The 144,179-nt window shown below is 44.5% G+C and overlaps 1 protein-coding gene across 1 annotated transcript; it reads left to right on the top strand.

Annotated features, from left to right (window-relative positions):
• Positions 1-34,292: 34,292 nt before the first annotated feature.
• Positions 34,293-140,405, top strand: TULP1 (TUB like protein 1). The gene is made up of 13 exons (XM_063444402.1): positions 34,293-34,356; positions 38,373-38,478; positions 39,843-40,010; positions 50,191-50,289; positions 64,949-65,059; positions 79,432-79,536; positions 83,332-83,420; positions 86,912-87,082; positions 87,192-87,304; positions 93,745-93,853; positions 94,953-95,051; positions 95,786-95,957; positions 140,244-140,405. The coding sequence occupies exons 1-13, from the start codon at positions 34,342-34,344 to the stop codon at positions 140,375-140,377; spliced, it is 1,491 nt and encodes a 496-aa protein (XP_063300472.1). The 5' UTR covers positions 34,293-34,341; the 3' UTR covers positions 140,378-140,405.
• Positions 140,406-144,179: the final 3,774 nt, after the last annotated feature.

Below are 144,179 nucleotides of genomic sequence, written 5' to 3'. Positions count from 1 at the left end.
CCACGCTACAGGAGTCCAAATACTGTGTCTTATTTTCACTAAATTCACTATAATTGTATTGTATTATCATATGACACGTTATGACTGCCTGCGACTGCTATTGTGGCTGATATAGCCGTTTGTTTTACAGTGCACAACAAAAATAAAGAATTCAAAAAAAAAAAAAAAAGAAAGAAACAGCCAATAGTGTTCACTGTGTAAAAACTATTAAATAAAATAATAAAATAGAATGGGTACTCACAAGATAGGAGCAGAACAACTGCTCCTTGTTGATAGCGCTGGTGGTATAATCCCCACCTAGGATTACTTGGAGTCCGATGTAATAAAACAATGCCAGGTAAAAAGTAGGTAAATGTGTATTAAAAGATAAATAGTACAATTAAAAGTGACCAAATATACTTTAATATTAAAAATACACAATTATAAAACCATAAACGCGTTTCGCCACAAGGCGTTATCAATATGGGGAAAGAACCTGATACCTGGCAAGAAAATGAATAAATAGCAAACCCAATTTTTTGAAATTGGCGCCAAAAATTAAGTAACCAATCACAAGACGGGTTGGTATTAATATAATAAAAACTGTAGAGAAACAGAGAAAGTACTGTGTAATAAAGTAGAGGTGCTAAATAACAATTAGAATTTATAAATATACATCTAAAACGAGCAGAATATACCCGTATATACTCGAGTATAAGCCGACCCGAATATAAGCCGAGGCCCCTAATTTTACCCCAAAAAACTGGGAAAACTTATTGACTCGAGTATAAGACTAGGGTGGAAAATGCAGCAGCTACTGGTAAATTTCTAAATAAAATTAGATCGTAAAAAAGTTATATTAACTGAATATTTATTTACAGTGTGTGTATATAATGAATGCAGTGTGTGTGTGTGTGTATGAATGCAGTGTGTATATGAATGCTGTGTGTGTGTATGCAGTGTGTGTATGAATGCAGTGTGTATATAATGAATGGAGTGCAGTGTGTGTATATGAGTGCAGTGTGTGTATGAGTGCAGTGTGTATATGAGTGCAGTGTGTGAGTGCAGTGTGTATATAATGAATGCAGTGCAGTGTGTGTATGAGTGCAGTGTGAATGCAGTGTGTGTATGAGTGCAGTGTGTATGCAGTGTGTGTATATAATGAATGCAGTGCAGTGTGTGTATGAGTGTGTGTGTGAGTGCAGTGTGTGTGTGTGTGTGTGTGTTAGTGCAGAGCATTGGTGGGGGTGGGCATTTTATTAATTATTATTATTTACCGGTAATTATTATTGTAATATATATTTTTTTTTAATATAATTTTTTTTATTATGATTATTTTTTTATTTTATAATTTTTTTTTTCGTCCCCCCTCCCGGCTTGTTAGCTGGCCAGGGAGGGGGGCTCTCACTCCCTGGTGGTCCAGTGGATGGGCTGTAGGAGGGGGGCTGTCAGGAAGCTGTAACTTACCTTCACCGCAGCTCCTGTCAGCTCCCTTCTCTCTCCTCTGTCCGTGCAGCTCCCAGGTCAGCTTCCTCTGCAACTCTCGCGGCCGCGCGGAGCGTTGCCACGGTAAGCCGTGGCAATGCTCTGACCCCGCGGCTCTCGCGAGAGTTGCAGAGGAAGCTGACCTGGGAGCTGCACGGACAGAGGAGAGAGAAGGGAGCTGACAGGAGCTGCGGTGAAGGTAAGTTACAGCTTCCTGACAGCCCCCGGTCCTTGTCTGTATTATGGCAATGAAAATTGCCATAATACAGACAACTGACTCGAGTATAAGACGAGTGAGTGTTTTTCAGCACAAAAAATGTGCTGAAAAACTCGTCTTATACTCGAGTATATACGGTAAGTATAATTTGTTAAAATATAGCACGGTCATGTGACCGGCATAAACACAACGGGGGTTGATGAGAAGTGTAGTTAGACGCTGGCGAGCACTGCGCAGCTGCCGGCGTCTATGTGATGGCTTAGAAGGGCGTCAGCACGCACAGGAGGTGCGGCTAACGCCTGAAGGAGGGGCGTGCACACAAGGAGAGACGACGGCTCGCACTGGGCTGCGGCCGTCGTCAGACTAGGGGCGTGGGGAGTATGACGTGGCGGCTCGCACAAGGCTGCAGCCGTCGTCATGGGGATCCCACAACAAAGAAAGTCGGCTTGCACAGAGCTGCAGCCGACTAAAGGAATAAAAATAGACATCATGTCTGATGCACTGAATCAGTGTAATCAGGCATGATGGCTAAAAAATAAACAGCAACATATATAAATATGGTGAATGCAAACAACTTATATAAGACATAAATACATGTATATGCAAACAACTATATAAGACATAAATACATGTATATACAGCATATAAAAACAACAATGGGAATGTAAAATACAAAGAAAAAGAAGAAAATAATCTAATAACAATGAAATTAGAATTCAAAGACAAAAGAAGATAAAAGACATGACCAAAAGAATAATAGCAGAGCTTATAAAAAATTAAACAAATCAAAATCTACATTGAGACAATGTGGAGCAAGGGTTTGAAGTTTGTAAACCCACTCCATTTTTTTTTTGCCTAAAATGTTAATATTTCCACCCCTCCATGGAACCACACATTTTTTTATTCCAATGCATTTTAGCATTTTTGGATCTTTGTTGTTACATAGTTACATAGTTACATAGCTGAAAAGAGACTTGCGTCCATCAAGTTCAGCCTTCCTCACATATGCTTTTGCTGTTGATCCAAAAGAAGGCAAAAAACCCAGTCTGAAGCGCTTCCAATTTTGCAACAAACTAGGAAAAAAAATCCTTCTTGACCCCAAAATAGCAGTCAGATGTCTCCTTGGATCAAGCAGCTATTAGCCCACTAATTAGAAATTGTATCCCTGTATGTTATGTTTTTGCAAGTATTTATCCAATTGCAATTTAAACATCTGTATAGACTCTGACAAAACCACCTCTTCCGGCAATGAATTCCATATCCTTATTGCTCTTACTGTAAAAAAAAACTTTTCTTTGCCTTAGATGAAATCTCCTTTCTTCAAGCCTAAATGTGTGACCTCGTGTCCTATGTATAGCCCTGTTTATGAATAGATTTCCAGATAATGGTTTGTACTGGCCCCTAATATATTTGTATAATGTTATCATATCCCCTCTAAGGCGCCGTTTTTCCAAACTGAACAGATTTAAATTTTTTAACCTTTCTTCATAACTAAAATGCTCCATTCCTTTTATCAATTTTGTAGCTCGTCTCTGCACTTTTTCTAGTGCCATGATATCCTTCTTTAGAACAGGTGCCCAAAATTGCACAGCATATTCAAGGTGTGGTCTTACCAGAGATTTATAAAGAGGCAAAATTATATTTTCATCTCGAGAATTTATGCCCCTATTTATACATGACAAAACCTTACTGGCCTTAGCAACGGCAGATTGACATTGCATATTGCTACCTAATTTGTTGTCTATAACAATTCCCAAATCCTTCTCGTGTGTGGTTATCCCTAGTTCACTACCATTTAGGGTGTAAATTGCTTGTGCATTCTTAACCCCAAAGTGCATAACTTTGCATTTTTCTACGTTAAATTTCATCTGCCATTTTAGTGCCCAGTCCCCCAATCTATCCAAATCCCTCTGCAGCAAGGCAATATCCTGCTCACATTTTATTACTTTAAAAAGTTTTGTGTCATCTGCAAACACTGATACATGGCTTTCAATGCCCGTTTCAAGATCATTTATAAATATGTTAAATAGAAGCGGTCCCAAAACAGAACCCTGAGGGACACCACTTACCACTTTTGTCCAGCTTGAAAATTTACCATTTATGACAACTCGCTGTACTCTATCCTTAAGCCAATGTTCTACCCAAGAACAAGAATATTCCTCTATACCAATTTCTTTTAGTTTGAAGACTAACCTATTGTGAGGAACCGTATCAAATGCCTTGGCAAAATCCAAGTAGATCACATCCACTGCAACACCTTGATCTATATTTCTACTTACTTCTTCGTAGAATGCAATTAGGTTAGTTTGACATGACCTATGTTTCATAAAACCATGTTGATTATTGCTAATAACACAGTTCTTCCCAATGAATTCCTGAATATTATCCCTTAATAGCCGTTCAAATAATTTCCCAGTCACAGAAGTTAAGCTCACAGGTCTATAATTTCCAGGCAAGGATTTTGAACCCTTTTTAACTATAGGAACAACATCTGCCTTCCTCCAATCCTCCGGTACAATACCTGAAACAAAAGAATCTTGAAAAATTAAATACAGAGGTTCACTTATTTCCCCACTTAGCTCCTTAAGTACTCGTGGGTGGATACCGTCAGGCCCCGGAGCTTTATTTACATTAATTTTCTTTAATTGCTGTAGCACCTTGTCTCGAGTTATCCAATCACAAGTTATCTGCAAGTTTGTTGCAGCAATCATATGCATATCTCTTGCCATAGGATCCTCATTAATATATACCGAAGAAAAATAGTTATTTAAAATTTCTGCCTTTTCCCATCTCTGTTTTCAGTGTACCTACACTTTCATTTTTTGTTTTTTTTACAATTAATGTACTTGAAAAAATGTTTGGGGTTGGTGTTGCATTCTTTGGCTATCAATTTCTCATTTTCTAGTTTAGCCACTTTAATTGCCTTTTTGCAGGTATTATTGGCTTCCTTATATCTTATATAGGATGCATCTGGTTGGTAAGATTTAAATGCTTTAAAAGCCCTTTTCTTATTTTTAATCTCTTGTTTTACTTCTCTACTAAGCCACATTGGTTTTAATTTGTTTCTTTTATATTTATTACCCAATGGTACATACTGTGAAATGTACCTTTCTAATATTTGTTTGAATAGTTTCCATTTTTCCTCAGTGTTTTTATCACTAAGGCGTTTATGCCAGTCGATATGTTGTAGAGCTGCCCTAATCTTATTAAAATTGGCTTTTTTTAAATTATACGTTTTAATATACCCCACATGCTTTTGCTTTTTTGAGTTTATTTCAAAAGTTACCATATTGTGATCACTATTTCCCAAATGCTCCCCTACTTGAATGTTGGTTAAAAGATTAACATTGTTTGTTATAACGAGATTCAGACAAGCATCCTTTCTAGTTGGTCCTTGTACCAGTTGTGACATAAAGGTGTCATTTAACACATTCAAAAAACGGATTCCCCTAGCTCAGTGATGGCGAACCTATGGCACGCGTGCCACAGGTGGCACGCAGGGCCCTCTCTGTGGGCATGCGGCCATAGCTTTGCCATCACTGCAGAGTAGGCGCCTGCCTGCCCAAAACGGCAGGCGCCTACTCTGCTTCCGTGTCGGCAGGACCGGAAGCAGGGGGGAGGGATCGAGGAAGCAGCTCTCCAGTCCTCCCGCGAGCTGTGTGGAGCGTTGCCGCGCGTTACCATGGCAACGCTCCACACAGCATCGCGTGGGAGGACAGGAGAGCTGCAGGACCAGTCCTCCTGTCCTGCATACCACCACCGGACCACCAGGGATGGCTGTGTTCCCCCCCTACCCTTCACCAAAGGTAACAAGAAGGGAAGGGAAGGGAAGGGAAGGGGGGGATACTGATTTAATAACCTACCCCCAGCACCCCTACTCCCACTACCCCCAGCACCCCTACTCCTTCTACTCCCACTACCCCCACTACCCCCCAGCACCCCTACTCCCCCTACCCCCAGCACCCCATCTCCCACTACCCCCAGCACCCCTACTCCCCCTACTCCCACTACCCACAGCACCCCTACTCCCAGCACCCCTACTCCCACTACCCCCAGCACCCCTACTCCCACTACCCCCAGCACCCCTACTCCCACTACCCCCAGCACCCCTACTCCTTCTACTCCCCCTACTCCCACTACCCACAGCACCCCTACTCCCAGCACCCCTACTCCCACCACCCCTACTCCCACCACCCCCAGCACCCCTACTCCCCCTACTCCCAGCACCCCTACCCACAGCACCCCTACCCCCAGCACCCCTACCCCCCTTACCCACAGCACCCCTACCCCCCTTACCCACAGCACCCCTACCCCCAGCACCCCTACTCCCACTACCCCCAGCACCCCTACTCCCACTACTCCCAGCACCCCTACTCCCACTACCCACAGCACCCCTACTCCCACTACTCCCAGCACCCCTACTCCCAGCACCCCTACTCCTAGCACCCCTACTCCCACTACCCACAGCACCCCTACCCCCTTACCCCCAGCACCCCTACCCCCTTACCCACAGCACCCCTACCCCCCTTACCCACAGCACCCCTACCCCCAGCACCCCTACTCCCACTACTCTTACTACCCACAGCACCCCTACCCACAGCACCCCTACTCCCCTTACCCACAGCACCCCTACCAACAGCACCCCTACCCCCCTTACCCCCAGCACCCCTACCCCCCTTACCCACAGCACCCCTACCCCCCTTACCCACAGCACCCCTACCCCCAGCACCCCTACTCCCACTACCCCCAGCACCCCTACTCCCACTACTCCCAGCACCCCTACTCCCACTACCCACAGCACCCCTACTCCCACTACTACCAGCACCCCTACTACCAGCACCCCTACTCCCACTACCCACAGCACCCCTACCCCCTTACCCCCAGCACCCCTACCCCCTTACCCCCAGCACCCCTACCCCCTTACCCCCAGCACCCCTACTCCCACTACCCCCAGCACCCCTACTCCCACTACTCCCAGCACCCCTACCCCCAGCACCCCTACTCCCACTACCCACAGCACCCCTACCCACAGCACCCCTACTCCCCTTACCCACATTACCCCTACTCCCCTACCCCCCCTTACCCCCAGCACCCCTACTCCCACTACCCACACCCCCTTACCCACAGCACTCCTACCCCCGCACCCACAGCACCCCTATCCCCCTACACACAGCACCCCTACCCCCCTACACACAGGACCCCTACCCACAGCAGCCCTACACACAGCACCCCTACCCCCCCACACACAGCACCCTATCCCCCCACACACAGCACCCTACCCCCCCACACACAGCACCCTACCCCCCCACACAAAGCACCCCACACACTGCACCCCAACCCCCCACACACAGCACCCCCCCCCACAACATTACACACAGACACATACACTGCACCCCTCAATGCAGTATATGTGTGTGTGTTCAGCAGTGTGCGTGTGTGTGTGTGTATTCAGCAGACTGCGTGCGTGTATTCAGCAGACTGCGTACTCAGCAGACTGTGTGTGTATTTAGCAGTCTGTCTGTGTCTCGGTGTGTGTATGTATTAAGCAGTTGGTGTGTGAATGTGTTCAGCAGTCTGTGTGTATGTATTGCATTTTTGCATTTGTTGGAGATACTAATATAAGCTTAATTTATATCATTATTTAAATTTTTTATAATTTAACGCTCTGTTGTGTTCTTCTTTTAAAACAAAAGTTGTTAACTGTACGAGTAGTTTTTTTCTAAACGTAAACCTCAGTATTCAGGTTTAATTGCCATGTTGGCACTTTGAGGGAAAAAAAGTTGGCATGTATTGCGGTTTGGGCACTCGGGCTCAAAAAGGTTCGCCATCACTGCCCTAGCTGAAGTACTATTATATATATATAATATATACTGTGTATAATAAAATGTTTGGATACTGAGTGATTCTGGTATCCATTTTTTATGTTTCTGCAATGTTAGCTTAAACGCGTTTTCAAACACCGTGTGGTCATTCCAACATATTGGAGGCCACAGGGGCATTCAAGCAGATATATGACATTTTTCATAGAACAATTGATAAAATCATTTATTTTGTAGATCTTATTAGTCCTTTTTGATACAAATTCAGTGATTTTGTGAGGGACACATGGGTCAGTGGTTCTGCAAGGGACCAAATAAGATAACAAGAACCCAGAACCAGAGCAGAACAGAAAGCAGAACCCAGAACATATACACAAGACATGAGGGGAACAGGACAGGACTGTACATGAACTGGAAATACAAGACAAAATAAAATGAGACAAGAGATACAAGGCAAAAAAAGAGGAGAAATGATTAAGTACTATATATGTAATAAACATTGGAGACTTGGCCATACATAAAGTACTCCAATTACAGTGGGTCCTAACTGCTTAGATATGCATGACTATAAGTACAACAATAAAACACACACAGTACTTACCTGCAAGGAAAGGACAGAGGAATGAGTCCACTGCTAGCAGGAACTCAATGAAACAAAAAGGATAAATGGCAAAGGAACGGGTGTGGCAACAAAAAACAAACATATGAAGGAATCTAGGAGACTGGGAATTCCAGGAACGGAATAAAGCAATGACCCCAGAAAACACAGCATAAAGAAAACCAGACATAGAATAGATAACCAGAAAAACTGAACACGTATTGGATATCAGAAGCCATGACCAGAAATATCCGCAGAATGAAACAGGAGGTTACATCAACGTGGTGCGCTTGTCTATCGGCGGCTCACATTTCCCTTAAAGGCACCCTAGTGGGTCAGGACCCTCTGGTTTGTTGTCTTTTGAGAGGTATTAAGTTGTCCAGACACCCTGTACCTAAATATCCCCACCTCTGGAAGATGGATTTGGTGCTGCGTTTTTTTTGTTTTTTTTTAGGATTTTCCAGAAAGTGTGGGGTTGCTTTCAGCTTCGCTTACCCTATTATGTCTCTCTGACGAAGTGCCCTTCGCCACTTGTGCCTCTTGCCGTATGACTATGGACCTGGGAGATTTTGCCAGTTAGAAACACCATTTGGACTTATTGGTGTTTTAAAAGACTGTTGTGGCCCTTTAAATGGTACTGGCACAGTTCTGCAACTTCCAATAACTGTTATATATTCAAACACTGACTGAACTTAACTGTCATTTTGTTTTCCTCTGAGGAGGAGTTGTTTTGCTGCATGAGTGCTGTTGCTTTTGTGTGCTCATTAAACAGACCTGCTTGACCCTTTCTTGAAGCCTTGGCTCATGCTTGGGGGATGGGATAAGTCTGCAGTGCTGATGGTGTCGGTTGGAGTGCTTGGAGTCCTCAGCAAGCACTAGGAGCATCGATTTGCAGAGGTACTCGGTTGGAGTGCCAGCGGGTCCGTCACATTTGGTGGCAAGCAGTGGGATGGCGTCATAGTGCGAGGAGAAGCAGCTCAGAGACACCGTTAGCGTTATGGAGCTATAATTGAGGGCAACGCTAGTACTCATGCAGCACCACTGTCTACAGCGGAATCCAAGGCGCGAATGGGAGCGCTAGTGACCCAGAGTGGGGCCAAGCAAACATGACCTATTGCTATGAGGGCGACGCTTACATCAAAGAGGTAAAGAGGTGGCTAGTCAAGTATGGAAGAGGTGATCGTCCGTATCATGCAAGAGTTGGATGAAGAGAACCAAGCAGCACGGGAATGTGAGTTTAGATTGTGGAGACTGGGGCTGGGAACAACCGGTCTCCCTCCCCAGTGGCAGTGCACTGTACCGAGGGAAGAAACAACCAGTCTCCTTCCCCAGCAGCCACCAGAGGTACCCAACAGGCAGGTGGAGATGGGACCGAGGTCTCTCTACCGGCCTTACAAGGATGCTGGGCAGCCGGCCCAGATCCCCATTTGCAGCCAGAGCTACAGAGTGAGGAGGCAGGTGGTCCTTATTCCCAAATCTGACTGGTCCTGGGAGGAACCCCAACTGGCAGGTGGAGATGGGACCGAGGTCTCTCCACCGACCCTTCAGGGATGCTGGGCAGTCGGCCCAGATCCCCAGCTGCAGCTGGAAGTACCGGGACTAAGGACAGGCGGTCCTACTCCCCAGCGGCAGTACATTCTACAGGGAGTGGAGACAATCAGTCTCCCTCTCCAGCAGCAGTGTGCCTCCCAGGGAGCAGAAGGTGTCGTCCTTCCTCCCCAGCGGCAGTATGTCTTATCGGGAGAGGAGACAGTCGGCCTCCCTCCCCAGCGGCTGAATGTGTAAGTGGGAATAGAGACAACCGGTCTCCCTCCCCAACAGCAACCTGAGGATCACAGACGGATCACTTTCCATTCCTGCCTCGCCTCCTTATTATTATTACATAGTTACATAGCTGAAAAGAGACTCGCGGCCATCAAGTTCAGCCTTCCTCACATTTGTTTTTTGCTGTTGATCCAAAAGAAGGCAAAAAAACCATCCAGTTTGAAGAACTTCCAATTTTGCAACAAGCTTAGAAATAAAATTCCTTCTTGACCCCACAATGGCAGTCAGATTTATCCTTGGATCAAGCAGTTATTACCCTACATTGAAATATTATATCCTTGAATATTCTGTTTTTGCAAGAATGCATCTAGTAGCTGTTTGAACATCTATATGGACTCTGATAAAACCACTTCTTCAGGCAGATAATTCCACATCCTTATTGTTCTTACAGTAAAACAACCTTTCCTTTGCCTTAGACAAAATCTTCTTTCTTCCAGTCTAAACGCATGACCTCGTGTCCTATGTAAAGTCCGGTTTGTGAGTAGATTTCCACACAATGGTTTGTATTGGCCCAGAATATATTTGTATAATGTTATCATATCCCCTCTCAGGCGATGTTTTTCTAAACTAAATAGGTTTAAATTTGTTAACCGTTCTTCATAGCTGATATGTTCCATTCCTTTTATTAATTCTGTAGCCTGCCTCTGCACTTTTTCTAGTGCCATAATATCCTTCTTTAGAACAGGTGCCCAAAATTGCACAGCATATTCAATATGTGGTCTTACCAGTAATTTATAAAGAGGCACAAATATATTCTCGTCTCGAGAATGAATGCCCTTTTTCATGCATGACAATACCTTACTGGCCTTGGCCACTGCTGATTGACATTGCACATTGTTGCATAGTTTGTTGTCTATAACAATTCCCAAGTCCTTTTCGTGTGATGTTTTCCCTAATTCTCTTCCATTAAGGGTATACGTTGCTTGTGTATTCTTTACGCCGAAGTGCATAACTTTGCATTTTTCAACATTAAATTTCATCTGCCATTTGAGTGCCCAGTCCTCCAGTCTATCTAAATCCTTCTGCAGCAAAGTAATATCTTGCTCACATTGTATTATTTTACAAAGTTTTGTGTCATCTGCAAACACTGAAACATGACTTTCAATGCTGTCTTCAAGATCATTTATAAAAATGTTAAATAGAAGGGGTCCCAGAACAGACCCCTGAGGGACACCACTTGCCACCTCTGTCCAGCTTGAAAATTTACCATTAACGACAACTCTTTGTATTCTGTTTTTAAGCCAATGTTCTACCCAAGAACAAGCATTTTCATCGAGACCGATTTCCTTGAGTTTGAACACTAATCTTTTGTGTGGAACTGTATCAAATGCCTTGGCAAAATCCAAATAGATCACATCCACTGCAACACCCTGATCTATACTTCTACTTACTTCTTCGTAGAACACAATCAAGTTAGTTTGACACGACCTGTGCTTCATAAAACCATGCTAAATTTTGCTGATAACCATGTTCTTCTCAAGGAATTTTTGAATATTATCCCTTAATAACCTTCCAAATATTTTCCCAGCCACAGACGTTAAGCTCACAGGTCTATGATTTTATAACAAGACACGGAGGCTCATATTGCATATCCCTTTCTTTACTGTCCACCAATAGCAGCAAAGAATACAAACAGAATGAAAAAATAATGAACATACATTAACATAGGCCCCTCCCCGCTCAGGTCCCAGTATAATAGGCAGCACTTCCCTTCCATTTCCCTCTCTCTTTGCTGCTCCGACACAAAGATAAGTACATGTCACTTTTGTCATATTATTTCCTATTGACATTTGTTTAATACTATCATTCCTTATAGATTTTATTATTATTAATAATTATTATTCTAGTTGCTATTGTACTATATAGCTTCTTTTTCTTTAATTTATTTTATTCTTATTACTTTCTGGTATATATATTTATATCTCATTATCTCTTAGCTTATTCTATCTTAATTAGTATCCTTTATTGCATACTTTTTATTGCTTATTGTGTCCAGGGTCCAGACCTCCCCTGTCATGTTTAGTGGCTTTTTGCCTCCGTTTACCTCTTGTTTCTACTGTTTCTACTTTCCTTGAATTACCTCAGCGCCATTTTGCGCACTTTTTTTCCCGGTTATCGGCTGTGTACGCATACGAATTAAGCACCTTCGGCTAATTCGTAGCGCACACATACAGCTCATCATTCGGCAGATAGGGCTATTCGGCTGTTTGCCGCGTTTGCTTAATTTTCAGTTTTTTCCTATACTTACCTATTATATCCACAAATTCGTATCTTTTACCTGCCGAACGTTCGGTTTCTTCTATCACTTTACATTTTTTGCCGTGAATCTTGCGAGATTACTGGCGGCCATTTTCTGACTTCCTGTCTTCTTCCCACTCCTCTGTCAGTGTGCCACTGGTCTGGGCCCTGGTGAGATCGTTTTTTTCTTATTGCTATCTGTTTGGGTGACTAACCCATACTATTCCTTGACAGCTTACTGGGATTAACTTACTGTTATCCCTATTTTATTATATCATGCCTAAACCCAGACTATCTCCTGGTTCCCCTCCCTCTGGGGAGTCTGATACCCCACTTTGTAGGGGTGAAGCCCCTGTCACCTCGGGTAATTCACCTGCTCACTCAGATAGAACTACCCACTCTGATGGGGCACAGTTCTTAGCGCTATAGCGCTCGGTGACAGACGCCATTATGGCAGCCATGGGGTCCATGTCATCTACCCTCTCCCACACAATTTCTCAGGCCCTCCTGCCACGTCCTTTGGACAAGCACTACTCAGGCTCCACGGTGCCTCCGTCGCGTCATCCTGTGGACCCACAGGGAGAAATACCCAAGAAGGCTACCCATAAAGTTAAACATCCCTCTGCCTCCAGAAACACCATGACTGGCGTACCTTCGGTCGCCCCAGAAAGCGTGTCACACCCACGCAAAAGAGCCTTTCCGCGCCAGGCAGAACGGGCGCGGCTATGGAAATGTGCCAGAGCACAGGTAGAGAGCGACTCGGTTCAAGTGAGGAGGCTAAGATTGAGTCGGACAGCGACTCTGAGGTGGATGCCGCTAATACAGGCTTTGACCTCCTTTCCTATGGTCAGGCAGAGAAGTCCGGAGGCGAACCAGGGATTGGATACTCCGCAACTGCGGGATCCACCCTCGTGGATCCGTCAGGCGTTCCATTCTTCGACCCGGATGTCTTACACCATCCGAGATCGGTAGAGTGGCTCCCGGTCGACCACGTTGCCACGTATCTTGAGAATTGGGTGCCATGCCCACTTAGCAAAGCGGCCCGCAATAAATTGAGGGCTGAGTGTCCAAGGCCTGTGGTGCCTAATAAAGTTTGCGACACTCCCGAGGTAGACCCCAAGATGACTCAGTTTCTTACGAAACTAGGCTGGAACCCCCGTAAAGGGCTTGATTCGGCCTTAAAATCATGCCAGGATAAACACCTGGATATATTCGTCCCATTGGCAAAATTATTTGATTTGGCTGAAGACGCCAAAGTGGAGAACCGCATGGTTGACCCTGAAGACCTGCGTGGTTGGGTCCAGAGAGCAATCTGTATTGCTGGGAGTGTTAACACCTCCCTCTCGATTGAACGGCGTAATGCCATCTCTTTTAAGATAGAACCAAAACTGGCCAATCTCGCCCTCACAGAAGCCGGTAAGGACAGGTCTCCTCTTTGGCGACTCCTTTATTAAAGATTTGGGGCATTTTGTTGGGGCATTTACTGCCCTGGATAAGGCACAAGCCTCCATGAGGCGAGTTTTCCAGGGACGGGTCTCCACCAGGGCCGGCAGATCCAGGATACGTCTGTCCGTCCGTAATTATTTCCAATCCCGTGGCACGGGACGAGGCTCTTTTCAACAGGAACACAGTACCAGGAGGCTAACACCCGTCCTTCCTTCTTCCCATTTCGCGGATGCCCCTGGCGATCCAGAGGCTTCCAAGGCCACCCCAGTTCCAGACGACCCTACGGTGAGTTACCTCATATCACATGTTTCTTCTCCTGTTTGTGTAGGGGGCAGACTCCGAAATTTTTTCCCAGCCTGGTCACAAATCACATCAGACCCATGGGTGCTGGCCAAGTTGGTCTGCCTGCTCTGCCTTGTTTCATGCAAGAGAATTTCAGATGTCAGAGCTCTGGACTTTGACGCCAGGTCATACACCCCGGACGGGGTAACGTTCGACATCAGTCGACGGACGAAGACCTCTATCAAATCGGTGGCCTATCCGAGTTTCCCTACCTCTCCAACATTGTGCCCAGTGGCTTGCCTATGCGAATACGAAAATCGCATTAAACTTCTCCGCTGAGCTGTATCCCAACAGCTATTCTTATCCTTTCGTCCTCCTTTCCGCCCGGTCTCTAGCACTACACTATCGTGCTGGGTGAAATGGCCAAGCGGGCATTGATACCGCGGTCTTTGGAGCCCATTCGGTCCGGGGGGCCTTGGCTTCCTCGATGATGACTGCAGGTGCACGTCTGGAGGACCTTATGAAAACAGACGATTGGTCTAGGGAATCTACTTTCAGGGAGTTTTACTTTCGCCCGGCCCCACATACATTCGCTGCAGTAGTTGAACAGCTTTAAACTTGCAATATGACCCTCTGTGTCTTGTTATAAAATTGCATGATTTTGCTATTACATGACGAAAAGTCATGATTTTATTAAAGACACAGAGGCGAGTATTGTCCCACCCATGTTCTATTACTAAGGTGATGTGTTTCCCACTCGGTTGTCGAATGTTACCACGAATTCACATTGAATATTTTGGTACGGTAAGTGGGGCCATGTCGTACTGGTAAGTTCATGTTGGTTTTTCCTAATCACCCTGTAGTGTGGAACTGTATATATGTGGGATTTTTTCTCAGTTTGAAACTTGACACTAGTTTCAATTATCGATTTTAACCTGTCGGCCCCTGTTCCTTTATGTTTTCACAGCCTGATCTGATAAGATGGCATGCCGTCATCCAGCTTGAGAGGACTCCCCCCGCTGATACTCTCTGGTCCTATGGTTCATCTGGTCGTGCTTCCCTGCTGTTGTTGGATTATCCTATTCAGTTATAGCTGTCTACTTTTGGACTTATTACTATTCTTGGTTGGGCATTGTTACTACGGTCGCATCTTCAGAAAGAGGGAAATGGAAGGGAAGTGCTGCCTATTATACTGGGACCTGAGCGGGGAGGGGCCTATGTTAATGTATGTTCATTATTTTTTCATTCTGTTTGTATTCTTTGCTGCTATTGGTGGACAGTAAAGAAAGGGATATGCAATACTCGCCTCCGTGTCTTTAATAAAATCATGACTTTTCGGCATGTAATAGCAAAATCATGCAATTTCCAGGCAAGGATTTTGAACCCTTTTTGAATATAGGAACCTCATCTGCATTTTTAGTGTACCTACACTTTCATTTTTTATTTTTTTTTAGAATGTATGTACTTAGAAAATGCTTTGGGGTTGGTTTAGCTATCATTTTTTCATTTTGAAGTTTAGCAAATCTAATCGCCTTTTTGCACGCATTATTGGCTTCCTTATATCTTTTATAAGATGCATCTGATTTGTCCGATTTTAATGCCCTTTTCTTATTTTTAATCTCTTATTTTACTTCTCTACTAAACCACATTGGTTTTAATTTGTTTCTTTTATATTTATTACCCAATGGTACATACTGAGAAATGTACCTTTCTAATATTTGTTGTAAGATGTTCCATTTATCCTCCGTGTTCTTTTCACTAGTTTATGCCAGTCAATATATTGTAAAGCTGCCTTTAACTTATAGAAATTGGCCTTTTTAAAATTATATGTTTTAGAATACCCAATGTGCTTTTGTTTTTTTGAGTTTATTTCAAAGGACAATATATTGTGATCACTATTACTATTATTATTTTATTATTTATACACATTCCATAGTGCTGTACAATGGGACCTTTACAATATTCTCCCTATTCAGCAGTACCCCCTCCCAAAAGATCCTCTCTCCCTGTGGTCCTACCTCTCCTGTCTCTGCCCTGTCCCTCATCCCAGCTAAACTAGGGTCTACTAGGATCTCCTGTCTCAGGACAGCTGGGTCAGTCCAGGCAGTCTTAGTCAGATCAGGGGGGTTCGGTCTTACCAGATCCTTTGCCAGAGTGGGAGTGCCACCTTCGTGTATGGTGGGTTGAGTGGAATGGTTCACTACCAGTGAATCACTGTCTCAGATGGCGGCTGCAGGCACTTTTGGTACATCCTCAGAGTGGGTGCCAGTGCCGCCCTGTGGTAGCAATGCTTACACAACTGGGGTGGGGAGCTTTCTGTGTCTCTTTGGTCGCTGGTAAAGAGGCTGCGTAGTAGCTGTGGCTGAAGGGGGTACGCGGTCCGGGAGCAAGTTCTTTGCTTTAGCCCCTTGAGCCCGGGTTATGACCTGGACGAAGTAGCTCTCCATGGGCCCCAGGTCGTTCCCCAATAACACATCCACAGGAAGGCCTGGCAACACTCCCCCGCCCCTTATCCACAGCCCGCACCCCAGTCCACACACGGCCATAGAAATAGCAAGTCACCCTCCGCTAGCAACGGCAATCACTTGGGGTTGGGGCAATTGCAGGACACTTTGCAACAAATGAGGCTTAACAATAGTCAAGAATGCCCCAGTGTTCTGCAGTCCTTCTGCAGGGAGGCCATTTTCCAGAACTCGCTGGCGGTGGCGGCGGCTTAGGTAATCTCTGGGCCACTGCGCAGTCAGTAACGGCATCACTCCCAGGGACCAGGTGGGCCACTCCGAAGCAGTCCTGGTACTGGTCCACCTCCGCTTCCTCTGCTTTCCCAACATCAGGTCCCCACTTTCCCACCATTTGGACCGGTGGAGTCGGGTGATTAGGACCACGGGCCCAGGAGGGACAGTCTCTCACAAAATGTCCCTGGTGCTGGCACCCAAGACATACAGGCTGGTGCTTTGCACTGTGACTGTTTGTGGGACCAGTGGCCCCGTTGCTCCCATTCTGGGACGTTGACCCTGGCATTGGACACCGACCGGGAACACCACTGGGCAACATAGCCGGTCTGGCTGTGGGACAGTTTTGGATCCCACAGTTTGAGCATGGACTGCTACCACTGTCTTCGGCATCGGCCCAAACACAGGTGCTGTAGAATTCTGTCCCAGAAGAGCAATGCTGGGAACTCCTCCACGAGTCTCACAGAAGTGCTGGGCTTACTTCGCGGCTGCAGCGGCTATAGTGGGCTTCTGTTCCTGGGTCCACTGTCGCACCTCCACCGGCAAGAGGTGGTAAAATTGCTCCAACAGCACAATCTGCTAACAGCCCTCCTGGGAGTGCACCTCACTCCCAGTCCACCATCCCTCAAGGGCATGTGCCAACATCCAGACACACTCTGGGTAGGTGCCTTGTGGAGTCGGCTGAATCTCCCGAAACCTTACCCTGTAGGACTCTGGTGTGACAGTACCTGTCCAGCACAGCTCGCTTCACAACCTGGTAGTCCTCCCATTTCTCTGTTGGAATCACTCTGCAGGCCTCCAGGGCTCGTCCCGTCAGTCTCCAATCCAGTACCCGCACCCAGTCATCTGGTGGCAAGCGATTGGGCTCACATTGCCACTCAAAGTCTGTCAGGAACCCATCTACATCATCCTTCGTATCATCAAACATAGAAAAGCTGTGCACTGTTACTTTGAGACAGGGAACCCTCTATCTGGCTAGATGGGGAGACCATGGCTGCGGTCACATTCACCTTGTGATCCCAATCCTCGCGTCCGTGGGTACTTCCATTAACTTGCACAGCTGATAACTATACTAAGTGCTATGACCTGGGCTTGGAGTCTCTTTATCCACCAGCATTCACATTAAAGCAGATCTTGGATAGTTGCAGCAAAGAAAGACAACCAGCTTATTTCTAGGTACAAACAGCAACTGCCTTGATTTTCACTTCACATCAGAATATACAAACTACATTTCCCTTCCCCCATCTGCAAGTCCACCTCGACAACAAAAGCATACCTAGACTGGCCAGGCAGATATCTCAGCATGGGGGGAGGCTCTGCATCTTGTGACATGTGACACATTAAAGTCTCTTTTTGTCACAACTTGCTTTTCCCAAGAAAAATGAAAAATCATGCACTCAACCAACCTATTGCATGCCCTTATTGTGTGCTTGCCTGCAGAAATACAGTAACTAATATGCAGTTAGCACTTTCAGGACTTCTTTGAATTTTCTTTAAAATATTACTTTTATTAGCTCAAAAATGAAAACAATTCTACGTTTCCTTTTGCCACTCAAACTTTCATCACAACAGATCTTGTGAAATAACATACAAACAATTTGTACCTTAAAGGAGCACTATAGGGTCAGGAACACAAACATGTATTCCTGAGAAAAGAAAATTTTACTTGCGCTTTCTCCTTAATCCCTATGTATATTTAGACAAATGGAGGTCATTTAGTTGCTCCAATGGCCATTGGAGGGAATGCCCGCCTGCCAACGTCAAGGCAGACCCCCCTAAGCGGGTCCTAACACTGACCCTTCAGCCTGCTTCCTTGAGCTTCTGGCAAAGATATCTCTAATGAGACAGAAAGGGGTATTTTTTATATACACCCCTATACTTATTAACCCTTAATAGGGAACACATGGGATGGGTAGCAGCATTGTAACCAGGCTGTGTGATGCAAAGTAAATACAAATACAAAAAGAGAAGTCCTGCGCTTAAGCAGCAAGGACTACAACACACATCAGCCCCAATATATAGTAAAAACCAAAGAAAAGAAAATGTTACTTGCGCTTTCTCCTTAATCCCTATGTATATTTAGACAAATGGAGGTCATTTAGTTGCTCCAATGGCCATTGGAGGGAATGCCCGCCTGCCAACGTCAAGGCAGACCCCCCTAAGCGGGTCCTAACACTGACCCTTCAGCCTGCTTCCTTGAGCTTCTGGCAAAGATATCTCTAATGAGACAGAAAGGGGTATTTTTTATATACACCCCTATACTTATTAACCCTTAATAGGGAACACATGGGATGGGTAGCAGCATTGTAACCAGGCTGTGTGATGCAAACTAAATACAAATACAAAAAGAGAAGTCCTGCGCTTAAGCAGCAAGGACTACAACACACATCAGCCCCAATATATAGTAAAAACCAAAGAAAAGAAAATGTTACTTGCGCTTTCTCCTTAATCCCTATGTATATTTAGACAAATGGAGGTCATTTAGTTGCTCCAATGGCCATTGGAGGGAATGCCCGCCTGCCAACATCAAGGCAGACCCCCCTAAGCGGGTCCTAACACTGACCCTTCAGCCTGCTTCCTTGAGCTTCTGGCAAAGATATCTCTAATGAGACAGAAAGGGGTATTTTTTATATACACCCCTATACTTATTAACCCTTAATAGGGAACACATGTGATGGGTAGCAGTATTGTAACCAGGCTGTGTGATGCAAAGTAAATACAAATACAAAAAGAGAAGTCCTGCGCTTAAGCAGCAAGGACTACAACCCTGATCCTATAGGGTTAAAACCACCATCTAGCCCCCCTGGTCCAATCATGCCTCCCTAAAATATAGTAAAATCTTACTTGTATTCGAGTCTGGAGCTGCTTGCTTTGTCCCTGTTTCCTTTTGACCTGCCCACTGCCTACTGACATCATCAGAAGTGGTAGCCTGATCCAATCACAATGCTTTCCCATTGGCTGAGACTGACAAAGAGGCAGATCGGGGCAGAGCCAACACAATTCAAACACAGCCCTGGCCAATCAGCATCTCTTCATAGAGATTAATTGAATCAATGAATCTCTATGAGGAAAGTGTCTGCATGCAGAGGGCGGAGGCACTGAATGTTTTGATGCATTTTAGGAAGCAATGACTCTTTGGTAGGATCTCTAACAGACATCTTAGGAGTGGCCAGTGAATTTATCACTAAACTGTAATGTAAACGCAGCATTTTCTCTGAAAAGACAGTGCTTACAGCAAAAAGCCTGAAGGTAATGATTCTACTCACCACAACAAGTTCAATGAGCTGTAGTTGTTCTGGTGACTATAGTGTCCCTTTAATAAAAACATTCAAGTTCTTACACCCCCTTCTTACCATGAGTTGCCCAGAGAATGCCCAGACCAGCATGCGTTCAAAATGAAGCCCTGTGACATGCCATGTAAAAAATTGTGGTAAGAGCACACTCAATAGATATGTTTAAAACACATGCATTATTTTACCATAGGCTTGATATGACATACAAAAGAGTAGCAAACATTAGTGAAATCTTTATACAATGAATAAACATAAAATGTTCCCACATGTTGCTAAGCTACTTAATAATAGACTCAGACTTTCAGCGTCTTTTAGTATAGATGTTGCTGACATCAGGCAGGTGAGTTTTTCCACTGGATACTGGTCCTCTCACGCTTTATTTGTCATAAAAACAAAGGAGAAGTAAGAGTAATAGAAAGTAACCAAAAAAAGATTTATTTGAGCAAAAAGTTAAAAGCTTTAAAAAGATGTCTAGTAGACAACAGTAAGTTGCACTGACGTGTTTCAACATATAATGTCTTTCTTAAAGTGCTTAATTAATCTACTCCAGCAATGTCCGCTTTTTAGAAAATATTTTTTTTTACAGTGCATAGTTTGACATGAAGCATGTATAAACATTTCACAGGGTAACATATGACAATACATGAATGCTGCAGCAGTGGCGGATCCAGAAGCTAATCTCGGGAGGGGCACTGGCAGATCATTTTAACAATCCAGGCACAATAACCACTACAGCTCTCTGTAGTGGTTTTGGTGCCAGGAGTTGCTGTGGCGCTCTCCCACAGTAAGTAGTCAAACCGTTTAAAAAAACTTTAATAACTTACCCGGGGTCTGCTGGGATAGGGGCTGTAGTGTGTATGTGTGTGAGGGGTGCAGTGTGTGTGAGAGTCACAGTTGGAGCATGTGGCAGATCTCCCTGCCTCTGGATTACTATTTAAACCCTATTTCGTCTGTTTGTTCGGCGTTTGACGGTTGTTGGTATGTTTCCTGCTTGCATTCATCAAAAGACTAAGAAACTACCGAATGGCAGTTTACCCAGCAGGGAAGTGTGCTGCTCATTAACCTTTCTGCCCTCATTAACATTGTGGTTAACCGCAGACACTTCTAACTCCCGAACGGTCGCCTGGGTGGTCGTCGTTCGTATGAATGAACACGTGGCAGCGGCCATCTTGGACAGTCGAACGCCCAGCGCAACACCGCCAAACTCACCTACCATCCATCGATTTGTTCCAAATTCGTACGAACGCTGTGCCGTTCGTAAACTGACAATCCACGAATGGAACTGTACCAGATAGTAGACCCATGGAGCTCATTTGTTTTGTCGTATGCAAAATGTACAAGACTTTAACTCCATGGCGTTTGAACTACATGTATGGGTTCTGAGCGCTGTTCGGTTATATTGAGCGCTCAGATCTAAGCTATCTGGGGATACTTTGAATGTAGGGGTTCCGTTCAGTATATTGGGAAATATGTATTTTAATGTGTTTTTACCATTACTCTAAAATGGGGATATTCTCTATGTCTGGAGGTAATTGAGTTACTTGAATCACTTAACCCAATTATCTCCAGGGTGGAGAGGAGGAGTTGTACTGTTTGTGTGGGAGTGTTTGCATTCTGTACTTGTACATGATTAGTGATGTCGCGAACATGAAATTTTCCGTTCGCGAATGGCGAACGCGAACTTCCGCAAATGTTCGCGAACGGGCGAACCCTGCGAACCGCCATAGACTTCAATAGGCAGGCGAATTTTAAACCCCCCAGGGACTCTTTCTGGCCACAATAGTGATGGAAAAGTTGTTTCAAGGGGATTAACACCTGGACTGTGGGGGGCGTGGCCGGACCGTGCATGGGAGCAGACGTGTAGTGCCTGTGCTCAGTGCCCTCGGTCTAATAATCAGCTACTAATTTGCGGATTCCTACCTTAGCATGGTCTGGACGAAGAAGCTCCTGCCACAGGGGACACCCTCCACCGGCTCACCTCATAAATACAGCGGCACGATGGACGATTATGTGTCCACGCCGGCGGATCTGCGGGGAGCCGGGCCTGCAGCCAAAATGGCGCCGGCCTTCCCTGGTGCTGAAAGCACGGGAATCTCGTCGGAAGATGGAGAACAGAGCGACGCGCTGACTTTGATCCGCCAAGAACTTATCCGGATTTCGGCGAGAATGCTCACGAAGGCGGACTCCAGTGGCATGGTACAAGAGTTCCGGGCGGCTGTGCGGGAGGAGATCACCGCACTGCGCACAGATCTGTCTGCTGTGGAGGGGAGAGTGGACGCCTTGGAAACAGAGGCGCAGGCGAGCCGCTCCCAGCATAGGGCCACCGAGATAGCGGCCACTAGGCAAGGGAACCTCATACTGACACTGCAGCGACAGGTGGAGGACTTGGAGAACCGCAGTCGCCACCAGAATATCCAGATACATGGTTTACCGGAGCCGGACGCATCACCGCTACAGGATACAGTCTGGGCACTTTTCAAGCATATCCTGGGGTGTAACTGCCCTGAAGAGATACAATTTGATTGGATCCACAGGGCCCTGGGTCCCCCAAGACAAGATGGGAAACCCAGGGATGTACTATGCTGCTTGCATGCATACAGCCTCAAGGAGGCACTGATGTCCGCCACCAGAGGCACGGATAAGATTACGTTCCAGGGAGCGGAGGTGGCGCTGTTCTAGGATTTCTCCAGCTTGACTCTGGATGCCCGACGGACATTGCGGCCCATTACTGCTGCCCTACGGGAGAAGAACGTGCCCTACCGCTGGGGATTCCCCTTCAGCCTGCAGATAAAGCATGGTAACACTTGGCTCCATATTCGGTGGCCGGATGACGTGGCCCCGACGCTGAGGACACTCCACATTCCCCACATACGCACCCGCAATTGGCTGATGGAGACACCGCTGGCGCCCAGCAGGAGACAGGGACCCCGGAGCCCACAGCCGGAACACCAGCAGGAGAGGGAGCCCCCCACAAGGATGATGGGCGGCCCGGCAGGCGCTGAGGAGTAACGGCTCACCAGCCGAAGCGACTGGACTCCCCTGGAGGTACTGGGGTTGGGCATCGTGGTTGGCCATAGTGGGTATAAGTGCCTAGGTTGGGTGGTGGTTGGGGACCTCCTCGGTGGGCCTTCCTCGCCTCCCTCCTCCCCCCCCTTTGCCCTCCCCTCGATGCAAGAAGGACCTGGGACACTATACTGGAGAGAGATGCGTCCCCCCCTCCCGTCCCCTCCCTGTCCCCTGCTCCCCCCTCACCCCCCCCCCCCCCGGGTCAGTATGCATAGCATAATAGGAGCTCCCTCATCGGGGTTTTGGGTGGAGGGTGGAGGGGCTCCGGGACTTGTGGACTCTGGGGAGCCCGGCGGAACTTGGTGACTCTGGTCTCTGGGAGGTGGTGGGGCAACGCTGGTACGTTAACACTTGCGGTGGGGATGGGGGCTGGTTTGCGGTGGGGGTGGGGGGCTTGGCTGGGGGTGGGGGGTAGGGGCGGTGGCCCGCTATGTGTGGAGGAAGTAGTGGCGGACACAGCAGACGCCCAGGGCGACACAGATTTGAGGCATAACCCCGGGGGCGGTCTGGCGGGATGCGGGTCTCCCTGCGCCTCATAACGCCCACTCCGAACCTCGCTTTATAATTAGCTACTGATCCATCTCATTTTAGGTAGGCGGGGGGCCGATAGGAGTTGGTCAATCCTATTCAGGTACCTCTTCACACCTAGACGGATAGACACGGGCCCCTCTGCACGGGTACCGCGCACGTCTCCGCGGACAGACTGAGGGTTACAGACGGGAGGATCGCGGGAGACTGAGTCAACTAAGGGCTTGGGGACTCAGACCTGATGAGTTCTTCCCATACAGTCACATCCTATTTACCCCTTATATGGTAGACCTATCAGGTCACAAATCCCTTCCCTGCCTGACGGACACTACCTTCCATACCTGACAGATCCCCCTAGACAGAGCCTCCCCTTCTCCCTCTCCCCTTCTTCTTTCTCCACTCCCCGCTCCCCCCCTTCCCTTCCTTGTCGACCATGGCTGGGCCACGGGGTGGGGGGTTCTGCCCTGCTCCTCTGCGCCTCTGGACCAACAACGTTAGGGGATTGAACGCCCCGGAAAGGAGGTCCCACCTGCTTCGGTCCCTGTGGGCCGCTCGAGCCTCCATAGCATTCCTCCAGGAGACCCACTTCAGAGGTGAGGCAGGACCCCTCCTTAGAGACAAGTAGTTCCCAACTGGATACTTTGCGAACCACCAGCTGGCAAAGAAGGCAGGGGTGGTGATTCTAATTGCACAGCACGTGCCGTTCAGCTATTTATTCCTTAAAGGCACGATCGCTGATAAAAAATACACACTGGCGTCCATATACGCCCTGAACACGGGCCAGCACCGCTTCCTTTCCAGGACCCTCCGGCAGCCGGACCAGTTCAGGGAGGGAGTCCTCCTTGTGGCGGGTGACATCAATGTCCCTCTAGACCCACGCATGGACACCTCAAGAGGACGCAGCTCGCACTCCGACTTATGTATTCAAATGGTGGGAAAAACGCTACGTGAAACGGGGCTGGACGATTCTTGGAGAGTTCTTCACCCGGAAGACAGGGACTTCGGGGAGATCCTCCTGCCGGAGCTGCTGGCGAGCCTCAACTCCAATTTAGAGGGAGGGAGGTTCCCGGAGGATACCCTCATGGCAACAGTAGCGATGGTGCCGAAAGACGGGAAAGATCCCACATCGTGCGCCGGCTATAGACCTATCTCCCTACTCAATGCGGACCTCAAGCTATTCACGAAGATTCTCGCCCGCCGAGTGGGGGAGGTAGCTCTGGACCTGGTACACCCAGATCAGACCGGGTTCATCCCGGGGCGAGAGGCGAAGGATAATACAATTAGGGCCCTCAACCTCATACATGCCACCAAGGAAACTGCACGCGGAGGCCTCCTACTCTCCACAGATGCCGAGAAGGCTTTTGATAGAGTGGACTGGCAGTTCATGAGGGAGACCCTACGGGTAATGGGCTTCGGCCCCAGCATCCAGACCTGGATAGCGGCCCTGTATGCGACCCAGAAGGCCCGCCTGAGGACGAACGGTGCCCTGTCCCCTGTCTTCTCGATTAGTAATGGGACACGACAGGCATGCCCCCTGTCCCCCCTCCTGTTTGCCCTCACGCTAGAACCGTTCCTGGCGGCGGTCAGACGGGATGGGGGTATCACAGGGTTCGTCGTGGGAGGTGGAGAGCATAAGGTAGCTGCATACGCAGATGACCTGCTATTTTTTATTGCAAACCCGATGGTGACACTGCCAAATCTACTTCTGGCCTTTCGCATCTATGGGGCACTCTCCAACTTAAAATTGAACACGGATAAGTCCGAGGCGATGCCGCTCTGTCTACCCCCTAGCCTGACGACCCAACTGTAACCGCTGGCGGTTCCCTTATTTACCACTATAATGTCTTAAAGCATAGAACTTAGTAGATAGTAGAACCATGCAGATATCTTAGCCATAATTTTATATAGTTAGCAAGAGATCCTCTATTTAACATATATAAATAATTGAGAATACAATATAAAATAAGGATTGTCTTGGAAGCAATAGTTTTGTCTTTTAGATATTTATTATATAAAAATATAAATATAGACATATAAAATCCATTATAGCAGAGTTTATAAGATGAAATTAAATGCTTGCAAATATCATTAATAGGTTAACATACCCTTCTGAACATGTCATTGTGTCAGCCTCTCTGTCATTTTAAGATGGAGCAACGTCTGTCTCCAAGTCTCTCCTCTGTGTCTTAACATTCAAAAAGTACACCTATTTATACCTTAGGTGTCGTCATTTTACGGTCACTGTAGTTCATATATGAAAAAGTAACTTGTCTACTTTAACCCCTTAAGGACACATGACGTGTGTGACATGTCATGATTCCCTTTTATTCCAGAAGTTTGGTCCTTAAGGGGTTAAATCAATTTAGGACCTCCCTTAATTTGGCAAAGATACAAGGCCATAACTAAAGGGTGTATACGTCATGGAAATTTTCCTGACTTAGTTCAAGATGGCATCTTAAAGTCTGAATAGCTTATCTGTTGTTTATACTAAGACGTAAGTGCACAGTCGTGGGAGATTCCCGGATTTGGGGAAGTTCCATTAACTTGGGGTTACCACAGTATATTGTGTACTGAAAGAGTCGTAGTATAGCCTTGAAGCTTGTTTATGCATTATTGTTATTGTAATTCATCTGGGACAAAACGGCGCAAACATATAATGCACTGAGGTTATTGCTTAAAGAAACATCTATGAAAAACATGTTCCATTTCTAACACCTTGTCAATTTGCAATATCTCTTAAAGACAAAGTACACAGTTTAAGAAATACAACATTTCATTCTAAAACTTGTAATATTTGAATTTGCCCATAACACAACTGAGGGTGAACTTCCCCTTCAGGTGGTGCTCACAGTGCATTAAATACCTCGGCATCTGGCTGACGACCGACTTGACCTGGCTGTTCCCCGACAACTTTCTGCCCCTATTGGCGACACTCGGGATGGACATGAAGAGATGGGGCGCGACTTATGTATCCTGGTTCGGGAGAATAAACGCGGTCAAAATGAACCTTTTGCCGCGGCTCCTGTATTTGTTCCAGACAATCCCCATCAACCTCCCCAGGACCTTCTTCGGCTCCCTGACCACGGCCATCAGACAATTTGTGTGGGCTGCGGGTGCAGCCAGACTCAGACACACCCAGTTGATTCACCCAAAATGCCATGGTGGAGTAGCTCTACCTTCGCTCCAAACTTACTATCAAGCGGCACACCTCCTCAGAGTGGTGGACTGGCACGTACCTGACACCGATAAGCAACGGGTCAATCTAGAACGCGCACAAATCAAGGAGCGAATACCTTGGGTCACGTGGCTACTGAAACCCATACAGACGAGGGACATCCGGAGGCACCCGCTCATAGGGGCAACCCTGCAAGTGTGGTCCACTATTCGCTACAAGTTGGAACTAACGACTAACCCGTCCCCGCTAGTCCCGGTGATCTACAACCCTGAGATTGCGGGAGGGCTGGCGCCGAGAGACGTTGCTGGGCTGGGTAGCCCAGACAAACCATACTTAGGAGACTGGTGCACGGGGGGTCAGCTGAAACCCCTGGAAACTTTGACCTCCCTGACACCACCAACTTGGTTGACCTGATTCAGATACCAACAAGTTCGGCATTTCTACCAATCCTTACCGGGCAAGCAGCTGGTACACAGGGCGTTGACCAGCTTCGAGGCCCTCTGCGCAGAGGGGAGGCGCATACTGAATGGAGTCTCCACGCTGTACTCCATGATACTGACTGCAACTCGGAGCCCCCCGGCGACATACCAATCTCACTGGGAACGAGCCACGGGTGCCACTCTCTCGGGCCCTGATTGGGAGAAGATACGACTAGTGCGAAATTGCAAGAGATGAATTATAGCTCATGACTTGCTGGTAAAGGACGCCCTCCCGACTCTTCCGAATGGGCCTGACACCAACGGCCAGCTGCTGGAGATGTGAGGCGGATGACGGCACAGACCTGCACATCTGGTGGTCCTGCCCTCTCATAGCACCCTTTTGGTAACAAATACACGCGAGGCTACGAGAGATACTAGACTCGGACATCCTGATGCAACCTCTACCGATGCTCCTCCACCACACTGCGATGCCCCTGGGGGTGTACAAGAGATCGCTGACGAGACACTTCTTGAACGCCGCCAAGAGCCTGATCCCGGCTCGCTGGAAGACAACTACTGTACCAACGGTGGCGAACTGGATGGAGAAGGTGGAGGAATTATACAGCATGGAGAGCCTCACGGCGGACTTGAGAGGGACGGAGGAGAAATGCACCCGCCTCTGGGCTCCCTGGATCGAGTACATGGCTTGTAGGCCTGCGGGGCAGCTGGAGCAGGGGGGCCGAATAGACGGGTGACCATGGCGCGCGCGGAGCTGGGACATGGGGTGCGGGGGTGCCGGCGGATTCCCCCCCCCTACCTCCCCCTCGCCATGGCTGACATCTCCCCTCCCTTCTTCCCTCCCCCCCCCCAGACAAGTTACCCTTACCCAACCTTCCCCCATAGGGACATATGCCAGCGAACCGTTCGGGACATCACTATACATGATTGGTTACTGTAAAAACTGTCTCAGTCTTCCACAAGGTCCCTATGGGAGTGTACCTTGCTGGAAGACCTGCATAAAAGGCTGACATGTAACCCCATTAAACAGATCCTGCTTGACCCTCAATACAGAGCCTTGTCTCGTACTTGGGGGGATAATTTGTGTGATTCCTGTTCGGGGCTTAGGAGTGTTCGGTAGCTGACTTCACATTCGGGAAAAAGAACAACTTTGGCGGCGTTAACCCCTTCACCTACTCGGGGTGCTGTTACAGAAGGGTAGTGCGTGTATGAGAGGGGTGCAGTGTATGTATGGGGTAGCAATGTGTATATTGGGAGCAGTGTGTTTGTGTGTGAGTATGTGAGTGGTGTAGTGTGTTTTTGTGTGAGGGGCGCTGTATGTGTATTGGGGGCTGTGTGTGAGGGAGGGCTGTGTGTCTAAAGGGGCAGTGTGTTTATGGGTGGCAGCGTGTGTAAGGGGGGGCAGTGTGTATAAAAGGGCAGTGTGTTTATGGGGAGCTGTGTGTGTAAGGGGGGCTGTATATTTTTGTGTGAGGGGATAGGGGGTCAGATTCAAGATAATGTTTTAAAATGATTAAATAATTACTAAATAAATATAGTTAATTTCCCACCTCCCTTCTTACCTGTGCTGAGGGCGGGGGATACATTGCTTTCTTCCCTGGTGGTTCTAGTGGTGAGAGTGAACTCTAGCCTGCAGCTCAGACTAGAGTTCACTCTTGCGAGAATAGGATAGAACAGTAGCCATATGAGACCATAGGTACAATTAAGGGAGCAATTTAGGAATCACAGATCGAGCATAAGAGGTGCCTAAAGGGAAAACAGAACAAATTTACTGTTGGCCAAGCGATTTTTGGAACTGGAACATGCCTTACCTACATTGAAACCGATGGCCATAGACCACATAGACCCTTTTAGAAGGGGTGGAGACAGGAAAAAAACTGCTGAAACGAGAGTTGTTTTTGATCAGGAAATTGGAAGCAGTACATCTGAACAAAAAATACACACTCTCAGCTTTTTTAAGAGAGTATTATTGTGGGGACAGCAAACATCAGACATAAAGGGAATGAGGATTGTTATACCCTGAACAGGGATACATTTTCAGTGATCATTTTTGTTTACATTTATTTCTATAATTTGGATTCCTTGTGCTTCAAATGATAAAAAAAGTATTACATAGTTACATAGGCTGAAAAGAGACATGTGTCCATCAAGTTCAGCCTTCCTCACATTTGTTTTTTGCTGTTGATCCAAAAGATTGGCAAAAAAAACAACCCCACTTGCAATTTTGCAACAAACTAGGAAATCAATTCCATCTTGACCCCAAAATGTCAGATTTATCCTTGGATCATTAAGCTATTACCCTACAGTTGAAAAATTATATCATTGAATATAATATAAATATATTTTTTGCAAGTATGCATCTAGTTTCTGTTTAAATATCTGCACGGCCTCTGATAAAACCACTTCTTTAGGCAGATAATTTCACATCCTTATTGTTCTTACTCCAGTGGACAATCGTCTGTAGAATTTATAATTTCTACACTAGTAGTTGGTAGAACTGAGGTATAGGTGTACCATAAAACGGTCCCATACCCACCCTTGGAGATGGGTTTTTGGACTTATCATATGGGTACAACGTGATCACAACACCTTCCATAACGGTATATCTATGCTAATATACATGTGTATAGTTTTTAATAAAGGCCTTATATGTTGTAAACCATTGCATGTTAGATGGATCCATACCCACCCTTGGGGATAGGTTTTTGGCTCATGAGCATGGTTTAATAAAAGACTAGACATGTGCAATTTGTCTTGTTCTGAATGTACATTTTTACGAATTTCATGCTATTCTGACATTCGGATGCTTACGAATGTCCTAAGTCCCTAAGCGCCGAAGTTCCGAAGCGCCAAAGTTTGGTAGTTCGGAAGTGCCGAAGCGCCAAAGTGATTCGGATTTCTGAAAAGTGGCAAAACAAGAGAGAGGGAGGGAAATTTACGTGAATAATGACAGGAATCTTGACCAATAAGCTAATTCCTTTTGTGCAATGTAATACTTGCTTGCCCAATCCGGTTTCACTATTCCCTGTTCAATGAAATGAGCAATAGACATGTACAATTCGTTTCATTCGTTTTCGTACATTTGTCCGAATTTCATGCCATTCGGATACTTACGAATATCTGAAGTGCAGAAGCACCGAAGTTCCAAAGTGATGTCGTTCGGCAGTTCCGAAGTGCTGAACCAAATGCCATTGGTCCAAATTGCCAAATTTTTTTACTTACCTGAATTTCCGAACCAAAACAAATGTTTTAGCCCATGCCCATCCCTATAAATACCTAGAACATATTTTCCTTTCCTTGATTTTTTGTCTTGGAATTTCTCATTCTTTTCTTTTTGGTTTAGATTGATTTTTTTGCTATGATGTCTGGTTTCTATGAACATGTTGATACATGGATATTTAGTGGATTAAGTGTTCTGCCTAAAAAGTGGCTACATTGTTATATACTGGCAGTGGTGTCTCTCTGATTCATTTTTTTGGGGGGGGAGATTATAAAACGTGTATGTGTGTGTATATATATATATATATATATATATATATATATATATATATATATATATAAAAAGAAAATTGCTCTTGCACTCAAGCTAAAGTCCCTTAGTAACTGGGTGCTTGCATACCATGCCTAGTAGTATCCATCCATGAAAGCAGGTATCAGCACTCTCGTGTATTTAGAAGTCCAAGATTTATTGTTATAAGGTTAAAAACGATCAACATTTCAAAGTACCTGATGAAAGTCCTCTATGCAGGACTGAAACGTTGATTGTTTTTAACCTTATAACAATAAATGTTGGACTTTTAAATACACGAGAGTGCGGATACCTGCTTTCATGGATATATATATATATACACACGCTACCTTAATCCCTCTGCAAACTGCCAGGTTAGTGAAAAGTCACACTGTCCGTTCAGCTCGCATCTACACCATGGATCGAATAATCTATGTCTTTTTTGCCAACCCCCTACCATCCATGTCTCTGTTCCCCTTCCTTTCATGTCTTTTCTGTCCCCTTCTTCCATGTCGTGGATGTCATTTGTATTGTATGCAGAGTGTATTTTATACATTGTGTGTGTGTGTGTGTGTGTGTGTGTATGTGTATAGTGGATGCAGTGTCTGTGTTTGTGTAGTGTAACTAGTGTTTGTGTGGTGGATGCAGTGTGTCTAGTGGATGCAGTGTGTCTAGTGGATGCAGTGTCTATGTGGTGTATGTGCATGTAGTAGTGTCTGTGTAGTGCATGTAGTGTTGGATATGTGCTGGGGGGTGAGTTGTTTAAATTAAATTGGGCTTAACCACCCTCCCTGCCTCTTACCTGTGGGCTGGAAGGGGAGGAACAGTGTGTAGGAAGGTGACAGTATATAGCAATGGCCTTATGTTTATTTTAATGTGTTTTTAATAAACCTGTGGACAAATATTTTCCAACGTTAATTGTAGTCTGTGCTTTAATGGGAATGGGTATTAAGGTTATGCTGGATATGCTGAAAAGGCGACTATGTGCATGTCAAGTTATTTCCACCCAGTGTGAGACATATGCAGGAGGCAGGGCCGGACTGGGAAAAAAATTAGGCTCGGGCACTTTTCAATCAGAGCGGCCCCCTAAGAATGGGGCGGGGCCATAGAGGGTGTGTTTTGTCATCACTAATGACAAGCACGCCCCCTCTCAAAGTGAGGAAGTTGGTTCAATGCGCAGAGCCCCGCTGAAGAGCTCTTGTATTAGAAAAAGGCCCTGTATTTGTTCTGTGCAGCGCAAGCAAATTTAATAACATGCTTGCGCTGTGTTTGCTTTTAAATTGTCTCTGGTGTCTCCACAAGTGGGATACCAGAGGACAAAAGGGCCAGGAAAGTGTATGGTGCATGTGTTTGGTGCCTGCTTGTGGGATTGCGTGTGTGTAGAGTGTGGTGTGGTATTGTGTAAATAGGTCAATTTCATTTGTGTTTGTGGTGTAACATGTGTGGCTAGGGGCTGTAGAGAGTGTGTGTATAGGGGGCATAGTGTTATAGGGGATGTAGCGAGTGTGTGCATACGGGTTGTAGTGTGTGTGTATAGGTGACGTAGTGTGTGTAGGGGTTGTAGAGAGGGTGTGTAGGAGATCAAGTGTGTAAAGGACCCAGAGTGTGTATAAGAGATTGTGTGTGTGTGTATGTATAGAGGATTAAGAGTGCATATAGGGTAAGGGATCTAGCGTGTATCTGGAGCGTAATGTGTGTAGTGGTTCAGTGTGAGGGGTGCTGTAGTGTGTGTGTATATATATATATATATATATATATTTATAGATACATATATATATATATATATATTTGGACGTATTGTATGTGTGAGGGGCGCAGTGTGTGTGTATGTAAGAGGGGTGCTGTGTGTGAAGGTGTTTTTATCTGCCGTCACATTCTAGGTTTCTAATTTTCTTTGTCTGTTAACTCACTGAGGGTTATTTTATATTATATATATATATATATATATATATATGTGTGTGTGTGTGTGTGTGTGAGCGAGGGTGCTGTCTGTCTGAGGGTGCTGTGTGTGAGTGAGGGTTCTGTGTGTGTCTGAAGGTGATGTGTGCTGTGTGTTTGAGGGTGCTGTGTGTGTCTGCGTGCGCTGTGTGTCTGCGTGCGCTGTGAGTGTTTGGGTGCTGTGTGTGTCTGGGGATGCTGTGTGTGTCTGGGGGTGCTGTGTGTGTCTGGGTGCTGTGTGTGTCTGGGTGCTGTGTGTCTGGGTGCTGTGTGTGTCTGGGGGTGATGTCTGTCTGGGGGTGCTGTGTGTGTCAGGGTGCTGTGTGTGTCTGGGGGTGCTGTGTGTGTCTGAGGGTGCTGTGTGTGTCTGGGGGCGCAGTGTGTGTCTGGGGGCGCAGTGTGTGTCTGGGGGCGCTGTGTGTTTGGGTGCTTTGTGTGTCTGGGTGCTGTGTGTGTCTGGGGGTGCTGTGTGTGTCTGGGTGCTGTGTGTGTCTGGGGGTGCTGTGTGTGTCTGGGGGTGCTGTGTGTGTCTGGGTGCTGTGTGTGTCTGAGGGTGCTGTGTGTGTCTGGGGGTGCTGTGTGTGTCTGGGTGCTGTGTGTGTCTGGGTGCTGTGTGTGTCTGGGGGTGATGTGTGTGTCTGGGTGCTGTGTGTGTCTGGGTTATGTGTGTGTCTGGGGGTGATGTGTGTGTGAGGGGGTGATGTGTGTGTGAGGGGGCTGTTAGTGTGATTTTTTTATTTAAATGTAAATATTTTTTTATTAATAATTTTTGTAAAAAAAGTTATATCCCCCCCTCACTTCTTACCTTTAGCCTGGGAGAGGGGGGGGGGGGGGGCGTTCTGCCTGGGAGGGGGAGCCGTTCTGCCTGGGAGGGGGACCATGCTGCCTTCCCTGGTGGTCCAGTGGTGAGAGTGAACTCTAACCTGCCGGCTAGAGTTTACTCTCGCGAGATCTGAGCGTTTCCACGGTAATCGCGGCAACGCTCAGACCTCGCGAGAGGACCCGGCGGAGCATTTGCCCGGTGTGCCCAATGGCCAGTCCGGGCCTGGCAGGTGGGAAGGAACAACCCACAGCCTCCAGCCTGCAGCATTGCCCGATTCCAAGTAGCAAAAAAACGTTTAGAAGGTTGGTTTAAATAAACTGGATTTAAATACTTCTGTGTCTGTGTGTGTGTTTGTCAGTGTGTACCTATGTGTGTCAGTGTGTGTGTTTGACAGTTTGCTTCTGTGTGGAAGTGTGAATCTGTGTTTGAGTGGGACAGTGTGTATGTGTGTAGGGCAAGTGCATATTTGTGTTATGTGACCAGGGTCCTCTTCAACCTATCGTTCCTGTAAATTTTCTTGTAATTTTCCTATTTACAGTTAAATCCCCCCTCTCATAATATAGCTGCGGAATCTGTTGGCACTATATAAACGGCAATTATAATAATGTGTATCTGGGAATGAGTGTCTAAGTATGTATCTGTGTCAAGGAGTGTTTGTGTGTTCATTCATATGTGTGTCGTGGAGACCCAATGGTTGTTCAAGGGGTCACAAAAATTCTGATGGAATTTTTGCACTCTCTATGGCCACTTTGTTTGGGATTTTTAAAGTATATTTCAATCCCTATTCTAGTGACAGATGGTGACAGGAAGATTAGTTACCAAGGATAATCTGTAATTAGCATATTTGTGCATTCACCACTAAGGAGGCAAGACTCCGTAATCTTTGTTACTGTGTAACCCTTAATGTAAGTCAGCTCTGTATTAGGTGCCAAAGGATCCACTACAAAACAATCATGGCCAGCAATAAGGTGAGAAGCTAAAGCAAGGGGCTATATTTAGTTAGATGTAAACTAAACTAAATTGTAAAATAAAATGTATGTTATGTAAGGAATGGTAAAGTATAGGTTATGAAAGGCATAAACAGGTAAAAAAAAAATATATAGATGTTGATACAAACTAGCCATACTAAATATTATAATAATTATATGACTAGTTACAATTTTTGCATTTAGCACTAGTAGTTATAATAATATGAAAATGTATTTTCAGATAATATTAAGCTATAAATGTAATAAATATCCCCGGCTGAACATATGTGAACTATATTATTCATTAATGTATAACTGTCCCCTGGAGAAAAAAATGATGAGCAATGAGGTAGAAGAGCACTTATTTATTATGATATAAAACGATTTAAAAAAACAACAATTTCAAACAGTTATTATCTTTAACTGTAGTTACATACACATTGTGCCTAATTAAATATACATATATACATACATAATTTGTTCAGTCTATTACATGTAAATTATGATCTCTGTGCCTTTTTATACACCATTTCTCAAATATTATGTATTTTCCGATATATTTTTAAGACACAATTATTTTTTTCACATGTGGTACATTTTTATGATTTTTTTCAAATTTGATGATTTTTTTTTCATACATTCTTATTACTATTTTAGGAATATTGTTTACTTCATTAAATACAATGTTTTTTTGTATGACCACAACATTAGAAAGGTAGGTAGAACAGATTAGAAAATATGCATTTTACTAATTAGTTTTTGTTTTCATCTAAGTAGTCAGAAATAAGAGGGGAAATAAGTACCGTAATCTACATTACCACAATTAAATAACGAATACTAGATTGTGTGTCAGTGTTTACTATATACCCCCATATACTCGTAAAATAAAAATTGTGGCAATCATTTTTCTTTTATCACCGTTAACTACATGTTTACTACTTGGTTAAAATTCTCTTTCTAAATTTTCTTTAATGCACATCCTTTTCTATCTTATGGGTAAGTCCAATTAATAAAATTACCCCATTTTATTCTGCCTAATTTGTCTGTATTGTTTGTAATTAGCATTAATATTCAATAAAATTTAAATTGTAGCAAATTGAAATTTGACAAAAGGAAGGCTGAAATATCTAAGCACCGACTATAGCGGACATGGAAAATTTCCCCAAAGCATCAATGTATACCTAAAATTGTCATTCAGATTTTAATTTGCTACAGATTACAGAGTTTAGTGAATAACCGTATAAGTGTATTATTTTGCATTTAGGTACCATGTACTACCATATTATTAGTAACACATCAATTGCAATTAGTGAGAAAGCTTCTCTGTAATACATAACAATGTACACTGGTGTGGTGAGGCAGATGCACATGGTCAGTGATGTGTCTGTTGTGCAAGTTTATTTGTTTATTTTCTTAATCACTGAAGTGGCTGCCTTTAACTACGGACCAGAAGGAAGTAATGCAGTGCTTTCACCCTAACTACTACTGCTACTACCTCAAAGGAACACACACACATTTACACATATATCACACATATAACTTATATTTATCCTATTTTTCGATGGATGGTTATCATAGGACATGTAGTAAAATATTGGCAGTGCCACTGTTACTCTTCATTGCAGTTTTATAAGGCTACAGAGGTTGAAACAAAACCTCAAGTCCATCAAGTTTAAACTTTCAGATGTCTGGGTTTCAGCTTTTGCGCCGAAGGTAATAAAACCCCTGATTTCTATGATTACTAAAAGTGCTGTAAAATGGAAAAACAAATATCCTACTTGATTGCAACGTGGCAACCAGACTTCTCATTTTATCATATTTATATGTAGCAACTCTTGTAACACTGACTAGCCTACTTTGCAGAAAAAAACCCCAATACCTTTTAAAGATACTCATTTAATCTGATGAAACAAACATTACAAACAAAATGTAAAGAGCTGTTTTCAACTTATATAGACCAAATCGAAGTTATTTCACGTATCAATTGATTACCTATTCTTATTTGAACAGTCATGCTAATGAACAGGTCACACCGTCATTCCCCCACGACTTAGATGGAAAAACTGTGTGACGTGTAGAGGTTTGGGCTAGCCTTCTATCCAGAGACCTTTTTGATAAGGCCTTTACTTAACCTCTGTTGCTTTTATGGCTACCCATAAGAAGAGTTTTAAAGAGGTTGGGGCATTCTGCTAGATATGAGTAGACTATAGTTATAATATATTCACTGTTCAGAGTGATCCTGCTTATAACCTACTTGCTATGAAAGTACTCCTTAGGGACAAGTCCTGCTGTGGTGGTGCTTCTTGGTGTGAAGAAGAGGCAAATAGCATAAAGGAATATAAAGCCCAAAACTAACCACCTTGCTCCCTTTACCTACTGTCCCTATAAATATTTGTATAGTTATAATATCCCCTCCTTAAAACCACAATATTCTTCTTTACCGACACATTCTAGGTGGGGTTTACCTTTGATTTATACAAAGGTAAAATATTGGTTACCCTTACACTTTGCCTACTCTGTTTTCTATAATAATAAGTCTTCATTTAAAAAATATCCCTAATTGATTAATAACACTGCCATTTTATTTCCAATGCCCATTGCAAGGTTATTAATAGATACATTAAATAGAAATCAGTACAGGTATTCCATTTATTACTTTTGCCTAATTTCGAACAAAAAAAAAATCCTGCTAACATCTGTTCTCTGCACTTTAACTCATGTCAAATGTATTTTTTTTTATATCCAAGTAGATCCAAGCTTTGTTGGAATGTTTGTATTTTACATATATAAGAACTAATCAGACTTAAGATACCTAGTTGTTTTTAAGAAGTTTGACTAAAACCAGTTCCCAACAAGTCACCCAGAGTCTGCCACTTGTTTGCCAGAATTTTTAATGTGGAAGTTTCACAGGGGGTGAAGTTGAATCTCCAATCATTAAAGGCTGTGCCATGTATGTTGCTTTGTTTGATTGTAGTAATTTATTTTCATAATTCATGTTAATGTTTCAGGGTTTATGGCATACTTCTTTTGTTAATGGATTGTCTCTGGTATTTCCCATACAGAGTTCTGCATAACCACTCATGTAATTACATACCACTTCACTTTAATTTAAGCTTTAATTTTTATTTTATATATTTTTTACAATTACCATTTTTCTGTAGCATTAGTACTATAATTAACCGTCATGTTTTACAGCCTACACACTTCAGAAATGCTAACTATATCATCCCTTTATACAAACTGTGCTAGAGAAGCAAAATAATATTCAATACATGAGGTTTAGGGACGAAAAAGGCAGGGAAATCTAATAAACAGCGCTAGGAGCCGAAAATAGATGGGCGACCTGAAAGTGTAACACAAGACAATAATGCTTAGGCTCAGAAGTGAAGCAGTATGAAAGTATTCATACAGATTTGATGATACAATGCAAATTACCTGATTTATGGAAAATATCTTGTCAATATGTTATAGTAATACATAGTAAAAAATAGGCTGACTTGGCATGTTCACTGTAAACACTGTAACATACACAGCATGTGAGTATGTAAAAAACAAAACAAAAAAACTTTCTCTTTTTGCCATAACCAATACACTGAGCTGTAATGACACATCTACCCAAAATATTGGAGGTCTAGATGGTGATCAACTTAATACATACTTTGTTTGTAGACTGACTAAGATTTGGATTGTGACATATGAATAAACAATAATAAATAATATAAGTAAAGATTTGAATTAATAATCACGCATTCTTAAGTGGTTTTGATGGTTATTAATGGTAAAAAAAATATATTCTGTATTCTAACAAAGTTATTTATTATTGTATTGTTATTTATGAAATCTAAGAAGATAACCTGATGGTATTTGTTTTTCGTATTGCTTGACTGTCTTCTAAACTGTGTAGGGATAATAGATAATGGCAGATATAGGTTTAAAAAAAATAATAGGTGATATTTAATAGTTTGTGTTCCAGAAATAAAGTATTTTATCATTCCTCAGACATGGATGGATGCTAGACATCAAAGAAGAAATTGGAACTTAAGGAATCAAAGCCTGAAATTAACACTAAAAATAAGAAATCCAAAACCAAAAAAGAAGCCCATTCAGAAGAACCACCCCAAGGTAAGAAATGAATAAAGCAACAACACAAGGTTGTACAGAGTACAAGTGGGCAGAAACATAGGTAAAGCTAAATGCTGAAGAGTCATGCAAGAATGAATGTAAACCACACAGTTGAGTTTAATATTAACTCATGCAGACTACGATCCCAACAGTTTATGTTGTAGTCTATGTCAAGCAATTATTTTGTTTATTTATCACTTCCAACCAATTGTAGATATGGGATAACCAATATGTACCTCCTGCATGTTAATAGTTGGAGAACTTCCCCAATGGCTATCTCATTGTTATTTAAATAAATCGGAGTGGATAATGGGAGAATAACTGGATGTCTCTCTGGTATTTAACACCTTAATGGATGATTGAAGTAGGAGTCTATTTATCCATGAATATTAAGGTATGGGTCATAACACAGGTCCATCTTAGTTAATTGTGGGTAGAGCTGGATTAACATAGGGACTGATAGAGCTGCAACTCCATGCCCATGCCTATTTTACTACTCTTCACATGCTCTTGCTTACATATGGAAACTTAAGAAGGATGTTGGGGCGCAAAACTAGTGTGGACTGGCTAACAATGAAATTGCGCACTAGGCAAATGCTCTTGCTGCTTCAGTCTCTCTCACACTGTGGCATGTTCCATTTCTTCTACACTCACTACATACACTTTTTCTCTGTCCCAGGCTGTATAACAGAAGCTTCTGCCTGCTAATAAGAAGGTTAGGAGAGGAGTGGACCAGCGAGTGCTAGGGGACAGTTCTTAGAAAGTGTAAATCTAGCACATCATTAGACGCATTTATGCCAAGCTCAGGGTGCTGTCTGCACAGCATGCCCTTGGTTGGTCATACTGCATGATTGGCAGGCAGCCTGAAGTGCATTCACACCAGGCTGACGATCTAATTCTTAGTGCAGACAGGCCCCCTTTTTGGGCGCGTTTGTCTCTTTGGGCAGTTCTGGTTATGTGATCACATCAGTGGCCCACCCTTTTACCCCACCCACTGAAATCCTGCTTCACCTGACACTGCTGTTAAGGGGATATGGATTTACTTGGAAGATGAAAAGTTTAGCATAGTGTATGTGTTTTCTGATAGCTGAGTGAGTTTCCCTCCAGCACCACCTCCACCAGATACATGACGCTTGGGAGGTATAATTGTTTTAGTGTTTTTGCCGATAAGATTCTGTAATTATGCCCATCATAATTGTCAGCATTAGGCCCAGTGGGTTCTTAACCCAGCCCTGATTGTGAGTTAAACACTTAAATATTAGTTTCCACATTCCCGAGGCCCTAAAATGAGAAATGGACCGTGCAATAGGGAACAGGTCTGTGTGCCTTTCTGCTCACTTTTTGAATTTCTACTAATCCTCTAGGAAATAAGGAGCTAAAAAAGAAAAAAGTGAAAACCTCACAAGAAAAAGAGAGTACAACAAAATCAAAGGAGGGCACCTCTAAAGCAAAAGCTGCACCACCCAAAACTAAAGACACCAAATCGCAGGAGAAGAAGGAAACAGGATTGTCACACTTCAGTGTAACTAAAGGTGATAAGAAAAAAACATGTACAATTTAAATCATACTGCTCAAACAGAGGTAAAATGTTTTATATCAAAACTGACATTTTTATATAATACAAAGTGATGTAATTATGATATACAGAAAGCTGCAAGGTCAGGTTTTTAATGGTGACTTAATTGTGTAAGGAATGATGCATGTTATATAATAATATGAAGAGATTCGAACAAACTGTTTGAGCTTTCTCGATTCTGCATATAGCATCTCACATGAGTCTGATGTCTGATTCTTATCTTAGAGAGATTGGGTCATCTTCCTTTTTCATTTTCCAACAAATCTTGCCTCCACTAAGTAACATTATTTCAAAAAGAACCCAATGCACTGTTGTGATGCCTTTATTAACAGTTAAAAAACACAACTAAGGGAAGTCTAAAATGCAAATCAACTATATTAGAAATGAATAAAAAAAAAAATCAAGCATGCATACAATTTTTTTCTTTTATGAAATTCATGAAATTCAATTAATGATCTAACCAAATCTGAATATAATGTGCTCTAGTCTTTTTTAGTATTCACTTTTATTAGAATGTCAGAATTTGCATAAAGCATGCACAAAGGCTCTAGCTCATCAATTATTATCATTTGATCAATGTTATAAATTTATTGTGCAGTCACACACATCCTATATAATTAGTAGAACGGCAGGGATAATCTACTTATTATGTAAGCTCCCCTGGTCTCAATGAAAAAAAAAACACTGCAGATTTGAAAGGGTGAAAGGGGAGCTTGGATGAACTAGCTGCATAGTAGAGGCATTGGGAAGCGCGTAGGGTTAAATACTGAATCTTGCAAAACTTAATTTTTTTTAAAACTTATGCAAAACAGAGGATGCAAAATACTAGTAAAACACAAGTCAAAAGCTATCAAATGCATAAAAATTATGTTGGTACCTGCAATGTCCGTTTAAAGTAACATGCTATTAAATATGCAACCAATAGGTGGTAGTATATGATAAGACCATGGTAAAATACACATTATATATGTGTTTACGTTCCATACAAAATCTGTATTTCATTATATCTATGGAGATTATCTATATGTATAAAAGATTCGCAAATAATTTTTTTTTTTAAATCACAAAATGCAGGGCACACAATAATAATCACCAACACGCAGTGAGATATATATGAGTATACACCTCTGATTAATCTGCAAAACAGAAAAGCTCATATAGCATAATACTGTTTTATCACACAGAAAAATTAAAAAGCAGAGGTAATGTGTCACTCACACTTCCTAGAGCTACATATAGCAGGCTCTGGCTTTGTTGGCTTATCAATGATAAAGCTGCTTTTGATGTAATTTTCAATCATCTAACTCATTCCACAAACTTAGTAGGGAGACTTGAAGTATATTGAATCCAATTTACTTAATTTACTGAGTTGTGTTTCAAATCTGTTGTATGCAGCAGACATATACTCCAAGGAATACATGTATAAAGTGGAATTATGAGGCAAAAATGTGGTTCTTTGTTGAGCTCATTTGCATACGCCTACCCAGAATCCCTTGCAGCAGTGAAAGCACAGTTAAAGTGAGATTTCTGTGGTAAAAGCAAGTCTTATGGCTTGCCTGGTGTGTGTATTTGTAATTGTTTAACATCGCCTTAAAGGACCACTCTAGGCACCCAGACCACTTCAGCTTAATGAAGTGGTCTGGGTGCCAGGTCCAGCTAGGGTTAACTAATTTTTTATAAACATAGCAGTTTCAGAGAAACTGCTATGTTTATCAATTAGTTAAGCCTTCCCCTATTTCCTCTAGTGGCTGTCTCACTGACAGCCGCTAGAGGCGCTTGCGTGATTCTCACTGTGAAAATCACAGTGAGAGCACGCAAGCGTCCATAGGAAAGCATTATGAATGCTTTCCTATGTGACCGGCTGAATGCGCGCGCTGCTCTTGCTGCGCGTGCGCATTCAGCCGACGGGGAGGAACGGAGGCGGAGAGCTCCCCGCCCAGCGCTGGAAAAAGGTACGTTTTAACCCTTTTCCCCTTTCCAGAGCCAGGCGGGAGGGGGTCCCTTAGGGTGGGGGCACCCTCAGGGCACTCTAGTGCCAGGAAAACGAGTATGCTTTCCTGGCACTAGAGTGGTCCTTTAACTAATCACTTATTTCAGATGGAAGGGGTTTCCATCCACACTTTTTCCCCACCACAACTTATTTGGTATATATATATTTAATGCTCTTTATTTAACATGAAAAGCCTCCTACAATGAATTTACATCTGTATTTTAACTGAAAGACCTGAAATCTACTTACTTTCTTTTAGTAATTATTTATAGATTTGCCAATCCTCTGGAACTGGTGCTCCAGTATACTATTGTCATTGTGTTATTTGATATGTGTGCAGTCCCTATATGATACTTTGGATGTTCAAATGTTACGTGTAGAAAATGGATCATGGACTCACTAAAATTAACTGTGAATTTTAAACCTAAATTATTATTTATATAAGCAGAGACTGGACCCCAAATAACAGCATTGATTAGCAACACCCAGTACTAACAAGCAACCAAGCACTGCAGAAAAGACTAAGCAGAGGTATCATCATTGCTCTCAAGTACCCTCTCACCCAAAAAATCTCAGCCTAAACCCCTTAACTCAGGAGGAACCTTAATTCTATAGACCTCTAGCAGCTGCCAGCTGATATTGATTCACAACTCTTATCCATCCCTTCCCTCACCTGACCCTCACCTCTGCCTTGAACGCTGCAGCCCCATTCCAAACATGCACCTCGAGGAGGACACCCCGCCAACCCTGGCATACAAAATCAACACGCTACCTGCAAAGATGCTCCCATCGTGCTGAACTCTCCTGGAGGAAGTCTTGCACCCAGAAAAACTTTCTCCATTATAGGTCCATATTGTGTTCAGATAGCGCAGCCTTTGCCCTCGCCAAACAGTCATACTTTTCCTCTCTCATTAGTTCATGCTCGCTCAATCCCAGGCGTCTCTTTGACACCTTTAACTCTCTTCTTCGCGCTGTTGTGGCCATCCCCCAAACTAACCTTACAGCCGATAGCTTTGCATGCTACTTTACCGACAAGATTGAACAGCTAATGATAGAATTCTCCCCACCTTACTATTCTCTTCCTCAACCACACGTAGATCATGAATTTCCTATCCTTCAGACTTTCTCCCCTGCCACTGAACAAGAGGTGGCTGCGCTTCTCTTTTCCTCTCACCCCACCACTTTCCTGCTCGATCCTGTCCCATCTCACCATATCAGATCTCTCTCCCCTTGTCTTTTGCCTTCCTTAACACACATCTTCAACTGCTCTCTCTTTCTTCTGGTGTTGTCGCTAGTGACCTTAAACATGCCATTGTAGTACCTATCCTGAAAAAACATCTCTTGACCCGTCCTCCCTCTGTAGCTATCGTCCCATATCCTTGCTCCCTTTTTCCTCAAAGCTTCTGGAAATACTTGTCTTTACCCGTGTGTCTCACTTCCTCAATTCCAACTCTCTCCTTGACCCTCTTCAATCTGGCTTCCACCCTCTCCACTCTACTGAGACTGCTCTTATCAAAATTACTAACGACCTAATCAAAGCTAAATCCAAAGGCCACTACTCCATACTAATTCTTCTTGACGTCTCTGCTGCCTTTGACATCGTTGATCATGCTCTCCTTCTACAAACTCTTCAATCACTCGGTCTCTGTGACTTTATCCTCTTGTCGTTTTCCTCTTATCTCTTCCAACGCTCATTTAGTGCCTCCTTTTCTAATGATACCTCCTCCCCTCGTCCTGTCTCGGTTGGAGTCCCCCAGGCTCTGTCCTTGGTCCCCTTCTATATTCTCATTATACTGCCTCTCTTGGCAATCTTATTACCTTATATGGCCTCCACTACCACCTGTACGCTGATGACATCCAGATATGTCTCTCCTCCTCGGATCTCTCCCCTGCCGTCCTGCAACGTGTCACTGCTTGCTTTTCTTCCATCTCTGACTGGATGTCCTCCCGTTTTCTGAAACTCAATCTCTCTAAAACTGAGCTCCTTGTCTTTCCTCCTCCCAAATACTGATCCTCCTCTTTCGCTCTCCTTTCTAGTTAGTGGTATCTACCAGGGGCGGACTGACCACTCGGGCAAATCGGTCATGGACCGAGGGCCCGAGGCAGTCAGGGGCCCGGCTGGCTGCATAAACATGCTCTGGCTGGGGAGATCAGATCACAGATCTCCCCAGCCAGAAACAAACAGAATTGCACATATTCTATGGATAGGTTGCTCCTTCAACCTATCTCTTTCTGTTTCCCCCCTCTGCCCCCCCTCCTGAGACCTGGCAGTGATCCTGCTGCTCCTGCCAGGTCTCCTCAATGTCTGCGGAGCTCCGTGTGAGTGGAAGAGGTGGGGCCAAAATAGGGGAAGTTACATCACTTCCTGTCCTGCAGAATCTGCTGAACCCAGGCAGACAGCAGGTAAGTAAATATTACTTTTTAAAGCTAATATCCCCCCCTTACCCAGCCCAGCCCCTTCACCCACCCCAGCCCCAGTGCCCCCCTTCACCCAGGCCCTGTGCCCCCTTCACACATCCTAGCCCCAGTGCCCCCCTTCACCCAGGCCCTGTGCCCCCTTCACACATCCCAGCCCTGCTCCCCCTTCACCCATCTCAGCCCCAGTGCCCCCTTTCACCTATCCCAGCCCTGTGCCCCCTTCACCCATCCCAGCACCTGTACCCCCTTAACCCACCCCAGTGCCCCCTTCACCCATCTCAGCCCCAGTGCCACCTTTCACCCAACTCAGCCCCAGTGCCCCCCTTCACCCATCCCAGCCCTGTGCCCCCTTAACCCATCCCAGCTCTGTGCCCCCTTCACCCATCCCAGCCCTGCTCCCCCTTCACCCATCTCAGCCCTAGTGCCCCCCTTCACCCATCTCAGCCCCAGTGCCCCCTTTCACCTATCCCAGCCCTGTGCCCCCTTCACCCATCCCAGCACCTGTACCCCCTTAACCCACCCCAGTGCCCCCTGCACCCATCTCAGCCCCAGTGCCACCTTTCACCCAGCCCCTGTGCCCCTTTCACCCATCCCAGCCCCAGAGCCCCTTCACCCATCTTGGCTCCAGTGCCCCCCTTCATGCATCCCAGTACCTGTGCCGCTTCACCCATCCCATTACATGTGCCTCTTCACCCAGCCCAGTACCTGTGCCCCTTCACCCAGCCCTGTGCCCCCTTCACCCATCCCAGCACCTGTACCCCCTTAACCCACCCCAGCGCCCCCTTTCACCCATCCCAGACCGTGTGCCCCCTTTCACCCATCCCAGACCGTGTGCCCCCTTTCACCCATCTCAGCTCCAGTGCCCCCTTCACCCATCCCAGCCCCTGTGCTCCTTTCACCCATCCCAGCCAAAGTGCCCCCTTTCTCCCAGCCCCTGTGCCCACTTTACCCTTCCCAGTCCATGTGCCCCTTTACCCATCCCAGCCCCAGTGCCCCCCCACCCAGCCCAGCACCTGTGCCCCCCTTCATCCATACCAGCCCTTGTGCTCCCTTTACACATCCCAGTCCCTGTGCCCCTTTCACCCAGCCCCGTGCCCCTTTCACCCAGCCCCTGTGCCCCTTTCACCCATCCCAGCCCCAGTGCCCTTTCACCCATTTCAGTGCCCCCTTCACCCATCTCAGCTCCAGTGCCCCCCTTCATGCATTCCAGTACCATTGCCGCTTCAGCCATCCCATTACATGTGCCTCTTCACCCAGCCCAGTACCTGTGCCCCTTCACCCAGCCCAGTACCTTTGCCCCTTCACCCAGCCCAGTACCTGTGCCCCTTCACCTAGTCCAGTAACTGTGCTCCCTTTACCTATCCCAGCCCCAGTACCCCTTCACCCATACCAGGCCCTGTGCCCCCCTTTTCCTATCCCAGCCCTTGTACCCCTTCACCCATCCCAGCCCCTGGGCCCCTTTACCCATCCCAGCCCCTGGGCCCCTTTACCCATCCCAGCCCCTGTGCCCCCTTCACCCATCCCAGCCCCTGTGCCCCCTTTATCCATCCCAGCCCCTGTACCCCTTTATCCATCCCAGCCCCTGTGCCCCCCTTTTCCTATCCCAGCCCCTGTGCCCCCCTTTTCCTATCCCAGCCCCTGTGCCCCCTTTACCCATCCCAGGCCCTGTGCCCCCTTTACCCATCCCAGGCCCTGTGCCCCCTTCACCCATAACACTACCTGTGCCCCCTTCACCCATCCCAGTCACTATGCCCCTTTATCCATCTAGCCCTCTTTCACAGTTCCTCTGCCCTCTTTATCCATCTGAGCCCCTATGCCCCTTCACCCACCACAGCCCCTATGCCCCTTTACCATCCCAGATCCCCCTTCACCCACTACAGCCCTATCACTCTCATCCCTATCCTTCCCTGTACCCACCACAGCCTCTGTGCCTTCTTGTACACTCCTCAGCCTCTCTCTCGCCCTGTATCCACCTCACCCCTATGCCTTCCTGCACCCACTACAGTCCTCATCACTCTCATCCCTATCCCTCCCTTCACTCACTACAGCCCCTATCCCTCACTGCTCCCACTGCAGCCGCTATCCCCCCACCGTCCGTATGCCCCCTGCACCTATTATAGCTCATATCCCCCTTCATGCACTGCAGTCACTATCCACACACATACTGCAGCCTCTGTATCTCCCCCACACAGTAGAGCCTCTAGTATCATACAAACATACACTACAGTCCCAGTATCCCCCAGCTGCCTACTATAGCCCCTATCCCCCACACACACACAACAGCCCCTATCCACACACTCTCTGCAACACAACCAGCCCTCTCCACTAACATACGACACTGTATGCACGTAAGGAACCTCACTGTATGCACGTAATCCCACAAACCGCATTCCCACAAATTTAATACAACATGCAGCCTCCCTACACAATCATCACAAGAGGCATCCTCAGCATGGCATTACTGCATACAGCCTCTTTATACACACACACACACACACACATACATCACAAGAGGCATCCCCAGCATGGCAATACTGCATACAGCCTCCTTATACATACAAACACAATTATTACAATTACTTATATAGCACCAACATATTCTGCGCAGCGCAGTACAATAGGTAAAACAAGTCAAACAATTAATTCTAATTCAACATGTTGACATACAGGAACACAAGCAGCATCCCACACATGCAACCACACAAGCAGCCTCCAAACACATGTGTTTGGAGGCTGCTTGCATGGATGATCATGTGGGAGATGCTGCTTGTGATGTCACCAACAAACACAGAGGAAGTGTTTAATTAAATTTGCTATATGTCTTTATTTTAATGGGGGGGGGGGGGCGTAAGGCAAGCTCTTAAGGGGCACTCCGCTCAAAAACAATGTTTTATTTAAACACTGTTTTTGGTTGGATTAACCCTTTAAAGTATATCTGGCCCTGTTTGGGGGACGCCATGACTCACACAGCCATGCTGGGTAGCGCGCACATATCTGTATGACAGCTGCACAAAGACCTTGCACCGGGAGGGGGGCCCTTGATCTCCTATTGACCGAGGGCCCTATAAGTTGTCAGTCCGCCCCTGGTATCTACATAAGTCCATCCTTGTAAGCGTGCTGTCTTGGCATCATACTTGATTCTGGCCTCACTTTTGAGCCTCACATCCAGTTTGTTGCCAAATCCTGTAGATTCCATCTTAAAAACATAGCCGGCATCCACCCCATTCTTACGCAAGATGCTACCAAGGAGTTTGTCCATGCTCTAGTAATTTCCTGCATGGATTATTGTAACCTTCTCCTAATTGCCTTATTACAGTCTGTAATGAATGCTGTCAGTCCTTACAGTGGCTTTCTGTATCCTATAGGAGTCAATTCAAAGTGCTAACCCATACCTAAAAAGCACTGAACAATTCTAGCCCCTCTTATATCTCTTCACTGATCCATAGGAATGCCCCTTCTCAGGCTCTCCGCTCTGCCATGACTTTCTCCTGTCCGCTGCTCGCACCCGTACGGCCAACTCACGCTTGCAGGGCTTCTCATGGGCGGCTCCCTTCCAATGGAATAGCCTATCTACCACCATCAAACTCTCGCCTAGTCTTCAATAGTTTAAAAAGTGCCTTAAAACCCATCTCTTTAGGAAAGCTTATGGCCTTTCAGACTAACCTCTACCTCACATACCTGTCTCTTGCTCTCTCCTAAAGGGCAGCACTTTACTCTCTCATCCAGCTCTTCTTCACTCCCACCTTTGTTGATTGCTATTTCTTGTCCTAATGTGTTTTATACCCCACCTCCTATAGACTGTAAGCTTGTTTGATCAGGGTCCTCTTCAACCTATCATTCCTGTAAGTTTTCTTGTAATTGTCCTATTTATAGTTAAATTAAATGCTAAATAAATGGCAATAATGATATTAATAATAATAACAATCCATAAGGAAATCCAAGTTCCTTTTTTTTTCCCATATAAGCTTTTTGGCGAAGTTGGTGTGATCTCCATAGACGTGGGATTCTTCATACCAACCCATATGCAGGTTGGTGTATGAATGGGCAAATTTTGTCCCCCTTTGAAGTCGCACACCTTAGGAGATAGTAAATCCCACTGAAGTAGAACAACTCCAATAAATATTGCAATGCTGTCAGAATGAAATCAATCAACTTTGTAGATGAACCACTATATTGAGTCAAATGATACTGTCAGGCTTGTAGCTCTATGTTATGCAGAATTGAAGAGTATAAGGACCTAATTTCCATTGTGACAAAGAAGGAGCCTTTGCCAAGTTTAAATTCTTCAAAACTACCCAACACATGTTTGATATATCCTAAATAATTAATTAAACGTATAACCAAATGTTGTAAAAAAGTCCATACGTTAAGGTAGTCTTTCATAACACTATGTTAAAGCTGCAAATAGTTATAGTGTGGGTCATGGTGGAATCTTTAACCTTCCGAATAATACTTTCACCACAGTTTTTGCAGTAACTGTTCAATGAACCATTTCCTCTGTATTTCAATACAATGTTTTTATTTGAGTGAATAATAAACCATCTTATAATCAAAATATATTGTTTTGGAACGAGTAGTGTTGTAATTTTGCTTGAGGCTGCTATATGTATATTTTTTAAATTCTTCCAGATGTTAGTATATGCAAAATATATTACTGTTACTATTTTAAAATTACAAAATGTGAGTTAGCACATATATTGGTTTTAACTGTATCCATATTGTATTGCTTGTAAAATAAACTGTAGGACAGGCATAGGCCACCTTCGGCACTCCAGATGTTTTGGACTACACCTCCCATAATGCTTTGCCAGCATTACAGGTGTAACAGCATTACGGGGGATGTAGTTCAAATTATCTGGAGTGCCGAAGGTTGTCTGTCCTTGCTGTAGGACTTCCTTGGGTGAGCTAAGAAAGAGTTAATTAGATTGCTCAGCGTTCGCAGGTTGTTCTTTGCAGATTATAATCCTTTGGCTATTGGGGTTAAAAGATGAAGTACAATAATGAGGGAAGAGTGTGTTAACCGTGGAAATAAATAAATACCTGTACTATGGAGACTTGCAATACTTCAATCCAGTCCAAAAACAACAACTTCCAATATTTATTCGTTCCTTTAAAATTCAACCAAGTTACAGGTCAGTAAAAGCAGTAAAGTCTCCACCTCACACATTTCTTGCGAGCTTCTCATACTTAAAGGAACACTCCAAGCACCAAAACCCCTGTAGAGAGCTAGAATGGTTATGATGATGGAGTGGCCTCGTGCCCTACTATTATACATAGTCAAACCATTTTAGATTGGTTTCATTTCTTACCTGGTTCACAAGGCCCCACTACCTACTTCCATTAGTGTCGACATAATGCAAGATATTCCTAAGCAGGAGCTTCCATTAACTCTCCTGACCACAGTGCAGGACTAGTTCACTGGCTGAAACTGGCAGTTGATTACCAATGAGCTAAAATTTGCACTGTGGGGATTACCTCTCTGCTTAAGCTAAACAGGTAAGTAATAGTAGTGGAGGCAAGGACCAGTGCCCAGTAAGAAATCAAGTAATTCTAAAACAGACTACTTAAAAGTGTAGGCGCCATGGCACTTCTGATGCGTGCTGTAGTGGTGTTTATATATTTTTTCCTTTTCATGTACAATATATTAGTTAAAACAGACTTAATTAACATATTCAGCATGATAAGTCATATTCATTTAAATCCTGATTTCTTGTGGCACTCTTAATAGGATCAAAAGGGGAATCCGAAGAAGAAGACATACCTAAAACATCAAAAAAGAAGGGAGGCGGTGATAATGCATCTGAAAGCAAAGAGAAAAAACAAAAAGGTAATCACATGCATAGAAATACATATAGCGCTTACTTTCCTTGCCAGAAAAAAGACCCTTAAAAATCCAATTATGACTAAGAATTCAACCAGTTATTTCATAACGTCACCAATGTGAAAAATCTGTTTAAGAACTAGTAAATTATTAGTCAATATCTCTCATAGTAAATTATATAGTTACAGACTAGTAACATTAGAGCTGAAATTGATACCTGGAAATTACATGTACTTACATGTACTTTATGTATATCCATGTTTCATGACTATATGACCAGTTTTTGATTAAACATATACTAAATGTCATGAACAGCAGCACTTGGAGGTGGACATGTGACTTGCTTCAGGGAATGAAAGGGTTGATCACTGTTTGTCTGCATTAGACCGACAATATTAGAAATCCTTCTTAAAACCACCTACACCTATTCTAGTATAAAGCTGGCACTACCAAGGCAATTTACAAACAGGACATCTTAGGTTACCTCAACCAAATGACTACACAACTGTAGCGCTACTTACCTTATCCGAGGGCCGGCCACGGTCCTCTCTTCGAGCCGCGCGCGGTCCTGCTGCTGCACGAGCCGTGCGCGGCTCATCCAACGGCTTCAGGAGGAAGGCGGGCAGTGACCGCAAGAAGCGGTCACGTGTCCCGCCTGAATCTAAGAGCGCGCCGCGAGTCTCGGGCGCGCTCTTAAAGAGACGGTGGGAGCTTAAATTGCCAAAAGGCTCCCATTGGCCCTTATCATACCACACTCCCCATACACTTACCTTTTGGGGGGTGTGGATATGACAGGAGCCAATCACATTAGTTTAGAAGATATTTAAACTTACCTTTTTCCCTTAGTTCCTTGCCCTATCGTGGTTTCTGCTACAGTTCCCTTTAGCGCTTGTGGTGTTCAGTTGTGTTCCTCCGTATTTGACCTTGGCTTTGTATTCTGACTTCGTTTTCGCTTTATCCTTATCTGTTCTGTTTGCCGGCTTGCTGTTTCCTGTGTACCAGACCCCGGCTAGTCCTAGTTTACGCTGTCTCTTTGTGCCCTTGACCTCGGATCGTTCCTGACTCTGTACTTCTCCTATATACGTCAAGTCCGGCCACTCTAAGGACCGGTAGACGTATCTTCCCTCTGTGTTGTCTTCTGTTTAGCTGGATCCTACGTGTTGGGGTATAATCTCGTTACAACAACACAATTTATCAAAAATATCTGTGAAACCACAGTACTACAATATACATTTTATGATAACGAGATTCTTATACCAGATAAAGGTAGAACATAATAGTAGAACATTTATTGTGAACAAAAATAATCACAGCACATATAAATACAATATATTTTACATACACCATTTACATTTACATACACCAACAAACATAAAAGAAAAAGGAGAAAATTAGAAAAACCTAATACTCACTATACTAATTAAATATCAGTGTTTCATATATATATATATATATATATATGTACAGGTCAAATCAACTCGGTGAATCCAGACACTTTAAATTTGATTCCAAACTTTAAGTGAATGATCTTCATTGATCTTAGAATAGTAAATGTGGTGTTACTTTTCAAGCTGTCTCTGACAATTTATCTTATAAGGCTCCAGTAGTAATAAACATCTCTGGACTTTGGAACCAGAGAAGAGTCATAAGTATTTCTAAACCATTTGTTTTACAGACAGACAAAACCTTTACTTGATTGCTGTAACATTTCAGGGTGTTTTCCCAGACATCGACGAGATTTAACCATTGCTTCCCACACAGAGATGGCCACATACATTTATCATGATACCTCTACTGGATAACCATTCCATGCATTCACTACACACATCAAAGTGATTGACAATATTTTGACAATGAAAAATGAATCATGCAAATTGGGCATCACACTACAAATTTTTCAATCACTCATAGTACATCTGTAATGATGAAGGCTAGGAGACCAATAGTTGTATGAAGTCACAGTTAATCTGACTGCTTTATTTATGCACATTTATTGCTCCTTGTAATGTTTGGGGACTTGAATAACTTTGTATCCCATCAGTCTTTTCATATTTCCGTGTCTTCTTCCATGTCTTCTTTTTCAAACCAATAAAATCATTATTAATTTTGTATGAACTAACAAATCCCTATGGATAAATATAAGTTAAGTCACTATATCGTCATTCTCCTCATATTTCTTTCTTTCTTTACACCATCACATTATGTATCTTTTGGACACATATGCATATCAAAAAATTATAACCTAGTATATGATTGCCACACATTTATTATTAGACTATTATTAGACTATAAATAAAAAGCAACCTTTGAAAATAAATTCATATCAACAATATATTACACAAAATTAGCATATTCGTCCAGACGAGTCAAGACTACATGTTGTAGTTATCATCAACATGCGCGGCTGTGACAATAGTCACCATCATTAGGAGCTTCAGACAGACTGTTTATGTAGGTCCCTGGACTATTCTTATGTTTTAGTCACCCTGTGCCCATTATAGGTGTAGGGTACCTGCAAGCAACTAGGAAGCGAACTGGGCAGAGGTACTCTGTTGTACAAGAGCTCTGTTGCAGCGGCACATTAGGGTGTGCTGTGGGTGCATACTGTGCACCCGGAAAAAATGACCACTTAAACTTTATTTAAAATATACAAATTTAACAAAAGAGGCAGAGATGTACATTTTTCTTCAGAGATAATAAAGTCCAAGGCTGCCCAACAGGTAGATCCCCAGATGTTATAGAACTACAACTCCCACGATGCTTTGCATGGCTTTAGAATGCATTTAGAATGACAAAGCATCATGTGAGTTGGAGTTCTACAACATCTGGTGATCTACCTGTTGGGCAGCCCTGGTCTATACAGAGGCTTTCTTCAAAAACATAAGACAATAGTCACCCATTGCTTATAAATGTCCAAAACTTTTCTATATCATGTCTCACATTACCTATTTTTTCCACACAATTTACACTTCCCATCAATTTACATTTCAGCAAATAGGTGTGGAATAGGTAAAAAGTTAAAGAAAAACCTGGAAAATTTTAGTAAAGGGGCATTTTTTATATTGTTAGCTAACTGCAGGTGTTGAATGTAACTGCAGTTAGAAGCCAGTTGTAACTCCTTAAATGTAAATAATATGAACAGATGGTTAGTCTTTGCTGCAGATTTTATGTAACAAACGAGAAAAAAAGAGAGGGAAATCATATTGTCATATTGTTGGATTCTAGGCAGAAGTTACCTCATTTATATTCTAGTTATGATTCTAATCTAGCATGCAGAGGAACACCTTTGCCAGTCGTTTTTAGCTACTGATATAATGCAGAGGATGTAAGTTTTCTTAGGTACAATGTTATTTTCGGTGCTTTTTCCTTAAAGTGTCAATCCTATGTAATTCTTACAAAAAATTTTTCAAAGACTCTGAAGTGAACCAGGAATATATATATTCCTGGTTCACTTCAGAGTATATATAAAAAATCCAAGTAGCGATTGTAGTCGTATTAGTCCAGTGATGTATAAAACAGATAAAATTTGTATCTTAAATTCGTACCTTTTTTATTGGCCAAACATAATTTTTGTATTTTTTTTATTTTGTATTTTTGCAGTGCATAGGAAAATCACAACAAGCTTGAGGTCCCCCAATAGGTCCCAGCAATACTCATGCATATATTCACGCTTTACATTTGGGGTAATGGAGGATATATGCACAAATTTATATTTTAAACAGGCTAATGATATGGAACATGCTAGGTACGTAGATTAATTATTCAAGCTACAGAAACACAGTACTAGTGCTGGCTGATAGAACGTTTACAGGCTAGAGTTGAGACCTAGGTACTGGTTGCATAAACAGAGTGAGAGTAGGGGCACTATGCCCATGAGTGAAAAACTGACCTGCACAGACTATGCCCAGGTGGTCCAGGCTAGTTAGACACAAGAAGGTATATGCAAAGTAAATGCTAAGTCTGTTGTGAATATTAGAAAATAAAAGCAAAAAAGAGTATAACATGCTAAGCTGACAGAGATATGGCCACTGGGATTGCTGCCATTGTGAAGTGGAGGCAACAAAAACTAGGTGAGAACAAACATAAGACAGTTGCATTTCAGGGGTTGCTAAATTGAGTTCAGGTGGTCTGACAGCTTGCTATGATGCCGAGTTTCAGCCTATTCCGGTCAGGCAGGTGGTGCCTGGATCTACCGATTGCCATAGCCAGACTGGAAGCAGGGCGGTTGGATAGTCCATGCGGGTATCCGGCAATGCTCTGTGTGGCAGGGCTCTCCTCCGGCACTGGGCCTGCTTGAGGAACTGCAGCACTAGTCCATGGGCTTGGGTGCCCACTGTGGCCAAGTCTCTTCCCCTTCCAGGGCAGACTGAGTGTCGAGGCGTTGTGCTCTGTGGGCTGCGGGCATTCTTTTTTTTATATATGCAAGGAATAATCTGGCTTCATATATCACTACTACATAAAATAGATATATAATTATTATTTTTTTTAACACATTTCAGTTTTTAGTGAGTTGAATAGTTCACATTGACTGCAAAAAAATAATTCACACACAGCAGGCTGCTCACAGCATGGGAACATCATTCCAGAAAACGTTAATAATACAAATAAAAAATCAATTTTGTATATGTATTTCATTCCACTTTAAGAAAGAACCATGGGGGTGGCTGGGGTTTCATCTGCTAAACTAATAATGCTAGTTTTTTTAACAACTGCTTTAGGCAATGGTATAGATCAATTTCTCTTAGTTTAGCCACATGCTGCAGTTGATGTCTTCAATGAGAAAGCGTTAGGCAAACGCCATTAAGAATATACAAGACACATGTCAATAAGCAGAAATGCCGTCTCCATTGTATGGAATGAGATGGAGCAGTATTGTGTAAGAGCACACATTTTAACGCATTGTGTGTCGGTGAAGTGTAGGTTAATTTCTTCCTCCTATGTGACTTTATATGGAGACATGGGCGTAGGAACCCAAAAAAATCTGGGGGGGATAGCATTTTTACTCGCCGGGTATATTCTTATTCCGTAAACTAGGAGTTGTTTATCCCATTGTACAGCGCTACGGAATTTGCAGTCGCTATATAAATGATTAAATAATAACATTAAAGGGTCACTACAGGGAAGGGGTTTTACTTACCCGGATACAGCGCCGGGATCCTCCTGATTAGAACCCCCCCTACCCTTCCCATGAATATTAGAACCACCCCTACCCCTTCCATGCACAAAAGAACCCCACCTACCCCTTCCACGCATATTAACCCCCTACCCCTTCCATGCATATTAGTACCCCCCTAACCACTTCCATGCATATTAGTACCCCCTAACCCCTTCCATGCATATTAGAACCCACCCTACCTCTTCCATTCATATTAGTACTCCCCTAACCGCTTCCAATAATTTTTCTACCTCCCCCTCCTCCCATCCATATTAGTAGCCCCCCTAAACCCTTCCAATTATTTTTCTACCTACCCCTCTCCCCCTATCCTTATTAGTAGCCCCCCTAACCCTTTCCAATTATTTTTCTGCCATGTTAACTAACGCCAGTGCTGGAGTGCCGCCGTGTTTACATTAAAAGGCCTGCAGGGACAGGCTATAGACACCAGAACCCCTACATTAAGCTGCAGTGCTTCTGGGGACTATAGTGTTTCTTTAATGTGAGGTAAATTAGAGATTAGTGCCACGAATAATATGCTAGATTGCCTACTTACAACCAGATGAGGATGATGATGGGCTCTAGCTGCAGTCTGGCTCCACTGGTCTGGTGTAGAACAGGCTCTCTGGAGGCTGTTTGTAACTAGTCCCAAAAATCAATGTTCTGTTTCGTTATCCCCCCTCCCTGTTTCTTTATCCCCCTCCCTCCCTGTTTCTTTATCCCCCCTCCCTCCCTGTTTCTTTACCCCCCTCCCTCCCTGTTTCTTTATCCCCCCTCGCCTCCCTGTTTCTTTATCCCCCCCTCCCTCCATGTTTCTTTATCCCCCCTCCCTCCCTGTTTCTTTATCCCCCCTCCCTGTTTCTTTATCCCCCCCTTCCTCCCTGTTTCTGTATCCCCCCCTCCCTCCCTGTTTCTTTCTTCCCCCTCCCCTCCCTCCCTGTTTCTTTCTTCCCCCCTCCCCTACCTGTGTTGTAGCGTGGCCGAGCTCTGTACTGTCCGCGGGTACAGGGAGCTTTTGTTTCCTGTACCCGGCGGACTAACAGGAAGTGCACACTCAGTGTTCACTTCCTTTTAGTCCGGCCGGGTACAGGAGACAGATGCTCCCTGTACCGGCGGACTATACAAGGCTCGGCCACGCTACATTGAGGGAGTGACAGGAGGGAGCGCTGAGCGCTTCCCTCCTGTCAGCCCCTCTCCTCTGGCTGCGCCCGGGCGGTGCGCCCTCATGGACGCACCAGCCCGGGCAAAGCTGCAGCCGCCTGAGGCTCTCTGCAGAGCGCTCGGGCGGCTGCAGCAAAAGGGGGGCCGGCGGAGCTGGGGGGGATTTCCCCATTACCTGTCCCCCCCGCATGATTTGCTGGGGGGGATGCGTCCCCCCCATCCCCCCCCGGTTCCTACGCCCATGTATGGAGAGGGTTAGTTACAGTTACTAAGGACAGAAGCAACAAATAGATATGCAACGTAAAAGGGTGCTGAATGTTCCAGTATTAAATGGAGTTAGTGGATGGTCAGGTTGTTCCTGCCTAAACGTGTAAAGTGTACATTTATGCAGTCCATGATAATGAAATCTCAACCAAAAAAGGTATAGTAGTGACTGCCATCAGCTGCCGTAATTTTCTAGGAGACATTTTATGAGATGGTGAAATATCCTGAGCACAAGAGGAGGGGGACTATGACCCAGCTTGTCATGGGAGAGTCAGACAGAGTATGACACAGCAACTCATGCAGTGGTATCTTGAGGGCAGAGGTGGTGCTAAATGGGCAAGTGTGCTTTAATTTTGCCCAAATTGTCATTGTGGGGAAGAAATTTTGGTGTGTAGAATGCCTAGAGCAAGCCAGTGATGATGGGAGCCAGGGGAGCAGGGACACAGGGCATTCCACCTCTAGTTGTTCCAGCGCTATCCACAGCTTATGTGGAGAGGCGCCACTCCACCAGACACAGAAGGTGGGAGGCCCTATAGTAGTTATATAGGTCAGGCCTTTTTTTCCTAGGTTGAATCGGACATTGTTTTGAAACCATGGCAAATTATTGCACCGACAAACCGTGTAAATGGAGAGCAGAAAAGTACCAGGGAGGAATTGTTGTAGGAAACATATAAACGAGATATAAGAGACATATGAGAACATTCATATTCAATGAGGTGCTAATGTGCCTTACCCAGGTAACATGTAGCAGGATTTTGTCAACTTAACCTTAAGATTGCTAAGGAACACAAATAGCCAGTGCCATGAAGAACAATAGGTAATTTGCTTAAGCAGAGACTCAGTGTTCTCCAGTAGCGGTGTTGAAACCATGGATGGACGCATGTTAAAAGGCTCCAATAGAGAGCCGTTCAAATTAATCCTAGCAGAACATGATGTGTACATTACCCCAGTCCTTTTGAGTATGTTAGGGCATAGGACCACGTGCCTGAGCATAGGAAAATGAAAACAGCCAATGAACCCAATCAAAGGTCTTTTATGCATCATTGGAGATGAGTAGCACTAGTGTTCCCAAGGTTGCTCTGTGAATGAGATTGATCACTAGGTGGTGCCATCACTCCCTGACTGGTAGAAACCTAACCAGACTTGGTTTGATTGAGTTTGGCATGTGTCTTTTGAGGCAGTTAAGATCTTCAACAGAAGTTTATGGTCAGCATTGAGAAGGTATATGGGCCTATAGCTGGGGCAAAGCTCATTGTCCTTACCAGGTTTAAGTAATACAGTAATTATCACAACAAGGATGTGGATGCAATGCATGCCCTTGAATAATGGCATTACAAGAGGATAAGAAAGAATGTGCTAGCACATATGTTTTCATTAATATATCAGGCTGTAAAGCTGATAGGACCTAGAGTTTGCGCCTTGGGGAACCTAAAGTGTCCCCAGAGCCCTGCATAGTAATCTATTTTTCTAGCTCATCACTATTCAAAGAGAAAAGAGAAAACTGATATATATTCAGGGACGGACTGAGCACTCGGGAAAATCGGTCATGGACCAAGGGCCTCACGCTCTTGGGGGCCCACCCGCTGTGCAGGAAAGGAACAGCTGGCTGGGGAGTTAAACAATCTCACGCACGGCCCCTGCTACAAAAAAATTATCTTCTTTTTTGGCCCCTCTCCCCTTGTTCTGCCACACAGCCCAAGCAGGGCACACTGAGAGACAGCTAATGGGGCCTTCCCAAAGACCCACTAGGCTGCCTCATAGTGTGCCTGAAAGGAGAGCTGTCTGTAAGCCTGATCAGGCAGCTCCGTGCGGCTCCTTATAGAGGAAGTGACATCATGTGTCAAAAGTTCAGCCGTGCGGAGCTACCTGATCTGTGTTAGAGGCAGCACTTCAGTGAGAGACAGCATGCTTCAGGACCACCAGGGATTCCTCCTCCTTGGCTAAAGGTAAGGCTCAGCCCTTCTACCCCCAGCAGCCCCTTTATCTTATAACCACTACAGCCCCTATATCCCCCTACCCACTACAGCCCATATATTCCCTACAGTCCATATACCCCCTACACCTCCTAGAGCCCCATAAAACCAATAGAACCCCTGCAACCCCTACACCCACTACAGTCCCTATACCTGCTGCACCCACCACAGCCCCCTATATCCCCTACAGCCCCTGTACCCCCTGCATCCCCTACAACCCCATGCCCATTAAAGCTCCTATGCCCACTACTGCCCTTTCCCCCTGCACCAACTACTGCCTCTATTGCTGTCTGCACCCACTACAGCCCCTATCCCCCAGCAACAACCACAGTCTCTATCCCGCCCCTGCAACTTCCACAGCCCCTATTCCTTCCCTGTACCCACTATAGCTTCTATTACCCACTGCCCCCACTATAGCCCATATTTCCACTTACTCCCACTATAGCCCCTATTTCCCCATTCCCCCACTATAGCTCCTATTACCGCCTGCCCGCACTATAGCCTCTATACCCAACACAGCCTCTGCCCCCACTACAGCCCCTATAACCTATGCTCCTATGCCCCCCAGCACCCACTTCAGCCTTAATCCTCCTGCCAGGAAAACAAAGTTAATATATATATATATATATATATATATATCTGCAGGGGGCCCAGGTCCTAATTTTACCCGCGGGCCCAGGACACTGTCAGTCCGCCCTGTATATATTTGTTAAGATAATTGTCAATTTGAGTCTGGGGATTGGTGGAGTCAGTAAGTTGTTGCTGAGTTGACGTATTGTAAAAGTAGGAATAATAGCCCATGAAGAGAGAAAGTTTTCCACTTTTATTTCCTATTTTACAAATTCGTTTTTCATGTATAACACGGATTATCATGTTTTTACATTGATAAGGGTGTTAAGTTGGGATCTAAGGTGTAGGAGCTGGGTATAAGTGGCATGTCAGGATCCTATCCTGACAACCGAGATTATGTTTCTTTTATTCTGTTTCCTTACAACAAGTGCCAGTTTTTCACCCTAACCACTAGGACTGATCTTTCCTTCTCTCTACCTCACCTGCCTGGACTGATTACTGATCCTACAAAAGACCACACCCAGATGGTCTACCTGAAAGAACTTCTGATCCTGGCTGTCTATCTACTTTACCTTTCCAAACTGCTTGATATCAACCGGATCGACACTACTAATCTACTTTACCTTAGCAAGCTGCTTTATTCCTATCTGATCTACATTATCAACCTTTGTTACCAACCTGCTTCATACCAACCTGAACTACGCTATCAACCTGCTTTATGTTACTAACCTGCTTTATATCAACCTGATCTACACTGCCAACCTGCATCATACCAACCTGGACTACACAACTAACCATTATTGCATGTTGTTATTTACCTGAATTATCAGTGCTTATTCCAAACAGAGGGCTGATTCCCTAAACGTCTTACTTGCAATTCTGAAACCTTACTGTTCTGTTTTACTTATCTCTCTAAATGTCCTATACTTTCATCTGTAGGATTTCTTACTATCCAATTATATCCTGTTAATAACCTTTTTGGGGCAAATACTTTTTAAGGCACTGTCTGAGACATTGCCTGATTTGTGGATCATCCAGTATTGTTTTATTGAGGCGCCATTTCAACAGTTTAGGTCTGTGCAAGAAAGAGGCTAGGGTAATAAGGACTTGGAAATGATCTGACCAGGTCATAGGTTGAATAGATAAGGTCAGTAGGTGTAGGTTGCCAAATGGGAGTAAGTAGTTGTCTATGTGACTATAAAATTTATTAGGAGAATTGTAAAATGTGAAATCTTTGTGCTGGGCAGTAACCTGAGAGATTAAGATTTTGTAGTGAGAGCCTCATAGTACACAGGATATGTGATGGAATATGAGTCCAACTGGTGGACGTATCAAACAAAGGACCAGAGGAACATTGATATCACCTTCAACAAGCAAGATGCCCTCCTAAAAGCCAGCCAGATATTGTAGAATTCTAGAGAAAGTTAGATATTGACAAAAGTTATGCAAGTAAATAGTGGCAAATGTGTCATAATATTGTCATAATATAAAAAAAACAAAAAACATAGAATGTGACTGCAGATAAGAACCATTCGGCCCATCTAGTCTGCCCAATTTTTTTTAATACTCTCCTTAGTTCCTGGCCTTATCTTATAGCTAGGATAGCCTTATTTCTACTCCACGCATGCTTAAACTCCTTCACTGTGTTAACCACTACCACTTCAGCCGGAAGGCTATTCCATACATCCACTATCCTCTTAGTAAAGTAATACTTTCTGATATTATTTAGTGTATGTGATTGTATCCAGAATTTCAAATGGTACACTGTGTGTTTAAGATTACTGTCCTGCAATTTTTTGTGGAATTAGGATTCCTATAGAACCAGATATGGAAGCAGATTTTTTTATTTGTATTTTTTATAAATAAGATTTAATTAAGATTACTGACAATTACTGGTCATACAACAATGAAGCCATAGGCATGTAATACTGCAAACCTGCAGAATCAGAACAGAGCCAGTGCAAGGATTTTTGGCTACACAGACAAAGATACATTTTGTCCCTGCCCCCCCTCCCAAAAAACGGGAATCTCTTAAACTCCCTATTGAATTTCTTACCACTCTTTTGAATGTTTTACCCCGAGTATTGTATCCCCCTTTAGAGTCTTACAACCCCTTTTTTCCACTTTGTGCATCTCTTACAATCCCCTCTTGTGTATATCTTTCTTTCCTCAGCCTCTTTGTGTCAATAACTTCCCCCAGCCTGTTTGTGAGTCTCTCTATTCTTTCTAGCCCTGTTGTGTGTCATTTTCTCCGCCCAAGCTCTTTGTGTGTCTTACTTCACCCTAGTCCCTTTGTGTGTCTCTTACTCCCTCAGCCTCTTTGTTTGTCTCTTTCTCCACCCAAGCTCTCTGTGTGTCTCTTACTTTAACCCAGCCACTTTGTGTGTATGTCTCTTTCTCTCCCAGACCCTTTTTGTCACTTTTGCTGCTAGACCCTTTGTTTGTCTTTTTCTCTCACTGCTCCTCTTTGTGTTTCTTTCTTCACCCCAGCCCTTTGTGTGTTTCTCCGCCCAGTTCCTTTATCTGTCTCTATTCCCCCAAAAAGAAAAGGCCAATGGACCCTATCACAGGTCTTTTATGCATCATTGGAGATGAGTAGCACTGGTGTGCCCAATGTTGCCTCTGGTAATGAGATTAATCACTCAGATGGTGCCATCCCTCCCTGCCCCATTGTCTCTTCTTTCCCCAGCCCCTTTGTGTGTCTTTCCCAGCCCCTCTGTGTGTCTCTTCCCCCCACCCCAGCACTTTTGTGTGTTTCTCCCCTTGCTCAGGCCCTCTGTGTGTCCCTTTCTCTCCCAGGCTCTTTGTGTGTGTCTTTCCCTCTTCCCAATGCCCTCTTTGTGTTTCTTATCCCCTTTCCCAGCCCTTCTACGTGTCTCATGTTCCCCCTCCTTAGCCCTCTGTGTGTAGTTCTGCCCCTGCAGCCCCTCTGTATGTCTATCTTTCCTACCACAACCCCTTTGGTGTGTTTTGTTCCTAGACCCTCTGTGTGTCTCTCTTTCCCTACCAGCATCTTTTATCTGTCTATCACCTCAGCTATCTAAGTAAGACTGAATCTGACCCACAACACTCAATGTGAGGCCTTCTATACAATGGATTTCCTCGATTCATTTGAACCACAGGCTAATGTGAGGAGAGGCATCTCTTTTCCAGAACAGGGACATCGGGCTCTTGGCCTCATTTAGAATGTGGATTGTCAGATATATTTTATCTTCTCACTCTCACGTACTGTCTCAAGTAAAGACTCTAGGGATGTTATAAACAGAAGCAGGGAGAGGGCATCTCTGCGAATTCCGGATAAGTACCGGTTTAAAAAAATTGACCCACACCTGGGCTGTTGTTGATCTATACAGAGAACCAATTAAAGTGAGTAACTGCGATCTGAATACCATCACTTTTAACATATCCTTCATGTACCAGTCGACCCAATCAAAAGCCTTCTCAGCATCCGTAGAAAGGAGAAGGAGATGCCGACCTGCATTCCTGACTGCATGTAGCACGTCAAACACCCTGGTCATGTTGTCCCTCGCCTCCATACCCGGAACAAAGCCAGATTGTGGTTAACATTAAGCACAGATATTGGGCGATAACTTTTACGCTGCCCAGGATCGTTACCCTACTTGGGGGTAATGGCTATAGTAGTCAAAAGAGAGTCCCTGTGAAAACTTTTCCCCAGCATAATAGCATTACTGTGCAGCATGCGTGGGAAGAGTAGTTCCTCGAAAAGCTTTTAAAATCTCTGCCAATAACGAGCAGGCCCTCCCGGTAACCCTCCAACTTGGAAAGAACTGCTCCCAGAATCCTGCCTGGCCATGTGTTACAAAAGGATAGTGTGTTGGTTTACTTGTGATTCAATTGTGATCTGAGAATAGAATACTAGCAAAAGTATATGTTAGTGAAGCTATATTGCCATTAATAAAGTGAAACCTGCCGTCCTCATCTACAGTGTATGTTTAGAAAATAGTATCGCTACCTCACTTTTTTTCACATGCACACAAAAAACAACTATTTGAGTCTATAAGAGTCTCCCACCATCAGCACAAAAGTGTGTTTCCTGCAGAGACGCCACTGAAACATTTTGACATCTCAACACATCAGCATTCGGACTAATGTTATGGAGGCAGAATGGGGGGGGGGGGGGGCAGTTTTTACATTTTGTTGTCAAAAAAGAGGAAGGGACGTAGGGATAGAGAGAGAGAGAGAAATATATATTAAGGAATAAGGATTTTGTCAAGACATTTGATATGGTTCCTCACAATAGGTTAGTGTTCAAACTAAAAGAAATTGGTCTAGATGAATATTCTTGTTCTTGGGTAGAACATTGGCTTAAGGATAGAGTACAACGAGTTGTCATTAATGGTAAATTTTCAAACTGGACAAAAGTGGTAAGTGGTGTACCTCGGGGTTGTGTTTTGGAACTGCTTCTATTTAACATATTAATAAATGATCTTGGAATAGGCATTGAAAGCCATGTTTTAGTGTTTGCAGATGACACTAACTTTGTAAAGTAATCAAATGTGAGCAGGATATTGCTATGCTGCAGAGGGATTTAGATAGATTGGGGGACTAGGCACTAAAATGTCAGATGAAATTTAATGCATTTAGGCTAGAAGAAAGGAGATTTAGTCTAAGGCAAAGAATAGTTTTTTTTTTAACAGTAAGAACTATAAGGATATGGAATTGTCTTCCTGAAAAGGTGGTTTTATCCATACAGATGTTTAAACAGCAATTGGATAATTACTTGCAAAAACATAACATACATGGATATAATTTCTAATTAGTGGGATAATAGCTGCTTAATCCCAAAAAATATCAGACTGCCATTTTGGGATCAAGAAGAAATTATTTGTTACTTTGTTGCAAAATTGGAAGCGCTTTCATACTGTTTTCTTTTTGCCTTCTTTTGGATCAACAGCAAAAACATATGTGAGAAAGGCTGAACTTGATGGATGCAAGTCTCTTTTCAGCTATGTAATTATGTAAACCAATGGAGGTCCTTGGTGGTATTTTCCATTTCAGGGAGATCCCTCACTTTGATTTATTTGCATTGGCTTTCTCTTCTATGTCCTTGATGTTTCTGGCCATGTGTTACAAAATCGTAGTGTGTTGGTTTACTTGTGATTCAGTTGTGGCCCTTTGCATAGCCACAGACTGCTGCTCTCTCCATTTCTTTGTGATTAGGCCCTGCAGGTCAGATCTCAGGGTCTTAACTTCCACTTTGATGGCTGCAGTTGCTGATTATAGATCTTCTTTGGTCAGAAGATACCTCAGAATAGACAGCCAGTTGGGAGGTGGGTCCGCTGACCCAATGAAGGAGTATAGTGATGGCAGCTCGTAGAGCTGTATATCTGCTGACATCTTGCCTTGCCTTGTTGTTTAGACTTCCCCACATGGCTGGTAACATAGTTGTCGATTGCTGTAAGCAAGTTGGGTTTCAGTAATTATAATTTTGACATAACAATTCAGCTATGTTTTTTTTTCACCTTTCTATTTTCTAATTACTGCAGTATAATTGTAAATAATATAATAATATTGTTTTTAACAGGTAAAACAGATAAAAATGGCATTGAGAAAAGTGTGAAGAGTAAAAAGAAAGACTCTACAGGTATATTTCAAGTAAATGGAGAAAAAAAAGATGAAAAGAACAAAAAGAAAGGTAATTTTATTTTGTTAAAAAAACTTGCCCTGATATCTCACTATTGTTATTAATTGTGTTGTGTTATGGGTGATACACCACAGTAGCCACAAACAAGGATTGTGTACCCTGTACAAATTCTGTTCAGAGGAGCCCACACTTTAAATATTTGCTCCTAACTCCTAACTTTTTCACAGTGGCATTTCTTCCCTAGTTATCTACCATCTTTCCCCAAAAATAAGTCTTATATAAATTTTCCCCCCGAAAAAATCACTAGGGCTTATTTTCCGGGGAGGTCTTATTTCAGGGGGGGGGGGGGGGGGTCTATGGTCTATGTTTGGGGGAATTTGGGGTAGTTCACTAGGGCATGGAATCCTGCAAATCTATGTTTGGGTAAAGATTCCAGAACATACTGTAGTTTAGCTTACTCGCTAATCGAATACTCGCATTTACTCATGAATGGAATCTTGCGTATCTATGTTCTTGCGTATCTATGTTCGGAGAAACTTCCCCGAACATAGATAAGCTTACTCGTGAATGGAATCCTGCACATCTATGTTCGGGAAAACTTCAGGGGGGGGGGGGTTCTTATATTCAGGGAAACACAATAGTAGAGAGTGCATTTGGTTTCAACTCCCTGAAGTGCCATAGGGATGCATCACAAATCAAGCAACAATGACCATGGACGAGCAATTATGTTGTTGCTTGTCTTCATTTATTATATGGCATAGCGATAGTCTATCATCAGTAGCGGACCTACCGCTGGTGCCACTGGCTCAGGGGGCCCTTCGGGTTGCCCATGCATTTCGGGCCACACGATGGCCATCTTTGACTATGGGCCCGGTCAGGCACCGTGGTCCTTAACTGTGGGGCCTGTCCCCCTGGTCTATGAGAAGCTACAGTGCTGGGAGGAAGGATTAAGTGGACACAAGTTCAAACCCTGTGAACAAACAAGTTGTATAGGAGAGGGAGAAAGCTGAGGACCGGAGAGAAGGGAATCTGAGAGCCATAACCAGAAAAAGTCCCATCACACTCAACCAGATGCCACACTCCTGCACAATAAAGGTATGGAAGCAGGGGGTGGCTAAAGATATATTACGCAATCTTTGAGTCTGTATGTGTGTTATCTGTGTATGTATATGTGTTATCTGTGTATGTGTTGTGTGTGTGTGTCTTATCTGTGTGCATGTGTTATCTATATATGTATATGTGTTATCTGTTTATGTGTTATGTGTGTATATGTGTAATCTGTATGTTGGTTTATGTTTTAACTGTGTGCATGTGTTATCTGTGGTTATATGTGTGTGTATATGTTATGTGTATCTGTGTATCAATGTGGGCCCGTGGTATGAGTGTGTCTGTGCATCTTTATGTGTGTTAGTGTTTGAGTATCTTTATTGAGTGTCATTGTGTCTGTGTATTTGTGTGTGTGTGTGTGTAAGGATGTGTATCTGCAAGTGTGTCTCTGTGTGTATATTATTAATTTTTTATTATTTTCGTCATTTATGAAGCGCCAACATATTCCGCAGCACATGTGACTGTTTATCCAGATGTGTCAGTGTGTGTCTGTAGATATGTGTGTGTGTGGCAGTGTATATGTGTACACATCTCAACATTCAAACTCCAAAACTAGACACAAATATACCCCTGCATGCAAATGTCAACACTACATACACCCCTACATTTAAAGGCAAACACTACACACAAGTAAAACACTGATTACAAATGGCAACAGTACATAAAAAACATACAACACTACACAATACACCCCTACATTTGCATGCTTACATTCAAACACGTAAACACTGCTCAGTGCTAACGACAACCCTGCAAGCATGAGCAAATGGTAGATCTCCAGCTCGTTTGACAGACAGGGATCTAACTTTTTATTCCATCCTTGTGATAAGGGGCCCAAACAAAATTCTTGCACCAGGGCCATCTCTACTTTAGTTCAACCACTGTATATCACTGAACTCTATGTTTTGCTATGCATTGAGAAAGATTGGGAAAATGTATATTTCTGTGGGTGTATTTCCTTAACCCCTTAAGGACCAAACTTCTGGAATAAAAGGGAATCATGACATGTCACACATGTCATGTGTCCTTAAGGGGTTAAAGAATCCTCATTACGTACGCCGGAGCATGTTGGTAAGTAGATATTGTTTGCATTGATATTCATGAGGGGCTATAAGGGAGGTTCTAATTACATGCATCCATCTTAAATTATGGCACAAAATAATAATTTTCAAAAATTCTTAATTATGTACTGTTATAAGTGCCAGCTTTGGTGAGATCATCCTTCCAAAACATTCCCACCTTCTCAATTCTCAACCCAGCCCCATCCCTATCTACCTGTTATACTCATTCAAAACCACAGACATTTTTCAAAATTACTATCTCATACCTCCCAACATTTGAAAATGACAGGGACACTTCAGTTTCAAGGGTCTGAGTGGTGATGGGCCACTCTATGTGACTTGCTAATAAAAATGTATTCAACTAAAATGTAGTATAGAACAAGAACAATGTATGTTATTTACACAGATTGATTTCTAAACGCATTTATTGTACTTTAAAGACACTTTACTGTGAGTATTATTTATGTGAAACTGGTATACACTCAGACACACCAACAATATCCTTAAAGGGAAACTATAGTGCCAGGAAAACAAACTTGTTTAGGATTTGAATAATGCTTTCATTGGGATTCCAGTGATGCTGGAAGTCCTCATGCATAGCGTAAGGACGTCCAACATCGTTTAGGCGACCAAAAGTAATCTATCCACTGGGAAGTCCCTCTAGTGGCTATCTGGTAGACCGCCACTAGAAGAGGAGTTAACCCTAGCAGGTAATTATTGCAGTTTATAAAAACTGCAATAATTACATGCTCAGGGTTAAGGGTGATGGGAGCTTGCACCCAAACCACTTCAATGTGCTGAAGTGGTCTGGGTGCCTAGAGTGTCCCTTTAATCTCATGTTTCTTGCTTTATACCTATACCATTCACTACACCAGTCATAGATACACAGTGGCGGATCCAATTGCTCCCCCCTTTCCGAGAAAACCGAGCAGGCCGAGGCTCTCCCCTGCCAGCACATGCAGGGCCAGCGCTATCCAAGCTTCAGCCCTTCACGGACCGGAGGGAAGATTAGGCTCTCTGCTGGCAGCTGGCAAGGGAGAGAGAAAGGACCGAAGGAGCTCTGACCTGCAGCTCCACCGGGTTCTCCTCTCGCGAGCTTGAAGCGTTGCAGCTGTTTCCATGGCAGCGCTCCGTTTTCGCGAGAGTGAACTCTAGCCTCACTAGTTGCAGGCTAGAGTTCACTCTCACCACTAGGACCACCAGGGATTCCCCACCGGACCACCGGGTATGGAAAGCATACTGCAGGTAAGAAGGGAGGGGGGGATATACATTATATTTCTTTTAATTAAAAAAAATAATAATTAAAAAAAAGTTAATTTGCTTTGATCTGCCTCCCTCCCCACCACACACACAATAACACCCTACACATTCACATACTGCCCCCCATACACACATTGACCCACACATACACTGCCTCCCCATACACAAACACTGCCCCTCATGCACACAAACTGCACCCATCACACACACACTGCCCCCTCACACATTGCACCCCTGACACACACTGCCCCTCCCACACACACACCACCCCTCACATAAACACTGTCCCTCATACACACAAACTGCACCTCTCACACACATACTGCAACTCTGGCACACACTGCCTTACACATACACTGCCCCCTTACACACTGCACCCCTGACATACACTGCCCCCTCACAAACACACACTTAAACCTTCACACACACACACTGCCCTACATGTACACACACTGCACTCTTCACACACACTCACACTGCACCCCTCACACACACTGCAACACTCACACTGCACCCTTCACAACATTGCACCACTCACACACACCACTGCTCCTATGCTCTAGAACAGCCCCATATCCAAGCAGACCCCAGGTAAGTTGTCAAACTGTTCTTAAACAGTTTGACTACTTACTCTGAGAGGGGGTCCCGGAACTCTTGGCACCATAACCACTACACAGAGCTGTAGTGGTTATTGTGCCTGGATAATTTCTTTAAATAATCTACCAGCACTGTATCTGTAAAGGAAGACTTGAACATTACAAATACAACTCTGTATTTGTAACATTAGTGTGCCCATGGTCCCATTTAGATTTAAACTCCCCCCAGAAAAACTAAAATAATACAAATAAACTCACATTTAATCCAGTGGCATCGTGGTCTTACCACAACCACAGCTGCTCTTTTTTTCCTATTGCTGTATCTCTAAAGGTAATGCTCACAATTGCTCACAACTGCCAACCTGCAGGGACAACATCCAGGCACCAAGCCCACTACTTTAAGCAGTAATAGTTTTAGTGCTTAGTGTCCCTTTAATGTCTTTAACTATTTCTCTCCACCACAGTATTTCTCTTCAGACAGCCTCCATTTTGCCTCTTTTGTTCTCTTCCCTTCTTATTTAAGTGTAGAGTGGCCTTGTGGCAACTGTGACTGACAGTACTTCATTTAGGATGAAACTTTTCCCTGTGCTGTTCTTGTCATATTGCATGGAATATTACACCAGATTTACTAACCATCTGCATTTTGTTTTTGCAATTCATGTCCTGTGGATATTATCACAATATCATTATCTTTAACTCCTTAACCCCTTAAGGACACATGACATGTGTGACATGTCATGATTCCCTTTTATTCCAGAAGTTTGGTGGCCGTCCACCAACCATCCACTACTCCATCCCTCTGGACCATCCAGGATTGCACAGCACTCATCAGTGAACAGGACTGTTTGAAAATTAGTCTTCATGTATTTTTATGCCTAATACAGCCGTTTGTGAGCATTGGTTAGTGGTGGCCGAATAGAAGGTTTATGCACAGTTGCAAGACTCTGGAGGACTCTACACCTTTATGTCTGGGGGACTCCATAGGCACAAGCAGCTTCAAATATCTGTTTGCTGCTATGTAATGGTATTTTAGCAGCTGCTCTCTTGATCCGATGCACGGATCTGGCAGAAATCTTCCTCAATGTGCCTTTATCTGCACTAACACGTCTGTGCTCTGAATCAGCCACAAATCTCTTAATAGTGCGATGATCACGCTTAAGTTTTCGTGAAATATCTAATGTTTTCATACCTCGTCCAAGGCATTGAACTATTTTACTCTTTTCGGCAGCAGAGAGATCCTTTTTCTTCCCCTTATTGCATGAAAATGGTGCTCTGCTTAATAATGTGGAACACCCTCCTTTAGTAGTTTTTCCTTAAATTGGGCTCACCTGGCAATCTAATTATCACAGGTGTCCGAGATTGTTTTCAGTGATCAAAAGAGCCCTGAGACACAATGCCATCCATGAGTTACACTGAAAAACAAAATATTTAATCTTTGTGACACTTAAATAGAATTTGCATAATAATTTGGAACAGGGTGTATAATATATTTCTATCTATATATAATATATATCTTATTTATATAATGTCACACTAAGTGTATTTTTATATTAATATATACATAGACTTATAATTAAATTACACACGCGTGTATATTGTACAGCGCTACGGAATGTGATGGCGCTATATAAATAATCAAATAATATATATATATATATATATATATTATAAAATATAAATAACAAGTAAATTAAAAAATGCAAAACTAATAAACATTTAAAAATAATATATGTATGTCATTTTATTCTAACTGTATTTTGATTTTAATATATATATATTTATTTTAAAATACACTTAGAATGGAATTTTATATATATATATATATATATATATATATAAATAAATAAAAATAATACGGCATATATATATATTTATCTCCATATACATAATTACATAAATAATTTCATAAATATGCACATAGCATTTAAATATGTATACATATTTCTATATTTTAAGTCTATGTGCATATTTATGTAATATTTTTACATAATTAAGTAATTTTATTGATTGCAATTTGAGAGACCTGTCTGACAACCCAGGCCGAAAGTCCAGAGTATTTAATTTGCTAGCACTGCATTTAACCCTGTAACTTTCCATGACACCCTAAAACCTATACATGGTGGTTCTGTTTTACTCTGTGTCAGGATTACTAGTTGATCCAGCACGTAGAATTGTCACACCTAGGACTAAAAGGTAACGTCTTACCGGGCCTTAGAATGGCCGGACTAAACGTACCCAAGAATAGTCAGAATACTGGTCAGGGACACAGAAGTAAACACAACGATGAGGGAAAGCCAAAAGTCAGGGATATCAGAATACAGGGAAGTCAAACAAAGCCAAAGTCAATAACCAGAAAATAAATGCTCGGAAACATAAGCCTTTTACAAATCTGATTGGCCGAAAATCTGCCTTTGACCCCAGAACATGCGCGCGCATCTCCCGCGAGACGTCACACGCACACCGATGTCGTCCTCAATGTGGGTGGACGTGGGGCTATAATTTGCCATGGATCCACAGCGACCGGTGTCCATTAACATGTTGCAGGAGTCAGGTACACAGACGCATGGCCGCTGAGTGCAAATATCGTAAGGTGAGGATGAAAATATTACACTCTGGAGACTTCACTGAACAAATATTAATGTTTCACATTAAATATATCACAGCGATGATATTGTCAGTGAAGTGTTTTGCATTTTTCACACACAAACGGCACTTTCACTGATGATATTATTGTTGTGATACGTTTTACTGTTTTAAAACACTAATGTCTGTGTTCAGCAAAGTCTCCCGAGTATAACAGTACCCCCCATGTACAGGTTTTATAGTGTTTTTGAAAGTTACAGGGTCAAATATAAGGCTTGATATTCCTTTTTTTCGCATTGAAATTTGCCAGATTGGTTATGTTGCCTTTGAGAGCGTATGGTAACGCAGGAATAAGAATTACCCCCACAATGGCATACCATTTGCAATAGTAGACAACCCAAGGTATTGCAAATGGGGAATGTTCAGTCTTTTTTAGTAGCCACTTAGTCATGAACAATGGCCAAAGTTAGCATTCATAATTGTTTTTTGCACTTTTAACACACAAACAAATATAAATGCTAACTTTGGCCAGTGTTTGTGACTAAGTGGCTACTAAAAAAGACTGAAAATAACCCATACTGAATATCCTGGGTTGTCTACTTTATAAAAATATGTACATGTGAGGTGTGATTCAGAGGTTTATGACAGATAACAGTGTTACAATGTCACTATTGATACTACATTTTAAAAATATTTATTTTGAAACAGCAATGGCCTACTTGTACTTATAGCCCTATAAGTTGCAAATAAAAAAAGCTAAGAACATATTAACATTGGGTATTTCTAAAATTTAGAAGCTATTTAGCATGGACGTTTTTGGGCGGTTGTAGATGCGTAACAGATTTTGATGGTTAAAGATAGAAAACGCTTTTGTTTTTTATCATATTTTATAATTTTTTTAATAGTAAATTATATGATATAATGAAAAGAATTGTATCTTTAGAAAGACCATTTAATGGCGAGAAAAACTATATATAATATTAGTGGGTACAGTAAATGGTTAAGAGGAAAATTACAGCTAAACACAAACACAGCAGAAATGTAAAAACAGCTCTGTTCCTTAACGGTAAGAAAATTGAAAAACGGTCTGGTCACTAAGGGGTATGCATGCACACACTGGTTTATGAAGTGTGATCGGCTTCCAGTCCCTGCCTCATTACTAGGGGTAATAAAATTAAGGGATTCGAGGCATATGAATTAGAGAGAGAATATTTATTTCATAATTGAGATAGTTAAAATAGTATCCTATAACTATTATCTTTTTCAGTCAGGCAGATATTATAGTTGCATCCCAAAGCATCTACAGTGTGTTAGTTATTTTCCCAATACATTCTTGGTTATTCCATAGGCGTGCGCAGCCTATTGCATTAGGGTGTGCACCCTAAAGCACAAACACACGCCGCATGTATATGTATGTATATACATGTATATATATACACACACATATATACATACACTGCTGTGTGTGTGTGTGTGTGCGCTGTTAGTGTGCTGTGTGAGGGTGGTGTGTGTAAGGGTGCTGCTGTGTGTGTGTATGTGTGAGGGTGCTGGTAGTGTGCTATGTGGGTGAGGGTGTTTGTGTGTGTGTGTGTGAGGGTGCTGTTTGTGTGTGAGGGTGTTTGTGTGTGTGTGTTAGGGTCCTGTTAGTGTGCTGTGTGAGGGTGCTGTGTGTGTGAGGTGTGTGTGAGGGTGCTGTTTGTGTGATGTGTGTGGGTGTCATGTATTTCTGAGGGTGCTGTTTGTGTGTGTGTGTTTGCGAGGGTGTTGTTAGTGTGCTGTGTGTGAGGGTGTTGTGTGTTTGTAAAGGTGCTGTGTGTGTTTGTGAGGGTGCGGTTAGTGTACTGTGTGTGTGAGGGTGCTGTATGTGTACTGTATGTGTGTGGGTGCTGTGTGTGTGAGGGTGCTGTGTGTGTGCTGTTTGTGTGAGAGTGCTGTATGTCTGTAGGTGCTTTTTGTGTGTGGGTGCTGTATGTGTGTGTGTGTGTGTGTGTGTGCTGTATGTTTGGACAGATTGCGGAGGTGGGGGCAGATTAGTAAATATCCCCCCTCCCTTCTTACCTTATGTAGGGAGGGGGGATCCTTGCTGCCATGTGCCATCCCTGGTGGTCCAGTGGAGAGTGAACTCTAGCCTGCGGGGCTAGAGTTAACTCTCGTGAGATCTGAGCGTTGCCGCGGCAACGCTCAGATATCGCCAGAGGAACCTGGCGGAGCTGCTGTCTAGAGCTCCCCGGGTCCTCTCCTGCCTCCCTTCATGCTGCTGTGGGCCGGTGAGGTAGATCTTTGATCTCCCCGCCGGCCCATGGAGGCTTAGAGCAGAGCCGACACTCAGCGCCGGTTCTGCGTGAGCCGACAGGGGAGAATAAAGTCCTGGGGAATAAAGTGTGGGAACCAAGATTCCCACCCCCCCAAAAAAAATAATATACACTCCAGTGTGTGTATATATATATAAATATATATATATATATACACACACTGACACGCATACTCAAACACACACACATACACTCACAGACACACACACACTCATACATTCATAGACACACACATTCACAGACACACATATTCACATACACTGACACACATTCACAGATACACATATACACATACACTCACACACACACATTCACAGACACACACACACACACACATTCACAGACACACACATTCACACACACACACACACATTCACAGACACACACATTCACATACACACACACAGTCACAGACACACACACACAGTCACAGACAAACACACACAGTCACAGACAAACACACACATTCACACACACACAAATTATTATTTTTTTAATTAAAAAAATGTCCACCCAGCCTCCCTACCTGGAGTGCTGGCGTGGACTTGTCCCTGGGGTCCAGTGGGCCGGGCGGCTCTCTCCATATCAGCCGCGGCGAGGGAGCTGTGTGCTGTCTGCTCCCTCTCGCCGCGCGGGCTGTCTGCTGTAGCTGGGAGCCGGAATATGACGTCATATTCCGGCTCCCAGCATCAGCAAGCAGCGCGCGGCGAGAGGAAGCAGACAGCACACAGCTCCCTCGCCGCGGCTGATATTGAGAGAGCCGACCGGGGGGGGTCCATAACCTCTTGCCCCCCCCCCCTATCCATGACAGGGGGAACATGGGGGGAGGAAGGGGGGCGCTGAGTGCCTGCAGGAACGGCGTTCCTGCACAAAAAAAGTGCAGGAACTCTGTTCCTGCAGGACTCAATCCATAGGCGTGCCGCGGGGATTAGGGTGTGCCCAGGCACACCCGGCACACCCCGTGCGCACGCCTATGGGTTATTCAGGGTAAAGCTTAGCGTTAATGGAATCCAGTTTTGGAATTAAGAATTATTGCACTCATGTGTTAAAGCTTCCCTTGAGTGAACTAGGTTTCCTAGGGTGAGGATTAAGGATTGAGGATCGATAAAGTGCTAGGAGGTTTTAGTTACAAAACTAGTACTTTTGGTACATTTTCATTTTCCTCAATAAGAGTTGCAGTTTAGTACTTGTTCTATTGACTCTTTCTGTGCTTGGGATGCTCCTTCAGAGAACTGTTATTTTAGTTTTTTACTGATTAGAAGTGTTCTACCATAAAGGAGTGTAATATTTCAACTACATAATAAAATATAAAATAGTAAATATATAGCAGAAAGTCTATATAATTTCACTATACTGATGTATTGTGCAGTCAAACCCCTTTTTCCTGAAAGAAAGACATTCGGGTATCAAATGATTAAATGTAAACATTATTTGTATAAACATTCCGCTTCTGTTTAATGTGCATATTTTAACAATAAATCATGAATAAGGTGTTTATACTGTAGCTATTTCATATTTTGCATGTAGATCCTATTCTTTTTCATTGGTGAAGTTCGTTTTTATTTACTTTATTTGTACTCTTTTTCCAAAGCTCAGAATCACTTTCATAAATCTTCAAAATCAATGGTAAAAGATTTGCTAGATGATTAGATTCAACTCCAAGTCTTATTCAGTATTCTCTCATAGCAAACAGACCCTTTTTAGAACAATTTAACACAAATAGATCAGAGACTAAATATAAAGGACTCTTCAAATCACTTTGATAAAACTCCCCTAATTTTACTCATGTTGTATGTATTATAAATACCTCCTTTCGCACCTCCTATTTGATTGACTAAATTGATAAATTGTTGTATTCTTTCCAATCCCACGTGATTCAATGGACAAAGATTTTGTCAATACTGCTGCATTTAAAGGGATACTCTAGGCACCATAACAACTTTGTTACAGTTAAGTTATTATGGTGCAAGGAGGTCCTAGGAGCCATTTTACCTTAAGGGATTAAACCATTAGTGAACATTTCAACCCCAAACTTTGGAAGACGGTGCCTGATTACTCTGCTCATCAAACTTTCTGTCTTGATCTGAGGCTTCAATCAAAAAAGTCCATATCTCTTTCACACTATTTTGCGAATGAGGAGCTAGAGATAATCTGAGAGTGCCAGTGATGCTCTCAGCCTATCAGCAGAACCCATTCCAAGATTTCATGATTGAAGCCTAGGACCAAGAAAGGAAATTGAGACCAGAAACATCGGGCAGTGTCTTCCAAAGTAGGGTGTTAAACCATTCGTTAACAGCACCAGGTACTTTCTCGCACCATAACTTTATTTTGATTTATTTGTTATTGTGCCCAGATGGATCATTTAATGTTGTATGATGTTTTATTATTATTATTATTATTGCAATTTATATAGCGCCAACAGATTCCGTAGCGCTTTACAATATTATGAGAGGGGATTTAACTATAAATAGGACAATTACAAATAAACTTACAGGAACAATAGGTTGAAGAGGACCCTGCTCGATCGAGCTTACATTCTATAGGAGGTGGGGTGTAAAACACATTAGGACAGGAATTTGCAATCAAATAAGGTGGACTGCCCTTTAGGAGAGGGCAGGAGACAGGTATGTGAGGTATTGGTTAGTCTTGGAGGCCATAAGCTTTCCTAAAGAGATGGGTTTTAAGGCACTTCTTAAAAGATGCAAGACTAGGGGAGAGTCTGATGGCGGTAGGCAGGCTATTCCATAGGAAGGGAGCCGCCCGCGAGAAGTCCTGCAAGTGCGAGTTGGCCGTACGAGTGCAGACAACGGACAGGAGGTGGTCACGGGCAGAGCGGAGAGACCGAGAAGGGACATACCTATGGATCTGTGAGGAGATATAAGAGGGGCTAGAGTTGTTCAGTGTTTTATAGGTGTGAGTTAGTAGCTTGAATTGACTCCTATAGCACACAGGAAGCCAATGTAAGGACTGGCAGAGGGGTGAGGTGTGAGAGAAACGACTAGAGAGGAAAATCAGTCTAGCAGCAGCGTTCATTATGGACTGTAGGGGTGCAGTACGGCTTTTGGGAAGACCAATCAGGAGAGGGTTACAGTAATCCATGCGGGAAATTGCTAGAGCATGGACAAGCTCCTTGGTAGTATCTGGTGCAAGAAAGGGGCGGATGCGGGCTATGTTTTTAAGATGGAATCTACAGGATTTGGCAACATGCTGGATGTGAGGCTCAAAGGTGAGACCAGAGTCAAGTATGACGCCAAGACAGCGCGCTTGCAAGGATGGACTGATGTTGGTACCAGAAACTTGAAGGGAGAGCGAAAGAGGAGGATCAGTATTAGGAGGAGGAAAGACAAGGAGCTCAGTTTTTGAGAGATTGAGTTTCAGAAAGCGGGAGGACATCCAGTCAGAGATGGAAGAAAGGCAAGCAGTGACACGTTGCAGGACGGCAGGGGAGAGGTCCGGGGAGGAGAGATATAGCTGGGTGTCATCAGCGTACAGGTGGTAGTGGAATCCAAAAGAGGTAATGAGTTTACCAAGAGAGGCAGTATAAAGAGAACATAGAAGGGGACCAAGGACGGAGCCTTGGGGGACTCCAACCGAGACAGGGCGAGGGGAGGAGGTATCATTAGAAAAGGAGACACTGAATGAGTGTTGGGAGAGATAAGAGGAAAACCACGAGAGGACAGAGTCACAGAGACCAAGCGATTGAAGAGTTTGAAGAAGGAGAGCATGATCAACGGTGTCAAAGGCCGCTGAGAGGTCAAGAAGAATTAGTATGGAGTAGTGGCCTTTGGATTTAGCTGCGATTAGGTCGTTAGTGACTTTGATAAGGGCAGTCTCTGTAGAGTGGAGAGGGCGGAAGCCAGATTGAAGGGGGTCAAGGAGAGAGTTGGAATTGAGGAAATGAGACACACGGGTAAAGACAAGTCTTTCCAGAAGCTTTGAGGAAAAAGGGAGCAGGGATATGGGACGGTAGTTAGAGAGGGTGGATGGGTCGAGGGATGTTTTTTTTAGTATAGGTACTACAGTGGCATGTTTAAGGTCAGCAGGGACTATGCCAGAAGAGAGCGAGCAGTTGAAGATGTGTGTTAGAGAAGGCACGAGACAAGTGGAGAGAGATCTGATAAGGTGAGATGGGACAGGATCGAGCGGGCAAGTGGTGGGGCGAGAGGAGCAAAGAAGAGCAGCCACCTCTTGGTCAGTAGCTGGGGAGAATGTCTGAAGGGTAGGAAAGGCATGATCTATGTGTGATTGAGAAACAGAAAGGCAAGGAGGGGAGAATTCTTTCCTTAGCTGTTCAATCTTGTCAGTGAAGTAACATGCAAAGTTATCAGAAGTAAGGTTAGTTTTGGGGGTGGCCACAGCAGGGCGAAGAAGAGAATTAAAGGTGTCAAAGAGACGCCTGGGGTTGCGGGAGCATGAACTAATGAGAGAGGAAAACTAGGACTGTTTGGCAAGTGCAAGGGCTGCACTGTATGAACACAATATGAATCTATAATGGAGAAAGTCTGATTGGGTACGAGACTTCCTCCAGGAGCGTTCAGCACAACGGGAGCATCTTTGCAGGTAGCGCGTTGATTTAGTATGCCATGGTTGGGGGCGGGTCCTCCTCGAGGTGCTTGTTTGGAGTGGCGCTGCAGTGTTCAAGGCAGATGTAAGAGTAGAGTTATATATGGAGATGGCCAGTGAAGGACAGGAGAGGGAAGGGATGGACAGTTGTGAATCAATGTCAGCTGACAACTGTTGGAGATCAAGAGAATTAAGGTCCCTCCTGAGTTGAGGGGGGTTAGGCTGAGGTTGTTGCGTGAGGGGGTACGCAAGAGCAAATGATAAGAGGTGGTGATCAGAGAGTGGATATGGAGTGTTGCAGATATTATTTACTGTACATGCATAAGTGAAGATTAGGTCAAGGGTATTGCCAGCTACATGGGTGGAAGAATTTGCCCACTGCGATAGCCCGAGGGAGGAAGTCATTGAAAGTAATTTAGTGGCTGCAGAGGTCAAAGGTGGGTTTATGGGAATATTGAAGTCCCCGAGAATTAGGGATGGAATGTTAGAAGAGAGGAAATAGGGTAGCCAGGCAGCAAAGTGGTCAAGGAAGAGAAGAGAGGAACCAGGGGGACGGTAAATAACAGCAATGTTAGCAGAGAAGGGTTTGAAAAGACGAATTGAGTGTATTTCAAATGATGGGAAAGAGAGGGAAGGGGGGGTGGGAAGAGGTTTAAAAGAGCAGTGAGGGGAGAGGAGAAACCCAACACCACCACCTTTACATTCAGAGTTTCTTGGGTTGTGGGTAAGTTGGAGACCACCGAAGGACAAAGATGCAGGGGTGGCAGTGTCAGAGGGGGAGAGACAGGTTTCTGTTAAGGCTAGTAAATCTATTGAACGAGAGATAAAGAAGTCATGGACAGCAGTGGATTTAGTTTTAAAATAATGTCATACAGTATTTGTGTAAAGAAGTTGGTGTCATCATATGTACTTAATTAATTAGTTTTCTCTATTCTCTATAGATAAAGAATCACATTCCAGTAAAAATCCTTCATCTACAGACAAGGGAATTTCAATTTTTAAGGTTAAAGGTGAAGCAGCAAAAGATAGTAAAAAGAAGAAAAAAGGTATTTATAATAATGGTCAAAAACCAATTAATAGTTTAATATACCAAGCTAAGTGAATGTTTGTTCTGTTACTATAGCACAATATGATACCCTTTAGTAAAAAACACAAGTTATAGAGAGCGCAAATATATATAAATCATGCGATGGAATTTCTAAGCAAAAAGCTCCAATTCCAATTATCCAAACAAAGAATTAGTGTATAAAGCTGCTGGACACAATAAAAACCTTCCCAAGTTTTAAAATATCACTTAAGACACAAATGAAAATAAACAACAGTATCAGCGCTTAGTTGATATACTTATTTCTAAGGCTCACAAACAAAGCCTGCATGATGTCCTGCATGATGACGCTTTGTTTGTGAACCTTAGAAATAAGTTTCACAACTTTTTATTGTGGGATACGTATAAAGACACAGATTTCCTGTATCCATTATTGTTGCAGTTACTAATCCCTGTGGACATTTGCAAGCACCCACACTAAGACTGAAATTGGAACTCTTCATTTAATATATTTTTTTCTGTTGACCCCTATGTGAACAATAGGGGTATATCAACTAAGCGCTGATACTGTTGTTTATTTTCATGATACCCTTTAGGTTGCCTATGCGTACCACCTAACATTTATTTCCGCAAATCGGGATGGGTTAGCAGTGCCATGAGGTCAGCAGTAACAAGACACAGGTCACTAGCGACCCCCCTGAAAAGGAGTGGACTGGCCCCCAGCTATTAGGACCATGAAGGGAGCACTGCTGAAATATTTCCTGCATTGTCTTAGTGCCCACTGCATTGTGCAAGCCTGTCTAATGATGTGCTTGCTCTGTGCTGCCTGGGGACAATTCCCTGGTGTCCCCACATGAAACCCCAGAATCAGGACTGTCCCACCTGTGATGAGATCAGAACTGGGAGAAAGTGACTGTCCCAGTCACTCCTAAGTGACTAATGTATATATGTGGGTGTGTGTCTCTGTATGTGTGTTTGTGCATCTGTATCTCTGTGTGTGTGTCTTTGTGTGTACCTGTATGTCAGTGTGTGCCTTGTGTGTCACTGTTTGTATCTGTATGAGTGTCATTCTGTGTATTTGAATGTTTGTCAAGTGTTTGTGTATCTACATGTGTGTCTGCGTGTATATATGTATCTTTGTGTTAGTTTGCGTGTCTGCATTTGCATGTGTGTCCGTGTATGTATCTGTATGTGTTATATGGTGTGTATCTGCATGTGTGTCAGTGTATGCACCTGTATGTCTGTGTAACAGTCCCCCCACCACACACACTGCCACCCCCTACACCCTGCTACACTTACAATAACTCCACCAATCCTGTCACTCACCCATGCCGTACTAACCTCCCATAGCTCTGCCATATTCACTCCATTACACTCCCCTTCTCTCGCACTGTCCTACTTACCCCCCAAATCCTGTCACTCAACCATGCCATACTCACCATCCATCGCTCTGCCATATTCACCCCATTGCATTCACCTTCTCTCACACTGTCCGACTTACCCCCCCAAATCTTGTCACTCATACATGCCATACTCACCATCCATCTCTCTGCCATATTCACCCTATTACACTCACCTTCTCTCGCACAGTCACGCTCATCCCCCCATTCCTGTCACACTCTTTCTCAATAACTCTGTCACACTTGCCTCCTTTCACCCTGCCACACTCACCCTATCTCATTAACAGCTCCAATTCTGTCATACTCAACCCCTACCGTGCCACACTAACCCTGTGGGGCATGAATGAGACACATGGAGGGGCTAAGGGGGTGGGGGGGTGAATGAGACATATGGGGGGTCCCAGGGCAATTTTCACACTGAGGCCCCATGGTTTCTATTTACGCCCCTGAGTGAACCATTACCATATAAGTACACATGGTCACTTAATGAATTGTCTACAGTTCAGTCTGCATCTCTATATACTGAAAGTCTAGGATCTCTGACAGCTGATAACTTTAGTTTAAGAACAGCAGATCATTTGAGATATCCTACTATTTTCTCGAGTGCAATCCAGTCTCTTTGACTTGGAGAACTCACTTTTCTGCACAGTATTTCTACTGCAGATTTCAGTCAGGTTTGCATGTTGTAGCCAGGTACACAAATGCTTACCTCCTACTGTCCTACCTCCTACTATACATATTGTTGGGGAAAGTCTCACATACTTCAGACTCTTAGGAAGTCTGTACAAATGGGTGTAGCTACATAATGAGCATCATTATAATCCAAAAGTCTTCAAATCTAGAATTATGTGCCTTTGATTGAGAAGATAACTACCACTGTCATCTTTCTACTTGCATTTCGAGATAAAAGGCCAAATTTCCCATTCTTTTGACTTTTGTTCAATTGTGTAACAATCTCTGTGCTGTCTTGTCAAATACATGTGTCGAGGTTGTGGGGACAGTGTAGGAGGGTACCCTTTTACTTACAATAACTTACCCATAAATAACTTGATGCAAGACCTAAGTGGTGACAACAGGCCACATCTTTATTTAAACCAGTGGTAGTCAACCTTTTTGTACCTACCGCCCACTAATGCATCTTTCTTGATGGAAAAATGCCCTTATCGCCCACCAGTTTTCGCACAACTGCAGAATATTTTTTAGAAAGGAGGGTGTTTGAAAAAAAAAATGCACGTACATTTATCTTTTTATTTCTACTTAATGCATGTTTATAATGTTTTTAACTTTATAAGGTTTAATGAGAAAACAATAAAGTAAATTGAAATTCTTTTCTTTTTTTTTTTATTCCCCATATGGTTCCTGTATTTTTACAGCTGCTCTTTTTTTAATAAAATATTCTTTTTTTTTTGTAGTGTTCATAATTACAATCAAAAATGCACAAATAATTCACAATAGTGTAAATGTCAAGGCAGAACAACAATCTAATTATGAAATGTTGATGGTACAGCACTTTTTATATTCGAGAAGAAAGAGTAAAAAGCCTTAATTTACACGTCTAGGGCTTTGTGAGAAGGGTTTAGGCAGAGTGTCCCATTTGGAAAGCATTAACCAAGCAACATTAGCATAGAAATAAGGTATCACAGGCATAGTGACAGAGTTGAGGTGCACACATAGTAGGGAATGTACCACTGGGACTGCACAACATGTTAGTAAGAAAACATTACCAGTCTTATGCCTGACAAAATAAAAGTAAAAGACAACAGGTCAAAATTAATTAAAACATTAAAGCAAGATGACATGGTGGCGGCCACTAAAAGAGTGCAAAACTAAAACTCGGGTATAGAAGGGGCTACGCAAATTAATGGCTCAATATCTTTTAGCCTATTCCCTGAGCCGGGAAGCATAGAACTTGAAGGTGGAGAGCCTGGAAGGCAACGACCCAAGTAGTATTGGCTCTTTGTCCATGTGGATGATGCCTTGGAGCCTTGCCCAATTGGCCCTCGGCCTGAGTGGGTTAGCAGTTGTGAGTGGTATGCGGATAAGGTGAGTAAGTACCTGAAGGAGGCCTGCTCACTGCATGGACTCCTCTCCCCCAACTCTTCTCCTGAGGCAAAGATGAAGTAGCCAACTGACGTGCCTTCAAGGAGGCCCAAAAGTGAAGAGTTGCTCGAGCCTTTGTAATAAATTCAAGTGAATATGACATTTATAAGCTGATAATGAAGGTTAAAAAATAAAATAAAATAAAAAGGGTCTTGGATATTTTGTTCTCATTGATGCTTGCCTTGGTCAAATATAAGCTGCAACCACTGCATTACTATACATAATGCATTCCTCAAGGACATGCCACAATATCATAAACATCATTTTAAAAAACATCCTTTAACATTCTATTCCAGGTTCCTCAAATTCCAATGAGGAAGAGGAAGAAGATGAGGTTGTCAAAAACACAAACAAGAAAGGAAAAAAAGGAAAGAAATCCAAGAAGGTTATTGACAAACCTTATAAAACTATCCATTTATCAAATTGAAAAGTAGTTTTCTGCTATGTCTTTTTAATCTAATTTTGGAAAACACTATCCAAACATTTTAACCAAATGATTGATGAAAAAAACTCACCTAAAAGATTTCTATAATTTACAATTACAAGTTTACTTGCTAAAGTGACAATTTAAAGTTAATTGCAAATTTAAGGCTGGAGTAGCCAAAATGAAACCATCACTGACCTTTTCTGGTTTGCTATATTCTTTAAATTTGAAATTGACTGAAATTACTGTTAAGACTGAAGCTAATGTTATAAAAATTTAAGAAAATGCAATAATATTTTATAGAAAATTGCATTCTAGGCTGTTGCACCAAGCGTTACTCCAGTACAGTCAATAACTACTGCTATGCATACCATGTAAGGGTCCAAATGATGCACAAACACCATTAAACATAGTGATGGGTACAAGCTTATTTGACCATATCTTCATCTTCTTTTGTGTACAAATCATGCTCATAATGTCTCACTGATCAATAATGACATTTAGGAGTTAAATCAATTTGTTTATGCTTCCCTGCATGTGACTTTTGCAGCCCTCCTAAACACTTCCTGTAAAATGATCTAAGTGTTTACACTTCCTTTATTGCACAGTCTGTTTTATTTTGAATTTCTTATCTCCTGCATTGTTTGCTAGACCCAGTGTGTGATTAAACTTCAATGTATAGAGCAGGAGATAAAAACTTCTAGAGCAAGTTAGCATCTGATTTAAAAGGAAACCATTATTTTATGCTGAATGTGAGTCACAGCAAATGGAGGTGTAGCTAGGGTTGAATAAACAGAAACAAGAGTGATTTAACTCCTTAGTGGCAGAGAATTGATAGTTCAGAGGCATGATCTATAAATCAAAATTGCTTCAATAAGCTGAAGTTGTCTCATTAACTTAAAGCATACACAAAATGGGTCTACCCATAATACTACACTGTTGCTTTCAAACAGTGATTGACTAATTACATATTTCTACTAATAAAGCATTGTTTAAAGCGTAGCTCTTTTGGCCAAAAAATACATTTTAGATTTTAATTGGAAGACATTTTAACGATAAGCCTTTTTAATGTTATAAACTTTTTTATTTTATTTTTTTATGTTTCTGTTAATACTGTTAGTAGTATTCAGGTAATTAGCCATAATGAAATAATGGTCCATTAATGTTTTTATTCTGCTCTGTTTGCCCCCTCATTTTGTGACGTAAATGGAAATAAATACATTTCTATTGGTATATGAATGGTTGAATTTTATGGACTTTTTAAAGCCTAGATTTACATGTAACATTGCAATAATTTAAATATTTTTTTTTTTTTTTTTAATTCTTTATTTTTCATGTGCAAACAGTAACAGACATGCCTGAACTGCCACAACAGCTGTTTCAAGCGCAATAATAACATTCAACTGTGGTCAATGATATGGCTTTGCTTAGACTGCACAATTTTATATTTAATTAAGTTATGTTGTTTCTGGAGGCATACAAGAAGTGGTGGCTAGGTGTAGGTCGTATGGAGAGCGATGGCCTAGTTGTGTGAAGTCGTGAGCGTGTCTCTTATTTGCTGGTGTATGCCTTGGCTTGTTATCTCCTGGAAACATGGCAGTCCCGATGTCTGATGTATGTGGTCTTAGGGAGTCGGGTGGCTTTTGGCCTGCCATGTGGGTTTAGTAGCCCCTGTGACCCGGGGGTGGGGGGAGGGGGGTATGAGCAAGAATAAGTGGATGGGTTTTAGTTGGCCCAGTCTCTGTGGTTGCGAGTGTAACTACTGTTGGTGGGCTGTGTGGTGTTTCTTTTGCGGGTGTGTTATATGGGGTATGCCCTGAAGTTTTGAACCCCCTAATATCGTGTGTGCAAGGTACCGGTATATATCGGACGTGTATGCAACAAGTAATTGAGGCACCTCTAACTGTGAAGTAGTCCTTTACAGGGGCCTTATAGGCCAGTCCTTGGGTTGCGTTTCGCCTTCGGGTGGGGAGGGTAACAACAATAAACCAGGTGTATTGTCCTGCGGGAGGGGAGTTATGATCTGCCCTCAGGTGGCGGGTGCTGTAAGTGCGGCTTTCCCCTTTCCCCGTGGGATGAAGGGGACCGTCTTCGTCGGGTCCCATCTTGGTGCTGCCGTTGTTTGTGCAGGCGTAGCTGTGAATGACAGCCCCTCCGTGGGTAGGCCCAGTTGGGGCAGTAAGGCGGTTGCTTCCTGGATGTCTGAAATGGAGTATGTCTGGTTGTCATGTTGGATTCGTAGCGTGCGCGGTGTGCGCCAGCGGTAAGTAATTTGCTTGCCCCGCAGCAGTGAGGTGAGGGGTTGTAGGGACCTGCGCCATTGTAGGGTCTCCCCGGACAGATCCGCGTAGAAGGCTAGTGTCATGCCTTCAAAGGTGTAGGTGGTGGATCCCTTCAGGGCTGCCAGTACCGCCATCTTGTCTGTCGGGCTTTTATATCTCACCACTAGGTCTCGGGGGGCCGCCTCAGGGGCTCGCCGGGGTTTCGGGATCCGGAAGGCTGCCTCAAAGCCAATGTTCCTGGCTTGTTTAGGTGTCAGTAAGGTGCCCGATAGGCGTCTCAAGAGGTGAGGGATTTCTTCTTCTGGGATATCCTCTGTAATTCCACGTATCTTTAAATTGTTGCGGCGCCTGGCATCCTCCATTGCCGCGAAGCGCTGGTCGGTTTTGGCCTGCTTTTGTTTAAGAGCCTGGATTTCCTGCTTGAGCTGTGCAATATCTTGTGTTTGCCTCGTGGAGGTAGCTTCGGCCGCGTCGATGCGGTTCACTAGGCCCGCGAGGTCCGTGCGTAGCTGTGCGACGTCTGCCTGGAGAGTTTTTTGCAGATCTCCCAGGAGAGTCTTCAGTAGCGTTGCCGTGACCGGTTCTGCTGCTGGGCTTGGTGTTGGTTGTTGGGGTCTCTCTGGAGGTAAGCTGATAGTGGCATCCTCTGGATAGAAGTCCCCCGAGGAGTCGGAAAAATCTTCGATGTCGGCGGCCATCTTGGGGCCGTAGGCCCCTTGCGCGTTGTGGAAGAGATCTCGTATGCTGGTTCCCTGTGCGGGTCGGTTTGGTTTTTGTTTTTTTGTCTTCCTCCCCATTGCCGTTCTGGGTCGCCTTGGTGTAATTTTTAGGGGTTGGGTGGCCGTTATTCGTTGGGTAACACTGGGTATCCACGGAGCCCATCCACCCTGCGTCTTGTCTGATCGGCTGCCACATAATTTAAATATTTTTAAGAAAATATTCAGCTTTCAAACTAATACTAACTGCCGCAGGATGGAATTTGTTATATGGTTGGGGTTATTTGCAAAAGGCTGTAAAAGAGAAGATAATGAATTTATATCAGGTAACGACAGAATAAACCGTTAGCTAAATCTTTTAGGAAAATGTTTGCCATAACGTGAGTTTGAGTTTGTTTCTTTTATGCATCTATTCAAACAGATTTGTTTTCTTAAATGTTGCTTCTTTTGGTAGAAGGAGGAGCCTCCACCCTCCCCAGTAATTGAAGTTGGCAATCTTGAGGAGTTTGTTTTGCGTCCAGCAGAACAGGGTGTAACTGTCAAGTGCAAAGTGACCAGGGATAAAAAAGGAATGGACAGAGGATTATACCCTACATATTATGTTCATCTAGATAATGACAAAAAGGTGAGGGATATTTTACAATGTTATGAAAATAGTTTAATGATTTTATATGATTAAATTAGTTGTTTTCCCCTCATTCTATACACATGACTTTGATATTTTTATACTTGAGGTTTTCTTACTAGCTGGAAGAAAGCGGAAGAAGAGCAAAACGTCCAATTACCTGATTTCTATTGATGCTACTGACTTGTCACGGGGAGGAGAAAACTTCATTGGGAAGTTGAGGTCAGAACCATTTCACTGTTGATTCCATGATGTGGCATTTTGACCAAAAGTCTGAAATTATAAAACAGTACTACAGGAGACTGCATATCAATGTCATATACACGATTTTACAGTTGCGTTCTGCAAGGTCACTCACTGGACGTCCTATCTTGATAAACATATATCATTTTAAGATAAAAGATTAACAAAGAAAATAAAATACGTGCTCTATAATCAGCAAGTCTAATGGTCTATATCTTACTCATAAATCCATGCATACAGCTTTGTCAGTTTTTCAATTGTTGCTCACATTTCTGCAGTGTCCTGTAACAACAACCAGTCATTTTAAACATAGCTTCTCTGTCACAAGCATAGGTTAAGATCTACATAAATTATTTGTCAAGTGTAATTTAAGTCCAGGCTATTATCGTTATGTTTTAGATACATCTGGTTTGCGATATATATATGTGTGGGAGTGTGCTGTGTGTCTGAGGGTGCTCTGTGTGTGTCTGAGGGGCACGCTGGGGGCGTGCTGTGTGTGTCTGGGGGCGTGCTGTGTGTGTCTGGGTGCTGTGTGTGTTTGGGTGCTGTGTGTGTTTGGGTGCTGTGTGTGTCTGAGGGTGCTGTGTGTGTCTGGGGGTGCTGTGTGTGTCTGGGGTGCTGTGTGTGTCTGGGGGTGCTGTGTGTGTCTGGGGGTGCTGTGTGTGTCTGGGTGCTGTGTGTGTCTGGGTGTCGTGTGTGTCTGGGGGTGCTGTGTGTGTGTGAATGTATTTTTTATTTAAATTAAAAAATATATATATTTTTTATTAATAATTAAAAAAAAAAAAAAAAGGTGTATATCCCCCCCCTCCCTTCTTTACCTTTAGCCTGGGAGGGGGGAGCCGTTCTGCCTGGAAGGGGGGGGGGGCGTTAAGCCATGGAGGGGGGAGGGGGGGGAACCATGCTTCCTCCCCTGGTGGTCTCAGTGGTGAGAGTAAACTTTAGCCTGCAGGCTAGAGTTCACTCTCGCGAGATCTAAGCGTTGCCGTGGTAACCGCGGCAACGCTCAGACCTCACGAGAGGACCCAGCGGAGCTGCTGGCTAGAGCTCCGCCGGTCCTCTCTCCTGCCTCTCTCCCTCCCCAGCCGGCTGCCGCATGTCAGTGCCTCTGGGCCAGTGAGGGAGATCTTTGATCTCCCCACCGGTCCATGAAGGCACACAGCAGGGCCAGCGCTCGGATAGCGCTGGCCCTGCAGGGGCTGGCAGGGGACATACTGTGATCTCCCCTACCGGCCTCGGCCCCACGGCCATCGTGGCCCACCGGGCATTTGTCCGGTGTGCCCGATGGCCAGTCCGGGCCTGAACTTAAAGATAAAATCAAACAAAAAAAAATTCTAAACTTATATATAAAGATGAGACATGTCTATCACCAGAGAAGATTGTGATGGCCTTTAATGATTATTATCATCAGTTATATAATCTGCCTTGTAACCAAACAGACACTAGGGATTTCTTTAGAAATAAGAACCTCCCGAAGATCTCGAAGAAAAGACTACCGTATATACTCGAGTATAAGCCGACCTGAATATAAGCCGAGGCCCCTAATTTTACCCCAAAAAACTGGGAAACGTATTGACTCGAGTATAAGACTAGGGTGGGAAAAGCAGCTACTGGTAACTCTCTAAATAAAATTTTTTTTTTTTGTCAATCTTTCTTTTATTAGAGGCAAATAAGATGGGATACAGAAGAGAAATTGGAGGAAACTGTCAAATGAATTACAGTATAGGGTCAATACAGCAAGAGTAAATGACATTTCCTGAATTACAGTGCCTCAATTTTTTAGTTTTTTGTCGTTAAAACCTTAGTTAGAAAATACAGGCTAAGGATCACAAGATCCGGTAGGTAACATGCTAACCTATTAGAGGTCCTACAGTTAGCTGTAAATGCTTATACGAGAGGCTCATAGTTTAAAGTAACAGCGGTGGAGCATTAGGTTAAAAGTTGGAAGTATCGATCAGTGAGCGATAATACAGGCTATGGATCAGAAGATCCAGTTGGGAACATGCTAAAATATTAGAGGTCATACAGTTGGTTTCACCTGAGTAGACAGGAGGCTCACAGTTTAAATCAGAATAGGCAGAGAAGTAGAGAGTCTATAATGCCTAACCCATCACTATTCAATCAAGGTACATTTATCTCAGTATTGCTATGTAACTAGGCGTAAACTATGACTAGATGCTAAGAGAGACACAAACATGAGAAATGATTACCAGCAATCGAATAAAATAATAATAAAAATAAAATATAAAGAGCTGGAGGGACATCATCTGCAAAATACTAAACCAGGCACAAGGTAGTCTGTTGATGTTATGAGAAGGGGCAAATACCACCAGTGGTCTGCCACTCGGGCTAGTCCTCATCATGTCCAGTGGCAGAGGGCCAGGTCTAGACCCAGAGTCCCGCTTGCTTTCGCCGACGTTAAACCGCTGATCTGAGTCTCTGTGTTGGCTATGTTGCTTTTGAGGGCCGCTCGTCCTCTGCCTGAGGCCTTGATGGGCACTCGCGCCTGTGTGCCATTGGACCCGTCGTCAGGACCGTGGGCCCAGGGTTCCGCCGGGCCCCTAGCTTCTCCCTGGGTATATGGCAGGCTGTGGGGGGGGGGGTTCCTCCCGATGAGCACCCAGCTCAGATGAGACGCGTGCGGACCTCTCAGCAGCGAAGTATCCGTGAGCGGTATCTGTTAGGCTCTCTGCCCCGGGTGTCTGTTTCTGTACCTGAGAATGTCTCGGGTGCCGGCGCTGATGGTGACTGCAGGTCATCCCGCGGGTCTCCGCCATCTTGTGCGCGGGTCTAGGCTGCATGTTGGTGCACGTGTGTGGGACTGGTAAGCGTAAGCTCTGCATCTGCTATTCTTTGGGCATTAATGCTGTTTCAGAGTGTGGGTCGTGAGGTTCAGGCGATCCTGCGTACCACGCCAGGTCGTTTCTGTAGTCGGCTATAAATGATCACCGCTCTTGTGACCTCCGCCATCTTAGCCACGTGTCTGAGGCCTGCATGATGCTCCACCAGCTCCTCCGCTAGTAGTCCAAAGCTTGGACCGGGATCACCCCCCCGGTCCGATGGGGGGGGAGACAGGGCCGGGTCCGCCGATGCGCCCTGCGTGCTCCGGGCTCCGTAGGGCAGGATAGTGGAGCGGCGGCCGTCCACTCCACTCACCGCCAGGCAGGTACCCTTTGATTGCTGCGGGGCACCCCTCCTCCGGGGGACTAGAACTCCTCGAGCAAGCCTCTCCCCGGCTCCGGTGGCCCGTGTGCTTTGCAGGTCGAGGTTGGTGGTAATTGTTTGCAGGTTAGGTACCGATTTTCGGGCAAATTTTGCATTTTGTGCAGGAGCTGTGCTTGCCTGCGACCGCTTGGCTCGGCGGCCCGGCCCCGCCCCCCTCTCTAAATAAAATTAGATCCTAAAAAAAATTATATTAATTGAATATTTATTTACAGTGTATATAATGAATGCAGTGTGTGTGTATGAGTGCAGTGTGTGTGTATGAGTGCAGTGTGTGTGTATGAGTGCAGTGTGTGTGTATGAGTGCAGTGTGTGTGTATGAGTGCAGTGCGTGTATGAATGCAGTGTGTGTATGAGTGCAGTGTGAGTGTGTGTGTTGCAGAGCCTTGGTGGGGGGTGGGCATTTTTATTATTATTATTTTTTTAATTATTTTAATATAATTTTTTTATTATTATTTTTAAAATATAATTTTATTATTATTATTTTTAAAATATTATTTTATTATTATTATTTATTTTTTTCGTCCCCCCTCCCTGGTTGATACATGGCAGGGAGGGGGGCTCTCACTCCCTGGTGGTCCAGTGGCATTGGCAGTTCAGTGGAGGGGGGCTGGCAGAGAGTGCTTACCTCTCCAGCAGCTCCCTCCTCCTCCGCGCCAGTCCGGTCAGCTCCCTCTGCCAGCTCACAGTGTAAGTCTCGCCGCCGCACTATGACCCCGCGGCTTTCGCGAGACTTACACTGTGAGCTGACAGGGGAGCTGACCGGACCAGCGCGGAGGAGGAGGGCGCTGACCGGACCGGCGCGGAGGAGGAGGGAGCTGACAGGAGCTGCAGGAGAGATAAGTAAACGCACACAGCCCCCTGTCTGTATTATGGCAATGTAAATTGCCATAATACAGACATTGACTCGAGTATAAGTCGAGTTGGGTTTTTTCAGCACAAAAAAATGTGCTGAAAAACTCGACTTATACTCGAGTATATACGGTAAATGAAATCTAGACACGGATAGAATTACTGAAACCTAACAAAGCACCAGGGCCAGACAGGTTTACGGGGACTTTCTATAAACTATTTAAAAATCTGAAAAGAACCCAGAGAGCGTAGACAGCTATCGCCCAATCTCTCTATTACATGAAGATATTAAGCTTTATGCAGGAATACTGGCAGATATATTGAAGGGGATTATTGGCCATCTGATACATAAAGACCAGGTGGGGTTTATCCCAGGACGACTTTCGACTAACCATACAAGAAATATGATTGGGATATTGGAACAGGCTAGAGATGTTCTGGATGCAGAAAAGGCCTTTGACAGGGTCAACTGGGCCTTTCTGAGGGAATCTTTGACATCTTTTGTATTTTCCGGAGGGATACTTGGAGTTATTATGGCACTATACAGAGGCCCACAAGGTAGAATTGTGGGTCCTGGTATTAAATCCAATTAATTTGGGATTACAAACAAGGCCATTAAAAGCTTTGGAAACAACTACACCCAAAAAATTAAGTTATATGCCGATGATGTATTAATAACCATTCAGAATCCTGGGGAGTCTATTAAATATGTTATGGAAATTTTTCAAGAGTATAGCCAATTCTACAATTATAAAATAAATGTCGAAAAATACATGGCATTATATCTAAATATATCCCAAACTAATATTGATAAAATGGAATATAAATATGGATTTAAACAAGTCAAACGTTATTTTAACTACTTAGGCATAAACATTTTGAAAAACCCAAGGAAATGGTTTGAACTCAATATATTACTGCTAATTAAAGAAACTAATATAAATATGAAAAAAATGAAAATCCTTGGAAATCTCCTGGTCGGGGAAAATAAATACCCTGAAAGCATATGTTGTACCGAAATGTTCGCATATTATGAGAATGATCCCTTTAAATATCCCAGATAGTTGGCTGGATTTAATACAATCATCATTTTACTAAATTTCTGGTCAGGTAAAAAAAATCTAGAATAAAAAGAGAAATAATGTCAAGGAAAAAAGACAAAGGAGGTCTGAGTATTCCAATCACCTACACTAATTTACCAGCACACACTATAATTGGTAATGAGGTGCTGCCACGCCGAAGTTTTCGTCTCCCGCAACCTCCATGGTCTCCTGTGGTACTTCCATCCCTTCCTGGATGCTTCCTCTGTAAAGTGGACTTTTTCCATCATGTCACCTCCTACGACTGGCCGGCCGTTCTGTGTGCAGTCAATGCCAGTGTAGGTGATCGGCATGCAGCCGGGGCCGGAGCTCCCACCACGGCTGGGGCCGCCGCCATGCGGCCGGGATGACCCCCACCTGCCGGGGGGGAGCGCGGGGCCATGCCCCGGGCTGTGCGTTGCTCCAGATTAGGGTGCCTTGTTTCTGTGGCAGCTCCCGCCAGGGTGTCTCGGCGAGGTGCTTCCCTGCGACTCACATGGCGGCCGCATGCGTGCAGGCTCCCATTCGCTTGTAGGCCGTGGATGGCTGTCTCTGCTCACCCGGTAAGCGATGGGTCTCATGAGGGTAGCCGGTGATAGCCGAGGTCCTACCCTGTTCACTAATTTTGGAGGATCCATCTTTCAAGTGGTTAGGATCGGTATTTTGTGCCTTTTTTGCAGGCTCATAGCCGGAGCTCTTGCTGATGGCCTCCGGTCGGCCCGGAGTATTATATATATTAAAGTATTATACAATGCAAAATGGAGTGTGCTGTTGCTAAGTGCTCCCCATTGAAGGGTCAACAATATAGTTTCTGGGACAAATGGATTAAAAAATTAGAGCCGAGATAATTGACTTTGGGCGTTTATAACAGACCGATCATATTTACAACACCCGATTATCGGGTTTACCCTTGCCTCGAGTCATCCCATAACCTTGGACTTCTTTTTCTATAGTTATGTTTTTCAAATACTAAGACCAAACAACTGTTTGTCTATGTATGTCTTTTATTTGTATGTAATAGTCAAAAAAAAGAAAATTTAAAACAGAAAGAAAGGGGAAAAAAGGAGGATAAAAAGAGGAGAGGAAAAGGAAAGTAAAATCATGAATAACAAATGATGATTTGGTATTTGATGTTGCTGATTCTGATGTCTGTGAAATCTGAAACAATAAATACCGCCTCTGATGTGATAAAAAAAAAAAAAAAATCTGTATCTGTGTGTAAATAAAAAAATAATCCTCATTAATATTTTTTTTTAACTTTCATTCCAGATCCAACCTCATGGGAACAAAATTTACAGTGTTTGATAATGGTGCGAATCCTGAGAGGGCCAGTTCTGATTGGTCGAATGCACGACAAGAAATAGCGGCTATTATTTATGTAAGAGATTTATCACATGCAATATTACCATCTATTCAACATGATAAATCAATTTTCTAGTCGACACTGACGTTTTAATAAAAAAATGGAAAAAAGAGGGAACTGCACTCAAAAATTACTTAAAAATGTACTAGAGCAATTTAGTTAGTGTTGCATCCTGTCTGTGGAGTTTTGACTGATGGAATTCTCATTTTTTTAGCTCTCAGTTATTTTATACAATATACATATAATTCTATGACTTTATGACAACCTGTGTTTCAATTTGTACTTCTCCACTCAAAGGTTTGATGGCAGGTCTCAGTGTGCCACTCATGTAAAGGACAACAAGTAGTGTACTAATTCTACATGATTTGTGATTTATTATAATTCTTTTTCATTCCTAGCACTCTGTTTTATTATAATGGTTCAACAGTCAGGATGTTTGTGAGACCAATCCCTCCTCTTCATTAGCGTGTGACACCGTCACTTCATTAGAGGAGAAAGGGATACCCTGCAGAGCCTACATTCCTTAACTGAAGTAAAGTGGCTTATTAATCTTTAAGGGTCTTTACATATTTTGAAAATACTCCCTAAGGTGACATCACCACTTGGGGTGCATCATCCTCCAGAAGTCTGCATCAGTGTTTCACTCTTGCACATGCACAAAAGTACAACACTGGTGTCTACAGTGGATCCCAGGAGACTGCAGGAGCCTCCTTTGATATTTTCTCGCAATGAGCGAATTATTGACTTATTCCACTAATGATGGTTGTGTGAAGTGATGAAACTTGATAGCTCTGCCTTTTGTGAAATTTTGTCATGTTATGCATTTACTTACCGGCAAAGTATTCCCTATTTTGTCTTATGATATTTTTTCACTGGGTTGGCATTTCATGGAAATTCCAGTGAAGTCTTTATGAGCATTTTATAAAGATTTTCTCTTTATGATATGCTCAAATATTTTTTGGCAGTGACCGAGCTGCTTTAACCCCTTAAGGACACATGACATGTGTGACATGTCATGATTCCCTTTTATTCCAGAAGTTTGGTCCTTAAGGGGTTAAACCCATACAAATCTTCACTACTAGGTCCTTAATCCAGTATTGGTGATCTTTTACAGGAAACTAATGTTTTAGGATTTAAAGGTCCACGGAAGATGACTGTGCTTATCCCAGGAATGGATGAAAATTGTGAAAGGGTCCCCATTCGTCCAAGAAATGTGAGTTATTTGGTAAAGAGTAACAAGTCCTTTTTTTATGGACTGCATTTATGATGCTGGGTCATTGCACAGATCAGGGTTAGGAAACCTTCGGCACTCCAGACGTTGTGGACATGATCTCACATAATGCTCTTACAGCCATAATGCTACAGTCCACCACATCTGGATGCTAAAGGTTACCTACCCCTGGCATTGTACAATTATACCTCATCTAAAACAAACCTCTATATATGCTGGCCTGGTAGTGATGGGGGCAGCGGAGGCTGTTCTGTAGGGACAGGTGGAGCATCACTCCCCTCCAACTTGTTGCTAAAAACCAGAAGCACATTTTTCTAAATAATACGGTCTACTGATAAGTTAATAAAAAAAATAAAATTGTTTGTCATGATCAAAACTGCAGTTTCTATTCTGCCTTTTTTAGAACTAGAGATGCAGCTGTTTTTTAACAAGTCATGGCATATTGTTTGGTTAAGTGGGAAGAGCCCAACAAGTTATGGGGTAGTGCCCCACCACCTTAAAACTGCACCACCCTTCACTGGAAAGGGATCAGAAAAATATAAGGGACGTTACAAGAAGAAATCAATGTTTTAGTTATTGTATTGATAACTGGTATACATTTATATAGGCAGAACACACCAATAAATCTATTCTAAGAACATATGATCATTTTCATGTGATGAAGTTGAGAAAGAATTGCTTTTTCATTGCCCTAATTTTCTCTTTATATTCACTAGGATAATGATGGTATACTTCAACGATGGCAGAACAAGAACATGGAGAATTTAATCGAGCTACACAACAAAAGCCCTGTGTGGAATGATGAAACGCAGTCTTATGTACTAAATTTTCATGGACGTGTTACACACCCTTCCATCAAGAACTTCCAGATTGTGCACGCAGATGATCGTAAGGAATAAAATGGAAAAATATTTTGACAGAGTTGTCCATTTGAAAAATAGTTAGGTTACATGTAGTTTTTAACTAAACTCTAAATTTTGAAAAAATCATATGGAGTAACTAGGGGTCAATTAGGAAAGTCATATTTGTATGACATTCACTATATTTTCTACTATCTGAATTGACCTACAAAAATCTACATTGATTAAAAACTTGCTGCTCTTAAATGTGCCAAGTTAGTCTCAGATTTGCATCTAATTTGGGGGTTCTCTGGCTGCCATATGTATTTAGTTTGTTTTTTGGAAATTTGTTGGTTGGAAATTCAAAATGAGTTTTAAAATGTAGGCCAAAATAAATGGAAACACTGTGAATTTACAAAACCCTACACTCCAGTTAGTCCTCACTCAGGTATCAAATGCTTTTGCCTCACTATTGGGGGAAACCAAAAGCAAAATTAGAAACAACATTAGAAACAACATCATTATGGCCTTTTTGGAACTCATTAGTGAGGTATACTTTTAGTTACAATGATCAAAAGGTCCATGTATGAATAACCTTTGAAATGCAAACATACCAAAATATAATTCATGAGAGCAGAAAGAACAGACAAAAAGTAAAAAGATAGTCTCTCCTTCAATTTGTCCCTGCTTAGGTATTAAATAACTACTGCTACTGTTTTTTGTCCATTCCAGTAAATTATGTTTTAGCTTGTTTGAATATAAGATCCCATTATGTCAAAAAGGGAAATCCCGATAAGGGCCCTTTCCAGACTAGAGGTGATCAGCTATCCATCACTGGCAAGGCCTACAGAAAGCCAAACAATTGTCTAAAGTAATTGTATCTCTTGTACAAATCGGGGCCTGTAGTACTGTTTAGGCTTTCTCTCAACATATTTATTTATTTATTAAATATTTTACCAGGAAGGATACATTGAGATTTCTCTCATTTTCAAGTATGTCCTGGGTCTTTGTCCACAAAACATTGCATTGTTACAATAGGATACAATATTACAAAAATACAATATGCATACTATATATATATATATTTGTGGTCGGTTCATATCGTATAGTGAAATACCTTGTGATCGGAATTAAGTCGGTGTGGTGTGCCGGAAACGACGTAGGGGGTAGGCCTGTAAAAGAGGGCCTCCCCGAATGAATTGTATAAGAGGGAGCGGTGGGTGGGGTGAACTGCGTGCATACGGCAAGATAGGAAGGGGGGAGTAGCGTTTATATAGGAACGCTTAACTCCTCCCACAAATACAGGCCTTACAGCCTTAAACTTGTGGTCGGTTCATATCGTATAGTGAAATACCTTGTGATCGGAATTAAGTCGGTGTGGTGTGCCGGAACCGACGTAGGGGGTAGGCCTGTAAAAGAGGGCAAAAGGAAATGCAAGAAAACACACTTATTGCACTATAATTATCGTATAAAATCCGTTTGCCTTACTTCTTATCTGTTAGGAATGTTCCTGATCCCTAGTGACTAATTATGTGTACCGGCGTACTGCTACTGGATGCCATGCCTTTTGAAAGGGCGTGCTAAATAGGAGCCAGTGGTCCTATCCTACTCTAATGCCAGGAGTATGAATGTAGAATCGTATTTTGGAGTAGTTAGGGAATGATTAGTAGGTCAAGTGTCTTAATTGTCTGGTTTGAACGTTGGCGTGACACAATGTAGTGTTTGTACCTTCTAAATCTACCTTGAGGAGACATGATTTGCCAGTCTGATTAGTTGTGATCGTAGAGTGGTAGGGTCTCAGAACCCTTGTACGGTGCAGGCACATGGATTTAAGACCTGGTTGTGTGGTGCGAATGCTGTTACTGCCCAGAATTCCCATCTGTGGACGTACGTTACTGTAGAGTGATAAACCAACTATTATCTTTTGATATCTTATGTTTAAGACGGGGTATGGTTTGAAAGGTTTGTCAGAACATGTATGCCAGTTCCGTATAGTGCGATCGTGTTGTATGAAGGTTTGAATAAAAGGTGGCAAAAAAGGCAGAATAGACTACAATTATACAGTATGCCTGTGAATGTTGTGTACCACTGAGCCTTGTAATAATGTCACGTTCTGTCGTACGTAGTCGTAGTGCAATCGGAAAACGCTATAGGTGATCACTATTTGTCGAGTCCCAACAGCCGGGCGACCGAATTAGGATGATTAAAAAATGCTTATTAAGAAATGCGGAAATTAACCGCGATGACACGGAAGAGGATGCGACTGAAAGCGGAGCAGACAGAATAATGCTGAGGCAATGTTTATTAGTACAACCGGTGGTGTACATTAAATAATACATGATTAGCTGAGGAGATATGACATTTTAGGGTGCACGGTGTGAGACACCCTCACCAAGTGTAGAACCCGTGAGACGAATATACCACCCAGCGCCGGGCGGATGTGACTCCCAAACGTTAAGTTGAAAGTATTGAACTCAAGAACTTTGATACAACATGTATGGGCAGACGGTCTTGACATGAGACCCGAGGCACACAGCACATACGTGAAGTAATCCACAGTTGGCGGACCTGCATATGCCCAGGTTAAAATCATTGCAAATAAGCGAGTGAGTACCCAGACCGTGAGGGGGTGTGAAAGGTGATGCGGGGGGCCAACTCTGTGGGGTGGAGGGAATGGGCGTGTGTGGAGGGCCTATACGAGCCGGGCTGGAGTTCTCCAAGACGGAAAGCCTATCGTTGAACGACTGAAGATTGGCCAGAATAGTGTTTAGACTTCCTATTATGGCAGAAATTTCTCCAAGCGAGCCGATCCCCAACACAGAATCCTCCGGGTTTGGTTCAGTAATCGTACAAGGGAGGAATGGTTCGTCTCCCACCATATTACCTTCTTGGGATGTGCTAAAAAAAAAAAATCACAACAACAACTAACTGATTAATAACAAACAGTTGAATATGTGTAGAACTGGCTGGCTAACTAGTGCCGAAGCGAAAAGCTCTCTACCCCGTGACAGGTGAGCCCCTGCTAGTTGCCAAGCGGCTGGTGAGAGGCTCTACCTATGGTTTGGGCGTGGGGCTCGTGCCACTAGCGTGGTGGCGGGGTGTTGGCCTCTCAGTGACAGTAAAGTTCCAAATACGTGTGGCCGTGTCAGGTGAGGCCCTAGCTATGAACCCGATAGGTGGGTAATGCGAGGCTCTAACTATGATTTGGGCCGAGGGGCAAAATCTCCGTGTTGAGATTGGGGAGTTGGCCTCGCGGGACCCGATCCGTGGTACAACTAAGGCCAGCAACCTAACCCTAAACAGCCAGTTCTCTAACCCTAGACGGGGGCTTGATGAGGGTGGAACGTAACGTATGCAGTAAACAGAGTTGAGGTTGATAGGAACCGTGAGGTTCGAATTACAGGGAGGTATAAAAAAGAGATAGGAAGAAGAGGAGGAACTGAGGATGTGGGATAGAAGAGAGAGAAAAGTATTAGCAGCTCAGTGTAGTTGTAGGAGATGTGGATAACATCATAGTAACCATAGACCCTGAAGAAACTCAGAATATCACCCTGAAGGGGGATTTACAGGAAGGTATTGTGCCAAGAAAGCACGATAGTATCAGAGGGGGAGAGGAGGTTAATAAGAGCGAGGTTTGTATGAAACGGACGACTGTCCACAGATAGCGAGTTTGAGTAAACGTATAACGAGTAATCGAGTAGAGCCGTGGCCTGTCGAGGCAAGGCGGGAAATCAAGCCCCCGTACCACAATAACCCAACATGTAAATACGTGGCCTTGATGAGGCAGTAAATGAACGAAAAGTATTTGTACCTGAATGAAACCTGTAGATAAAACAAGCCAGTAATTGACTGGTGATAGGATGTTGTCTCGAACCTGAAATCAAGGTGCAGTTTAAAAGTAAAAGTCAACCCTAAAATATAAGTGGCTTCTAAACAGTATCAGATTATGCAGACATGCAGAAGGGCAACACAGTTGGTTGTACAGGTAGACGATAGTAGGTAATCTATTTAGTGAATTCCGTGATATTGCCTACAGGATTATAATCATAGATCCTGAGTGCGCTGAAGAGACTAAGGACAGTAACTATTCCCCTATAAGGCAGTAGGTTTGACATAAAACAGTAGTGGGGAGAAAAACGTACAACGTGATAGCGTATTGTCTAACGGCAAATAGCCAGAACGCGGCTATTTGCCGATTACCTGGTGTTCGTATTTGAGGTGGTTCGTTTAGGGGACCAAATTAGATGAACATGCCCGAACGGATGAGCGGTGGCACTGAGAGGACGCCGAGACCGGAAGCGGTGGACGAGACCGGAAGCGGTGGATGAGACCGGAAGTTCAGCTGTCACGGAAGCAAGGTGAACAGGTGAACTGCGTGCATACGGCAAGGTAGGAAGGGGGGAGTAGCGTTTATATAGGAACGCTTAACTCCTCCCACAAATACAGGCCTTACAGCCTTAAACATATATATACACACACATATATAAATTTAATACATAACAGGTAATAAATATATTCAACCATGACAGGTACATTCTGTGCCAAAGTATATTGCCATAGATCTCTTAAAAGATTTTAGATTGAATGAAGATTTGACTGTGTCCCTGAGGTTATTCCATAATTGCGGTGCTCTGTAGGAAAAGGAGGATCGAGACACTTTATTTTTGTATTGTGGTATGCTAAATATCGTGCTAGTACTGGATCTGAGGTTATAGGAGGTGGGAACAGCCAGGGAGAGGATTCTACTCAGGTAGGGTGGGAACTTCCCAGAAATGCTCTTACGCACAAGGCTGGAAAGATGAAGAGTGCGTCGGGATTCCAGCGACAGCCAGTTTAGCTATTTTAACACGTCACAGTGGTGGGTAATTACATTCTAGTACAAAGCGGCAGAACGAATTATATAACATATTAAGTTTATTAAGGTGGGTTTGCGGTGCGGGTGCATACACTACATCCCCATAATCAATAACCGGCATTAGCATTTGTTGCATCTGTTTCCTTACTGTAGGGCTTAGGCAGGATTTGTTTCTGTACAGGGCACCTAGATTTGGGTAAAGTTTTGAGAGATTTTTTCAATGTGAGGGCTAAAAGATAGATTGGGATCTAGCAACATACCTAGATATTTCAGAGAGCAGACTGCTGTCAGTGTGCTACTTGAATTTGTTTTGATACACAATTGTTAATTTTGTAGTTTACGTAATTTAGGTACATTGTAATGATTTTGTTAGTGTTTAGGAAGAGTTTTTTTATGCGCTATCTGCTTTTCTATCTCTGCGAACTGGTTTTGGAGCACAGCCTCAAGCTGCGGTAGCTTGGGTTTACTAGCGTAGATTACAGTGTCGTCTGCATACATGTGTACAGTTGAAGATTTGCAGACGTTAGGTAGATCATTTATAAATAATGTGAATAGCAGGGGGCCAAGTATGGAGCCTTGAGGAACACCACACGTGACTGCAAGAGGGAGGGAAGCGCTATCAGAAATATGAGTTGGGTCCTCTACCCAGTCTCTCACTTTGTGTGCTACATTAAAAAGTCAAATTATTCCAGTACTATGTTTTGCAAACCCTTCTCTGTGATGGTTATTTTGCATCCCGTCTACCTGTTTGCATCTCTTTTCAGCCAGTATACTCTCTTTGTAATATATTCCTGGGCTATCATTTAAAAGACTCTAAAAGTTTGCCAGTTTAATTCTGTTGTACTTGCTTACCAGGCTAATAGTCCCACTGTATAACCTCAATATTGTACTCTATACAGAGATCATCTGGTATAACTCTGTATGCCTCCACTGTCTGACCAGATATAGTGAGGAAAAAAAGTATTTGATCCCATGCTGATTTTGAATGTTTGTCCGCTGACAAATAAATGATCAGTCTATAATTTTAATGATAGGTGTATTTCAACAGTGGTTCATCAGTGGGACAGTAGGTCCCCCCCTTATTGTAACTTAGGGCCCCCACCCGCCGCGCAGGGGTGGGGGGCCAGGGGGGAGGACAGTAGGTTCCCCCCCCATTATTCTTTTATAGGACCCTCACCCGCAGCTCAGGAGCCATGTTACTCTGTATATAGAGGGAGCCATGTTTACACGGTATATAGAGGGGAGCCATGTTACACTGTATATAGAGGGGAGCCATGTTACTCTGTATATAGAGGGAGCCATGTTACTCTGTATATAGAGGGGAGCCATGTTACTCTGTATATAGAGGGAGACATGTTTACACGGTATATAGAGTGGAGCCATGTTACTCTGTATATAGAGAGGAGCCATGTTTACACTGTATATAGAGGTGAGCCATGTTACTCTGTATATAGAGGGGAGCCATGTTACACTGTATATAGAGGGAGCCATGTTACACTGTATATAGAGGGGAGCCATGTTACTCTGTATATAGAGGGATCCATGTTTACACGGTATATAGAGGGGAGCCATGTTACTCTGTATATAGAGAGGAGCCATGTTTACACTGTATATAGAGGGGAGCCATGTTACTCTGTATATAGAGGGGAGCCATGTTACACTGTATATAGAGGGAGCCATGTTACTCTGTATATAGAGAGGAGCCATGTCTACACTGTATATAGAGGGAGCCATGTTACTCTGTATATAGAGAGGAACCATGTCTACACTGTATATAGAGGGGAGCCATGTTACTCTGTATATAGAGGGGAGCCATGTTACTCTGTATATAGAGAGGAGCCATGATTACACTGTATATAGAGGGGAGCCATGTTACTCTGTATATAGAGGGAGCCATGTTTACACGGTATATAGATGGAAGCCATGTTACTCTGTATATAGAGAGGAGCCATGTTTACACTGTATATAGAGGGGAGCCATGTTACTCTGTATATAGAGGGGAGCCATGTTACTCTGTATATAGAGGGGGGGCATATTACTCTGTATATAGAGAGGAGCCATGTTTACACAGTATATAGAGGGAAGCCATGTTACTCTGTATATAGAGAGGAGCCATGTTTACACTGTATATAGAGGGAGCCATGTTACTCTGTATATAGAGAGGAGCCATGTTTACACTGTATATAGAGGGGAGCCATGTTACTCTGTATATAGAGGGGGGCCATGTTACTCTGTATATAGAGGGGGGCCATGTTTACACTGTATATAGAGGGAGCCATGTTACTCTGTATATAGAGAAGAGCCATGTTTACACTGTATATAGAGGGGAGCCATGTTACTCTGTATATAGAGGGGAGCCATGTTACTCTGTATATAGAAGGAGCCATGTTACACTGTATATAGAGGGAGCCATGTTACTCTGTATATAGAGAGGAACCATGTATACACTGTATATAGAGGGGAGCCATGTTACTCTGTATATAGAGGGGAGCCATGTTACTCTGTATATAGAGAGGAGCCATGATTACACTGTATATAGAGGGGAGCCATGTTACTCTGTATATAGAGGGAGCCATGTTACTCTGTATATAGAGGGAGCCATGTTTACACGGTATATAGAGGGAAGCCATGTTACTCTGTATATAGAGAGGAGCCATGTTTACACTGTATATAGAGGGGAGCCATGTTACTCTGTATATAGAGGGGAGCCATGTTACTCTGTATATAGAGGGAGCCATGTTACTCTGTATATAGAGAGGAGCCATGTTTACACTGTATATAGAGGGGAGCCATGTTACTCTGTATATAGAGGGAGCCATGTTTACACGGTATATAGAGGGAAGCCATGTTACTCTGTATATAGAGAGGAGCCATGTTTACACTGTATATAGAGGGGAGCCATGTTTACACTGTATATAGAGGGGAGCCATGTTACTCTGTATATAGAGGGAGCCATGTTTACACTGTATATAGAGGGGAGCCATGTTACTCTGCATATAGAGGGGAGCCATGTTACACTGTATATAGAGGGAGCCATGTTACTCTGTATATAGAGGGAGCCATGTTACTCTGTATATAGAGGGAGCCCTGTTTACTCTGTATATAGAGGGAGCCATGTTACTATCTGAGGTGGTTAACTATGATTGGCCCTGGCATGTTTGTTAGTCTGGCCTGCATGGTTGTCTGGCATGAATAAAAGTAGCATGTTTCAACTATATTAGTAGTTAGACTAGTTTGCACTAAAACATGGAAGACATCCTAGTATGAATCGTGATCAACCGCTCTCAGAGACTATGCATTGCGACATGTATATGATTGCGACTGTTATGACTGTCTATAGACGAAGTGGCTTTAGCTGCACCTTAAGGATCACCAGTCCGTGGGTGCTGTATCTCTGCTATTCAGGAGCCATAGATTGCCGGGTATTGTTGCCAATACTATTCAGGAGCCACAGATTGCCGGGTATTGTTGCCAATGCTATTCAGGAGCCATAGATTGACGGATATTGTTGCCAATGCTATTCGGTGGGTGAGTCCTGTAGCCTCCTGGTGGGCTAGAGTCCATAAAGCCCGGTGCTGGCCCTCCAAAGTCATGGTACTGCCCAGTCATCCTATGCCCGTTCGGGGCCTGGGTCTGAGGCTGGCGCATGGAGCAGCACTGCAGTGCTTGGTAAGGAAGCCGGTCCGGTCTCGTACCTGCAGAAGGGGCTGTAGCATTCTGTGAGGGGTCTGTAGTCCTGATAAGGGAATCTTTTAAGCAAACAAAGACGTTTGAATGACTATCTGTTCCTGTCCAAATTAGAGATGTTTAAATTGCGTATACGCAGAAGTAAATTCACACTGACACAAGGTTCAGGTTAAATGAAAGAACTTCAGGAAATTTATTAGCATCTGCCCAAAGCAGGCTTGCAAGTCCTTTTTAAAGGTAGAATTACATCATTGTAAAATCAAGATAAAAAGTGAGGAAACATTGTCAATTGGCTAAGAGAAGAAGTGGTTAGTTAAATGCCCTCCCTGTTGGGTGTTACGTCTTACATCATAACTGACGTCATAAAGTTCTCCTCCAGATTTCAGTGCCATCTTGCTAGCACGAGGAGTTCTCTCGATGGGAGGGGGCATTTTGGCAGCTATCCATAAGGAGTAGCTGGTACCTTTAGTCTTTCAAGGTTAGTATCCTCAGTATTCTCAAGGCCTCTTTGGCAATTATACACTCTATCAATACTGTCTGCTACAGTGTGTTCTTTGAATCAGAAGATTCTAGCATTTTCTGCTGACATGCTGTTTCTATGAACAAAGGAATCTTGTAAAGTTTAAACTACGAGGCATGAGAGCTGAATATGAGAATATAGTATTAAAAGGGGCCCAGTAAGGATTATATAGTTTATAAGGGGCCTAATAATGGATATGTTATAAGGGGTTAATAATTCTACAACAGTCCCCCCTATAGAGTGTTAATTGCTAAAAAGGATAAACTTTATTTGTTAGTATCAGAAAATTTGTTAGCCCAAAGACACATAAAAACCCCATGTCCGCTACTTTGGTGTTAGTGCAAAGTGCAATTCTGTCCCTAATCTGACCCTAGTAGGCTAACTCATCCGTCAGTATGGCACTTGAACGCTTCACTCCCATGGGTGGCCCACGGTGGCTAGCCCACCACTTCTCCACACGGTAGACTTAACCTATACAGACGGATGCTGTCCCTAAGCTGGTCCCTCCCTAGACTTTCTGCACTTCATCGTCATAGGGAAGAGTTTGTAGCGGAATGCAGGGCGATGTGAGATCTTGATCACCAATTTCCAGATGAGTAAAGGTTGGTGTCGTTTGGTCTACAGTCTTCTGTAGGAATTTTCTGAGGCATGGGAGGACACAACAAACGAGAAGAGCGAGAACAAAAAGAAAAATTAGTATAGCCATACCAATATGAACTAAAGCTTTTTGCCAACCAGTCATCCAACCAAACCATTTTTCCCAGGGATCTGTCACCCCAGAATTCTTTTTCAACTCTTCTGAGAGTTTATTTAATTTTTCTATGGCCAAAGTGACCTTACCATTAGGGCCTGTGTTTTCTGGAATGTAAGTGCAACAAGTCATGGTGTCGGGTAATATTTTACATACACCCCCCTTCTCGGCTAAGATCATGTCTAAGGCCATTCTGTTCTGGAAGGTCATTTGGGATGTGGCTTGTAATTGTTCGGCTAAACCCTGGAGGGCATCCCTGGTATAATTAACAAAGCGCTGTTGGTTGTAATAGATATAATTTATCCAGTTAAGGTTCTTATTGGCAGTGACTATAGTGAACAGTGATTCAAACCCCACTGCAACTTCATCTCTAGCTTTAAATTCATTAGGTACCCCCCTAGGTACCCCAATGGCATCTATGTAAACATGTGGGTCAAAACTGCCTTTTACTGGGGTTTCCCGTTTGGCTCTGGCTGATGTGTGTGCCGGACTATGAGTGTCAGGATGATTATCAGAAATAATGTGGATGGGCATGATGACTTTGACCAAGGTACACTCTCCCCACCACTCAGACTCCAGTCTAGACCTTAACTGTAAATCCCCACATAACCAGTAAATATCTCCTAGTGGCCTAGTATGATGTTGTAACAGGTGCACAGGAACAGTTCTGTAAGTGGCACAATAACCCTTGGAAAAGTTACCCATGAATTTACCGATCCCATCATACATGGTGTAGCAAGTGTAATTACCTTTATAGATTGTAATTCCATCTGGGGGTTTAACACCTCCTACTAGGATAGGGTACTCTGCTGTCCATGTTTCGCAGAGGGATCTGTTAAAATCATAGCGGTAGGCGAAAAGACTCAAGAAACACTCTTCTATTTCTAAAGGGAGAATTAGGGGAACGGTGCCAAGGTGAGGTCGGGCACCACCACATACATAACATGCGGTTCTATTATGTTTGTTAGCATTATATCTCATCCATTCTAACCACAAATTAATGTCATTAAATCCAGTTTCGACAGCCATAGTATCTTCAAAAGTGGGGTTAGCAATGGCCATCATGTCTCTAAAAGACTGGATGTGTGGTTTCAGCGGATTTGGGACCATATGTACAGCCCCTTGCCACTCTGGAGAGTGACACATATCATTGAGGTAGAAATGACCTAGTTTATTGTAGGAACCCCTTCTCCAGTACATCCCCATTACATATTGACCGGCATCCTCTGGGCCAGGATGTTCAATATTTAACATTAATTTCATAGGTGTACTTCCTCCAGGTTTTCTTAAAGTCATTCTTTGGAGGAGGGATCTACCATAATCATCTACTTTTGATAAAGCACTTATTGGTTTGTAACCCCAGGCAGGCCCGGTATTCCATCCCGCCGCCCCCCAATGGTCACAATGATGCCCCCACTGTTCATCAACTACACAAATGTAGGGGTCCTTTGCTTGCGGTATGTCTTTATAAATGGCTTGAATCTGTGATTTAGGGAATGGGCAATCTACAATATCACAGTAATCAAAGGTAAAGGTGGCCACACGGGTACATGATGAATTATACCAGAAGGTCTTTAGTAATATACCACTAGCATCTTTAGTAATGGCCACCTGCTGGGCTTTAAGAAGGCCAATCAAGGGGATTAGGTACCAGAAGTACATGGTTGTGCGGAATTAGCTTCTTCTGGAGCAGGTGTCTTTTTGCAGTGAGAGGCGTGAATCCAATGTGGCCTACCAGCCAGCTTGACAGAGGTAGCGGTGATCAGGAGAACTTGGAATGGTCCCTCGAATCTTGGTTCCAGAGTGTGTTTTCGCACAAATTTCTTGACTAGGACCCAATCACCAGGGAGCAGACTGTGGTTGCCTGTGTCAGAATCAGGATCTCTACTCTGTGAGTGGTAAGGGGTGTGAAAAGCAAGAGTCACTCCTAGAGCAGTCCAGATTTCTTTGGCAACTGATGCTGTGAGGGCCGGACCTTGGTCACTTTCACTGACTTCCGGCAATCCGAATCTACACACAATTTCGGTAAGTAGACGTTGTGCTGTTGTTTTGGGGGTAATGTTAATCACTGGGTAGGCTTCTGGCCAGCCTGAGAACATGTCCACTATCACTAGTGCATATTCGTAATTGCCACTCTTTGGCATCTGGATATGATCTGTCTGGATTCTTTGGAATGGATACATGGGCTTAGCCAGGTGCTTCGAAGAGACTTTAGCTGTTTTCCCAGGATTACATTTAGCACAGATGACACAAGCTTTGCAGTAGTTATTGATTAGCGTGGTAATTCCAGGAGCTTCATAGTACTTTTGTACAAGAGCGTTCATCAGATCTTTGATAAGTGTGCAGGGCCATGCGCCCATTGAACAACTGCTGGGTACAAACTTTTAGGGAGACAGAATCTGAGGTTGTTGTAATACACTCCATCTTTTAGAACAGCCCCTTTCTGTTTCCATTTCTGTATTTCCTCAGGGGCTACTGCAGCCTGTTGTTCTCGTAAGATCTTTAGGTCGGTTGGAAGAGTTTGCAGAGTGAATATTGGAGTTTCTTCTTTTCTTGGAGTTTCTTCTTTTCTTGGAGTTTCTTCTTTTCTTGGAATTTCTTCTTTTCTTGGAGTTTCTTCTTTTCTTGGAATTTCTTCATTTCCGGACACTCTTCTTTCCACTTCCTGTGGTCCTCTTGCAGCTTGCTTTGCAGCTTGATCAGCTAGATGGTTGCCCTTTGCTTCATCCGAGTCCAACTTCCCATGTGCTTTTATCTTCAAAACAGCCACTTCTTCTGGAAGTAGGAGGGCATCCATCAGCTCCTTGATTGCAAAACTGTGCTTGACTGGTGTACCGGCAGTGGTAAGAAATCCTCTTGTTTTCCAAATCACTCCGAAGTCATGAGCCACGCCCAGTGCATATCTTGAGTCTGTATAGATATTGGCGCGCTTTCCTTCTGAAATTTTGCATGCTGAAGTTAGAGCTTGTAATTCAGCTTCTTGTGCAGACTTTGTTGATGGTAGTGATGATGATTCAATAATTTCATCTGTTGTGGTGACGGCATATCCTGTATGATATTTTCCTTCTTCATCAGCATATCTGGAGCCGTCCACAAACAGGGTGATGTCAGGGTCTGTTAGTGGATCCTCATGCACAATTGGTAGATGTGTGGTTTCCACTTTCATCTGTTCAAGGCAGTCTTGGGGGGTTTCTGGGTCATAGTCATGCTGTATGACCAGGTCTTCAAATTCTTCTTCCAGAAAGTAACGTGGCCATGCTCTTATATGTTCACGTTCAGTTGATGGATACTTGGCAACGCCTATTTCTTGAAGTTGTGAATCATTCATGGTGGCCCATAATTTTGCCATGGGCCCAAGATCACCCCATGACTTAGTCTTTGACTTGGTTACAGGGACATGTGGAATGGCTGTGTCCCACTGATGGTACAGATGTTCAAGTTCATGTGGCAGTTGGACTAAAGCCATGCTGTTACCTTCAGTATCATAGTAGAAGTCCTGTAAGGTGAGTGTTATCTCAACCAACTGGAAAAGTTCATCCTCATAGCGAGGTTCAGGGTTGATGGTTGGCTTGTACCACATGGTGCAAAAAGCATATTCAGGCCCGTCACAGGGAGGCAAGTTGGGTAGCAGTTTCGCCAGGGTGTGTGTAAGGAGTAGGATATATCCTTCATCCATGATGAATCCATAATAGGTACCCCCCTCAGGGAGTGGCAGAAGAGTGGACGGGTTTAGAACCTGGCATCTTTGGAGGGTGACGTTGTCAGGCAGTAGAAGACGACACTGGAGTCGAAGGTGTCTGGCAGCTGTGACATGTTTGATTTGGACTTGGTTGATTATCGCAGAAATGTCATGAGGTGCCAAAACAGTAAGAGGGTGACCAAGAACTAGGTCCCCAGTACAGTCAATAAGTTCTTGAGCTGCGAAGACAGCACGAAGGCAGGAAGGGGTTGTCAGGGTACCTGTGGTCTCTACCTCCGAAAGAGGTAGAGACTTAGCTGTTCCTCCATCCAGACGGCCTGATGGCACCCTTCCCCACGGTCTATCCGGTCATGCAAGGCCGGCCGCGAGGGAGTGACTGCCTTTTACAGCATCTAGGCAGGAAGTTGTCATCAGGACACTCCTCCGGAACGACCTGTCACTCAATTGCTGCAGGACCAATCAGGAAGCCTCGGAGGCGTGGTTACTGCTCTGAACAGGGTATTTAACAGAGCTTCTTTCATTAGCTCATTGCCCTGTCGTGGTTCTAGCTTGTTCTAGTCACTCAGTGCTTGTGTATTCTATTATCCCTTTTGGTTTTGACCCGGCTTGTTTACCTTACTCTGCTTATCTCTGTTACCCTTGATTCGGCTTGTCTCTCGCTTACCTGTCTTCTGTTACCCTCGACCTCGGCTTGTCTTTGACCATTCTATACTGTACTACTTACGTTAGTCCGGCCATTCTAAGGTCCGGTATACGTATCTGGCTACTGTTTGTACTCTGCGTGTTGGATCCCTGTCCCGATCCTGACATTACGACAGGGCCAATGGATCCTGCAAGTACAAACAGTCAGCTGGCTTCTCCTGATTCTAGGTTTGAAGCCATGGATCACAGAATGGATCAGATGGCGCTTGCGCTACAGGCTCTATTATCTCGTGCCAATAACCCACCAGAGGAGATACGTAATACCCCTGTTTCTCCTGTCGGCTCAGGTCTAGAGGTAGCCACAGTGGGTGCTTCTTCTCGCATTACCCCCCCAGTACGCTATGGTGGGGCTCCTGAGAAGTGTCGTGGTTTCTTCAACCAAATTAGTATCCACTTTGAATTGCAACCTCGCTCTTATCCTACAGATAGGGCAAAGGTAGGATTTATTATCACCCTACTTATTGAGAAAGCTCTGAGATGGACCAACCCATTATGGGAGAACGATAACCCATTAGTTTATAACTATAACGCCTTTGTAACTGCTTTTAGAAGAACATTTGACCCTCCAGGTAGAAAGGTTAATGCCGCCAGATTACTGTTGCGTCTGAAACAGGAGAACCAAACACTGGTGGATTATGCACTAGAGTTCAGGTCTCTGGCGTCGGAGGTCAAGTGGAATGAGCAGGCGTATATGGATGTATTTTTGAATGGCTTATCTGAAGTAATCCTTGATGAGGTTGCTACCAGAGAACTCCCTGAGAATTTAGAGGATTTAATTTCGTTCATCTCTCGTATAGATGAACGTTTAAGAGAGAGGCAGAACACTCGAGAGAGGAACCGGAGACCTTCTTTTAGGTTAGCCCCCGCTTTTCCAAGTCCTGACTCCACGGTATCTTTGCTTCCTGAACCTATGCAGATAGGGTATACCCGCCTCTCTGAGGAGGAAAGACAGTACAGGAGAAGAGAGGGTTTGTGTATGTATTGTGGAGTTAAGGGTCACTTACTCTCGAACTGTTCTAACCGCCCGGGAAACGCTCGCACCTAAGTCTCTCTAGAGGACAGGCCTTGGGTGTTTCTATTTTGTCCTCTACTCCTAATTATAAAGATCACAGGCTTCTGCTACCAGTTTCCTTAACTTGCGGGAGGGAAGTAGTAAGGGCTATGGCTTTGATAGATTCCGGTGCTGCAGAGAATTTTATCGACCAAGCCTTTGCTAGTAAAAACAATTTCCCATCCCAGCTAAGGGAGACACCCTTGGCCGTTGAGGCCATAGATGGTAGACCACTACTAGATCCTGTTATCTTTCGTGAGACCATACCCATTGAGTTAGGTGTTGGTGTCCTACACGTGGAGAATTTATCTCTTCTGCTCATTTCGTCTCCTTCCGTTCCCATAGTTCTGGGGTACCCATGGTTGAAGGAACATAACCCTATTATCGATTGGGAGTTAGGGGAGATACTCTCGTGGGGCCAGGGCTGCCAGGATCGGTGTCTGTGCAAGGTTTCTCCATTAGCTAATATTAACATACAGGAGAATCCTACTCAGTCCACAGAGAGACAAATACCAGACCTTTACCTAGACTTAAGGGCAGTGTTTGACAAGAAGAATGACGATTCTTTGCCGCCACACAGGTCATTTGACTGTAAAATTAAGCTTCTACCCGGGACTATGCCTCCGAGGGGCCATGTATATCCTTTGTCTGTTCAGGAAAACTCGGTTCTAGAGGAGTATATTCAGGAGAATTTAGAAAAGGGATTTATCAGGAGGTCTTCTTCTCCGGCCGGGGCGGGGTTCTTTTTCATTAAGAAGAAGGATGGCACGCTGAGACCTTGTATCGATTACCGAGGCTTGAATAAAATAACTGTCAGAAATGCCTATCCTATCCCACTGATTACCGAGTTATTTGATCGTCTTAAGGGCTCCAAAATCTTCACCAAGTTAGATCTCAGAGGGGCTTACAATTTGGTGAGAATCCAGCAAGGTCACGAGTGGATGACGGCATTCAATACCCGGTATGGCCATTACGAATACACTGTTATGCCATTTGGACTATGCAATGCTCCTGCAGTATTTCAAGATTTGATTAATGAGGTACTTAGGGAGTTTCAGCATGATTGTGTTATTGTTTACCTGGACGACATACTAATACACTCTAAGGAGATTGAGACTCACCATAGACAGGTCAGAAAGGTGTTACACAAACTTCTGCAACATGGTCTATACTGCAAATTGGAGAAGTGCAGTTTTGATCAGGCTCAGGTAGACTTTCTTGGGTACGTGATTTCTGGGGAAGGTTTTAAAATGGATCCTGGTAAACTCCAATCTATTTTAGACTGGCCTTTGCCCAAAGGACTCAAGGCTATCCAAAGGTTTATTGGGTTTTCCAACTACTATAGGCGCTTCATTAAGGGTTACTCCTCTATCATTGCGCCTATTACCAATATGACCAAACAAGGGGCTGATACTAAGTTCTGGTCTGAGGAAGCTCTTGGTGCTTTTAAGACTCTCAAGGAACTTTTTGCCTCAGCTCCCATTCTAGTTCATCCTGAGACGACTCTGCCTTTCTTGCTCGAGGTCGATGCTTCTGAGACAGGAGTTGGGGCTGTTCTGTCCCAAAGGTTAGGGGTGGATAAACCGTTACACCCTTGTGGTTTCTTCTCTAAAAAAATTTCTGGGCCTGAGAGCAGATATGACATCGGGGAGAGGGAATTGTTAGCGGTCATTAAGGCTTTAAAGGAGTGGAGACATTTACTGGAAGGGACACTACACCCTGTTACTATTCTAACGGATCATAAGAACTTGTCTTATATTGGGGAGGCAAAACGCTTGTCCGCCAGGCAGGCTCGCTGGGCCTTGTTCCTCACTCACTTTAATTATGTACTTACGTATAGACCTGGTTCTAAGAACTCTAAAGCCGATGCATTGTCTCGTCAATATGAACCATCCACTATAACTGAACCACTTCTGTCCTCCATAGTTCCTAAGGGGAATATCATCGCGAACACGAATCTCAGGATTCACTCTCCATTGCTTTCTGAGATCATGAAGTTTCAGCATTTGGCACCCAAACAGACCCCTGGGGATCGACACTTCGTTCCTGCCGCTCTCCAATTGGAGGTGCTACGCTGTCTCCATAACAGTAAGGTGGCTGGCCATCCTGGCATCCGCAAGACTTATGCGCTGGTCTCTAAAGATTTTTGGTGGCCTGACTTACGCAAGGATATTAAAGAATTCATCGGGGCATGTGAAGTTTGTACCAAGACCAAGCTACCCTATTCGCTTCCATGCGGATTTCTACACCCTTTAGAGGTTCCTGAAAAGCCTTGGTCCTGCCTGGCAATGGACTTCATTGTTGATTTGCCTATCTCTAAAAAGCAGACTGTCATCCTCACTGTGGTAGACAGATTTACTAAAATGGCTCACTTCATTCCCTTACCTAAACTCCCATCTTCGCCCGAATTAGCGGAGATATTCGCCAGGGAGATTTTCCGTTTGCATGGGATACCTTCCCAGATTGTCTCTGACAGAGGCTCCCAATTTGTTTCCCGTTTTTGGAGATCATTCTGCTCCCAACTAGGCATCAAATTGAATTTCTCCTCTGCCTATCATCCTCAGTCCAATGGAGCTGCTGAACGCACTAACCAAAAAGTTGAACAATATTTACGTTGTTTCGTTTCAGAACACCAGGACGATTGGGTCGGTTTGATTCCTTGGGCGGAGTTTGCACATAACAATCTCATTTGTGATTCTACGCATTCTAGCCCTTTTTTCTTGAATTATGGCTTTCATCCTTCCATCCTTCCTTCGGAGTCTTCTTCTCAAGGGATACCGTCGGTGGATGTTCATGTTGCCAATTTAAGAGAGTTGTGGGATCAAACTCGACAAATCCTTCTGCACAATTCTACGCTGGTTAAAAAACACGCTGACAAACGTAGAAGGGCAGCACCGGTGTTTGTTCCAGGCGATAGAGTATGGTTAAGTACTAGAAACATTCGGTTAAAAGTGCCGTCCATGAAGTTTGCTCCTCGATATATTGGACCTTACAGGGTACTGTCTCAAATTAACCCAGTTGCGTATCGTTTAGCGTTGCCTAATGCCTTACGCATTCCTAATTCATTTCATGTTTCCTTGCTAAAACCATTAATATGTAACAGGTTCTCCTCCACGATCGCCCCTCCCCGTTCAGTTCAGGTGGAGGGTCAGGAGGAGTATGAGGTCAATTCCATTGTTGATTCTCGAATCTCCCGGGGGAAACTGCAATATCTGGTCGATTGGAAGGGTTATGGTCCTGAGGAGAGAAGTTGGGTACCTCAGGAGGAGGTGCATGCTCCCCGTCTCCGCAGGGCGTTTCACTCTCGATTCCCTTCTCGCCCTGGTGTATTCCGCCCGGTGGGCGTATCTGAGAGGGGGGGTACTGTCAGGGTACCTGTGGTCTCTACCTCCGAAAGAGGTAGAGACTTAGCTGTTCCTCCATCCAGATGGCCTGATGGCACCCTTCCCCACGGTCTATCCGGTCATGCAAGGCCGGCCGCGAGGGAGTGACTGCCTTTTACAGCATCTAGGCAGGAAGTTGTCATCAGGACACTCCTCCGGAACGACCTGTCACTCAATTGCTGCAGGACCAATCAGGAAGCCTCGGAGGCGTGGTTACTGCTCTGAACAGGGTATTTAACAGAGCTTCTTTCATTAGCTCATTGCCCTGTCGTGGTTCTAGCTTGTTCTAGTCACTCAGTGCTTGTGTATTCTATTATCCCTTTTGGTTTTGACCCGGCTTGTTTACCTTACTCTGCTTATCTCTGTTACCCTTGATTCGGCTTGTCTCTCGCTTACCTGTCTTCTGTTACCCTCGACCTCGGCTTGTCTTTGACCATTCTATACTGTACTACTTATGTTAGTCCGGCCATTCTAAGGTCCGGTATACGTATCTGGCTACTGTTTGTACTCTGCGTGTTGGATCCCTGTCCCGATCCTGACAGGGGTGCCTCTGGCTACGATATCCAGTTGACAGGAGAAGAACCCAATAGGCCTCTGACGTCCGCCAGGACCATGTGGTTGAGTGAGGACGCCTGTAGCATGGCCTTGTCTTTCCGACACAAACAACTTGAACGGTTTGTCATAATTTGGTAGGCCAAGAGCAGTGGCAGAGGCAATTGCTCGCTGAAGAGTATAAAAGTTGTCAAGTGCCTCTGGTGACAGGCAGAAGGGGTCCGATTTGAGAGCGTCATACAAGGGTTGCATGAGCAGAGAGGCCTCAGGGATCCAGGCTCTGCAGTATGAGATGAGGCCTAGAAAAGCATGTAGGGATTTTGTGCTCATTGGAGGTGGAATGGCCAACACTGCTCTGACACGGTCACGTGTGAGGTGTCTGGTGCCATGTGACAGGCAGTGGCCTAGGAAGATCACCGTAGGCTGACAGAATTGTTTGATGAGAGACGCCTTGCATCCTTGATCTGCAAGATAACAGAGGAGATCCAGAGAGCATTTTTCAGTTATGGGAACATCATCTCCACAAAGGAGCAAGTCATCTACATATTGGAGTAGGACAACCTCTGGATGGTCAGACTGCCAGGGGTCAAGGATGATACTCATTGCTTTTGCAAATTGGCTTGGGGAATTCTGTGCCCCTTGGGGCATAACAGTCCATGTATATTGTTGTTTTTCATGTGTGAAGGCAAACAGGTATCGACAGCTTTGTTCCAGCGGAACACTGAAGAATGCATTGGCTAGGTCAATCACCGTGAAGTATTTGGCAGAAGGTGGAACGCCAGAAAGGAGTGTGTGCGGATTTGGCACAATTGGGGTGTCCAGGACTGTTGCCTCATTTACTGCTCTGAGGTCCTGGACCATTCGGTATTTCTCCGGTTCACCCTTGGGTGTCTTCTTCTTCTTTATCAGAGTCCATACAGATGTTCAAACAGCTACTAGATGCATACTTGCAAAGACAGAATATTCAAGGATATAATCTTTCAATGTAGGGTAATAACTGCTTGATTCAAGGATAAATCTGACTGCCATTCTGGGGTCAAGAAGGAATTTTTTGTCCTAGCTTGTTGCAAAATTGTGCTTCAAACTGGGTTTTTTTCTTTTTTTTTTTTTTTTTCTTTTCTTTTGGATCAACAGCAAAAAACAGGTGTGAGGAAGGCTGAACTTGATGGACGCAAGTCTCTTTTCAGCTATCTAACTATGTATGTAAACAAGGGAGTATTACATGGAGATTCACATTTTAAAAGAGCCCCTTTTTCCAGCAGTGCTTGGGCTTGCTTGGTGATGGCTGCTGCTTGGGCAGGTTTCTTGGTAGCTTTGCCCCTGGGATAAGTTTGACCACCACTGGTGGGACTTTCAGATGGCCTATGTCTTCTGGGCCTGAGGACCACAAAGTCTTAGGGACAGTGTTCATTAGAGATGCAGGAAAATTTTCTCTCATGCCTTCTGCATAACCCTGTGGCGTCTCTAGGTGAAGCATCAGAGGTAAGGAACACAAGGCTGAGGTATCTGAATCAGAGAGGGCTGAAGATAATTCCACTTGGCCATCAGGTGTGAAAGTGATTGATGCCTGTAGGCGGGAAAGTACATAAGCACCTAACAGGTTAATGGGACATGTGGATGACACCAGAAAACGGGCAAGCAGACTAGGGCAGCTGCCAACCCGCAAAGGAGTAGTTAATGGGCTTTGTCTTGGAAGACCATCCACTCCCACACAGGAGACATCAATATTGGACAAAAAGGAAGAATCAGGCAGGTCTTGTTCTCGCAGAACACTTCGGGCTGCACCTGTATCAACAAGGCAGAGGCGGCTCTAGACTTTATGAGGCCTTAGGCGAAACGCAAACATGAGGCCCCACTAACAAAAAAAAGTGTCACATTGATGCACTGTCTACCTGTGTATGTGCCTGAGAGTGTGTCTGACAAAGAGTATCCTTGTGTGTGTGAATGTATGTCTCTGAACATGTTTGCGTTTTTGTCTGAGACCCTATGTGTATGGGGTAGCTGCTTGAAGTGTGTTGTGTGTATGGGGGGGGAGAGGCGGGTGATGGTGAGAGGGGGGTGATGGTGTGGGGGTGATGGTGAGAGGGGGGTTGATGGTGAGAGGGAGGGGGGGGTGATGGTGAGGGGGGGGTGATGGCGGGGGGGGTGATGGCGAGAGGGAGAGGGGGGGTGATGGCGAGAGGGAGAGGGGGGGTGATGGCGAGAGGGAGAGGGGGGGTGATGGCGAGAGGGATGATGGCGAGAGGGAGAGGGAGAGGGGGGTGATGGCGAGAGGGAGAGGGGGGTGATGGCGAGAGGGAGAGGGGGGGTGATGGTGAGAGGGAGAGGGGGGGTGATGGAGAGGGGGGGTGATGGTGAGAGGGGGGGTGCTGGTGAGAGGGAGGGGGGTGATGGTGAGAGGGAGAGGGGGGGTGATGGTGAGAGGGAGAGGGGGGGTGATGGTGAGAGGGAGAGGGGGGTGATGGTGAGAGGGAGAGGGGGGGTGATGGTGAGAGGGAGAGGGGGGTGATGGTGAGAGGGAGAGGGGGGGTGATGGTGAGAGGGAGAGGGGGGTGATGGTGAGAGGGAGAGGGGGGGTGATGGTGAGAGGGAGAGGGGGTTGATGGTGAGAGGGAGCGGGGGGTTGATGGAGGGAGGGTAATGGTAATGTGAGAGTGAGAGGGGGGTAATGTGAGAGTGAGAGGGGGGATAATGTGAGAGTGAGAGGGGGGATAATGTGAGAGTGAGAGGGGGGATAATGTGAGAGTGAGAGGGGGGATAATGTGAGAGTGAGAGGGGGGTGATGCTGAGGGTGGTGGTGGGGGGTGATGCTGAGGGTGGTGGGGGGGGGTGATGCTGAGGGTGGTGGTGGGGGGTGATGCTGAGGGTGGTGGTGGGGGGTGATGCTGAGGGTGGTGGGGTGGTGATGCTGAGGGTGGTGATGCTGAGGGTGGTGGGGGTGGTGAGGCTGAGGGTGGTGAGGGGTGTGATGCTGAGGGTGGTGAGGGGTGTGATGCTGAGGGTGGTGAGGGGTGTGATGCTGAGGGTGGTGGGGGGTGATGCTGAGGGTGGTGGGGGTGATGCTGAGGGTGGTGGGGGTGATGCTGAGGGTGGTGGGGGTGATGCTGAGGGTGGTGGGGGTGATGGTGAGGGTGGTGGGGGTGATGGTGAGGGTGGTGGGGGTGATGGTGAGGGTGGTGGGGGTGATGCTGAGGGTGGTGGGGGTGATGGTGAGGGTGGTGGGGGGTGATGCTGAGGGTGGTGGGGGGTGATGCTGAGGGTGGTGGGGGGTGATGCTGAGGGTGGTGGGGGTGATGGTGAGGGTGGTGGGGGTGATGTGAGGGTGGTGGGGGGTGGTGAGGGTGGTGGGGGGTGGTGAGGCTGAGGGTGGTGGGGGGTGGTGAGGGTGGTGGGGGGTGGTGAGGCTGAGGGTGGTGGTGGGGGGTGAGGGTGGTGGGGGGTGGTGAGGCTGAGGGTGGTGGGGGTGGTGATGCTGAGGGTGGTGGGGGTGATGCTGAGGGTGGTGGGGGGGTGATGCTGAGGGTGGTGGGTGGTGAGGGGTGATGCTGAGGGTGGTGGGGTGATGGTGAGGGGGTGAGGGGGGTGAGGGTGGTGGGGGTGAGGCTGAGGGGGACGATGCTGAGGGGGGTGGGGGGTGAGACTGAGGGTGGTGGTGAGGGTGGTGGGGGCTAGGGGTGGTGAGGCTGAGGGTGGTGGGGGGTGATGGTGAGGGTGGTGGGGGGGTGAGGCTGAGGGTGGTGGGGGCTAGGGGTAGTGAGGCTGAGGGTGGTGGGGGGGTGATGGTGAGGGGGGTGATGCTGAGGGTGGTGGGGGTGAGGCTGAGTGGGGTGATGCTGAGGGTGGTGGGGGCTAGGGGTGGTGGGGGGTGATGGTGAGGGTGGTGGTGAGGCTGGGGGTGGTGATGGTGAGGGTGGTGGGGGCTAGGGGTAGTGAGGATGAGGGTGGTGGGGGTGAGGCTGAGGGGGGCTGGGGGTGAGACTGAGGGGGGTGATGCTGAGGGTGGTGGGGGTAGTGGTGAGGGGGGTGATGCTGAAGGTGGTGGGGGTGAGGCTGAGTGGGGTGATGCTGAGGGTGGTGGGGGCTAGGGGTGGTGGGGGGTGATGGTGAGGGGGGTGATGGTGAGGGGGGTGGGGGGTGAGGCTGAGGGTGGTGGTGGCTAGGGGTAGTGAGGCTGAGGGTGGTGGGAGGTGAGGCTGAGGGTGGTGGGGGGTGAGGCTGAGGGGGGCTGGGGGTGAGACTGAGGGGGGTGATGCTGAGGGTGGTGGGGGTAGTGGTGAGGGTGGTGGGGGCTAGGGGTGGTGGGGGGTGATGGTGAGGGTGGTGGGGGCTAGGGGTGGTGAGGCTGAGGGTGGTGGGGGTGAGGCTGAGGGTGGTGGGGGTAGTGGTGAGGGTGGTGGGGGCTAGGGGTGGTGGGGGTGATGGTGAGGGTGGTGGGGGCTAGGGGTGGTGAGGCTGAGGGTGGTGGGGGGTGAGGCTGAGGGGGGCTGGGGGTGAGACTGAGGGGGGTGATGCTGAGGGTGGTGGGGGTGGTGGGTGATGGTGAGGGTGGTGGGGGCTAGGGGTGGTGAGGCTGAGGGTGGTGGGGGTGATGGTGGTGGGGGGTGGTGAGGCTGAGGGTGGTGGTGGGGGGATGGTGAGGCTGGGGGTAAGGCTGAGTGTGGTGATGGTGACTGGGGGGGTGAGGCTGAGTGTGTTGGGGGGTGATGGGGAGGGAGAGCCTACCTTGATTTCCCTGGTGGTCCAGTGGGCTCCCTGGTGGTCCGGTGGCCACTGCTCTCAGTCTGCAGCTCCGCAGAGCTGCAGACCGAGTAGTCTCGCGAGATTTCAGAGCGTTGCCGTGGTAACCCGCGGCAACGCTCTGATTGGCCAATTCTCGCGAGTCACATGGTCTGCAGCTCTGCACACTGCGGAGCTGCAGACCAGTGTCTGCGATGGTGGCCGGGCAGCCAGGAGGGGCCTCGCACCCGGCGGCATACCGGGCAAGCCGCAGGGCCCCCTCCTGGTGTCAGGTCCTCGGTCACTGACTGAGGACCTGACACACTCTGCCAACAGGCGGTTTAGGCGGCCGCGAGGCCCCCGCCAGCGCGAGGCCTTAGGCGGCCGCCTAAACCGCCTAATTAGAGAGCCGCCTCTGCAACAAGGAATGTGGTGGGGTGGCCTTCAATGGGTAAAGTAACAGTGGCTAATGGCCCCCCCTTGTTCCCCTGCAGATACTGCCATAACAGGGGTTAATGATACAGGCTTGCCAATATCCTAGTCTTCCTGGGCTGAATCAGGTGAAGGAGGTGCTGGGGCCTTTATGACAGATTTAGGCCTGTTTGATCTTTGGGGCTTAAGGGGTGCAGGACAGTCACTCCTAAAATGGCCTTTTTCTCCACAGTTGAAGCAGTGTCAGGATCGGGACAGGGATCCAACACGCAGAGTACAAACAGTAGCCAGATACGTATACCGGACCTTAGAATGGCCGGACTAACGTAAGTAGTACAGTATAGAATGGTCAAAGACAAGCCGAGGTCGAGGGTAACAGAAGACAGGTAAGCGAGAGACAAGCCGAATCAAGGGTAACAGAGATAAGCAGAGTAAGGTAAACAAGCCGGGTCAAAACCAAAAGGGATAATAGAATACACAAGCACTGAGTGACTAGAACAAGCTAGAACCACGACAGGGCAATGAGCTAATGAAAGAAGCTCTGTTAAATACCCTGTTCAGAGCAGTAACCACGCCTCCAAGACGTCCTGATTGGTCCTGCAGCCATTGACTGACAGGTTGTTCCGGGAGAGTGTCCTGATGACTACTTCCTGCCTAGATGCTGTAAAAGGCAGTCACTCCCTCGCGGCCGGCCTAGCATGACCGGATAGACCGCGGGGAAGGGAGCCATCAGACCGTCTGGATGGAGGAACAGCTAAGTCTCTACCTCTTTCGGAGGTAGAGACCACAGGTACCCTGACAGTACCCCCCCTCTCAGATACGCCCACCGGGCGGAATGAACCGGGACGAGATGGGAAGCGAGAGTGATACGCCCTGCGGAGACGGGGAGCATGAACATCCTCCTGAGGTACCCAACTCCTCTCCTCAGGACCATATCCCTTCCAATCAACCAGATATTGTACTCTCCCCCGGGAGATTCGAGAATCAATAATAGAGTTAACCTCATACTCCTCCTGACCCTCCACCTGAACTGGGCGAGGAGGGGCTATTGTGGAGGAAAATCTGTTACATATGAGTGGTTTCAGCAATGAAACGTGAAACGAGTTCGGGATGCGTAAGGTATTAGGAAGAGCTAAACGATACGCAACTGGATTGATACGGGTCAGCACCCTGTAGGGTCCAATATAACGAGGAGCGTACTTCATGGAGGGCACTTTTAAACGGATGTTCCTCGTGCTTAGCCATACCCTATCACCTGGAACAAAGACCGGAGCCGCCCTTCTACGTTTATCAGCGTGTTTCTTGACCAACATAGAGTTGTGCACAAGGATTTGTCGAGTTTGATCCCACAACTTCCTCAAATTGGCAACATGAACATCAACCGACGGCACCCCCTGGGAAGGGGAATCCGAAGGAAGAATAGACGGATGAAAACCATAATTCATGAAGAAGGGGCTTGAATGAGTAGAATCGCAAACGAGATTGTTGTGTGCAAACTCCGCCCAAGGAATCAAACCGACCCAATCATCCTGGTGTTCAGAAACAAAGCATCGTAAATATTGTTTGATTTTCTGGTTGGTACGTTCAGCAGTTCCGTTAGACTGAGGATGATAGGCAGAAGAAAAGTTTAATTTAATACCAAGTTGAGAGCAGAAGGACCTCCAAAAGCGGGAAACAAATTGGGAGCCTCTGTCCGATACAATTTGAGAGGGTATCCCATGTAGGCGAAAAATCTCCTTAGCGAATATCTCTGCCAATTCGGGAGAAGACGGGAGTTTAGGCAGGGGAATGAAGTGTGCCATCTTAGTAAACCTGTCAACCACGGTGAGGATAACAGTCTGTCTTTTAGAGATAGGTAGATCGACAATAAAGTCCATGGCCAAACAGGACCATGGTTTTTCTGGAACCTCCAAGGGGTGCAGGAATCCACATGGAAGCGTATGGGGTTGTTTGATTTTAGTACAAACTTCACATGCAGCGATGAACTCCTCAATATCCCTCCGTAAAGCAGGCCACCAGAAGTCCTTAGAGATCAACGCGTAAGTTTTGCGAATACCAGGATGTCCCGCCATCTTGCTATTATGTAAACACTGTAAAAGTTCCAGTTGAAGAGCAGGAGGAACGAAATGACGGCCCACAGGAGTCTGTTTAGGTGCTAGATGTTGCAACTTAATGATCTCGGCCAGTAATGGAGAATGAATCCTGAGATTCGTATTAGCAATGATATTGCATTTCGGAACTATAGAAGAAAGAACTGGTTCAGGTACAGTAGAAGGTTCATATTGGCGAGATAATGCATCGGCTTTAGAGTTTTTAGAACCAGGTCTGTAAGTCAGTACATAATTGAAGTGAGTCAGGAATAAGGACCAACGAGCTTGTCTAGAGGATAAGCGCTTAGCCTCCCCAATATAGGACAAGTTTTTGTGGTCCGTCAAAATCGTAATAGGGTGTAGGGTCCCCTCCAACAAATGTCTCCACTCCTTTAAGGCTTTAATGACTGCTAACAGTTCCCTTTCCCCGATGTCATATCTGCTCTCAGGCCCAGAAAATTTCTTAGAGAAAAAACCACAAGGGTGTAACGGTTTATCCAACCCTAACCTTTGAGACAGAACAGCCCCAACTGCTGTCTCAGAGGCATCGACCTCGAGCAAGAAAGGCAGAGTCGTATCAGGATGGACTAGAATGGGAGCCGAGGCAAAAAGTTCCTTGAGAGTCTTGAAAGCACCAAGAGCTTCCTTAGACCAGAACTTAGTATCAGCCCCTTGTTTGGTCATATTGGTAATAGGCGCAATGATAGAGGAGTATCCTTTAATGAAGCGCCTATAGTAGTTGGAAAAACCAATAAACCTTTGGATAGCCTTGAGTCCTTTGGGCAAGGGCCAGTCTAAAATAGATTGGAGTTTTACAGGATCCATTTTAAAACCCTCCCCAGAAATCACGTATCCAAGAAAGTCTACCTGGGACTGATCAAAACTGCACTTTTCCAATTTGCAATATAGACCATGTTGCAGCAGCTTGTGTAATACCTTTCTGACCTGTCTATGGTGAGTCTCAATCTCCTTAGAGTGTATTAGTATGTCGTCCAGGTAAACAATAACACAATCATGCTGAAACTCCCTAAGTACCTCATTAATCAAATCTTGAAATACTGCAGGAGCATTGCATAGTCCAAATGGCATAACAGTGTATTCGTAATGGCCATACCGGGTATTGAATGCCGTCATCCACTCGTGACCTTGCTGGATTCTCACCAAATTGTAAGCCCCTCTGAGATCTAACTTGGTGAAGATTTTGGAGCCCTTAAGACGATCAAATAACTCGGTAATCAGTGGGATAGGATAGGCATTTCTGACAGTTATTTCATTCAAGCCTCGGTAATCGATACAAGGTCTCAGCGTGCCATCCTTCTTCTTAATGAAAAAGAACCCAGCCCCGGCCGGAGAAGAAGACCTCCTGATGAATCCCTTTTCTAAATTCTCCCGAATATACTCCTCTAGAACCGAGTTTTCCTGAACAGACAAAGGATATACATGGCCCCTCGGAGGCATAGTGCCGGGTAGCAGCTTAATCTTACAGTCAAATGACCTGTGTGGAGGCAAAGAATCGGCATTCTTCTTGTCAAACACTGCCCTTAAGTCTAGGTAAAGGTCTGGTATTTGTCTTTCTGTGGACTGAGTAGGATTCTCCGGTATGTTAATATTAGCTAATGGAGAAACCTTGCACAAACACCGATCCTGGCAGCCCTGGCCCCACGAGAGTATCTCTCCTAACTCCCAATCGATAATAGGGTTATGTTTTTTCAACCATGGGTACCCCAGAACTATGGGAACGGAAGGAGACGAAATGAGCAGAAGAGATAAATTCTCCACGTGTAGGATACCAACATTTAAATCAATGGGTACGGTCTCACGAAAGATAACAGGGTCTAGTAGTGGTCTACCATCTATGGCCTCAACGGCCAAAGGTGTCTCCCTTAGCTGGGATGGAAAATTGTTCTTACTAGCAAAGGCTTGGTCGATAAAATTCTCAGCAGCACCGGAATCTATCAATGCCATAGCCCTTACTACTTCCTTCCCCCAAGTTAAGGAAACTGGTAGCAGAAGCCTGTGATCCTTATAATTAGGAGTAGAGGACAAAATAGAAACACCCAAGGCCTGTCCTCTAGAGGGACTTAGGTGCGAGCGTTTCCCGGGCGGTTAGAACAGTTCGAGAGTAAATGACCCTTGGCTCCACAATACATACGCAAACCCTCTCTTCTCCTGTTCGGTTCTCCTGTCTCAGGCGCAACAGTAATCTGGCTGCATTAACCTTTCTACCTGGAGGGTCAAATGTTCTTCTAAAAGCAGCTACAAATGCGTTATAATTATAAACTAATGGGTTATCGTTCTCCCATAGTGGGTTGGCCCATCTCAGAGCTTTCTCAATGAGTAGGGTGATAATAAATCCTACTTTTGCCCTATCTGTAGGATAAGAGCGAGGTTGCAAATCAAAGTGGATACTAATTTGGTTTAAAAAACCACGACACTTCTCAGGAGCCCCACCATAGCGTACTGGGGGGGTAATGCGAGAAGAAGCACCCACTGTGGCTACCTCTAGACCTGAACAGACAGGAGAAACAGGGGTATTACGTATCTCCTCTGGTGGGTTATTGGCACAAGCTAATAGAGCCTGTAGCGCAAGCGCCATCTGATCCATTCTGTGATCCATGGCTTCAAACCTAGGATCAGGAGCAGCCAGCTGACTGTTTGTACTTGCAGGATCCATTGGCCCTGTCGTAATGTCAGGATCGGGACAGGGATCCAACACGCAGAGTACAAACAGTAGCCAGATACGTATACCGGACCTTAGAATGGCCGGACTAACGTAAGTAGTACAGTATAGAATGGTCAAAGACAAGCCGAGGTCGAGGGTAACAGAAGACAGGTAAGCGAGAGACAAGCCGAATCAAGGGTAACAGAGATAAGCAGAGTAAGGTAAACAAGCCGGGTCAAAACCAAAAGGGATAATAGAATACACAAGCACTGAGTGACTAGAACAAGCTAGAACCACGACAGGGCAATGAGCTAATGAAAGAAGCTCTGTTAAATACCCTGTTCAGAGCAGTAACCACGCCTCCAAGACGTCCTGATTGGTCCTGCAGCCATTGACTGACAGGTTGTTCCGGGAGAGTGTCCTGATGACTACTTCCTGCCTAGATGCTGTAAAAGGCAGTCACTCCCTCGCGGCCGGCCTAGCATGACCGGATAGACCGCGGGGAAGGGAGCCATCAGACCGTCTGGATGGAGGAACAGCTAAGTCTCAACCTCTTTCGGAGGTAGAGACCACAGGTACCCTGACAAGCAGATCCCATCTGCAGGCTTAGTACCTTTGGGGGTGGGTGGACGTGATACCATAAGGGGAGTGGGATGGGGTCTCCTTGGAACCTGTGCGGCTTCTAAGCCTCTGGCAACTAGGAGCAGCTTATCAAGGGGAACCACTCTATACTCTGGGCGGGCAGCAATAATACCCTTACGTATAGAGTCCTTGATGCCTTGGACAAAGGCACCGGAAAGCATCTGAGCGTGTATTTTATTACTGAGCTCAAACCCTAGGTCAGTGAACACTTGGAAAAGTCTAGCATGAAATCTTTCTACAGTTTCACCTTTCTCCTGAATAATGTCGTTAAGGCCTGCTGCTAAATCTGCAAGCTTACTGTTTTGGGTTCAGTGAGGAAATGGCAGCCATGTTGGATGTGGGCATAGTGTGGGCAGGTGTAAGAGGGGCTGGCTGCGTGACTACGGGAGGCACAGGGGAGATGGATGAATAGGGCAGAAGTGACGTCAGTTTGGGAGCGTACGTGACTGTAGATTATGGTAATTAGGTGGAGGTCACGGGACTGGCTGTGCCAACCTCCTTTTGTGCTAGGCTGACGTACTTTCTTTTAGGGTGTTTCAACTTTAAAGCAACATTCTGTCCGGCAAAATGAAATACTAAACTATGGACAGACTCTCTAGAAACATGTACTTTAAGATAGCTTGATGAAAAATAGACTCACGGAATTCAAACAATTTACCTACAGCCATTAATCACTTTTCCTCTTCACAATCTAACTTAACAACTTTGCATATTCCCTCTATCCACATTGCATAGTATTGCAACAAATCACACTTGCCTTTACATTTTTAACTCGTCCAAATAATTCTCTATTCCTGCATCAGATTGTCAGGGTACCTGTGGTCTCTACCTCTGAAAGAGGTAGAGACTTAGCTGTTCCTCCATCCAGACGGCCTGATGGCTCCCTTCTCCACGGTCTATCCGGTCATGCAAGGCCGGCCGCGAGGGAGTGACTGCCTTTTACAGCATCTAGGCAGGAAGTTGTCATCAGGACACTCCTCCGGAACGACCTGTCACTCAATTGCTGCAGGACCAATCAGGACGCCTCGGAGGCGTGGTTACTGCTCTGAACAGGGTATTTAACAGAGCTTCTTTCATTAGCTCATTGCCCTGTCGTGGTTCTAGCTTGTTCTAGTCACTCAGTGCTTGTGTATTCTATTATCCCTTTTGGTTTTGACCCGGCTTGTTTACCTTACTCTGCTTATCTCTGTTACCCTTGATTCGGCTTGTCTCTCGCTTACCTGTCTTCTGTTACCCTCGACCTCGGCTTGTCTTTGACCATTCTATACTGTACTACTTACGTTAGTCCGGCCATTCTAAGGTCCGGTATACGTATCTGGCTACTGTTTGTACTCTGCGTGTTGGATCCCTGTCCCGATCCTGACATTACGACAGGGCCAATGGATCCTGCAAGTACAAACAGTCAGCTGGCTTCTCCTGATGGATCAGATGGCGCTTGCGCTACAGGCTCTATTATCTCGTGCCAATAACCCACCAGAGGAGATACGTAATACCCCTGTTTCTCCTGTCGGTTCAGGTCTAGAGGTAGCCACAGTGGGTGCTTCTTCTCGCATTACCCCCCCAGTACGCTATGGTGGGGCTCCTGAGAAGTGTCGTGGTTTCTTAAACCAAATTAGTATCCACTTTGAATTGCAACCTCGCTCTTATCCTACAGATAGGGCAAAGGTAGGATTTATTATCACCCTACTTATTGAAAAAGCTCTGAGATGGGCCAACCCATTATGGGAGAACGATAACCCATTAGTTTATAACTATAACGCCTTTGTAGCTGCTTTTAGAAGAACATTTGACCCTCCAGGTAGAAAGGTTAATGCAGCCAGATTACTGTTGCGTCTGAAACAGGAGAGCCGAACACTGGTGGATTATGCACTAGAGTTCAGGTCTCTGGCGTCAGAGGTCAAGTGGAATGAGCAGGCGTATATGGATGTATTTTTGAATGGCTTATCTGAAGTAATCCTTGATGAGGTTGCTACCAGAGAACTCCCCGAGAATTTAGAGGATTTAATTTCGTTAATCTCTCGTATAGATGAACGTTTAAGAGAGAGACAGAACACTCGAGAGAGGAACCGGAGACCTTCTTTTAGGTTAGCCCCCGCTTTTCCAAGTCCTGACTCCACGGTATCTTTGCTTCCTGAACCTATGCAGATAGGGTATACCCGCCTCTCTGAGGAGGAAAGACAGTACAGGAGAAGAGAGGGTTTGTGTATGTATTGTGGAGCTAAGGGTCATTTACTCTCGAACTGTTCTAACCGTCCGGGAAACGCTCGCACCTAAGTCTCTCTAGAGGACAGGCCTTGGGTGTTTCTATATTGTCCTCTACTCCTAATTATAAAGATCAGGCTTCTGCTACCAGTTTCCTTAACTTGCGGGAGGGAAGTAGTAAGGGCTATGGCTTTGATAGATTCCGGTGCTGCTGAGAATTTTATCGACCAAGCCTTTGCTAGTAAAAACAATTTCCCATCCCAGCTAAGGGAGACACCCTTGGCCGTTGAGGCCATAGATGGTAGACCACTACTAGACCCTGTTATCTTTCGTGAGACCATACCCATTGAGTTAGGTGTTGGTGTCCTACACGTGGAGAATTTATCTCTTCTGCTCATTTCGTCTCCTTCCGTTCCCATAGTTCTGGGGTATGCCAATACATCAAAACGTCAAAAATGGTGAGATGTAGCCAAACGTCTAAAGAATTTAAGGTGTACCATTTCATCAATTGCAGCACTACACGTGTCATCTACGTGATAACCTGTTCATGTGGCACCCAATACATAGGGAAAACCTATCAGGAGACGGGTACTTCAGCATATAAACTCCGTTACTAACTTGAACATAAGTACCCCTGTAGCGAACCATGTTCGCCATTTTCATGATGGCAACCCGAATCATTTATCCTTCCAGGCTTTGGAAAAAGTGACTCAAAATTCCAGGAAAGGCAATTTTAATTTAACTCTTCTTCAGAAAGAGTCCATGTGGATTTACGAGTTTAGGACTCTAACCCCAGGGGGGATGAATGAAGAATTCAACTTCACCCCATTCATCCACTAATCAGTCTGGGTCCCATCCCATTCACACACCACACAGTGTACCCCTGAGATAGCCCCTATGGTGTCACCTGTGAGAGAAAGGTCATTGGATTGATCCAGTCCTCCGGCAGATGCATATTCCTTCATACTCCATTAACAGGGAAGAAGCTGTCCCCCATGGTAATGATCCCTTCGACGACTGTTTAATACCCCACAGAGTTGAGTTCACCCCTGATAATCTCTACTGTGGGACTTGTCCTCCCCATGTTTGGGGCTCCACTAACGTCATAGGGGACGTTCCTTCCCTTCGGGATGGCATTAGTATCCCTTTAAGTCACAGTCTCCACTGTGCATGACACTAGCTGCCCTTCTGGTTATATTTTCGTCATCTGAGGGTTTCTTGGGGACGAATCTAGCCCTATGTATTTATTTACTTTATTTATTCATTCATTAATCTCTACAATCATTACTATGCTGAAAATCATTTACAGTATTGGACATCTAGTCATTATGTATCAATTTTTTGTTTCAGCATTGCAATACTCCATTATAAATTACTTTTACCAATCATTGACAATTATTATTAATTTGAATTCTAATTTCACTATCGGCTCAGCATACCGGGCAAATATTCTGAAGTATCATTCCAGCACTAAGTACAACAGTTCTGGGTTTCCCCTCCCCGGTATGCTTTTCTCAAAATCTGAGCCAACTGTTTGACGCTAGACTCGACCCTGAGATTAAACCCATCATTATCATGGGTACTCGTCACTGATACACGATGGCTATCGTTCCCTATCTCAGTCAGCATTCAGTTTCGAAAGCGCTGTCCTTTTATCGGCAGCGATGCTCTATTTTTTAATTACCTACTCTAAAGCTTGGTACATTACTATTGTGTTAGTTTTATTTACTTATGGCCACCTCTACATTCTCATAGTAGTCTCGATATTCTCTCATTTCGGGTGCTACGATCAGACCCTCAAGGGGTTAACCCGTCTGACGTCTACACTACCCAGTGACATCACATCCTCATTGATGAGGATAGGCCGATCACGGCTGACGTCGGTTTAGTTTCCCTCCAATGAAAATGCACCACCTACCTTTAAATACCGGATCAGTTCCCGCACATCGGCTCCCCTCTGATGAGCTGCGGGCGAAACGCGCGCGTCAGGGGCCTCTCGATGATCCAGCTTTATTACCACTTCTCTCGTATCATGGAATTAGTGGCACTCGGTTCTCGAGCTGACTGAACTCTGACTAGGAAGAACAAGGACGATCGGCCACGGGTTTGTTGCTATGTACCAGCAACTCATACCCCTTTTTACAATCAGCTACCATGTCTGCCGAGTGTTATACTGTCTTTCCGTGCTGAGTTCAAAGTCTCTTACCGACTTATCTATGCAGTATGATTGTAGGGTACACCTCTGATTTAAGTACCCGTCCATATATTTATTAGGCTACATAGGGCACTGTTTGGTATCCATAGGAATACATTATACCAGCATTTGGGTTATATGATGCCATAGGGCTTTATTGTGCATAGGGTACATTAGCGATCTCTATCCAGGAGATCCCATCCCTAAAGATTGCCCATACATCTGCACCTGTTACCTATTGTAGCTATTTGTGTTGCTAGTTACCTATGCATGCCTAATATTTATGGTCAAGAAAAGAATCTGACACCTTTCACCCAGGAGGTCTCAGTATTTCTTGCTAAAACGTGCAAAACTACTGCTTATTTGCACTTAGCTATTGATGAGAGGACACTGAAAACTTCTGAACAGGACCTCTCTATAGATTCAGACTTGGGTTACAGTGCATTATTTCACAAACCTTTTGCGTTTTCAGGGGTTCATTTATTGAGGTGACCTCTGATACATTGGTATACTAACAGACATAGGGGAGCTCACCTATGTCCGATAAACTGTGAAAACCATTTCCCTCTTGTCACTTAGCTGTCCATTTTTTATTCATTTTCTCATCTCACTAAACAAGCCTCGTCTATGTCTGACGTGGCGGGGGTCTACAAGATTGGGTTTAACCCCCCTCACGCTGGTATTGGTTACTGACACCCTTGTTGAGATGATTATGATTATGGACACATTATCATACTAGACACCTGTTACCTATTGGTATCTTAACAGGTTTATTTATTTATTTATTTATTCACTTATTTATTTTTGTTGGTGGAATCACCACTTTTTAACAACAATATTAAAAGTTACATATTAACCATTCCAAGCACTCATCTCTCTCTGGTTTGTTCCCACTACCCTGGTAGTTCTCTGAGGGTTATCCCCTCACTATTGAGTGCTTGCTCTAGGCTTCCTATTTTTCTCGTTTTTGTTCGCCTTTCGTGAGACCATACCCATTGATTTAAATGTTGGTATCCTACACGTGGAGAAGTTATCTCTTCTGCTCATTTCGTCTCCTTCCGTTCCCATAGTTCTGGGGTATCCATGGTTGAAAGAACATAACCCTATTATCGATTGGGAGTTAGGGGAGATACTCTCGTGGGGCCAGGGCTGCCAGGATCGGTGTTTGTGCAAGGTTTCTCCATTAGCTAATATTAACATACAGGAGAATCCTACTCAGTCCACAGAAAGACAAATACCAGACCTTTACCTAGACTTAAGGGCAGTGTTTGACAAGAAGAATGCCGATTCTTTGCCGCCACACAGGTCATTTGACTGTAAAATTAAGCTTCTACCCGGGACTATGCCTCCGAGGGGCCATGTATATCCTTTGTCTGTTCAGGAAAACTCGGTTCTAGAGGAGTATATTCAGGAGAATTTAGAAAAGGGATTTATCAGGAGGTCTTCTTCTCCGGCCGGGGCGGGGTTCTTTTTCATTAAGAAGAAGGATGGCACGCTGAGACCTTGTATCGATTACCGAGGCTTGAATAAAATAACTGTCAGAAATGCCTATCCTATCCCACTGATTACCGAGTTATTTGATCGTCTTAAGGGCTCCAAAATCTTCACCAAGTTAGATCTCAGAGGGGCTTACAATTTGGTGAGAATCCAGCAAGGTCACGAGTGGATGACGGCATTCAATACCCGGTATGGCCATTACGAATACACTGTTATGCCATTTGGACTATGCAATGCTCCTGCAGTATTTCAAGATTTGATTAATGAGGTACTTAGGGAGTTTCAGCATGATTGTGTTATTGTTTACCTGGACGACATACTAATACACTCTAAGGAGATTGAGACTCACCATAGACAGGTCAGAAAGGTGTTACACAAACTTCTGCAACATGGTCTATACTGCAAATTGGAGAAGTGCAGTTTTGATCAGGCTCAGGTAGACTTTCTTGGGTACGTGATTTCTGGGGAAGGTTTTAAAATGGATCCTGGTAAACTCCAATCTATTTTAGACTGGCCTTTGCCCAAAGGACTCAAGGCTATCCAAATGTTTATTGGGTTTTCCAACTACTATAGGCGCTTCATTAAGGGTTACTCCTCTATCATTGCGCCTATTACCAATATGACCAAACAAGGGGCTGATACTAAGTTCTGGTCTGAGGAAGCTCTTGGTGCTTTTAAGACTCTCAAGGAACTTTTTGCCTCAGCTCCCATTCTAGTTCATCCTGAGACGACTCTGCCTTTCTTGCTCGAGGTCGATGCTTCTGAGACAGGAGTTGGGGCTGTTCTGTCCCAAAGGTTAGGGGTGGATAAACCGTTACACCCTTGTGGTTTCTTCTCTAAAAAATTTTCTGGGCCTGAGAGCAGATATGACATCGGGGAGAGGGAATTGTTAGCGGTCATTAAGGCTTTAAAGGAGTGGAGACATTTACTGGAAGGGACACTACACCCTGTTACTATTCTAACGGATCATAAGAACTTGTCTTATATTGGGGAGGCAAAACGCTTGTCCGCCAGGCAGGCTCGCTGGGCCTTGTTCCTCACTCACTTTAATTATGTACTTACGTATAGACCTGGTTCTAAGAACTCTAAAGCTGATGCATTGTCTCGTCAATATGAACCATCCACTATAACTGAACCACTTCTGTCCTCCATAGTTCCTAAGGGGAATATCATCGCGAACACGAATCTCAGGATTCACTCTCCATTGCTTTCTGAGATCATGAAGTTTCAGCATTTGGCACCCAAACAGACCCCTGTGGATCGACACTTCGTTCCTGCCGCTCTCCAATTGGAGGTGCTACGCTGTCTCCATAACAGTAAGGTGGCTGGCCATCCTGGCATCCGCAAGACTTATGCGCTGGTCTCTAAAGATTTTTGGTGGCCTGACTTACGCAAGGATATTAAAGAATTCATCGGGGCATGTGAAGTTTGTACCAAGACCAAGCTACCCTATTCGCTTCCATGCGGATTTCTACACCCTTTAGAGGTTCCTGAAAAGCCTTGGTCCTGCCTGGCAATGGACTTCATTGTTGATTTGCCTATCTCTAAAAAGCAGACTGTCATCCTCACTGTGGTAGACAGATTTACTAAAATGGCTCACTTCATTCCCTTACCTAAACTCCCATCTTCGCCCGAATTAGCGGAGATATTCGCCAGGGAGATTTTCCGTTTGCATGGGATACCTTCCCAGATTGTCTCTGACAGAGGCTCCCAATTTGTTTCCCGTTTTTGGAGATCATTCTGCTCCCAACTAGGCATCAAATTGAATTTCTCCTCTGCCTATCATCCTCAGTCCAATGGAGCTGCTGAACGCACTAACCAAAAAGTTGAACAATATTTACGTTGTTTCGTTTCAGAACACCAGGACGATTGGGTCGGTTTGATTCCTTGGGCGGAGTTTGCACATAACAATCTCATTTGTGATTCTACGCATTCTAGCCCTTTTTTCTTGAATTATGGCTTTCATCCTTCCATCCTTCCTTCGGAGTCTTCTTCTCAAGGGATACCGTCGGTGGATGTTCATGTTGCCAATTTAAGAGAGTTGTGGGATCAAACTCGACAAATCCTTCTGCACAATTCTACGCTGGTTAAAAAACACGCTGACAAACGTAGAAGGGCAGCACCGGTGTTTGTTCCAGGCGATAGAGTATGGTTAAGTACTAGAAACATTCGGTTAAAAGTGCCGTCCATGAAGTTTGCTCCTCGATATATTGGACCTTACAGGGTACTGTCTCAAATTAACCCAGTTGCGTATCGTTTAGCGTTGCCTAATGCCTTACGCATTCCTAATTCATTTCATGTTTCCTTGCTAAAACCATTAATATGTAACAGGTTCTCCTCCACGATCGCCCCTCCCCGCTCAGTTCAGGTGGAGGGTCAGGAGGAGTATGAGGTCAATTCCATTGTTGATTCTCGAATCTCCCGGGGGAAACTGCAATATCTGGTCGATTGGAAGGGTTATGGTCCTGAGGAGAGAAGTTGGGTACCTCAGGAGGAGGTGCATGCTCCCCGTCTCCGCAGGGCGTTTCACTCTCGATTCCCTTCTCGCCCTGGTGTATTCCGCCCGGTGGGCGTATCTGAGAGGGGGGGTACTGTCAGGGTACCTGTGGTCTCTACCTCCGAAAGAGGTAGAGACTTAGCTGTTCCTCCATCCAGACGGCCTGATGGCACCCTTCCCCACGGTCTATCCGGTCATGCAAGACCGGCCGCGAGGGAGTGACTGCCTTTTACAGCATCTAGGCAGGAAGTTGTCATCAGGACACTCCTCCGGAACGACCTGTCACTCAATTGCTGCAGGACCAATCAGGACGCCTCGGAGGCGTGGTTACTGCTCTGAACAGGGTATTTAACAGAGCTTCTTTCATTAGCTCATTGCCCTGTCGTGGTTCTAGCTTGTTCTAGTCACTCAGTGCTTGTGTATTCTATTATCCCTTTTGGTTTTGACCTGGCTTGTTTACCTTACTCTGCTTATCTCTGTTACCCTTGATTCGGCTTGTCTCTCGCTTACCTGTCTTCTGTTACCCTCGACCTCGGCTTGTCTTTGACCATTCTATACTGTACTACTTACGTTAGTCCGGCCATTCTAAGGTCCGGTATACGTATCTGGCTACTGTTTGTACTCTGCGTGTTGGATCCCTGTCCCGATCCTGACACAGATTCACTTTCCTAACCTTCGTAATCAACACTGAGCTACATCCCCGACTCCCTATCTTATACACCAGTCTTGGAGAAAATACTTTGCACCACGAAAGGAAATACAGCCTCAGAAAGGTGGAATGTATTCTTGTGAGCTAGTCTCCCACACGATCCTCACTGCCTTATCACAAAACACAAAATATATATATATATATATATATATATATAAAGCGCTACGGAATCTGTTGGCGTCATATAAATGGCACAACTTCTATTAAAGTAACAAAATACACAATTAGAATATTTTCTAGCAAAAAATTCCATTGCTAAGTCTTATCAGTAGTTTCTGAATAACTCTCACTCACAAATCATGCCTCCCCCCCCCTCTCTCCCCCCTCGCGTCTCACAGAAGGCAAGGAGGGAGGGGCGGGGAGAGGGAGACTGTAAGCACGAATCTCTTTAACCATGTCAGTGCTGGAAGGACAGTTACGTTATAGTAACAAGACAGAAGGACAATTATAATATAACCAGGCTTCTGCTGTACGGACTAAATCATGATCTAAAAGCTTTCTTTTCTGTCAATAACTAACGCCTAGCTTTCTGGCTGCAATCTTCCGCACACAGGAAGCAATCCCACATACTTTAGCAATCTTATCAACTTTCTTAACCATCTCTTCCCCTTCTCTATCCTCTACCACATCACACGCAAGCCACCCCTTACTGGGCTTTCCTAATTTCTGTCCCAGATCCTCTATATGAGGCATGCCAGATATAGAGAGAGACAGAGAGAGAGAGAGAGAGAGAGAGAGAGACAGAGACAGAGAGACAGGAGGGGAAAGTGTAAATAGTACAGAGAATAAGACAAAAGTAAACACAGGAATCTGTGTGACAGACAATTTAAGACATTTCAAGTAAAATACAGTGCATGCATCACAGTTCAAATAAGTTCAACAGTTCAAACAGGGTTAACAAAAATCCCTTTCCTTACACGTGTGGCAAAAGCCACCTAACTCAATCCCGTAGTACACCTGCAGACCCTCCCGCAAGTATCACTACCACGTGGTAATGGAGACAGCAATACCAGCCTGAATCCACCTGCCACAAAAGTTAAACTGGAACACCCAGCGTCAGCGCTCGAGGCTGCAGTGTTCCACCTCTCTGCACACAACAAGCAGAGTAAAGTGATGTCCAATGAGGCTAGCAGTCAAAGTGACACTTATGGGAAACCCCCAGGAGGCAGTGAGTCTACACCCCTCCACAGGTTCCCCCCCCCCCCCTTTTTCCTTACAACCACAGCCACGTGGTTCCTAAAAGGAGTAAACAGGCAAACAGAAGATCCCCAGGAAAACTTCCACAGATCCACCCCCCTTTTTCCTTACTACCACAGCCACGTGGTACCTAAAAGGGGTAAACAGGCAAATAAACAAATAAAACTATCCGGGCACTAAAAATAAGGACAAATCAGTAAGAGCACTCCCAGGTAACAGATAGTCAGTATGTGCAGGTAAAAGTAAATATCAACAAGTAAGGTATGGGGTCTCTGGGCAAGATATTACTTTGATGACCTCTAGGGAGCTGATCACAGACTGGGGCAGGTCAATCCCAGGGGCTGGAACATACCGGGGTGCTGCAGACTCAACCGTGTAATCAGAGGTGATCAATCTCCTTCCGTCCCCCAGGATTCATCCGCTCCACGTCTTTCTCGGATGGCTGCTCTAGCAGGGCATAACCCAGGCCGCACAGTTGGACGCCAGCTGATAAGGGAATCTTTTAAGCAAACAAAGAAGTTTGAATGACTATCTGTTCCTGTCCAAATTAGAGATGTTTAAATTGCGTATACGCAGAAGTAAATTCACACTGACACAAGGTTCAGGTTAAATGAAAGAACTTCAGGAAATTTATTAGCATTTGCCCAAAGCAGGCTTGCAAGTCCTTTTTAAAGGTAGAATTACATCATTGTAAAATCAAGATAAAAAGTGAGGAAACATTGTCAATTGGCTAAGAGAAGAAGTGGTTAGTTAAATGCCCTCCCTGTTGGGTGTTACGTCTTACATCATAACTGACGTCATAAAGTTCTCCTCCAGATTTCAGCGCCATCTTGCTAGCACGAGGAGTTCTCTCAATGGGAGGGGGCATTTTGGCAGCTATCCATAAGGAGTAGCTGGTACCTTTAGTCTTTCAAGGTTAGTATCCTCAGTATTCTCAAGGCCTCTTTGGCAATTATACACTCTATCAATACTGTCTGCTACAGTGTGTTCTTTGAATCAGAAGATTCTAGCATTTTCTGCTGACATGCTGTTTCTATGACCAAAGGAATCTTGTAAAGTTTAAACTACGAGGCATGAGAGCTGAATATGAGAATATAGTATTAAAAGGGGCCCAGTAAGGATTATATAGTTTATAAGGGGCCTAATAATGGATATAAGTTATAAGGGGTTAATAATTCTACAACAGTCCGACAGGGCTCTGGGTCGGCCCCGGTGTTTTCGGCTCCTGGGCCCGGTCGGTCCGTCTCGCGGGTCCGGTCCGGTGCCTCTCGTCTCTCCGCGTGTACCTCAGAGACCTTTTGACGTCTTACAGCTGGCTTGTCTGAACTCTTAGCCCGCCAGTTTTTACCATACAAGCTAGTGGAGTCTGAGGCGTTCCAAAAATTTGTGAGAGGCAACGCAGAGAGAGGAGTCTGAAGAAGAGGAGTCAGAGGAGGAAGGTGGCTTTGAGGAGGTGGAAGACCAAACACAGCAGGCGTCCCAGGGCGCTTGTTGTCACCTTTCGGGGACCCTTGGTGTTGTATGTGGCTGGGTGGAGGAAGAGACCTTCAATGACATCAGTGAGGACAAGGAACGGGACATGGCTAGCTTGGTATCCAACCTTGTGCAAATGGGGAGTTTGCGTTTGTGCAAATGGACTGTTTGCGGTTGTTTGCGGTGCGTTAAACGGGGAGTTTGGTCTGTCACTGTGAAGCGAGCGTAACCCTTACACTACCTGATCGATACAACATCATACCTGATGTTTTAAAGCACGTTATTCCAAACAATTTAGGAATGTTAGGTGATTTATGCCCTTTATGGATTAAAACCAGACTCTGCATCAACTATGTAATTTTCCATGGGAGTTTTGCCATGGATCCCCCTCCGGCATGCCACAGTCCAGGTGTTAGTCCCCTTGAAACAACTTTTCCATCACTATTGTGGCCAGAAAGAGTCCCTGTGGGTTTTAAAATTTGCCTGCCTATTGAAGTCTATGGCGGTTCGCCCGTTCGAGAACATTTGCGGAAGGTCGCATTCGCGAACGGAAAATTTCATGTTCGCGACATCACTATTTGCAAGTTAATAAACCAACATTAAAGAGGGAGCTCTAAGAAAGAAGATATAATTAGGCCAATGTATAACTAGATTACCCTAGACCTGAAGCATATTATAGTGACTAGCAGAAATGTGCACAGTGAAAACATTTGGTTAGTCCAAAAAAAAAAAAAAAATTATGTATTGGGCAGCTCACGTTTCATGTGTCATTGTTCTTCTGACATAGTTCGCCAGGAAAAACAATTCAGACAAAAATGGCATGAAAATGCACCTATTAGTGTATTGCAAAATGTATAAAAGAAGTATTATGTTTGTTTTGCAGTGCACTGATAGGCATATTTTCCTTCCATCCTGATCAAGTGAATAGAAGTAATCAACAGGAGGAAAAAAGAAGAAATAAAAAAAAGCTATATTTATATCTTATATATTTATTATGTATATAATATATTTATATTTATTATGTATATATATATTTTTTACTGCTCCTCCCATTATTCTTGTCTCTCACTTATTCTGTAAATAAAATCATCATTTACTGGCTGTATCCTAACCATCAATCATCTTTTTTTTTAGCACAATGGATAGAACTCATTAGCACAAGATTATTGAAATGGCTTGTTTGTTTATTCCTTGTTTTGCTTGTTTAATTTGGTCATATGCCGATTTTGAGTTACAGGATAAACGGCTTAAAATTCAGGTGAATTGCAAAGGGACTTGTGCCATAGCACAGTAATGTGGTCCCACTATGTCATCCATCCCTTCTGCCCCTAGATACCATTTGGGAACTCTGCAGCTCTACTTCTGGATACGTTGCCTACTTTGCCCCTTTGCCTACATCTTATCTGTGGCAAGTACTGTAGTCTCTGTGAAAACATCTCCAGAGAGCATCTTTACAAAGATTTTGCCTCATAGACTCGTGATTAAATACTCTCTAACAACTCAGAGGATTTAAAACAATTCAGACATCCTACCAATGTGGTGAATCTGGCATACAACATACTACAAATTATTGTCGCTGTCCACAATAGTTGTGTGTCAATCACTTAAAGCAAACAATAAAAACGTTGTACTAAACATGACATGCAATTATATAAAATCATATGTAAATGATATAGCACATGCAGGCAATGCACTGCTGCAAGGTAGCCTTCCGTCACTAAATGGTGCTGCACAAAACATAGTCAATGTAAGAGCCCCGTTGCATTTTTGTGCCACTATGCATGAGTAATAACAGGAAGCAGATGATATTAGAATAAAAGGTACATAGATGAAACGGACAGGCAAAGTGAATAAAAACTGAAAAGAAGAAAGGAAAGGCAGTGTAAATGAAAAATAGAAATCAAAGGTGAGGGGGAAATGGTGTTAGAAGAAATGGGGATGATATAAATTAGTTGTTTTTTAAATGGGGGTTAAAAGATGGAATAATGAGTCCCAATTACTAAAAAAAAAAATGGGAGAAGATAGGGAATTAGGGAAAGATAGCAGAAGGAACAGGTATAATAAGAGATGGTTGGAGATGGTATAATGATGTACTCATCCTCGACATGTTAATTCAATCAAATAATGGTCTCCCAACAGAAGAATTCAAGGAAGGATGACCAGTGTATCAAAGGCAGTAGAAAAATTATATTTGGTGTGCCAAAATAATCATCCTAAGAGACATTCATTGAAGGATAAGAAAGAACCTCTGTCTGTCTTTCATCATTCCATTGCTTAGAAATGCTTCTATTTGTGAAAATCACTGCAGCTAAATTTCCAGAACCTCCTGAAATGTTGCACATTTTTATATAGGTATTTGTGTGACTTGTGTATGATTTGTGTGCACATTCCTTGCAAAACCGAAATACTTCTAGAACAGCGCATGTGTCCTATTAATGTCCTTGTCTAGCCATATTCATGAAAAAAACACCTATTAAAGTATATAAAAAGTTGATAAAAGCTATACCATAGCTTTCATTAGCATATACGGTAGTTTCATATTTTCATTAATAAAGTGTTTGAAGAGGCTTCTTAATAACCCAGTTGGGAACAGTGGAAGGACTACCTTCTAGTCAAAAGAGAGCAAATTATAACTTTAACATTTTGGAGATCTCTTTTATTTTATGTTTTAATTTATTTCAGTTTCATATTAAAAAATGAGGACTAATGCCAGCCTAAAGTGTAGGAGTCTTCAAACTTCAGCTTTTAAACTTAGAACATATTGGGAAAGTTGTACAAATCTAGATATATATTTACTAAATATCTGTATTTTTTATCTTACAGCTGATTACATCATTATGCAGTTTGGTCGCATAGCTGATGACGCCTTCACAATGGACTATAAATATCCTATGTGTGCAGTCCAAGCTTTTGCCATTGCGTTATCCAGTTTTGATGGAAAATTGGCATGTGAATAGAAACCTCAAACTAACACAATTTGTAACATTTTCTGAAGGTAAAATAATAAATATAATAAAGAAAAACATTTATACTAAATTGATGTGTTTCTATTTATAATTTTTTCGAACAGTTCCTTTATTGCACTCTTATATAAACCTTAGCCCCGTTGAAGAGCTGTTGCATTGGAAAATGGCCTGTGTTTGTTCAGTGCAGTGCAAGCAAAGTTTATGACAAGTTTGTTCTTTGTTTGCTGGCGTCTTGTTTCTTTTTTTTTTTTTTTTTTAAGTCATTAGTTAAATATGAGAGGACAAAAAGGGAGAGGGTATGTGTGTATGTGGAGGTTGCATGTGGTTTGTATGCGCATGTAGATTGCATGTGTGGGGTAGGCTGCTTGTGGTGTTTTGTGGGGGCTTGTTGACTACTAATGGTGTTGTGGGGGTTTTTGCTTGTGGGATTGCATTTGTGGGTAAACTACATGTAGTGGTGTGGGGGGGGGGGGGGGAGAAATCCTTCTTATGAGGTTGCATGTGTGGGGAAACCTGCTTGTGAGATTGCATATGTGGGGTAGAGTATCAGTAGTGCTGTGTGTGTTAGAAGGCTGCTTGAGGGGTTGTGTGTGGGGGTAGGCTTCTCATGGGTTTGTGTGTCTATGGAAGGGGCTGTTTGCAATCTAATGTATGTGTGGAAATGGCTGTTAGTGGTATAGAATGATTATGCAAGTTTTAATGTGTCTATTTGTGGAGAGATGGGGCTGTAGAGTGTGGGAGGGTAGGGGCTCAAGTGTATGTGTGGGGACTTAGGTAGTTGCATTGTATATTATTATTTTTATTTTATTATTTATATAGCGCCAGCAAATTCTGTAGCGTTGTACAATGGGTGGACTAACAGACACGTAATTGTAACCAGACAAATTGACGCACAGGAACAGAGGGGTTGAGGGCCCTGCTCAATGATCTTACATGCTAGAGGGAGTGGGGTATAGTGACACAAAGGGTATAAGTAATGGTAATGAAATGGGTTACTAGAAACGAAACCACTGAAAACTTAGTAGGTTATTTATGATAGTTGCAGGAGAGGAGGGAGGAATGAAAATCCGCTAACAGTTTAAATTATATGCTGAAGAAGTGTGTTTTCAATTTTTTTTTTTGAAGGAGTGGAGACTGGGTGAAAGTCTAACAGAGAAGGGAAGGGAGTTCCACAGAAAAGGTATTGCAGGGTTAACTCTACCTGTATTGGCTGTAGTGGCTCCCGGGTCATTAGGTGACTTTTTGTCGCCTACCTGACGCTGGACGTCCTCAAACTATGCATGAGGACAGCCACCTTAAGCTAAACCCCCATAGGAAGACATTGATTCAATGCTTTCCTATGGGATTGTCCCAATGGAATTTTGATGCTCGCTGTGCATGCTCATTAGGTCCCCGATATCAGCCGTCGTCAGGGGAAGAGCAGAGGAGGCAGAGCCTGACCCAGCACTGAGGGATATTGGCGCATGATTCCGCTTTTCTGCGCCGCTGGGGGCAGGGCCGGATTAACATAGGGGCTGATGGAGCTGCAGCTCCAGGCCCACGGAATAGGCCCATTGATTTAAAAACTTTTTTTTTTTTTACACACTACTCTTAGTGTTGTTCACCTGGCTGGTATTTATTTATTTGAGGCTGCCTGGCCAGTGCTGATATTGCAGTAATACCGGCAATACAAATGCCAGTATTTTTCTCAGTATAAACAGAGATTACTCTGCAATACCATTACCGACCAGTAGGGGTCACTGTGTGTGGAGAGAGGCAGGGATAGGAAGTTACAGCATATACCTGCATTGCTCTACTCACTGATCCGCTGGGGGAGCAGCTACACTGCACAAAGAGTCCAGACAGAAGCTTCCAGCCTGCAGAGACAGCCTACAGCTCAGAGAAGTGAGGGATGGGGTAAAGCCTGCAGGGAGACATGGGGACACTAAGACACTAGGGGACACTCTGAGACATGGGGACACTGGAGACCTCTGGGGATGCTGAGACACTTGAGGACACTTGGAGACATAGGGACACAGACACACATAGGGACACTGAGGCAAGAACACACACATGGGGACACTGAAACACTAGGGGACATGGGGACACAGACACACATGGGTACACTGAGACATGGGTAAACAGACACACATGGGGACACTGAGACATGGGGACACTGAGACACTGGGAGACATGGGGACACAGACACTAGGAACACAATGTCCCCAAGTGTCTCAGTGTCCCCATGTCTCCCAGCCAGTGTCCCTGGTGCCTCAGTGTCCCTAGTTTCTGTGTGTTCCCATGTCTCCTAGTGTCTGTATGTCCATGTCTTCCAGTGTCCCTAGTGTCTCAGTGTCCCTAGTCTCCCAGTATCCCTAGTGTCTCAGTGTCCCCATGCCTCCCAGTGTTGGTGTACCCATGTCTCCCAGTGTCCCCATGTCTCTCAATGTCAGGGGAGGACTGGCAGCCTTAGGCCTGGGGGGCAAAACCAGTCAAGTGGCCCATTGCGCCACCAAATCAGTTCACCATCCATGCCCACCTTTTCCTGGTTTTATAACGGATATTGATGTTATGCTAATCAGTAGCTCTTTGCCATACGTGCTCCTTCACGGCTCTGACTTTCAATGTTGTCAGAGCACAGGCTGAGAATCTCTGAGCCTGTGCTCTGACTCACTAACTGAGCGCCGGAACCACGAGGGAGAGGATATGATCTGACTGCACCTACTGCTGGTGCGCACCAGTGGACCACCAGCGAATCGTTTAAATTAAATATGCTGGTGTACCCAACTTGTGAGCTGTGTTGGCCGCCGGGTGCCTCTGTTGTCATGGCACCCTGCGTGACCGCACAGCTTGCCCACCCCAACGGCTGGCCCTGCTGACACACACTTACGTTACTACTTAGACATCCCTCAATATTAATACAGACATCAGAGTAAACACCAATAAACTGTGGAAACAGAGCTGATCCCACCAAATTTATAAAGGTTTGCTTAGAGGATTTATTCAAGATTAAATCATGCCTCCTCCTCTCTCTCCCCCATGCGCTGCTCTGTAGGCTGGGAGGAAGTGAAGAGTAATCACAGTCTCCCAGCACAACGCCACCTGTGGCTGCATGGGGAACAGCTGTTTAATGTAATACTTGCAGGACGGCTAGCTGCCGCAGAACCTCTTTGTTTCCGTCTCTGCAAAGGGCTCCAGGCACTGCTTGTTGTGAGTGTGATCCCCTGTAAATTAGGGGCAGAGGGCACTTGCACTGCGGTCAAGACGGGTCTGGGCAGAAGGAGAGTGCAGTGCAATCAGTGCACTCCCCTCCTGTGGGTCACCAGTACACTGGTGCACCTGCCCAGGATCAGAGCCGGTGCAAGGTTTTTGCCGCCCTAGACAAAATATAAATTTGCTGCCCCCCCATGTGACATCACAATGCCCCACCCATATGATCTGCCATATGAACTAACGCCAGTGCTGCACACAGTGTGTGTTTACATTAAAAAGCCTGCAGGGACCGGCTATAGACACCAGAACCACTTCATTGAGCTATAGTGTCCCTTTAATGTGAGGTAAATTATAGATTAGTGTCACTAATAATATACTAGAGTGCCTACTTACAATTAGATGAGGATGATGATGAGCTGCAGTTTGGCTCCACTGGTCCGGTGTAGAACAGGATCTCTGGAGGCTGTTTGCAACTGTGGTCACAAAATTCAATGTTCTGGGAGAATTGGAAGCAGCTCCATTTTTTGGGGGCCTCTTACACATCTCAAGGTCTGGGCCCCAGTGCCTGACGGTGAGTATGCCCATAAGGCCCACTCATAAG

The sequence above is a fragment of the Pelobates fuscus genome, chromosome 1 (assembly GCF_036172605.1).
Source record: "Pelobates fuscus isolate aPelFus1 chromosome 1, aPelFus1.pri, whole genome shotgun sequence".
NCBI lineage: Eukaryota > Metazoa > Chordata > Amphibia > Anura > Pelobatidae > Pelobates > Pelobates fuscus.
Note: the sequence above shows the minus strand (reverse complement) of the source record. Positions and strands in the feature narration are given on the sequence as shown.

What these genes read in the sequence shown, in the direction of transcription:
- TULP1 (XM_063444402.1), top strand. An exon ending in TTCAGAAGAACCACCCCAAG is followed by an intron (nt 38,479 to 39,842) that starts GTAAGAAATGAA and finishes CTAATCCTCTAG; the next exon opens with GAAATAAGGAGCTAAAAAAG. An exon ending in ACACTTCAGTGTAACTAAAG is followed by an intron (nt 40,011 to 50,190) that starts GTGATAAGAAAA and finishes CACTCTTAATAG; the next exon opens with GATCAAAAGGGGAATCCGAA.